This window comes from Sorex fumeus, unplaced genomic scaffold (assembly GCF_029834395.1).
Source record: "Sorex fumeus unplaced genomic scaffold, SorFum_2.1 ptg000028l, whole genome shotgun sequence".
NCBI lineage: Eukaryota > Metazoa > Chordata > Mammalia > Eulipotyphla > Soricidae > Sorex > Sorex fumeus.
This window is the reverse complement of record NW_026606085.1, coordinates 7,653,112-7,764,921: the sequence shown is the minus strand read 5'-3', so window position 1 is coordinate 7,764,921 and position 111,810 is coordinate 7,653,112. Positions and strand designations below refer to the sequence as shown.

The 111,810-nt window shown below is 49.0% G+C and overlaps 5 protein-coding genes and 1 pseudogene across 6 annotated transcripts; 4 read left to right on the top strand and 2 right to left on the bottom strand.

Annotated features, from left to right (window-relative positions):
• Positions 1-8,515: 8,515 nt before the first annotated feature.
• MRE11 (MRE11 homolog, double strand break repair nuclease) lies at positions 8,516-45,458 on the bottom strand. 2 transcript variants are annotated; one of them, XM_056115223.1, is made up of 19 exons: positions 45,354-45,458; positions 44,510-44,642; positions 42,064-42,224; positions 38,490-38,577; positions 36,965-37,106; positions 34,061-34,175; positions 31,898-32,083; positions 31,613-31,784; positions 30,620-30,700; positions 28,779-28,905; positions 26,406-26,506; positions 25,075-25,248; positions 23,483-23,545; positions 22,606-22,825; positions 20,502-20,585; positions 17,299-17,357; positions 15,779-15,843; positions 9,607-9,685; positions 8,516-8,904 (listed from the first exon to the last, which is right to left on the bottom strand). In XM_056115223.1, the coding sequence occupies exons 1-19, from the start codon at positions 45,371-45,373 to the stop codon at positions 8,845-8,847; spliced, it is 2,130 nt and encodes a 709-aa protein (XP_055971198.1). In that variant the 5' UTR covers positions 45,374-45,458; the 3' UTR covers positions 8,516-8,844. The 2 variants fall into 2 exon arrangements, with proteins under 2 accessions (XP_055971198.1, XP_055971199.1); XM_056115224.1 differs by having other exon boundaries at positions 20,502-20,582.
• Positions 45,459-45,729: 271 nt separating this feature from the next.
• Positions 45,730-49,870, top strand: ANKRD49 (ankyrin repeat domain 49). The gene is made up of 3 exons (XM_056115228.1): positions 45,730-45,829; positions 47,642-47,984; positions 49,262-49,870. Exons 2-3 carry the CDS (start codon positions 47,718-47,720, stop codon positions 49,721-49,723), a joined length of 729 nt encoding a protein of 242 aa, XP_055971203.1. The 5' UTR covers positions 45,730-45,829; positions 47,642-47,717; the 3' UTR covers positions 49,724-49,870.
• A 1,178-nt stretch (positions 49,871-51,048) lies between these two features.
• Positions 51,049-61,292, top strand: CUNH11orf97 (chromosome unknown C11orf97 homolog). The gene is made up of 5 exons (XM_056114812.1): positions 51,049-51,238; positions 52,512-52,616; positions 56,577-56,705; positions 60,259-60,395; positions 60,937-61,292. Exons 1-5 carry the CDS (start codon positions 51,049-51,051, stop codon positions 61,048-61,050), a joined length of 675 nt encoding a protein of 224 aa, XP_055970787.1. The 3' UTR covers positions 61,051-61,292.
• A 4,354-nt stretch (positions 61,293-65,646) lies between these two features.
• On the top strand, positions 65,647-66,762 carry FUT4 (fucosyltransferase 4). The gene has a single exon (XM_056114811.1). The coding sequence runs from the start codon at positions 65,647-65,649 to the stop codon at positions 66,760-66,762; it is 1,116 nt and encodes a 371-aa protein (XP_055970786.1).
• A 13,479-nt stretch (positions 66,763-80,241) lies between these two features.
• Positions 80,242-81,147, bottom strand: LOC130024467 (stathmin-like; annotated as a pseudogene).
• Positions 81,148-85,946: 4,799 nt separating this feature from the next.
• PIWIL4 (piwi like RNA-mediated gene silencing 4) lies at positions 85,947-110,044 on the top strand. Its single transcript, XM_056114810.1, has 20 exons — positions 85,947-86,033; positions 86,382-86,466; positions 88,730-88,840; positions 90,585-90,799; positions 91,450-91,571; positions 91,898-91,978; positions 93,038-93,235; positions 93,752-93,863; positions 94,707-94,824; positions 95,888-96,005; positions 97,190-97,301; positions 97,655-97,839; positions 101,354-101,426; positions 103,905-104,105; positions 104,783-104,886; positions 106,800-106,870; positions 107,735-107,888; positions 109,055-109,180; positions 109,270-109,417; positions 109,928-110,044. Exons 1-20 carry the CDS (start codon positions 85,947-85,949, stop codon positions 110,042-110,044), a joined length of 2,538 nt encoding a protein of 845 aa, XP_055970785.1.
• The last annotated feature ends 1,766 nt before the right edge of the window (positions 110,045-111,810 follow it).

Sequence of the window (111,810 nt, the reverse complement as noted above, 5' to 3'; positions counted from 1 at the left end):
ACATTGCCTCTGGGGCTCAGAGAACTGCAAGGATGACTCTCCACGCTGGATCTTTAGTGTCCCCACCCTCAGCACATTCTGGATCACAGACCCCATCCCCTCCATCTCACGTCTCCTGGCCCTTGGGTGGGACTTGCAGGAAACAGGCAGCCAGGTGCCCCTGAAATCCACTGCCCCCTGACCTGGGCAGCAGCCCACCCATTTCCCCTGGGACTGGCAGAGTGAACCGCAAAAGGCAGTGAGCCAGGAGTCCAGGGGTAGAGGGGAGTGGGAGGGGAAGGGTGCTGGGCAACCGGAGAGGCAGGAGACCCCCCTGAGGGACTCCAGACCCCCAGGCAAGGCTGGAGGCGCTGCCCAGACCCAGACTATGGCCAAGAGGGACCTCTAACCCTCCAACAACCCACACTCTGCCCACATATCAGCACTCAGGTCCACTCAGTCCTCTTGGGCCTGGCATCAGGAGAGCTGGCCACACACCTGGACCCTTCCAAGGACACAGAGGAGAGGGGCCACAGACCTTTTGTTGTCTAGTTTTTGCTCTTAAAGAACCCGGTGGGCTACCGAAAGTATCCTTTCCGCATACATGCCTGACTGGGAACACCTGAAAAGGTGATTAGAGGCTACCAGGAGTGGCTGGAAAACACAAACAAAGCAGGCTGGACCCTGGGAGGTCCAGACACTGCTGCTGCCTTCCCTGAGGGGTGCCTCTGCCTGTCTGCCCCAGCTCCAGAAACAAGGGATCTCAGCAGGTGAAGAGGATCATCCTCTGTAAAATGCTTTTGTTTTCTAAGTTTAATTAAATTGGAATAAAAAAAAGGAATAAAGACCATTAACAGGGGAACAAAGAAGAGGCTGGGAGTCAGCACAAGGCCCATGAGTCTGATTCCAGACACCACCAGAAGTGAAAAAAAGAGAAATCACCACAAGCCTGCCACCATCTTGGAAGGTTTTCTTACAGTGCTTTTACATAAATGAATGAAACTTTTATGCTTGATGTCTGAGTGTTCTCCATGTTGCTACATTTTTCTTGAAAACATTCATTCCAGGGGCTACCAAACCAGTCTGCGCGATACCACACACATCTCTGTGCTAACCATGCCTTGAAGACCTTCTGACATCAACCTTTTGGATGAGTATATCGAAGTGCTGTATAAGAGACTTACGTGCGTGAAACTCAGAGTCACCCTGGCCCGTTCCTTGGAGAGGACCTCGGAGCAGCTAGTCTTCAGGTCTAGCCCGTTTCTTACACTGTGGATGATGTGTGGCTGATGCTCTCTACTCAATGAACGAGAAGATGATGCCTCACTGTCTTATTTAGGATTTCCCTGGTAATAAATTATGATAAGTACTTTTACTATGGGCTGGAGCGATAGCACAGCAGTAGGGCGTTCGCCTTACAAGCGGCCAACATGGCCGACCCGAGTTTGATTCCTCCGCCCCTCTCGGAGAGCCTGGCAAGCTACCGAGAGTATTCAATATGCCAGACACAGTAACAACAAAGTCTCCAATGGAGACGTTACTGGGCCCACTCGAGCAAATCGACGATCAACGGGAGGGCCTTTACCTTTACCTTTTACTTTTACTATAAAACCAAGTTACTGGAAGAGAACAACACAGAGTCTCCTGCCCCCGTGCCTGACTGTCCTCACTGGGGGGAGGGGGGGCAGGTTGAGTTTCCCTCCCCGCCCCGAGCAGAGCCTCAGCAGCTGAAGACCTCTGGAACCCAGCCACAGCCATGCTGCGACCACTCTCTACACACTCAGACGAGCCTCATGCATGAAGGAACCGGCAGAGGAACCCAGGTGTGCGGGACCCGGGGCTGAAATCTCCAAGCCTGCTCGGATCAGGACTGGGTCTCTTCCACCCAGATCCTCCATCTTCCAGTAGCTAAACAGTTGCGCCCACCAACTGCCGTGTAATCCCACCAATGGCCAAGATCCAGAGACTAGCCACGGACCTTTTGTTGTCTAGTTTTTGCTCTCAGAGAACCCGATGGGCTACCGAAAGTATCCTTTCCGCATACATGCCTGACTGGGAACACCTGAAAAGGTGATTAGAGGCTACCCCAAAAGCCTCCATCCCTCTCGGAGAGCCTGGCAAGCTACTGAGAGTATCCCGCCCGCACAGCAGAGCCTGGTACACTACCTGTGGCATACTCAATATGCCGAAAACAGTAACAATAATGGTCCTCATTCCCCTGACCCTGAAAGAGCCCCCAGTATGCTATCGGGCTACACTAGCACATGTCAGGGATGAATGGAGACATTACTGGTGCCTGCTCGAGCAAATCGATGAACAATGGGAGGACAGTGATACAGTAATACAGTGATGAGCACTTTTTTCAAACTCCTACTAGCCAATTGGCTATCTTCAGAAAAAAATGTCTGTTTATTAAAGGAGATTTTTTGAAAAGATAGGCTAGAAATGAAAAGAGCTAACAAATAGCCAAGGACTTTATTCATAAATAAACTATTAAGATGAACTTCTCATTCATTGACATTCCCTTGGACTTTACCCTCGACGATGCAATCTCTCTGCAGAGTTCAGAATTTGAGGCCAGTATTTGTCTTTTCTTATTATTTTGGGGAGGTTTTTGTTTTGTTTTTTACCACACCCAGCAGTGCTCAGGGATTCGAAGCCAAGTGAGTTGATGCAAGGCAAAGCCTCCATCCCTGTATTCTCTTGGGCCCCCGAGGCTACATTCTCACATTTACGGGAGGCAGAGAGGGATGTGAAAGAACAGGATTTGAATTCAGAGAGAATCAGATCGGAATCTCATTTCTACCATAAATTAAGTGCATAATCTCATGTGTAGAGGCAGTGATGCCCACTTCTTACTAAATATCTCTCTGTACCCTTGTAGCTGTTTCCCTCCTTCCCTCACTCTGCCGCAGCTGCTTGGCCCTGCTGGAAACAAAGAGAGACTGTGTAAGCGGGGAGGAGGACAGAGCTCTGCAGAGCAGGGAAGGGCAGCTACTTCCACAACAAGTTTGGGAACGTCCATGGGGACAGGAACAGGCTGAGTCCTGACTTCCAGGGCAGACATCCTAGTTAGCGCCCAGCAGGGCTGCAGGAATGAAAGGCAGGTGAGGAAGCTCATGAAGCAGCACATAAGAATCTGATCTGAGGACAGGGAAGGTTTCCTCAAATAGCACTGAGAAAGGTTAATCATTACTCACTGATAAAAATTTCTATTCAACAAGGCCCGACTACAGAATGAGAAGGCAAGTCACAGAATTTTTTAAATGGCTTTGTGTATGTGTGGTGGGGGAGGGGATTCCAGACCACAACTAGCAATGATAAGGGGTTACTCCTGGCTCTGTGCACCTGGCAGAGCTTGGCAGACCATACGGGATGCTGGGATTGAACCCAGGCTGGTCACGTGCAAGACAAATGCTCTGCCAGCTGTACTTACATTGCTCCAGATAATTTTTTTTTAAATGAAAACAAGGTGACAAGGCTGGACAAAGTGTAAAAGAGGTCCAGCACTTACCTTGGCGCCAACGCTGGCACAATCTCACACTTTGATGGTCCTGAGCACCACTGGGGTACCTGGGATGGAGTGAAGGTTGCAAGGCAGGTCCCTGGTCCCTGGTCTCTGGCCCCAAGGAAGCTCTGGTACAGACTATCAAAGATTACAGAAATGCAACTCTAGCTCTCATTTTATTAAGCATTGGCTCTTGTAAACTTCAACTACAGGATTCCTTTACAATCAGCAAGAATACACCAGTGGGGAGAGTGATTTATTAACTTACAGAAGCAGAAACACCGATTTTCAGAACAGCTCGAGTCCCAGCAATCAGGCATGATCAAGGACAAACGAACCTGGGTGCTGAGGGAAGTGTCTACATGCAGGCTGCAGGGGGCCAACAGGGGCAGGCCCACACCCACCAGTCACCCTGTGTGATCCCTTTGGCTCCTCAGCCATACCATGCAATCACCAACAAAGGACCCTCTGAAATCACTCCACTCCTGGTGTCAAGGCAAACAGACTAAGTATTCTATTTGATCCAAACGGAGCTGTAGCAGTTCAGTGACACATCAGAAAACAATGCAAAGAGAGCTTCATGAAGAGGTAAACAAAACAGATTGAGAAAACATGTCGAGGGAAGAACCAAGGGGAACCTATATCTTGATGTGGATTAAAACATTCCCGAGGACCCAGGAGAGTGTAGTGGTTAGGGTACTGCTATGTACATGCCTGGCCATCTTTACGCTCTGCGCCCACACCCTAGTATCACCTGGTTCGATCCTGAGTGCCCAACCCAGCCATCTGAGACTCCCCAAGTGCTCCTGAGCACTGCTTGGGAGACTCCCCACTGGGAAAGGTATTTAGTTCTATGATTCGAGATTCTACTTTAACAATTTCTGCCAGTAATTCATGCCAAAAGAAGAAAATTATGTAGCTCATTCACAAAAATGAGTTTAGGGTAAAAATGGGGGAAATACATGTTTATATACATGTTGTTTTTGGGCTACACTCAGCAATGCTCAGGAATTACTCTTGATGGTCTCAGACCTTATGGGATGCCAGGGTTCAATCCTGGGATCTCTCTAGTCAGATGAAATGAACTGCTTTCTCCACTTTAAACACAGTACATCTGGGGAACATAAAGTAACAAAATGGGAGACTAACACCCGAGAATGACCCAGATTAGTACCAGGAATTTTACTCCGTGGCTTGGAGGCCAGCCACACGTTAGGGGAAAAGGGACCTCAGATAGAGAAGGGAGCACCAAATAAAGGGTGTTCGGAGGATCCTCCCAGGATGGGAGAAGCATGCTGAAAGTAGACTATAGACCAAACATGATTGGCACCCATTGCCTCTTTTGCAAACCACAACACCCAATAGGACAGAGAGAACAAAAGGGAATGCCCTGCCACAGAAGCAGGGTGGGTGGGATGGGGGGTATGGGGGGTGGAAGGGATACTGGGATCCATGGTGGTGGGAAATGGGTACTGGTGGAGGGATGGGTATTTGATTATTGTATAATTGAAACTCAAGCACAAAAATTTGTAAGTATACAACTGTACCTCATGGTGTCTAATAAAAATTAAAAAAATAAAAAAGTAAAAAAAAATAAAAACAGTTGAACTCAGGTATAGTTATCAGTCACACATACAGCATCACAAGAAATGTTAGTTGGTTTTATGGTGAGCAAACTGCAATTCTAGCACTTTCAGATCCATGTAAAAAAACAGTAAAGTTGAAAATTTTAAAAGGAGAGAAGCAAATGCTAACCCAGTGACATTTTCTGCCTTTTCCTTCTGGAAAAGTCTGTGCTCTCTCTGGAACATGTATCTTTGTGTCCTCTCACACATTCTCTATCTCTTTCAATAAAAATTGTTTTGCATGGTTAAAAAATAAATCAATCGTTGACATTTTCAGTCAAGAATATGAAAGCACTTGGACTAAAAGCAAAATCTTCGTTCTGTAATACACTCAATGGTAGTCAGCTTTTACAAGTCATAAGATACTATGAACTAACAATATGAACAAAGGGAAGCACATAAGAAGACATGAACTCTGTTGGAGGAAAGTAACTTCAACAGGGGCCACATACCAGCAGCAGTGCTACGGGGTCAGTGGTTCTGTGACCTGGGTGTGGCAGTGCTGGAGTCACCAGGGGCACCTGGTCACAGCTAGGGAGCTTCTATGTCATGTGACAGACCAAATTGGGCCTTGCAGAAATATGCAGAATATGTGTTCCACCAATATGAGCCATATCACAGGCCAAGAAAGTTTAACTATGGTACAGTTTAACAAATATTTAACAACGGAAAACCTTCATTTTTCTAATAAGGTTTCGTTTTATTAAAAATGAAACATTTCCATGATTCTACACATGGAATTTATCAGAGAGCCGCTTCTCCATAGCAGACAGGGCAGGGAAAGTCTGTACAGCAATTTACCTATGCCACAGGAAGCAAGTGCGAGATTGATGCAGAGCTCCAGGCTCACTGCCAACCACATCACTTCTGGTCTTGACATCTGCAGTTGCTTCATCCTGTCTGTGGAATGCGGAAGCACCACCATGACCAAAGAGATCTGAACTTCAGGTGCCAAAACTGATGCCCAGATGAGAGAACTTAGGGCTTCCAGAATTAGTAGTGATCATCTATTTCTTGGATAGGCAGAGATACTACGAAACATAAAGAAATCCCACCCACAGCTACTTGAACTGCATGACTTTCAAGGACCACATTTCTAAGTTTGGGAGAAAAATGTTTTGTATGCAACTGACTTAAATGTGAAATGCCTAAGTGGCCTGGGCTCTCTACTCTAGAGATTCCCCACCACCGCAATGTGCTCCTGACCCTGTGAAGGTTCTGCTCCCACTGTGTGACAGGGACATCAGACAGGGAGAGGTGAATGCCAGCGGCCACCGCCACCCAGCCAGTGTGAGTGTCTGAGACTGCCCTGTACCCAGCGACAAAACCCACTCGGCTGTGCAGAGGGCTCCAAAGGCTGAGCTTTAATTGTATGCCAGGCTTGCATCTGACCCTGGCTCTGAGCAGTAAGGACAGCCCCCAGCACCAAGTGTGGCCCATACCTCTCCCAACCTTCTCTATCAATATATTTCTCCCAAGACTTGTTCACTGCATTTCCTCAAGCTGACCTATATCACACATTTCTAAGAGGCCAGGTACGAGCAGGTGAGAGCTCCACCCTGCCAGCACTCACCTCTTCCTCAGTTGTCCTTTCAGTCAGCAGGAAACTTCAGTGACTTGTTCTTCCCCTGGCCATAGCTGCCCTGCAGTCCACCCCCACCAACTCCATTCCTCTCTGGAGAGCAGTGGTCACTCTGATTTCATTCCTGCCTCGTGTAAGTACTGGTGATGCTGATACTGGAAGGAGACCAAGACTCTACCAAGTGAAACCTCCTGTCGAGGGATGTGCTGCCCGAGCATGCTCATGCTCACAGAGGCACTAGAAAGAGACAGAACACGACTGTGCCTTCACTATCACGGCAAACATTAAGTTCTGCAGTGATGCAACAGATCCCAGTTATACCATGAGGATGACCATGAAGACTGCTTGGTCTATTTTTTCTTTTTCTTTTTGGGTCACACCCGGAAATGCACAGGGGTTACTCCTGGCTCATGCACTAGGAATTACTCCCTGCAGTGCTCGGAGGACCATATGGGACACTGGGAATCGAACCTGGGTTGGCCGTGTGCAAAGGAAATGCCCTACCCCTTGTGCTATTGCTCCAGCCCTCGGTCACATGTTTGCAAAGAGATCCAGCTGCCCATCACCAAGCCCTGTAATATACTGTGGCACCACTAAATAGGGCAGCACTATTTATCAGAGAATTTTCTCAAGGGCCTCTTCTTAAGCCATAAAGTGGAGAACAGAATAATGGAACTTTACTCTGAAGAGGCCAACTTCTTGCATGTTCAACACTAGAAAGCATTAAGTTAAAACAGCTGCTTACCAAGATTCTCACAGCTGTCTGAGCTCCACATCAAGAAAAACTATCACCAAGATATGCCACTCACATTCCACAGGAGTTTTATTTCAATAATTTGACGTAATATAACCAGAAGGCTCAATTTCAATTTACCACTTTTTTTTGGCTTTTCTGGGTCACACCTGGCGATGCACTCAGGAATTACTCCTGGAGGTAGCTCAGGGGGCCATATGGGATGCTGGGAATCAAAGTCAGGTCAGCCACGTGCAAGGCAAATGCACTACCCGTTGTGCTATCACTCCAACCCCAATTTACCACTCTTTTCTAGGAAAGTTCTTCAATATTTTTTAGAAGACACCGCTAAAAATTTAACCCCTTTCCCTCCTAAATACAGAAAGAAAACCATTAAAAATGGAGGAAAAACAGGTAATACCATTATCTCTCAATAGGAACTTTCCCCCCGAGTAGCAAAAAGTCAGACCTCAAGGACTCCCAAGTCCCAAAGAGAATCTTTTCCATCTCTGCTAGAACTGGAATCAAAATCTTCAGATGAGACTGTTTCCTGAAGAAATGCAAACCCACTGAGTTACTCAAAGTTCAAGGTAAGTGGCCCCTTCAAGGATCACAAGGCCGATGCCCTCACACGAATTAGAGTAAAAGAGTGCAGGAGGGCACAGAGGTTCAGAGACTGGTCTATGTTTGGGAAATCTACATTCTGCTAAAATCGTAACAAACAACAAACAAACACCGTCCTCCCGTTGTTCATTGATTTGCTCGAGCAGGCCCAGTTAATGTCTCCATTTTTGTTTTTTTGAGACCTGTTGCTACTGTGTTTGGCATATTGAATATATGCGGGTGAGATACTCTTGGTAGCTTGCCGGGCTCTCTGAGAGGGGCAGAGGAATCAAACCCGGCTCAGCCGGGCTGGCTGCATGCAAGGCAAACTCCCTACCATTGTGCTATCACTCCAGCCCCAGCTAAAAATGGTAAGCTAAAATGGTAAGGGGTTCAATTTTAAATGCTCTTTTCCTCAGCTTTGGGTTAAAATAACGACAGTAATACACTGATACGGTTTCTGATGATGGCTCAGACACATGTAATGGTGGACTGACTTTGATCTTTATTCAAGGGTGTTTAAATAAAGCTCTTACTCAGTAGGCCACACAATGTCAGAAAAATAACATTCCAAATGTTTAAGGAAGCCTGCTTTTCTTATATGTGTCTGAACTGGGAAAATTTCTCAAATACGTCACTTTTAGGAAATGATATTCAAAAATAGAAATTCTTATACATTAGTTTCTCTGTTAAACGAGTCTTTTTCAGATTCTTCGCTTAACATCAATATTTTTAAAATCTTCAACTTGAAATCCAGTTTGTAACACTCTGATTCTTTCTGAATCTTCAAAACTTCAAAGTGCTAAGAAATGTATCATCTTCGGCTTCTTCTTAAAGAACTACTGTTCATAAAGGGGTCATCATCATCATCATCCTGAAATGACATAAGAGGTTATAATTTAAGCTCTTATTTCCATACTTCACAAGAGAAACTCTTGTGGGAAAAATAATACTATTTAATTTTCTCCTTTCACATGAGGTAGATTTTCGATTTTATCTTTGAAAATAACATAAGTAGTTATCAATTCATTTTTCCCTTTTCCTTCCACTGTGATGTTAATTTCACTGTTAAAATAAGTCCAAATAAATCCTTAGCAAGCATTAAAAATAAATTCTTGATATCTATGCATGTATATACTTACAGTAAATGTATATATGCCATATACATTCCCTCAATTATTAACCTTAGTAAAGCAAGTAAAGTGAAGGTAACCCAGAAACAAAACAACCTGTCAAGTCATTCTGTCTGGCTTTTAAGCAGTTTGGGGTTTTGGGGGAGGGGGAGGGGATTTCTTTGTACCAATGGAAACTCAGCAGGTGCTGCTTGTAGGCTTGGCATTAACTATGGTTGAAATTTCTTCAAGAAGTAACTTTGGATATAGCGCACTGATATAGCGCCTTATAATTTGCATGTATAAGGCCCCAAGTTCGATTTCTAGCACTGCCCCACTCCCTCCCAAAAGTGTCTTCCCAAAGTTAGTTCTCATGAGACTATATTTATAAGGAATTGTCAGCAGCAGGATTATCAATTTCTATAAACAGTGAAAATCAAAGATTTAGCTGTATAGCTCATTACCTCGTCAGACTCAAAGGTTACCCCTTTAGCTGTCAGGCTCTGAGAATTGCGCTTGCCGGAGGTGGAGGAACTGGACCACCTGAGGAAAAACAAGGAAAGACCAGAGCAAATGAACCGGAGGACAAGAAGAACATGACTTTTTTTTTTTTTAATTTTATTAGTGATACACCATGAGGTACAGTTGTAGACTTATAAATTTTTGTGCTTGGGTTTCAGTTATACAATGATCGAGTACCCATCCCTCCACAGGTGCCCATTCTCCACCACCACTGATCCCAGTAATCCTCCCACCCCCCATCCCCACCATCCCACCTTGCCTCTGTGGCAGGGCATTCCCTTTGTTCTCTCTCTTCTGTTGGGTGCTTTGGTTTGCAAAAGAGTCATTGAATGGCAATCATGTTCGGTCTATAGTCTACTTTCAGCATGTATCATCCTGGGCGGATCCTCCCAACACCCTTTATTTGGTGCTCCCTTCTCTATCTGAGCTGCCTTTTCCCCTACCATGTGCGGCTGGCTTCCAAGCCATGGAGTAAACCTCCTGGTACTTATTTCGGCTATTCTTGGGTGTTAGTCTCCTATTTTGTTACTTATGTTCCCCAGATGAATGCAATCTTTCTATGTCTGTCCCTTTCTTTCTGACTCATTTCGCTTAGCATGTACTTTCCATGTTGTACCACTTGTATGTAAATTTCAGATTCTTATTCCTTATGAAACTTGGCTTCTGGAATGGTACTCATGCCCTTTCATCTTCAATAAAAATTCCTCAAAACTCCAGAGCTCATCTTCAAGAGGTATAAAAATGAAGAAACTTGTAAAGGGAAAAAAGCCCCAGAGCCCTCCTGTTCACTCTGTGGGGTGCAAACAATGGCTCTGTGACTGACCTCTTGTGGATGACTCAGGGAGAGGTGAGGGAGGAGGTGGGGGAGTCTATTAAGTGCCAGCAACTGCATTTTCTCTATTTCTGTTCAGATATTAGTTGGAATAGTAAAGCTGTAAGACACATCTGTTTTCCAGTAAGCCAATAGCAGCAGGATTAGAAACCGAGGAAACATGTTAAGCTGACCACATGCTGTGCTCAGCATACACAGGAGCCCCCCATACCAGCCTCTGGTCAGGCCTCGAGGCCCACTGGATCCCCACATCTGGCCTGAGTTGCTGGACCCTCTCACTGCTGCCCGAGACTCTCACTGCAGGGGCTCTTGCTGCCAGCACAGCTAGAGTCTGGAACGCCATTTCCAGGAAAGAGAAGACTTCCCTTGCCGGCAGGGCAGCAGTGAGCGACAACTGGAAATCAGATCTTTTTAAAAGATCACAGTCAGGAATATCAGTGCTTCCATTACTTGCCAATTTTCCTATTACTCTTATTAAACTGCACTTTTAGAGCTGCACATACCAGGTACTGTACTTAGTCCTTAACAAAGAATAACTCAGCTGCTGCATCTCTTACCTCACAAATATCTTCACTTTGCAAATGGGAACAGAGACCCAGAGAGGTTTAAAACCCAACCAAACAAGTCCAACAGGAGAGTATAGAAACCACACAAACTTTGCCATCATTACACTATTTGTCAAAATAGCCCATGGGCAAGACTGTGGTACATGGTAGAATGTGTGCTTATCATGCACGAGGCTCTGGGCTTCATCCTGCCACTGAAATAGAAAACCCTACACCTCACACCATGTCACCGCTATCAGAAACATTCTGCTAAGGTTGCTTCCAGATTTCTTATAAAAAATGTCAGTCCCTAACAGGCTGGGGAGACAGTGTAGAGGTTAGGGTACATGTATGTGCCCAGGCCGGGCCGATTCCCACAGGACACCACAGGGCCTCCAAGCACCATGGGGATATCCCTGAAGGACCTCAAGAGCTACTGGGTGTCAAAAGGAGAGAGAGAACAAAAGGGAATGCCCTGCCACAGAGCACAGAGGCAGGGTAGGATGGGGGGATGGGGGGCAGGAGGGATACTGGGATCAGTGGTGGAGGGCAATGGGCACTGGTGGAGGGATGGATACTCGATCATTGTATAACTGAAACCCAAGCACAAAAATTTGTAAGTCTACAACTGTACCTCACGGTGTTTCACTAAGTAAAGTAAAGTAAAGGCCCTCCCGTTGATCATCGATTTGCTCGAGCGGGCCCAGTAACGTCTCCATTGGAGACTTTGTTGTTACTGTATTTGGCATATCGAATACGTCACGGGGAGCCTGCCAGGCTCTGCCGTGTGGGCGAGATACTCTCGGTTTCACTAATAAAAATTTAAATAAATAAATAAATAAATAAATAAATAAAAAGAACTACTAGGTGTTCCCACTGGCCAAAATAGGGATATCCTCAGGTCTGAGGACTGACCCACAAATCTAGTTAGTTCGTGGAGAATGCCCAAGGGCACCTGAGCACCCCTGGAGGCCCCCAAAAGATGACTCTCTAAATTGCCTACCGTAACTTACTGACTATACAGTGTCTCAGGGTCCTCAATGTTTTGATACGAAGCAAAAGCAGGGGCTAAAGAGACAGTGCAGGGTTAAGGAGCTGTCCCTACATCCCACCAACACTGGTGCAAATCTGCAGTACAATATATGGTCCCTCCTGTGTAGTCAGAGCAGCCTCTGGGCACAGACTTGGCACAACCTGTCCCCTCTCCACCCCAAAAGAGAAGTGACAGGAGAGAACGCTGGGGTAGCGTCCAACGTGAACTTGGAAGTGATGTTCATTGAGTGACTATGTTTAGTCCCTCATTTCCATGGAGAGTGGAAGAGTGACAACAACATCCACCTCTGTAAACACCTCACAAGGTCACTCACATCTACAGGCTCAGAACAGATCAGAACAGAGCCAGACACAGAGCAAGGGCTAAGTAACTGAGTCACTATTATTACCTCGTGAGTAAGAAGCCAAAGATATTTATTCTCTCAAGGCAGACACTCAGAGTGGAAACAAGAGACTTTCTTTCCTCCCTTATCTAAATGTCAAACACACAAAACCAGCATTTTCCTGAGTTCTGACAAGGAAAATACACGGGCTCCAACCTAGCTGAACATCTGCTTTCCTCTCCAGCACTGCTGATGCCTGAGAAGCATCCAGAAGGCTCGACGTGATGTGGTGTGTGCTTTCATCTCTAAGAACTACCAGCAAGTCCTTAGAAAAGACTCTCTTAGACTGAAGCAGCCCGAGAAAGTGAGTAAGCGCCTCACATCCAGTGGGCCCACTTCTCCACCTGCACAGGCAGTGCTGGTTCTGGCAACCCTGTGTGCTCCTTTTGGCTCCTTTGCCCGAGAGCTGGGACAGGGATCCACCATTCTTCTCTTTCCTCTTCAAGGCGATGGAAAGTTCAAGGTCATCTGAGCTGTCACTGAGGGTTAAATGTATGCATCATTCTGAACCACCCAGATCTACTGCCTCTGACCCCCCTTGGGGACAAATCCCAGGCTTTCAAACTTCCTGGAGCAAAACCTCTGGAGCAAAACCCTAGTTATCTGCTGCCTCCTTGCACGAGATGCAGCCTCTCCTCTCATGGCCTCTTCCGTGCCGGCATTGTCTCTGCCAGGAAATCAAGCACGAGTCCACAGCTTCCCTCATTCCCAACTCATCATGTTTGCTTGGTGATTGTGCCACCGGACTCCTCAGGCCTGACACTACTCAAGAGTCAGAGTCCAGGGGCCGGAGCGATAGCACAGCAGGTAGGGCGTTTGCCTTGCATACGGCCGACTTGGGTTCAATCCCCGGCGTCCCATATGGTCCCCCAAGCACCACCAGGAGTAATTCCTGAGTGCAGAGCCAGGAATAACCCCTGAGCATCGCTGGATGTGACCCAAAAAGAAAAAAAAAAAAAGAGTCAGAGTCCAAACTGGACTCTGCTAGGTGGCATACCTGCCTCTCTTGTTTTACCTCAACCCTTCCTTCCTCACCAGCCTTGGGCCCGGCCCCTAACTGCAGAGAGCTGCTTTCTTCAAGAGCCAGGCATGTGCCTGTCTCTTGGTTTTGTGCAATTTCAGATAAAACACCATTTCATTTGCGCATGCCTCTTGTCCCATTTGCCCTGATGGGTTGCTGGCTCCCTGGAATCAACATACCCTGACATGTGCATTCCTGGAAGAATTGGAAAATGCCTTCCTCTATCTGCGACAGCTCCTGGTACCACATTTGACTGAACAGGTAAGAGGCCAACAAGTCTGACTGATCAATCTTTCCACAGCCTCACATATACATAAAGCAACAGGTTCCCAGTGGGTCAAATATGACATCCAAGAAGCAAAACTTTATCCTAGAACACTTGATTAAAAAAAAAAAACCACAAAAGAACAACTTAGCTATTACAATAGATTTTATCCCTTCCAAATTCAATCCTGGCTAATAAAACTGTTTTTTAGTTTTTAGTTTTTCTCTTTTTAAAAATTCAATTTTCTCAAATCAAATTTTGGGTTTTGGGTCATAACCTGCTGTACTGAGGGGTTACTTCTGGCAGGCTCAGGGATCAAATCCAGATCAGATGTGAAAGAGCAAGCACCTTACTGGGTGTACCATCACTCCAGCCCCTCAAATAAAATCCAACTTTTATTCTCAGATAAGAACAGGGCCGGAGCGATAGCACAGTGGGTAGGGCGTTTGCCTTCCACGCGGCCAACCCGGTTCGATCCCTGGCATCCCATATGGTCCCCTAAGCACCGCCGGGACTAATTCCTGAGTGCAGAGCCAGGAGTGACCCCTGAGCACCGCTGGGTGTGACCCAAAAAGGAAAAAAAAAACAGACAGGTGAGCTGTGTTTCTGTGATACTGCTCTGGATGGGGAGGGGTCAAAGGCTGGGGTGCGTACCTGGGTCTGTTTCGCGGCAGTGCATAGCCCCCCAGGCACCACCATGAATGGCCTCCAAGTGCTACCACACGTCAGCCAAAAATAAAGAGAAAAATTGAGTTCTCTTTCCCACTATCTACTGATTCAGACAATGCATTCCAGTCTTTAAAATCTCAGGTAAATGAAAGTCCTTTGGTGAGGCTGTTTCTTTTATGCTAGTCTCTCTCCTCGCTCCTTTCTGAGGGCTTATTCACTACCACTCAGTCTGTTTCAGATTTCATATATAATGATGTACTGACTGAATCATCCTGTAATGGACAGGAATGTGTTCATCTCCCTTTCCCAGTACAATCTATGCTGCAGGAAAGCAGTAATCACGTCAGACCATTTATTATGTTCCCCATCAGTCCTGACAGAATGTTCACTAAAATAAGTGCAAAAAAAATTGATTAGTTTCTGAATTAGAGATCTGTACTGTCTAAGCTTTGGTTAAGCAAAATGCTAACAAAAAAAGACAATGGTAATTAAGTCAAATCAAGTCCTTTGTGGAATGGGAAAGATTAATAACTAATAGGCAAAGAAGCACCTAAGTACCACGAAGAGAGAGGGGGAAAGGTGAGTGCTGAGTGCTCGGCTCAGACTCGAGAACTTAGTGTAACAAATACAGCAATCATCTGAGTCCAAAATCATCTAATGGCGAGAACACAGAACTCTATCAAGAAAAGCAGTAGCAGTAAGGTAAAAAGGTAAAGGTAAAGGCCCTCCCGTTGGTCGTCGATTTGCTCGAGCGGGCCCAGTAACGTCTCCATTGGAGACTTTGTTGTTACTGTGTCTGGCATATCGAATACTCTCGGTAGCTTGCCGGGCTCTCCGAGAGGGGCGGAGGAATCGAACTCGGGTTGGCCATGTTGGCCGCGTGTAAGGCGAACGCCCTACCCGCTATGCTATCGCTCCAGAAAGTAAAGGCCCTCCCGTTGTTCATCGATTTGCTTGAGCGGGCCCAGTAACGTCTCCATTGGAGATTTTGTTGTTACTGTGTTTGGCATATCGAATACATCGCGGGTGGCTTGCCAGGCTCTGCCATGTGGGCGAGATACTCTCGGTAGCTTGCCGGGCTCTCCGAGAGGGGCGGAGGAATCAAACTCGGGTCTGCCATGTTGGCTGTTTGCAAGATAAACGCCCTACCGCTGTGCTATCGCTCCAGCCCGAGCTTACTATAATCTCTGCATGACCACAGCATCTGTCACTGACAAATCAGTCCAACAGTGTAGCCCGAGGTACAAATTACTTTCCTCAAATGCGGAAACGTCCAGGAAGAATTTGGCATGAGTTTCCTTCCTCTCCCTCCAGAAATTGATTATTGAAGAAGTCATTGTGCCTACCTTTGATCTGTTTTTGAAGTGGCAGGAAAAAGAGCCTCATCCTCTGACTCGTCCTCCTCAATGACCTGTGGGGGTACAAACAGTGAGCTGGGTCATCTGGGGTGTCAGAGACAGAGCACCTGAGTCTAAATGCTGGGTTCCGTTCTATTCCTACCGGAAGGCCTGAACAGCAGTAGACAGCGGCCCACTCTGCTCTGTGCCCGCTCAGCCTGTCTCTCAGACCCAAGACTGTCCCACGATCGCATAAGGAGTCAGGCCAAGGTGCCCCACCTCCTTTTTTGTTTTTTGGGTCACACCTGGCAATACTCAGGGGTTACTCCTGGCTCTGTACTCAAGAATTACTCCTGGCGGTGCTCAGGGAACCATATGAGATGCTGAGAATCGAACCCGGATTGGCTGTGTACAAGGAGACGCCCTACCCACTGTGCTATCACTCCAGCCCCTATTTTTTTGTTTTTTGTTTCTGGGTCATACCTGGTGGTGCTCAGGGATCACTCCTGGTGGTGCTCAGGGTAAAGCCCTAATGGTACAAGTACAAGTACAAGGCTAGAGCCTTACCCCTCTCCTGACCCCTCCACCTCCGATTTTAAAAGTGGTATAAGACTGTGTGGGTTATTAGATAGTTATCTATTACATTTATCCTCTTCAGTGTCACTGCTGGTTTTAAGTTAAAAAAAAAAAGTTATGACTTTTTGATTCTACCATCCAAACCTATCTATTGCTCTACATTTTATCTCTATCAAATCATGAACCAAGAGCAAAAACAGCGCCAAGACCTCTTCTTCCGGTTCAGTGAACTTGAAATCATTAAATGAAGTTGTCTAAGCAGCTGTCAATCCTGTTAGTGTTTCTGCATTTTGTGAAACTACTAGGAGACTGTCTCATATACCATAAACGAAATCAAATACATATACAATCTCCCAAATCAACCACTGAGTGATCATAATGGAAAAATGGGAAGTAAAAAGCTCTGACATGATTTGTTTTTTTTTTTTAACTCAAGTTCTTGTCTTGTAAGGGAAAACCCCAAAGCACCCAATGACAATCGTGCTTTCAGATGATCTTGAAGAAGTAGCAAGAACAGTTGACCAGCAATGGGACTAGCATGAAAGTCAGCACTGGCATATTCATGCTTAGTGGGGAAAACAAGAGTAAAGTGCAAGATTAAAATCTAGACAGAGGGGGCTAAAGAGATAGGGCAGCAGTTAAGTTGCCTGCCTTGCACGCAACTGACCCAGGCTTGATCCTTGGCACCCCAGATGCTTTACAAGCAGTCAGGAGTCATCCCTGAATACTGAGCCAGGAGTCATGTGTGCATTTCTAATCAAAAGATCCTCCCTGCCTTTTTAAGGAGACACACTAACATTCCAGGTGCCCTCAATCTAGAAATTCAGTTAAGGTCTCTCCAGTTTAATGTTCCATTCCTTTTTTTCCTCTTATTTACTATGCACACAAAAAATGGACAATTCATAATGCAGGGATCATAACTTATTAAAACAACAAAAAGCCCTTTTTCTTACCTCTGAGTAATTCTTAGAGGCAACATTTCGGGAAGGTTGCTGTCGTGTAGACTTAAAGGCTATAGCAAAAGAGATGAAATACCTGTTAGTCTTAACTATCTTAAGAGAAACTGCACATTTTTTTTAAAATTCTTTGATTTTTGGGTCCTGGTCGGGGCCCCAACCAGGGCTCCGGCAGCCGAAGACCTCCAGGACCAGCCACCACCATGCTGAGACCACTCTCTGCACACATGAAGGTACTGGCAGAGGGACAAATCCACGCGGGTTCCGGGGCCGAGATCTCCAAGCCTACTCGGATTGGAGTCGAGCATCCTCCACCCAGATCCTCCAAATTCCAGTAGGCGGGGGTCACACCCACCACCTGGCCCCCTGGCGCCGTGTAATCCCATCAACGGCCAAGACTCAGAGACTATAAAATCCTGCTCCCAGAACCGCGCGGCTGCAAATGCGGCCGCGCGACATCTTATCAGAACATCTTTTTTATGACATCTTATTATCTCATTCCTACTTTGGACAAACTTGCAGGCTATCGAATGTAGCCTGCCCACAGGGCAGAGTCTGGCAAACTCCCCGTGGCGTACCAAATATGCCAAATAACAATGATGGGTCTCATTCTCCTAAAGAGCCTTGAATATAATCTCAGGGCTAGGATGAAAGAGACATTACTGGGGCCTGCTCGAGGCAATCGACGAATAACAGGATGATGAAATGAAAAATGAAATGAATTTTTGGGTCACAGCTGGTGATGCTCAGGGTTTACTCCTGGCAGTGCTTGAAAGACCATGTGGGATGCTGGGGATTGAACCTGGGTGTTGGTGGCGAGAAAGGCAAGCAATCTACCCTCTGCATTAGCACTCCAGTCCCCCAAAAACTGCACATTTAGCTGACAATTGTATGCCCTATTTATTAAAACAATGATTGATTATAAAACCCCAATTCTTTTAGCTAAAAAATATAAAATTATTCCCAAGTAAAATAATGTCTTAATGCCAGTCTTAGAAATAAAGCTATAATAAATATACCTAAACTAAAAATATTTTATAGAAAATAGCTAAAGATAAAATCTAATCGACTTACTGAACTCCAATCCTACTAACTTTCTGTGGATGGCTTATGTGACCTTCCCTGTAACTGTAAGGAATTTGGTTCTGGAGAAGCTTTCTTATCCTTGACTTAATTAGCAGTATTTAGCACCTAAAAAGTTCAGAGGGAATTCTGGAAAACAACCTATCTTTTTATTCCCTGATAAACTTTCCTCTGAGTCCTTCCTTCATGGGTTTTATAAACTGGGTTAGAAAAGAGGTTACCTCTTTTCCCACCTTTACCTAGAGAACAAAAACTTGCATAAATTTCAAGAAACTAACTTTAGACTTACTTTCTCTTAGGACTTTCCAGTTTCCTAAAGAATGTCACCCTCAAGATAATTCCAAATCAAACAATAGAGAAAGCGGGGTTAGAGGAGGAGCTGAAACGATAACTGATCAAGGAACCCACAAAATTCAAAATACTCGAACCATAAAATGTGGCAATCTTTCTTCCATGTCTGAATTCATAATCTGCATATTTTTCCTATTCCGTGTTCTATCTCCCTTGTGTTGTATCCCTGAGGGACAAAGGCAAAGCGGCATTCACATACGTCCTACTCAACTACTGGCCTATATCCCAACCTGGGTTTGATCCCCAACATCCCATACAGTCCCTGAGCAATGCCAAGAGAAATTACTGAGTGCAGAGCCCCAGGAGTAAGACCTGAGCACTGCCGCGTGCAACCCCCAAACAAAAACAAAATCACAACAAAAGAACCCCCCAAAACCACCTACCAGAATCTCCCACACTGTGTTTTTTCTTTAGCTGAACTATTTTTTGATAATTCCATTTGCCATTTTGTTGTAACAAGAAATGTAAAGTAAATTATCCCTGTGCCTGCTAAGTCCCTCCCTGTGTTTTTCTCTACTTGGGTAAATTGTTCAGTTCAGTTTTCTCATCTATAAAATGAGATAATATACAAAACTGTTCTCAAATTTTCAGTGCCATTCTACTGGATAATAAGTTAAATCTGCCTGAACTTACCATTACCCACAATGGTCCATGAGCAGAGTGGCTGGTCTCTAAGCCCTCACAAACTCCGCGCAATTTCACACAAGCACCAATTTAAGGAGACACAGCTTTCATCAAAATGTTAAGAATTTATGACTCAGATTTAAGATCACTACCTTTGGGGCTAAACAAATGAAATCTACTCAGTCTTGTACATGAAAGATATTATTTTATGTAAAGACTTGAATTTTTCCCAGTTTAGATATCTCAAGTTCCTCCAAGCACTTTAAGTGTTTTCTCATTTGAATGATCCTATATAGATCATTACTCTTCAGGAAATACAGTCCCAAAGGTGAGCACGATGTTCTTGGCATACCGTGGCCCACACAAAGCTGAGGGAGAACATGTTCCTGCCAAGATAAGCAGCTCCACGGACACCTTCCAAGACAGCAAGTCCAGCGAGTCCAGAGGCCCTCTGCACAGCTGCCTCTCAATTCTGTCTCTGCACATAGTTTACATTTATTCATGAGAAATAACCTGTGAGATTTACTCTAATGCTAGCTATGAAAGGGAGTCAAGAATTAACCTTAAACACCACTGTACACAACATGCATACATTGAGAGGGATATACTCTGAAAGCTAGGTAGAAAAGTCATAATATCAAAAATAGTTCAGCTGCCTTAAATTATTATTGTTATTAAAAAATAGGTCACCTTGTTTGAGGTCAATTTTCAGACCACAAACAGGGACAAAAACCCAGGAATCCTCTTCCTGGATTATTTCAGGAATCCATAATTTCTCTAGACAGCTCATATGACATGTCTAAGACAACTAATGAGAGACACCTAGGCATGAGGGTAGAAAGGGCCACAAATGAGGCAGCAACTCTGCTATGACCAGCAATCTCATTTTTCTATGCCTGAGTCATGCGTCCACTAGGAAAGTAATCACATTTGGCTACAAGAAAAGAATTCAACAAATAAACTTTCAGGATGTTTCTTCAGTAGCTCTGATGAACAGCAAAGATCTATCCATGACCCTAACAATTCTTTAGACTCCCCAACAATAGCAACACAAACCAGTAGTCACAGAAGGTATTTCTTAGCGCTTCCTGAATTAGAACTGACACACACTGACCAGATAATTGTGTGCCATCTCTACTCACCATCTAGAATAGACATATTTCTAGAAGCTGATACAGTGGTCTTTGAACACCTGTTTTGAGTGGAAGTCTCCAGACCAGCACCTGCTGTCAGAACAATGAGTAATCAATATTCAATCCCAGCAAGAGCCAAAAGTTTTCTTTAAAATACCATCAATTGGGCCAGAGAGACGCTACAACAGAACAGGTGCTTGCTCTGCATGCATCCAATCTGGGTTTAATCCCCAGCACCCTTCATGGTGCCCTGAGCCTTGCCAGAGTAAAACCTGAGTACTGCTGACATGGCCACAAAAAAATTAAAAAAATGTTTTTTTTAATTATTAAAATAAAAATACCACCAATAAGGAGGACTAGACAAGCCCTAGATGACTCAAAGGGCTTGAGGACATACATGCTTCGCATGTAAGAACCCCAGATTTATTCCTTATACTGCATAGTCCACTGAGCACAGCATGTATGAAAACATTTCTTAAATGTAAGGAAAATGAAGATAATTTCTACTTAAAAGATGAGGATTTCTCCTCACCTCTTATTTCTAAGAAGATAATACTCGGCAGGACACAGGACAGCAGCCTGTCAGCTGAGTACCAGGTCCAGAGCTGTGCTGGGGGGAGGTCCAGTAGGGTCACACCTGCTGGTTTACGAGGCCATGTGACCAGGGAAGCCACACCCTGACCCTCCACTCCCCAGAAATGTGAAATTAAATCCTCTTAATTTCATCAGCTTTGAAATCTTCTGGCTTGGGCTAGTAATAGTCAGGAATTCCATCCCAGGCACATGATGAACATTCTCACCCAGCACTGCTGCTGTGACTGTGGAGGCCCCAACCACAGTCAGCGTGGCCTGGGTAATCCAGGCACTGCAGGGACCTGCAGCACCTCAGACCTTGGCACTGAACTGCAGGGTCACATAATGAGGAATCACCAGGAGGTCTCCCTCCACCCCCAAACTCTTATGGCTAAGCATTGAATAAAAACAATTTGAAAAATTCCTAGTAGGGCGTGCCAGGCAGATAGCTCAAAGGGTGACAGTGCTTGCTTCGCATATTGGAGACTTGGGCTTGAGACCCAAAGATCCAGAAGCAAGTCTTGAGCACTGCACAAGGAGCAGCCCTGAGTACTACCCAGAATGGCCCTCTCCAAAATGAAACATTCTTAGGAATAGGGACCAGAGAGTATAGAGCTTGATTTGCATGTGGCCGACCGGAATTTTATCTCCAGCACCCCCTTCTTTCCCTTGAGTCCCACCTGGAGTGATACCTCAGCAAAGCCAGGAGTAACTCCTGAGCACTATAGGACAGCCCTCAACCCCCAAAAACAATTTTAAGGATGAATTTATATAAGGGAGCAGAGGTCACCAGATGAGCACATTTTCTGTTGTCTGAGCTACTAAATGACAACAGTACTTCATTAAATATAGTAAGAGTAACTGAGGGCTGGAGATAGCACAGTGGGTAGGGCGTTTGCACGCAGCCAACCCGAGTTCGATTCCTCCACCCCTCTCGGAGAGCCCAGCAAGCTACCAAGAGTATCTCGCCCGCACGGCAAAGCCTGTCAAGCTCCCCGTGACATATTCCATATGCTAAACACAGTAACAAGTCTCACAATGTTACTGGGCCCGCTCGAGCAAACTGATGAACAATGGGAGTACGGTGACAGTGACAGTGAACTAATGCTAACGATCACTTAAAAAAAAAAATTTTTTTTTTTTTTTGGTTTTTGGGTAAACCCGGCAATGCACAGGGATTACTCCTAGCTCATGCACTCAGGAATTACTATTGGCAGTGCTAAGGGGACCATATGGGATGATGGATTCGAACCTGGGTCGGCAGTGTGCAAGGCAAATGCCCTACCCGCTGTGCTATCGCTCCAGCCCCCCAAAAAATTTTTTTTAAAAAATAGTATGGAGTCCTCTTCCTGCATTGCCTGCGCAGTGGGACTGAATATGGCATAATCGACCACAGGATGTATGTACGGTGCTCAATGAAGCTCTTCAGACCCCCATGTATGGACTCCAAGGAAAACCCAAGTGCAGTCAGGCTAGGGAACGACGGCTTCAGAGTACTGCACAACCACTCCCCACTGCCTGCATGCGAGGGCGTGCTCACCCCCACGGCCCCTTTGGGACCCTCCTCTGGACGTGGAGCTCTGCCCACGCCCTCCTCTCCGGCCTCTTCCTCGGCCTCGGCCTCGGCTCCCCACGGCTGTCATGCTGTCGTCGGAGTCGTCGGTCATTGGCTCCGCCGTGTCTATGTTTAGGTCCTGGGCACTGAATGCGGAGGCAGAGTCCTCTGACTGGGACCGCAGGGCTCTGGCTCTCATCATGGCCTGGCGGGACACAGGGACACATGTGCTTGCGGATGAACCCACATGAATACCATATCCACACGAAGGCTATTCCTCATTGTGTTAGGAAACAGAAGGACGGGATCCCCTGACCAGTAATTCAATGCCTAGAGTTTGACAGAGCATCATTCAGGGGATGCTACCAGTAAGAAGCCTTCTCAGGGGTTACCAAGAACCATGAAGTAACACTGAGAACTGGGAATGCTCGGCGAGCAGCCTGGATTCAATACCGCTGACTGTAACATATAATTTTGCGAGCCATTTTGTAAAATGGGCTCTTAATTCAACAAAAATGTATAGAAGGTCTAACCCCAGTACTAATAAGGGCACAGTTATTGTGTATTTACATACAGTAACACTGCTATCCTAAACAGTTTCTTGTTTTTGTCCAAAATAAAAGCAGCTCAGCAGGGTAGAATTGTTATTTTATGCTGCTAAATTCCAGAAAAAAAGAAAACACAGAACCTCTTAGCAAACAACTGCATATGGAACTGGAACAAATCAAAGCAGCTATTAGCCCAGGCTGCCCAGCTGACTCAAGCAACGCAAGTCCAAGTTCCCAGACTCTGACAAACCCACTGATCATTCTGTTCAACACATAAATGATAAACGAGTGCAGGCCCACAACAGAACAGTCACCTCTCGAACTTCATCGTCTTCTTCGTTAGTATTTTTCTGTCTGCTTTCTCTAAAACGACGTACCTGCAGCGTAAGAGAGGAGATCACACATGTCCTTCATTTCTGCTATGCAAATATTTCTAAATGGGATGCACAATGCTCCACACTAAAACTTTGATAATTTACATTAGAATCTTAGAAATGTACTCTATAAAAAAAAAGGGGGGGGGGCTTGGGGGCCAGAGTGATAATACAGTGGGTAGGGCATTTGCCTTGCATACGGCCAACCTGGGTTCAATCCCCGGCATCCTGTATGGTCCCCCAAGCACTGCCAGGAGTAATTCCTACGTGTAGTGCTGGGGTAACCCCTCAGCATTGCTGGGTGTGACCCAAAAGCAAAAAAAAAAAAAAAGTTTCTCTAAGAAAATTTTATTACCTACTATCAAAATGTTCTAAGTTAGGGCTGGAGAGACTGTACAGCAGGGAATGTGTTTGACTTGCACCCAGCCGACCCAGGTTCAATTCTCAGCACCCTGAGCCCCGCCAGGCATGGTCCCTGAGTGCAGATCCCTGAGAAAGTCCTGAACGTAACTGGTAGTGGCCCACAAATCAAAATAAAGTTATGTCATGAAAGTTTGCTTAGACAGCAGAGGAAAAAATTTCTAATACCCCACAGGTTAATATACATACAAATAGTTAAAAAAAAAATCTCACTTTGAGGGGGTTGGGAAGCATACTCAAATGTGCTCAGGGCTCACACGTGGCAGGCTCAGGGATCCATATGATTTGCCAGAGATCAAACCCAAGTCGGTCATGTGCTAGGCAAATGCCCTAACCACTATACTATTGATCTGGAAAAAATCTCACTTTTGAGGTGTGAATTCTTTTAATTCCTTTGTTTGGGGGCCACACCAGGGTAAATATACAATGACATGGAACCACAGTTATAGTCTCATGCCTGGAAAACTCTGTGTCCCACGTTCTCACCCTCCATTACCCCTGTGGCCACTGGTATCCGTCTAGTTTGGACTTTTCTAGAACATCACAGAGTTGGACTCGCCCAGTAAGCAGCCTCTCCAGAAGAGCTATTTCGGGGCTGGAACACTAGCACAGCAGGAAGGGCGTTTGCCTTGCACGCAGCCAACCTGGGTTCGATTCCTAGCATCCCATATGGTCCCCTGAGCAACGCCAGGGCTGATTCCTGAGTGCAGAGCCAGGAGTAACCCCTGTGCAGAGCAAGATGTGATCCAAAAAGCAGAAGAGCTATTTCACTAACTAATGTGTGTAAGGTTCTTCCTTGTCTCCTCAGGGATTGAGAGCACACTCCTTCAGATCGCTTGTCTCCCGTTTATCTATTCACCCGCTGAAAGACATCTTGGCTGCTTCTAAGTGTTGGCAAATAAAGTGGTCATGAAACCATGGGCAATTTTGTGTACATATTGTTTTCAGCTACTTTGAGTAACACTAAGAATTACTGTTTCTATATCATACAGCAATACATTTGACTAAGTTCCTGTCCAACTATCTCCCTAAGTGACTATCTTATGTCACTAACCCCAAGCCCCTTCTTACGGACTCAGAATATCAGAGTCACCCACTCAGTTGAGTCTCACCTCTTCATCAATCTTATCTTCAAGGGCATCGATGTGGCGTTCTTTAAGAAATCGCTGTGTTTTCTCTAATTGGAATTTCACTAATTCCTCTATGGCGTCTTTTTCTTCCTTGTCCACAAATTCCTGCACAGCTTCGCCCATGCCCCTTTCCGTCAGCAGGGAGAGCTGCACGTTCTAGGAGAGAGAGACAGAGTCACTGCTAGTCGTGAACCCTCACTCAGAGCGAATATATGTGCACAAGGGCAATCACAGAATAAAGAAGACAGAAAACACCTAGTCACAAAGAACAGTAGTGTTTTGGCCTATGAATATTATGCGCCAGAAAAGGCAAAGATGGGAAATGAAGGGTCAGTTAGACAGTACGGGGGTAAGGCACTGGCCTTGCATGTGGCAAATCCTGGTTTGATTTCCAGCATCGCATATGGTCCCTGAGCATCACCATGAGTAATCCGAGAGTGACTTGATTCTTGAGTACCATCAAAGGCCCCCTACCCAGCTAGAAATGGGAAGAAAGTGCAGGAGAGCAGAAGTCGCAGCTAATGCCTAGAGGGATGGGTCAAGTTAGCCAATCTGATAGGCAGTGAATAATGTTCACAGTCTGGGACTGCAATGCATGGGCAAAGGAAACTAAGGTTATAAATGGAATGAAGTTCCGTAATCAGCTTACTGTAAAAGCAGAGATGATCAGGAACTCTCCAAGTGGGCTCAGGATGGCCACAAGCACCCTTAAAACGGAAGAGGGAGGCAAAGGGAGACCTAAGTGGGGGAAATGTCCAGATATACAACATGCTGTCACGGAAGAGAAGGGAAGAGGCCATGAGCAAGGAATGTAGGTGGGTTGTCAAGCAGAGGGGACGATAAAGGGTAGCCTAGGGACCCCAGGCAGAACAGTCCTTGCCTTGAATACAGGAGACCCAAGTCAAACTTCATATCTAGAGAAGACAATAAATCTGCATTTCTAATAATCAGTGACTTTGTGAAATTAGTTCCCAATGCAACAAGAAGCTTATGTAAGGAGCAAATCTCTGGGAAGCACATGCCCAGGGCAGTAAGTGTGGCTCCTCCCAGTGCATCTGCACCGACTCTGACAATGTCTGAAATCAGATCCAGGTGTGTAAGTCGTGACTAAGAGAACGGACACAAGAAGGCCACAGTAGCAACAGTAGCCGTGCCAACAGTGCTGAGGGCTGCCACCAATCCCTGCTGCTCCATGCAGTGCCATCCTGCTTCTGTCACAGAAACACCATGGGGTCCTCTTTACAGAGTTAGTCAGATGCACTGTATGTGCAGATCTCTCACTGCAAAAACAGGAACTGTGATGAAGACATTACCTTCTCTGCAGTCTGAAAATACTGTTTCACAAGGTCTTCAACTCTGAGGGTTGTTCCTTCTGAAGGTTTTGTGATGAACTTCCCCAAATTGATTTCTTCTCCTAGACAAAAGAAGCCCAGGGAAGAAGAGCAGCTTCGATTATGCTGCTAAAAGTGTCCAAACCTTAGCAAGGAGCAGAACGTGCTGACACCCTGCTCGAGCTGGTCAAGCCTGGGCAGAAACATGGCCTTGCTACTCCTAGCCAGCATTTTCCTGAGTGTCTTTCTGACAGCTATTCCCATGGGCCACTGCAGGAGACAGGAATGCCAGAACAACTTTTACCCGAGTACAGGAAGATGTAGCCCAATCCTTACACATTTGGGCACTTGCACTGACAGTACGAAGGAATCCAGAACTGCTGACTCCTCAGGTTGGGGAGAGCACTCAAGAAGCCGGGGTGCAGCTCTACATGGGGGCTCAGGTGCAAGTCCCACACTGCAAGGTTCCCAGCACCTAAATAAGGGGTAATCCCTGAACACCACTGGGTGTGACCCAAAAGTTAAAACTACTGGCGCCATACAATAAATGAAGCAGGCAGAGAATATGACTAGTGTCACCAATGATGCATCATAGGGTGTGGGTGGAGGATGGGAACACTCTGGTGGTGCATACAAAGACCATTAATGTAAACATATTACCTAAATACAAATACTTTTTAAAAAGCCACCAACAGCCCTCAGTTTAAAACAAGCCAGTTTTATTTAAGAATGCCCCTGAGAGAAGAGCACATTTAAATGGCTCAATGAATCAAATCAAATCTCAGTTTTTACCTGATCTTTTTTTGAGGCATGGGGAGGACAGCTGGAGCAAGGATGTCTGGGCCTCACCAAGTGGTGCTCAAGGGCTATTCCTAGCTAGGCAGTGCTCTGGGATCACATGCAATGCCAGAGATCATCGTAGAATTTGCGTGTTCAAGGCAGCATCTTACCTGCCTATACTATGTCTCTGGCCCATACCTACTCTTTACTATCTTGAGATGCAGAGCAGCTATGCTAGAAGCACTTCTGCTACACTGATAAGCAGGATGTCCACTCAAAAACAATAGGAAAAAAACACAGCAAGGAACAGAGAGTGTCCCTGGAAACGCCTTGAGGGTCCAGTCTCTGTCCCTGCTCTGCTGACAACACTGTCAAGAATAAGAGATCAGTGTCAGGGGACCAAGTGAAAAGACAGGCTTTCCCTATCCACGGGAATAGACTGGCAAGACACAGTGGTAGAGTCAGACCAAAGGAAAAAATTGAGAGACTATGACACACAGAGAAGAAATAAACTAATTCTGTAGATCTTATGTGTACCTATCATTTGGATGAAGACTTGCAAAAGAATAAGATTCACTAAGTCAAAAAGCAAAAGAAACATTTTCTGCTGAGAAGGAAGTACATGCAGTGGTCAAGGGCATGTAGAGGTCCTTGAAAATGGTGAGAACTAGCACTTTTCTAAACATGCTTGAGGAAGGGCTATTCATTTGAATGGAATTGGAAACAGGTTACCTGATCATCAAAAAGATCAAACTATGGGTCATCACTTATTTTAAACTAGTTTTCCTAAATCATTTTATACTCTAAAACTGAAATAATGTCCCCCCAAAAGAGCATATTCTATGAAATTAAAGTGACACTGTCATTGTTGCCGGGCTGGAGCGATAGCACAGAGGATAGGAAGTTTGCCTTGCACACGGCCGACCTGGTCGATTCCTGATTTGATTCCTTCACCCCTCTCGGAGAGCCCGGCAAGCTACCGAGAGTATCTCGCCCGCACGGCAAAACCTGGCAAGCTACCTGTGATGTTTTAAATATGCCAAACACACTAAAAACAAGTCTCACAATGGAGACGTTACTGGGCCCGCTCGAGCAAATCATTGAACAATGGGAGGACAGTGCTACTGTGCTACTGTCACTGTTTAATAAATTTACTAATATTTAGAGAAGGCTTTCCATTTCTTCTGGTAGTACAGACTTAAAAATTACTGCTATTTAAAAGAGATTTCATTATACCAACTATAGGTCTTGTCTAAAAGAAAGAGGAGCCAGAAATAGTAAAGCAGGGAAAATACCTGCCTTAGCTAAGCTAAACACAGCTGACCCAGGTTCAATCCAATCCCCAGCGCCATATGGTTCACCAAGCTCCGCCAGGATGAAACCCTGAGCACAGATGAATGTGACCCCAAAAGCAAAAGACCAAAAACAAACAAACAAACAAACAAAAAAATGGGGGGAGGGAGGGGAATGGAATGGGGGTGGGCTGGAAAGAAGCCTACTAAAACATGTTTCACTACGCAATTTTCACTTATGAGTATAAAAGATCATTTTTACTTATAAGGTAATCAGACTTACCTATCTTTTCCTTCTGTTCTCTATGTCTGAAAAAATGGATAATATCCTTTGGGTTAGCTACTCGATCCACAAATTTCTGGCTAAAGCGAAGAACATTGAAAGGTTCAAAACCTCCGCTATAGTCCACCTGGAAACACAGAACAAGCGATCAATCTAGTTATCCACAGGTTTTTGCAAGCATGTTTATTATGTTCATTATTAATATAAATTAATTAAAAATTTTAAGTTAATTAACTTTCTCTAAATCATTTTAACATGCATGGTGTTATCTGAGAAAAGTAAAAGTTTAGAGGTCTTGTAAGTTTATGCAGTGACACTTTCTTCAATGGACTCAAGACACATGAGAATTTCCATATGTGGCAATGATCACATTCTCTCCATGGAAAGATTAACATACTAGGAATAAGTGAAAAGCAGCAGAATTTCTACGGATCTTTTAAGCTTTCAAAACAGAACAAAACCTCCATCAAAATACTGAAGAGCTGGCTTAGACATCCTTCACACGATACCAAACCAGTGCCGGGAAGCCCCCTGAGGCCAGAAGCGGCACAAGACTGCCTTCAAAGCCAGGGCTACTCAGAGGGGCAGAGGCCCTGTGAGCAAAGTCCTCACACTTGTGAGCTGAGACTGTCCCCTCCACCAGCCCTGCTCGGCAACACAGCATGTCCCGACCACCCTTAACCTGTCCCCAAATCACACCCCGCAGAGCTGACATTCTGTCCACTCTACCTCCAGAAGCACATGGGTTCACAATGTCCCTTTCTCTACTTGACGTGCCCTGACACACAGAACAGAAGGTGCATTCCACACAACACATTGCAGTCACCTGCACCACGGAGGATGACCCTGTCCCTCTACTTCATGACTGAATTAGCTGTCCTCTGTGCTTGAGGAAAGGAAGGCAAGGCTAGAGATAACTCAAAGAACTACAGCACAAGCTTTAATGTGGGAATCCCAGGTCGAGTCTCGAACACCACATGGTCTCCCAAGAGCTGCTAAGAGAGGCCCCTGAGCACTGGGGCAGATGGGCCCTGCCAGAAAAGAACACCGACTTTCCACTTTCATCTGGTTGGTCTGATAATATCAGAAGACACAGATAGTAAACAGGCTCTTTGGGCCTGATAAAAAAAGAATGCTGTGACTCTTAACGCAGCAAAAGCTGAGGCTGAGGCCAGGTCTCCCCAAACTCTCCCGAAAGCTCAAAGTCACCCTCCATGACCCAGTGGCAAGGTCAAAGGCTTGGATCTGTCTGTGGTGTAGAGATGAGGTTTCTGTCTACGTTGCAACCACCAGAGCCAGCACTGCTCTAAGGATGGGGTATACGCTACCATTACCAAATTTAAAATGCGCCCAGGAAGACAGACATGTAAAAGGAACCTCACGCAAGAGGAGATGAAAGAGAGGCGGGTGCGTAGAAGGAGGCGCAGAGAAGAGGGACTGTGAGCCGGAAGAGGCCTTCAGCAATGTGGAGGAAATGCTACAGAACATGGGAAAGTGCTTCCACAGTGCTGGACTGGCTGGACAGGGTCCCGAACGTAGCATTTTCAGCCCCACAGAATGGAGCCCAGTGTGCAGGCAGACCATGATGGCCTAGTGGCATCTGAGAGGCTCAGGTGAACTGCTATTGCGAGGGGGCTTCGGTGTTAGTTCTGCACTGTCATGCACCACACAGGTGATTCTGCCATCAGCAGATGGGCTGCAGGGAGAGTGAGGTGACTAGAGGCCACAGTTCTCCTGATTGCGACTGGACATGCTCTGTTCCCTACTTCACAGAACCACCGGAACACTGCACATCACTCTCCTCTGACACTACACAGATGGATCGGCATAATCGAACTTACTCGCAGACGCAGAAGAGGCTTCTCTGGCTGTTGAGGACTTCCCAGCCGTTCCCGCTCAGCATTTTCAAGCATTTCTTCAATCTCAAAATTAAATCAAGATTAAAAGATCAACTTCATGAAGTTTATTTATGTAGGCTTTTGGGGTCACACTTAGCAGTGCTCAGGGGTTACTCCTGACCCTGCACTCAGAATTATTCGTGGCGGTGCTGGGGGATTATATGGGACACTGGGAATTGAACAACAGGGAGGCAAATACCCTCCCTCCTGTACTAACACCCTGACTCAACTTCATGAAGTTTAAAACAGAACAACTGTAGTTGATATTCCTAGAATAGGAGATTTTTCTAAGATGCAAAACTTCTAGAGTTCCTTTTCTTAAGTTCTTGAGTTGGTGTTAAATTCTATGTTCTCCTGGGGATCAGAGAGATGGTACAGTGGGTAGGGCATTTACCTTGCACGTGGTCAACCTCAGTTTAACCCCTGGCACCCCATACAGTCTCACAAGCCCACTAGAAGTGATCCCTGAACAGAGTCAGGAGTAAGCCCTGAGCACTGGTCAGATGTGGTGTGCCCAAAAACAAAACAAGAAATCAGAAACTGTTGTAACTACCTTATATGCTTTTGTGTTTTTTTGTTTGTGATTTTGCCACAACTTATTGCACTTCTGGAGCAGGCAAGTAGTATAACGGGTAATGTACTTGTTTTGCATGAGGCCAACCTTGGTTCGATCCTTGGCACTTGGCACTCTATGTGGTCCCCTGAGTACTGCCAGTTCTTATCCCTGAGCACAGAGCCTGAAGTAACCTCTGAGCACAGCCAAATGTGGCCCGAAAACCAAAAAACCACCACAATAAAAAACTTAGAGCATCTATAACTCATGGACTGAACAGTGGTTCTAAGAGGTGTCATGAGACTAGAACAAAAAGAGAATGACTTTCAATCACTTGTCAACTGAAAAAAGTTATCACTGACCATTATACCTAAGAAGATTACCTTCTCAAAACAGAAGCTCTGAATGGCTTGGGTGACTTTAGGATTATCTGGATTAAAAATGTCAGGATGATTAGCCAGAACAATATCCTCCATAAAAAACTGCCGTACTGTTTGAAGAGGGATTTTCTGCATATTCATCTTCCTGCCTTTGATACGTAGCAGACCCACATGTCTGCAATGAGGAGGGAAATGAAGGCCTTTGTTAACATTCCTATTCCCCAGGAAGGATTCAGCACAGTTAATTCCTTTCTGTTTAACTGATTTGAAAATACAACGATCACTCACTTCTTTACAGCTTCTCCTGGAGAAAGAGAGGTAACCACTGAACTTCCAGGCTGTGACACATAAAACAGCTGCTGCTCATTTTTGGTCGGAGCTATTTTACACTCATGTTCATGGCCCCAGATAACGAGGTCAATGAAGTCATCCAAGAATTGTTCTGGAATGAAGTTAGTATTCCCATGTTTACTCCTAAACAAAGATTGTGAGATAATACATATCTTCATTATAAAAAAAAGATATTGCAGATAAATATGATATATGTAACTAAATACAAATGTCCAGCAACAGAAAAATGTCATAGTGATCAAATCTATACAGGTGTTCCTTTATTCAAGAAAGACTGACCACACTTCTATATGCCAGAAAGTACAAGAACTGGGAACACAGATCATGCCCTCAGAGGGTTCAGTCCTGCCAGACAGAAAGTGTGTCCTAAAGAGAAAGCAGCCCGGTCTACACCCAGAGAGAAAACCTCTAGAGCGCCAGGAACCGCCCCTCTGGGAAGGTGAGAAAAATCACAGAAACCTACAATACACCCAAAAAATGAATGTAGAAAATGTCAGGACTAAAGTATGCAGACTAAAAACATCCTCAAATGTGCCAGCCACTTCTGAATGTTTCCTCTTACTGATTAGAAAACCACAGAAATAAATCAGTAAGTCTTACATTAAGAAGTGAGTTTTTATTTATGTACTCTTATCTTGGGGGCCACACCATCCGCTGGTGCTCAGGATTGAATCTGGGTCAATTATATGCAAGGAAGGTGCCCTTTCTGCTGTACTACGGTTCTGGCCCACTGAGGTACGTTTTTGTATAGAACAAAATACCGTATAAATAAGTAATTTTAAAATTCTAATTCAATACTATGGGAAGTTATTAATGTGAAAACCCAAGGTAAATAAGACCAAGGAAGTAAAAACTCACTGGAAATTTAAATATTCAGGAATTCAACCTAGTATTCCCTACATACAAACCAACATCCCCAATGTTCATCTCCTCAACAAATCTTCACTGAGACTCTACGATGGTTGGTGTCCCAAGCCTCACCCAGACATTAGAGACACAGCAGTAAACAGAGTCCCTGAACTTCTATTCAATCGAGGGAAAGAAGCAGAAAGACAGACAGATGCAAATATTTCTCTGTGTTTTGTATAAACATCATGTCAGCTGGTGATAGATGCTGTAAAGAAAATAAAGGAACAAGTGATCCAGAAAGGGGATGTCACTTTACCTAGGGTAGTCAGGAAACACTCCCTTGTCAGGAGACAGTGAGCAGGGAATGACATGAGGAAAAAACAAGCCAGGAGAGGACAGAGGGCAATGGTGGGCCTCAGCTCTCTGGATCAAACAATAGCAGGACAGCAGGGGGCTGAGAAGAGTGGATGGAGGAGGCAGAACATGAAATCAGAGCAGCATGCACTGAAGGATGCTCTCATGTAAGAAAAACCATAACTAAAGCAAGCATGTGATACTACTCTTTCTAAAGGAAAACAGGATAAATACCAGAGGATCCAACTAATTGAATGAAGCACCAATTCTTTCAAGAAAGAGAAAAGATCACACTAGAAGTAACCTGAAGTTGGCCAAAATCACCTGACTGAAATGCACTGCATGTAAGGTTCCCTATAACTTTCTCTGCAGCAAGAGAAAGAAAATAAGAGTAAAATATAAAATGCTCAGGAATTCTCAATATGAGAACTCTATTTAAATCCATAAGAGCAACCAGAAAAGCACCTAATAGTGTGGTACGAACAGAGGATATTAGTCTAACACCACCACAAAAGAACCACAGAACCAACGAAGGGATGGGAGACAAGGTGAGTCACCTGATGACTCTGATGAAATGCTAAAGATGGAGTAACTCTAGCACTGGACCCAAGCCAGTGCATTTGCTTCTCACACAGAAAGGTTAACAATTCTGATTCAAACAGTTTGTGGGATTTAGGAATATTCATTTTACATTTATTATTATACCTTACTGAGCAGTTGTAACTTTCATAGTAGGAATAGATGTTGGAAAGTTTCAAAATGCATTTGCACAAAGCACATCTAAGCTTCTGCCTGCACTACCTTCAAAGAATGAGAAACATTTTACTCAAACAGGTAAACTTACAGAGATTCAGAGAACCTCAACTCTTGATTAAATGTCTCTGAAGATACTCGTACCTGTTCTGATGAATAACAAATAGGTTGAACCAAGAGTTCTCATCTTCCTTTGGTCTCAACATCGTTACATTTTTGTTCACGAACATTCGATACAGCCTCTCATCTGGAATGGACCCTGAAATGGACAGTAGATTATTTTAAAGTTTTCTTTGCTTTTAAAATGAGAAAATTATGTCCTCTGAGATTTCATTTTCCTATTAGGGGTACATTTGAAACCTGGACTCACTATTTCCAAATGAGTCTACACTAGGTTCTGGCCTGACAGAGCTGAACAACTGATCATCATCCAAACGATGTTCCACATCAACATACACGGTTCTAAATCTGGAAAGTGTAGAATAAAAACCTCAGTATTCTCTGTTAAGTTCTTACTGAAATCCTACTAGTGCTGTTTTTCATAATTCTGTCATGTATACTAGCCTTGCATGTTTATGCATATATTTTGTCCTGTATATGTTTTTCACAAGTCATGTATACTAGCCTTGCATGCAGCAGACCCTGATTCGATTCCAAACACTGCATATGGTCCCCTGAGCTCCACCCGGGTCATTTCTAAACACAGAGCCAGTAATAGCCCCTGAACACAAGTGGCCCAACACCACTTTATATAATAAAACTTACTTTTGAATAATTTAATGACTTGTAATTGATTCTTATATTCCATGGAATCACATTATCAAGAGGAAAAGACCAATAAAAAATACTATGAAAACTGTATTTTTAAGCATTATAAAAAGGGAGGGAGAATGCAAAGACAGGAATTATTCTGAGAGGGAGCCAAGCCACCACTTTAGGTACTGAGCCAGTAAGGAAGAAAGTTCAGCTTTAAAGAGAACTGGAGAGGCCGCTGGGGAGGGTGACAGTGGAGAGCAGAACACGAAGCTGGGCCTCCAAAGTCCCAAGCAGAAGGCCAGCCTCCATGCTGGAGCATCGAGAACTGACAATCTGTAGGTAGGGATGGTGTAAGGAACACAAGGAAGAGGAGAGAATTTATCAGAGAGCAATGGGTTTCAAGGGAACATTGCCCTGCCTTCTGTCCCCAGACTCATAGAAGTCACGGAGAAAGTGTGACACAGGAAAATGAGCCCAGCCATTCCATTTCATGGTCAACAGCTCAGGGAGAGATATAAGAACTACATGCAGGGGGGGGTATGGTGCCATCAGGTCAATCTGTACCTGTGAGGCGAGTGCATCAGCAACCTGATAGTGCCTTCAGACTTCTAGATACCCCCAAAATTGCTGCTGTGCTTCTTGCCAACAACTTGGGGCCAAGTTTACCAAGAAAGTAAACGGCCAAAAGTTAGGTATGTGGGAGACCCACCCACAAACCACTTCCGGCTCAGTTATATAATTGGAGGCAAGGCCTCTCTGGTTCCTCATCAAACTGCTTAACAGCCATGATCCCAAAGACTCAGAAACAAATCTCGGAAGCCAGAGGCTTTTGGCAGAGATGCGTCCGGTCCCTGCAGTAGGTTACTGGCACCGTGTCACCACAGGGGGGGAAAGGGTGCTGTCCCTCTGCCTGCTCCCCCTTGGCGGCTCCGTGGCTGCCATCCTCCAGAGACCATTGGACAGTCAGGTTTGGGCCCGCAGTGATAAGATACATGGGGCCTCACGGAATGGGGGTGGTCCCAGCCCTTTCCTCCCCACCCCAATGAGACCTTGAGTGGCCGCCCATGAGTGGCCTCTCTGGCTCCTGATCAAGCTGCTTGGAATGGCCATGATCCCAGAGACTCAGGAAAAAATCTCAGAACTCAGCAGGTCTTGGCAGAAATCCTCCAGATCTAATTGTTAAACTTTCGGAATTCCAAAATCGCGTGGCCAATACTGCAGCCATGCAACATCATATGTTATTCATAATCAGCAACAGAAAACAAATTGTCTACAGTTGCCTTTTCGGCAGATCTAAGTGTTGGGGTAAAATCCCATATAATAATGGTGGGTCTTGGGTCGAAATATTGAATGAAATCAAAGTAGAGAGAGAGTAATGTGGAAATCATCTGGATGGGGAAGGATGTGAGACGGGGAGTATACTGGGGTTTTTGGTGGTAGAAAATGGGCACTGGTGAAGGGACAAGTGTTTCATCATTGTTTGACTGAGATTTAAACTCAAAAGCTTTGTAACTGTTCTCATGGTGATTCAATAAATAAATTTATAAAAAAAAGAAAAAAAAAGTAAGGTGGAGTTCGTGCCCAACTCAATCAGCCTAATCAAGGGCTGAATAAATAGCAATACTCCTACATTTAAAAAAAAAAAAAGAAAAAGAAAAAAGAACTACATTCAGGCACCATGTGATTCCCTGAATATTACTGGGAGTGATCCCTAAGCAAAATGCGTTCCAAAACCACGCCCTCTCCCCAAATACAACACAAACAGATAATGGAGGATAATCAGGGAGCAGACAAAGGGTTGGAGCACATGCTCTGCAGCCACCCCAGAGCATGGAGTAACAGGTCCAAGCAACACAAAGGCAAGACCCTAAGGTTCAAAAAGTACTCAGAGCCGTGAGTGTTGTGTGTGTGTGTGTGTGGGGGGGGGTGGGTGTTGGGGCACTGGGGGCACACCTGTCAGTGCTCAGGATCACTCCTGATGATGTTCAGGAGACCATATGCAGTGCTGGGGATTGAAGCAGGGATTGGCTGCATCTGGGTCAACCACATGGAAGATGAACGCCTTAACCCCTGTAAAATGCTCAGGGTCTACATCAGCAGACCAGTCCTTGGTAAAAATTTATCAATATCAACTATCATTTTCCACCTATAAGGAAGTAATTAGATACCAATAAGTTACCAATAAACAAAAATTAGGTTTGTCTCACCTTTTCTCTCAGCAACAAATTATCTCCAGCATTTTATTTTCCAGATGCTCAATTATTAACAAATAATAAAATAAAAGGGTCTTACCTAAACCATAAAGAGCGATTTTTGTGCTTCCTTTCTGAAGTAAAACAGGACTGATGTCTACTTTCTCTACAGACATAGAACGTCCAAAGTGATTTATAAATCCAGCACAACTTAGAATATCCAGAGCGCAGAGTGCATCTGCCTATGCAGAATATTTTTAATGAGTAAAATATATACAATCAGATAATGTATATCTAAAACTAATCTGTCTACCATAATACTCTAGGATCCATTTCTTATACTAGTTCCAAAGAAAAAATTTAGGATAGCATCTTCTCAAAACAAAATTACATGGTGGAAGTATCTGATTTTATGATAACTAGAATCAATTTGGAACTGAGTCTGCTAAATGCAAAGTTAACACCTAACCAAAACTCAGCCCCAATGTCCTAGAAACTGAAACTAAACAGCAACAAAATCAGTGCTATGTAATAGTAAGCAGATCACCTAACATTTTAACGGACCAGACTTCATGATTTTTGGACTATACCTGGCTGTGCTCAGGGACCACGCATGGTCGTACACAGGACACCAGGTGCAGTGCGAGGGCTCAAACAGGGGTGAGCCTCATGCAAGGCAAATGCCTTGAGCTCTGTACTATCTTCTGGACTAAATATTTTCAGTTTAGAATTTTTTTTTTAAACTGGAAACAATTCTTTATTGCAATAGTCTATCAACTGCAAGGGGATAGAAATTTCCCTCAGTCAATATAAAGAAGCAATTGTTGGGGAAGAGGACACCAAACATGCCTTTCTTGGCAAAACACTTTCATGGTTCTACTGTTGGCAGAATCAGATCATCTTTTCAAGTTCAAACTGAGAATAGAGAATGGTCCTTGAGATTTTATTCTTCCCTGTAACCATCCTCTGGGAAAGTAGCCTCTTACCTGAGCTACTACCACTCAACTACACTGCAGGCCATTCTCCTGCACCCCAACCTTCAAAGGGCCAATGATGCTGTCTCAAGTTTGTCTCATGATGGAGATCCACCTGATTAGCAACCTGCAACCTCAGGGTGGGGTGCCGCTCCATGCTCTGTGGCCCACCTGCCCCAGTGTTCTCGGGGTGTGCTGGGCTGAAGGGCGCCCATCATCGAGAGACCACGAGGGCAGCGACCTGCCCGGTAACCGAGGAGGGAACGTCCGTTTCGAATTTCTAGCCTTACTATAAACTATTAGTCTCAAAAAATGGAGACATTACTGGGCCCGCTCGAGCAAATCCATAAACAACAGGAGGACAGTGACAGTGACAGTGACTGTAAACTATTACATAAATGTTAGCTGTTTTCTCCTGCTCCTGGGTACTATCAACCTAAGTACTAATGAAATAAAAGCATTCCTAATATACCAGTTTTAAGTCTATATTTAAAAAAATTCTCTGAAGGCAGTATAGAGTTTATATGATGAATTAAGGTAAAAGATCAATTGGATTTTCTGAGACTCAATTTAAGTACAAAGTGCTGGGAAGAACGCTTCCCACAAAGTAAAACAACCATTTCTAAAACAAAGTAGGAACCCAATAATTACCCCTGTGGGATCATCATGATTGCCATGAATGCTGAACACCGGAATGGAAATGTTGAGATTCCCATCTTGGTAGTTCACCCATGGAAACCTTAAAGGAAAAAAAGTGACAGCTCCTGTCAGACATAGACTGATGCTGTAATGGCCCTGACAGGCAGAATCATCATGGCCAGTGATCACAGTTCCAATCAGAGACACAGACTGATGCTGCAATGGCTCTGACAGGTGGAATTGTCATGGAGAGTGGTCACAGTTCCTGTCAGAGATACAGACTGATGCTGCAATGGCTCTAACAGGCGGAATCGTCATGGACAGTGATCACAATTCCTGTCAGGTACAGACTGATGCTACAATGGCCCTAACAGGTGGAATCATCATGGAGAGTGATCACAGTTCCTGTCAAAGATACAGACTGATGTTGCAATGGCTCTAACAGGCAGAATTGTCATGGACAGTGATAACAGTTCCTGTCAGAGACATAGACTAATGCTGTGGTGGCCCTGACAGGCAGAACCATCCTGGACAGTGACAAAGACTGCAGTGGGTAGGCAGGGGGAGCAGTAGAGTAACTTGTGTTATCTGTATGAGGCGACAGACATGTGGAATGTTAACATATAAAATCTGGCTATGGGGGCTGGAGCAATAGCACAGCGGGTAGGGCGTTTGCCTTGCACGCGGCCAACCCAGGTTCGATTCCCAGCATCCCATATGGTCCCCTGAGCACCGCCAGGGGTAATTCCTGAGTGCAGAGCCAGGAGTAACCCCTGTGCATTGCCGGGTGTGACCCAAAAAAAAAAAAATCTGGCTATGTGGCAGATGAAATGTTACTGCTAGATGAAATGTTTGTTCATACTGTTGTAATGTGAACTATGAACTCCCTCACAATAAAATTTGATTGAAACTATATATGGTTGGCTTGTGTTATAAAAATTCAACAATAAATGATGCTTATGAATTGCACAGAAGAGTGGTATACCTGGGTCAGATAGTACAGTGGGTAGGCTACCTGCCTTGCACATGGCTGACCTGGGTTTGATCCCTGGCACCACATAAGGTCCCCTGAGCACAATAGGACATGATTCCTGAGTGCAGAGCCAAGAATAACGTCTAAGTGTTACCGGGTGTGGCCTCAAAACACCCCTGACCCTAAAAATGGGTGGTATACCTGAGTTTAGGAAAATATCTAGAAAGGGGCTGCTGGGCCAAAGAGCATTTATTTGTCACACAAAGATACAGAGAATATGAAGGCAAAATGTGAGAGAAGCAGTTTCCATACTCCACCAAAATTCACACTGGTGGGCTTTGAAATCTGCTAGTTCTCAGGCTGAAGCGATAGTACAGCAGATAGGGTATTTGCCTTGCACACAGCCAACCCAGGTTCGATTCCCAGCATCCCATATGGTTCCCCAAGCACCGCCAAGGAGTCATTCCTTAATGCAGACCCAGGAGTAACCCCTGAACATCGCCAGGTATGACCCCAAAAAAGAAAAATTTAAAGAAGGAAATCTGCTAGTTCTCAACCCTAGCAGCTATTTTCAAGAAATACCAACTCCATGAGATTAACTGGTCTGGAAATAGATTTCAGAATTTTAAAAGGTTCTTTGTAACTACAATGAATACCCAGAATGGCAAACCACTGATATAAGCCAATCTGATAAAGAAACGTGTCTGTGTAGCTTTATTTTGCATCTTTCTTAGGAAGGAAACAAAACTTCTTTCAACAATTAAATGGTTTTATTTCTTTTTCTGTGAACTAAGTACACATTCTCTTTTCAGGGAAGAGGTGATCCACCTGCACAAGTGTGGGGATCACTCCTGGTAGTGCTCAGGAGGCAATTCTTTACCTATTTTTAATTTACTCATGGAATTTTAAATTTTGTTTCAAATAACTATTTATTAAAGAAATAAAGCCCTAATCTGCAATAAGTACTAGGTATTTTTTCTAATTGAAATCTGACTTTTGAAGGCTTTCAGTAGTTTTGGCCAAGCAGAAATTCTCTTTCGCAAATGCATTCATCTTTTAATGTTACCCAGGCTTGTGTCATACTGACAAAAATCTTTTTTAAGTCCATGTATATTTTTAAATATCTAACAGTCTCTTTTAGTACAAATATTGAATGATACAGTTTTTCTAAAGCTAGGAGAAAGGGGCCTTCATCAAACACTGAACTCCTACATGTACTTGTCGCTCTATCAGGAATCTCTGCTCTCTAGCATCCATCTGCCTATGATTCATGACTATAGTCACATTCCAGAAGGCAAGTGGGTTTGAATCACACCTGGTAGTGCTTAGGGATTACTCCTGACAGTGTTTGGGGGACCATATGTGTGCTGGGGAATGAACTAGGTCAGCCACCAGCAAGGCAAGCCACATGAACCCGTGTATTATCTGTACTACCTCTCAGTCCCAATGATATTTTAAATGATTGCAGCACTATAGTTGTTTTTATTTTATCATGATCAGAGTAGCAACTGTGAAGTCCATGACAAGCTGATTTGATACTTATAAACTGCAAAACTGTAAGCACACCTGTACCAAGGTGGCTTACTGGGGTTACTTGCTTCAGGTGTCTACTCGGTTTCTCCAGGCAGCACTGTACCACTTGGGCTGAGCACTGAGCCAACCAAATCAGATACCAATTACTTCTACAAGTAGCCCTGAGGCCCCGTGAGCACTACTTAGGGATCTACCATAGCCCCCATGAGTGTCAGGATCATAAGACAAGACTGGGATACTGGCGCAGTCTGAAAGAGACTAAGGCACCATCTAAATGTATACTAAATGTATCCCAGAGATGGCTCAACAGAAAAATGGGCATAACAATACCACAGGGTTCTAAGGCATCATAACCGAGTCCCAAAAACACACTTTTTTTTTGGAGGGGAAAGGTGCTCCTGGGACCATATTTAGTGTCATGAATGACCCAGGGTGGGCCATATGCAAGGCAAAGCACTTTACTCCTACTCTATCTCTCTGCACAAGAGCACAGATCCTTAAAGAACAAGAATGATGTAGGTAACCACATTAAAGTTAATTATTTTCTGTAATAAAAAGCCCCATAAACAAAAACAAAATGCATTGCTTATTAAGTTAAAAAATGTAATTCTTACAAGTACCATTCCTTATGATACTCCTTATAATTTATTATAATCATTCCTTATAAATATCAAAAATACATAAATAGCAACCTGGGTAGAAAAACTTGGGTAGAAAACCATCCCCCAAAATCCCACTTTTGAAAACAGGCAAAGGATACGAACAGAAGAGTATATCAAAGCACAGAATAAAAATGAGAAGAAGGACCACAGAGATGGTCTCCTCAGCCCATCCAGAAATGATCCCTAGGGGCAGTGTCAGGAATAAGCTCTGAGAACTGGAGGGTGTGGCCCAAAAACAAAAAAGAGAAAAAATACTTGGTAATTAATGCAATGTTTAATTAAATTAATATGTTACAGAAAACCTAAAGATACAATATTAAAATAGCTTAAATGAAACAGAAATGGTAGACTGTTAGTTTGCATCTTGTACAGAAAATAACACACACTAATATTCCTTTAAGCACTTAAATATACTTACTTACTGAAACCAAAGTTCACTGACTGATCACTTATAATTTCAAACTGTACTGGGCGGTCTCCCATGCAGTATTTTCTTAGTAATTCCAGACAAGTATGCAACGTCTTTCTTGAGGGCTTATTTTCATGAAAAAGATCACCTCCCAACAAAATAAAATCCACCTAAATCAACAGGAATGGAATTAAAATTAGCAGGTTTTATTTATTTATTTTTTGCTTTTTGGGTCACACCCAGCTGCTGGAGCTAAGCCAGGTCATTAGAACGAGCCTCTGGAAACAGCCCTGCAAGCAGGAAGCAGAACTGAGGCCCCACTTCTCACTAAGTGGGCAAGTCTTAGTTACAGGCCCAGTACCATGAGGGTGAGGTGTTGGGTCACTAAAGACCCACCAGTAAAGGAAACATAACAGAAGAAGAGCTGGAGCAACAACAGAGATAGTACAGTGGAGAGGGCATCTGCCTTGTGCACAGCCAACCCAGTTCAATCCCCAGGATGCAATATGATCCCCAGAGCCCTACCAGGAGCAATACCTGAGTGCAGAGTGCAGAGCCAGGAGTAAGCCCTGAACACCGCTGGGTATGGCTCCAAAAACCCAAAACAAACACTATTGGGAGATAGAGAGAAGGGATGAGTATTTAAAAGGAAAGAGTTTCACCTTTGTCATGAGTTCTGGCGGTTGGTCACACAACAGAATGAAGGTGCTAGGTGAGTACTACTAATATAAGCACTTACAGCCAAGATGGAAAATTTTTCCTTATAGCACCAGCCCTGCATCAGCTTGAGACTGCATCCCACTTTAATCAGTTCTGCACATACCACCGGATGGTACTTTTATTTTTTTTTAGGTGTACCATAACACATAAAAAAATTTTTCTAAAATATTTTTTTTAAAACAAGTTCATGAACCCAGGAACACTGGAAAGGACACACTTGCTTCTGTTCCTCTAATCACATGGAAATGTCAGACTCACGAATGGCTCTTCAAAAACATTAGAATCATAAAAGACAAAGTCTGAGGAATTGAGGCTAATTAAGAGAGTGAAGAGACAACATCCTGAATTGAGACCTTCCCTACCTGCTAACGGGCAACTTCCGAACATTACAAGTGCTACCTATGCCCTAGTTCTGACCAGTATGCTTCAAACAAGAGTGTCTACATAAGAAATCTCACAATGGAGACATTACTGGTGCCCGCTCTAGCAAATCATGAACAATGGGAGGACAGTGCTACAGTGCTACAGATATGAAAGCAGTGAAAGTTTATTTATTCTGAAGAAAGCACAGAAGCTCCAGAGTAGTACCTGCTTAGTCCAACTCGATGGGAAAAATTAAGGTTGGCAATACCTATTTGCAAGTCTCCAACATTTGTTTCTTCTCCACCTCTCTTGGATTCTATATAGACACTTCAAATGTATGCTGGAGTGCTTCCTAAAAGTCTCCTGGAATCCCCAACTCCAATAGTCCAAATCACCTTTCTACTAAACAAGCAACTCTTCCGTATTCAACACCTACTTCTGTTATTGGTACCACCATCCACCCAACTTCAGCATGATTAGTCATCACCAGCTCCTATTACCCAGGTGTGCAAATCTGATCTTTATAATTTACTCCTCTTCTACGTCCCATGTCCCCACTTTACCCATCAGATTCTGATGCACACTGCTGCCTGGTTCCAAAAGACTCTCTGGTCTTTGTAAATGTTCTACTTCAATGAAGTTTATTTCTTAAACTACCAAGGAGTTACCAAAACCAGAATCCTTGCTCAGTATTATTTGCAATTTTAAGCAGGAGTTTTTGGTACAAACCCTCAACCTAGTGTTTGAAGCCTTCTAATGCAGCGTGAACTGAACTCTCGGCTATTGGCCCATGCGCTATTGTGTGGCCTGCTGTGAGCTGCATGTTCCCCAGCACACCAACTCCTGTGAAACATACTTTGCCCATACTACTCATCAGAAAAAAACCCATCCTTCCAAACCCAGGAGAGTTCCTTTCTTTTAAGCTAACTTTGTTATCCTATCCAAGTGGGTTCTCATTCACCTCTGAATTTCCCAGAAACACAGTTCATCACTGTCTTGGGGCTTTAATACTTTATCACCCTGCAATGTGAACATTTTGGCCATTTATCTATTCTTATACAGTTACGTCTAAGTTGCCTCAAAATAGAAATTTTAATAGTCACCTTTGATGGGCCCACAAACTCCTATAAGGAGTAAACTTAGTAAACATCCCATGAATATTTGTAAAATTTTCACACCACATAGTTTCTACATGAATTTAAGGCACAAAATACACAAAACCTGCTTCAGGCTTTTAGTACAATATTTAAGCAGGTGTAAGCAACAGAAAGAAAGAAAGAAAGAAAGAAAGAAAGAAAGAAAGAAAGAAAGGAAAAGAACCTACCCAGCAAGGTTACAGAATAGAAATAAAACATATAAAAATCAAACTTACTTCATTTTCCTGGGCAAGTTTTAAAATTTCATCAAGTGTCACAAATGTATCATTTCCTCTGACTGCATCTTTCTCCATAAATCCAAGATGAATATCGGTTGCAACTAAGATTTTAAATGTATTTTCATCATCACTGTTGTTAAAAAGGAAAAGAAATTTAATAGGCATAATGTCCGAAAAATCATAAACCTTATGGGTTTTTTTGTTGCTGTTGCTTTTGTTGCTTTGCTTTTTGTCACACCTTGCGATGCTCAGCAATTACTCCTGGGTGTGCTCAGGGGACCGTATGGGATGCTGAGGCTCGAACCCAAGTCGGCCCTACCCACTGGACTATGGCTCTGGTCACTGAACTTTAGATTTTAATGGCACACTTTCACGAACACCACTTCAAAAAAAGAACAAATGAACTTGTGACCAGAGCAACCGTCCGGCGGGGAGGGAATTGCCCCAGATGCTGGGACCGCGGTTCGATCCCCGGCACCCCGCACGATCCCGAACACCGACAGGAGACCCCTGAGCACCGCCCGGCGAGGCCCAGACGACAGAAGCACCACCCTGGGCTGAGGAAACGTCTCGAGGCTATGAGAGAAGCACACGCCGGAGGCCGCGGTTCGACCCCCTCGTCTGATGGGCCCAGGCACGGCCTGCCCGGCCCGAAGTGCCCTTCCACAGCGCTGACCTCGTGGAAAGCGCCCCCGTCCCCGAGCCTGTCCCCTGAGCCCTGAGCACCGAACCCGCCGCCTGAGTTCGTTCCGGGAAGGTCAACAGCGCGGGGGCCAGGGGCCCACAGGCTCGGTCCCGACTGACCAGCCCCGGGGCGGGCGGCGTCCCCACGGAAGCTTACAGCGCGTCCGGGGCGCTCATGTTGCTGGTGGCCACGGCCGTCCGCAGGGATGCGGGACCGAACACGCGTCACGGGCCCCCTCAACCGCGCCACTCGAGCTCCACGCGCCGCCCGGGAACGACCACTGGTTCCCGGTCGCGAGCCCTCCCGGCTACGTCATCAAGCGACGACGCGCCAAATCGTCCTCAGGGCTCCCATTGGCTGCCGTAGACCGCGAGCCGGCCCCGCCCCCACACAGGAGCCAATCGGAGCAGTCGGAAGAGCCGGCTCCGCTTCTTCCGGTCTGGGCAGCTGTTGGCGCGGCAGCGCGGCTGATGTGAGCGCTGCCGCTCGCGGTCTCCGTGAGTGTCCGACGCGGCTGGGCGCTTCCTCCCACACCCCGGCTAGAGGCCGCTCGACCCGCCGCGACCGCGTCTGTTCGGCCCGGTGTGGCTGGCCGCTGCGGTGAACGCAACCAGGCGGCTCGGAACCGGGAGGTGAGGTGCGCTGGCCGGAGCGCGGAGGGTGCCGCCCCTTTCCCCCTCCCCCCCCCGGGGAGATGTCCGACCTCTCGAAAGTGTCCAGGACCCACAGGTGAGAACGCCGTGCGATCAGGGCCAGTACCCCGAGGGTGAGGTGGCCGCCGGACGGCGCGGGGAGCCACCCCGGCTCCCGCGGAGATTCCTGACAGACCTGTTTCCGAGGAGTGACTAAGACTCACGAAGCTGAAAGCTTCTCGTTTCCTTTTTCCACCATTTTGGTTTTGGGGCCACGCCCGCCCGTGATGAGGACTCCCTCGTCGAGGCTCTGTGCTCAGGGGGTCCCGGACACGTGCCTCAGCCCTGTACGATCACTCCAGAGACCCTCATTTTCTTGAGGTTTTAACGTGTTGTGTCACGCTTTGCTTTGTTGTTCGGAGGCCAGAGCCGTCACTGCTCAGGGCTTATCACACCAGACTCCGCGGGGATCAAACTTGGCAGCGCCCTGGCAGACTCCCCAGGGTGCTGGGGATTGCACCCAGGTCGGCTGCGTGCAAGCCAAGCGCCCGCACCCAGCCTGACTACTTTCCAAGCTGATGGTGGTTTATACAGTAATGTCTGGTTAGCAGAAGGAACATCATCGCCCGAGGGCTGCGCTGATCCTGAGCCTTCCCTATTCCGTGCCTGGGCGTGCTTCTCTCCTATGGATCACGCCGTCTTCTCTGGATTCCCTTGCTCGACAGTGCATTTCTTCAGGCTGAGAAGTGAATATTCTTCATTCTGTAATCCTAGGGTAATTCCAGTCATACCTTTCCTCTTTATTGAAGAAGGAGTAAATGGCAACTGAAATTGTTTCAAAATGAGAAGCCAAACACTGTCAGTGACAAAGACTTTTTAAAAGCAGTGACTTTTCCAGGCCCAAAATTTATTTTGCTTGAGGCCCGTACTTGGTGATGTTTAGAGGCTACAACTAACTTAGTGCTCAGGGGTTGCTCCCAGTGGTGCTCCGGGAACCATGAGGTGTCAGATATGAATCCTGGGCCTCCTGCATGGAAAGTATGTGCTCAGCTTGTGCTCTTTCCACCCCCAAATTCAAAATAAGTGAAAATAGGATAATTACAATAAAGATGCCTGCTTTGAGGAGAGGCTGGAGCAGCTGTCTTTTGGGGACTATTTCATTAAAAATCTCTGAATCTTGGAAGTTGATTTTAAAATGGAAAAGTTTCTGTTTCATATCATCTATTTGTTTAAATTGTGAATGTGTCTGTTCCTTAAAAAGCTTCAAATGTTTGAATGCCAAAGAGACAGTACAGTCTTGCATACAGTCGATCCAGGTTTGATCTGTGGTCTTTCATACAGTCCCCAGAGCAGCCACAAGACATCCTGAGCAGAGAGCCAGGAGCAAGCTCTGAACACCACTAGGTGTGCCCCGCCCCCCACCACCCCCCAAAATGAAACAGCTTCAAGCATCTGAGCCATTGATTTAGAAGCAAATAAAATGAGGGGGGTGGAGAGATATTATACTAGGGAAGGCAGTTGTCCGTATGCAGACGTGGTAGCTGCAGTCTGGTCAGATCCTTGACACCTGGTGATCCCTGAGCACTGTTGGGTGCTGACCAAACCCTCCCGCCCTGAAGAAAACAAATTGAGTATTAAACCTGTATAGTGATAACAGAAATTGATTGGCTTCGTTAGTGAAAGGAAATTGAATGTAAAGGGTACCAATAACCCGAAAGAGTTTAGACAGAGTGTATTTGTATATATTTGCAAAATTTATCTGCTATTGATAACTTCCATTTCTCTGTGCTACTTTTGTTTTTGTGTTTTCAGATCTTCAGTTGTGTGTGCATGGTTAATCCCTGGGAAGATTGCTTACATGCTGTCATTTGAAATGCTTTGCATTTGAATGGTGATAAAAATGGAAAAAGAGAGAATAAATGATGAAAACCCAGGTCAGAAGGTTCCCTTGGACTTTTCTGAACACTTTAACCAACTTGAATTGTTGGAAACACATGGACACCTTATTCCCACTGGCACCCAGAGTCTCTGGGTAGGGAGTTCTGACGAAGACGAGGAACAAGATGAAAAAACTGAGGAGTGGTATCAGTTGCAGGAAAAGAAGATGGAAGGAGATCCAAGCAAATTGCTTCTTTGGGCTGCTGAAAAGAATCGGGTAAAACAAAACCTACAATACATAAACCATAATATAAATATAGGAGGGGAAGTATTGCATTTAAAGTAAGACAGACAGTGACTTCTTAGGGATTAGAGAGCTAGAAAAGAGGTTAAGGCATTTGCCTTGCCCAATGTCAACCCTGGTTCAGTCCCAAACCCCAAGTACCACCAGAAGCCATGCTGAGCACAGAGCCAGGAATAGCCCCTACGCACTGCTGGATGTGACCTCATTGTCCCCACAAAGTGTCATGTTAGGTATGGTGGAGAGGTTGGTTATGTGTAAAGCTACCCAGTTGTTAAGAGGAGGCAATAGTAAGACACACTGTCAGAAAAGGAGGCTTGGAATGCACTCCCTAGGCACCCAGCTATTCCAGGTATTTTCCTGAGTGGTTTGATTTGATTCTCTTGGTTTGATTTCTATTCTCTTATAGTACTAGGAAGACTATTACTACAAGCTAGGTAATAGTCTTTCCTTTGGCAGATTAAGAAGTTGAGATTCAGAAATATTTGCCCAGTATCCAAGAAAGAACATCAAAAATTGATTCTGGGAACTGGAGATATAATACAGTGGGTAGGGTGCTTTCCTGTATGTGGCTGACCTAGGTTTGACCCCTGGCATCTCATATGGTCTCTCATATGGTCTCCCAAGTACTGCCAGGAGTGATTCTTGAGTGCAGAACCAGGAGTAACCCTGAGCATCCATTAGGTGTGGCCCTCAAAAACCAAAAGTTGATTGTCCCTGTTTGGGGACTTCATTTGACTCAGTTCCTCCATGTTTAACAACTAAATAGGCTTGCACAGCAGGGAACAACTTCAGCCCCACAGCACACACATTCCCCCCAGCAGGAGTAAGCCCTGCAAACCACTGGTACATGCCCTTCACTCCCCCTGCTCTGGCAAAAACACTCTTGATGACTTTAATTTTTACAATAGGGTTAGTGGTGTGATGATCCTCCCCCAGAAGCAATCCATTATTTCATATTCTTCATAGATGGGATATAAATAATTACTGCCTATATTTGATACTAAAACTGAGTCTTAGTAGTTCAGGGATAAGTGTGTGGTTTGATATTCAGAGAATCACTTGTAGAACGGCCAGGCTGTGCCTAATAGTAGTTTGTTCATTTCTGACTCTTGCTCCCTCCCTCCCAAGTAGAAAATAGTTTTGAAGTCATCTGCTAACAAGTTTTTCATTAACTTAATTAGCTCTTCTAGACAGTTCATTTTGCTGGCTGTTCTGGTTTTAATGTGCTTTCAAAATCACTGTCTTGTCAGCTTGCTACAGTGCAGAGGCTGCTGTCAGCCAAGGCTGCGGATGTGAATACCAGGGATGAAGATGAGTATACACCTCTCCACCGCGCAGCCTACGGGGGTCACTTAGATGTGGTCCGGGAGCTGATCCACCAAGGGGCAGATGTTCATGCCGTGACCGTGGATGGCTGGACACCCCTGCACAGTGCCTGCAAGTGGAATAACGCTAAGGTGGCATCCTTCTTGCTTCAGCACGAAGCTGATGTCAATGCACAGACTAAAGGCCTCCTCACACCCTTGCACCTTGCTGCTGGGAACCGAGACAGCAGGGAGACTCTGGAGCTCCTCCTGATGAGCCGCTATATCAAGCCAGGTCTGAGGAACCACCTGGAGGAGACTGCAGGCGATGTCGCCAGGAGGACGAGTATCTTTCACTACCTCTTTGAAATAGTGGAAGGCTGCACAAACTCTTCACCTCAGACTTAGCCATCCCAGCAGTTTCTTGAGAACCAGCACCTGCAGTGGGAGCTGTCATTTCCCAGTGGCAAAAAATTACATCAGTCTTAACAGAATTTCACGGTCCCCACCTAGTGCACTTCAAAGTGAATTGATGCCCAAATATCTGTGAATTTGATGTGTATATATCATTAATAATCTCACTGAGGGTTGTGATTTGTTGTTTGTGTGTTGTTGTTGTTTTTATGGGTACTTAGCAGTGTTCATGCCTTACTCCTGGCTCTATACTCTGGGTTCACTCCTGGCGAACTCAGGGGACCCTGTGGGGTGCTGCAGATCAAATCCAGTCAGTTATATAGAAGGCAAGTGCCCTCCCCTCTGAACTCTGGCCCAAGGGTTTGTGGTTTTTATGTAGTTCTACCTCTACTTAAAACTTTGTCACAGGCTGTACAGAAAACTATTGATATTTTTGGTGCTGATCCAAAGAGAACTGTGGATTGTGGGATTTGGGGGGATTGTTTTAGTTCGGGGAGGACTATGCCAGAGGTGCTCAGAGGACCACGTGGACTGTCTCTGGGCTGGCAAATTGTGTGTGGTGAGGGAATTCCAACCACCATTCAAACAGCCATGCTGCAGTACTCTGCTGATGTTGCATTGCTGTGGGGCCCAGAGGTGTGGGGGCCATCAGTCACCCTCAGCGGTGTGATCGCCAGCCTGTGGTCCAGCAGAACATGCCCATCAATCAACCCTTGAGCTACTGGCCCCAAGAGAAATAAATTTCTAAATATCACCCATCTTTGATCTTTGTTGAGTATTCAATATTTTGTCATGTATTTTTGTTTTTGGGCCACACCAGGCATGCTCAGGGGTTACTCCCACCTCTGCACTTAGGAATCATTCCTAGTGGATTTTGGGGATCATGGGGTGCTGGGGGTTGACTGTGAGCAAGGTAAGTGCCCTACCCCACTCCGGCCCATGTCATGTACTTTCACGAGGCAAGTTAACTAATGAATTTAAAGTTCTTTTGGGTGGAGGACGATGAGAAGGCCCTGAGAAAGCCATACCTATACTGAGCGCCCCTGAGATGGGGGAGCCAGGGACCAGTCCCTATCCCTCCCATCTCCACCAGTACCAGGGCACTAGCAGGACACAGCTGCCAGCCCCGTGGGGCTCTGACAAACCGGCCCCTCCGCCCCACGCGCGGGCAGGCAACCCGCGGGCCTGCAGGGCTGGAGGTTCCCGCGCCGCTCCGTGAAGGGGGCCGGGCCTGAGGTCGCTATGGCGACGATGGGGGCGGGGCCCGCGGTCACGCTGGCGACGGGCGACGCGACTTGAGGGCGGGGCCCGCGGTCGTTATGGCGACGGCGTGGGGGCGGGGCCCGGGTCGCTATGGCGACGGGCGACGCGGCGGCGGGAGGCCCGGCTGCGCCATGAGGGGCGCCGAGGCGGGGGCGCCTGAGCTGGGCGGCGACGCGGAGCAGCCCCCGCAGCCGAGGCCCGGGGCGCTGCCGGGCGGCGGCGGCCCGCAGGAGTCCCGGAAACAGTGTGAGTGTCGCGGCGCGGCGGACGGGGAGGCTCGGGCCTTCCACTCCCGCGGTGTCCCGGTTCCGCCCGGAGAGGCCCTTCCATGGCCATCGCGCTGTGTGGGACCAGCCCATCGGGGACACGGACCTGCTGCCGTGGCTGCCCGCTGGGGCCCGGGAGGTGACAAACGCCCCGAGTGGGCTCCCGGGCCCGCGTGCTCACCCTGCCCTGCCGCTTGTGGCCCTGGCGGCCCCGGTGTGCTGGTGTCTATGCAAACCCAGTTACTCCTCCCACTGAGTGGCCGCAGTCTGAACACCCCCACCAGGGTGCACGGCTCAGGGATGTTTGCACCCGCCGCCAGCTACCAAGAGTGGGCCCGCGGGAACCCCGCACGGTGCAGGAGCGAGTTAGGGCGCTTCGGACTCCCGGGACCGGGGCTGAGGCCCCGTAGGGGGTGCTACGCACCCCCAGACAGGGCCCCAGGTGTCGCACAGGAGGACGGGGCCACGGGCGGCTCAGAGACCCCAGGGCTTTCCCCAGGTTCCAGACGTCAAGCACACAAAGAATTTATCGAATTAAGTTTGTTTTCTTGCAGCTAATGTAAAAAACAAAACAAAAAACTATAGATTCTTCATAATACCCAAAAATGTTGTCTGAAATTTACCCCCTAAAGTTCATGAAAATGCAAGTTATTTTTAAAGGTCACAAAGGGGGCCTGAGAGATAGTACAGCAGGTTGGGCCTTTGCCTAGCACGAGGCTGACCCAGGCTTGATCCCCAGTACTCCATATGCTCCCCTGAGCTCACCAGGAGTGATTCCTGAGCACAGAGCCAGGAGTAACCCCTGAGCATCGCCAGGTGTGACCCAAAAACCTTAAAAAAAAATAAAAGTTATAATGGGGGAGATGTTTGCAAGAGCTGGCTAAGTGAATTGTCTGTATGGGAAAATGTCTCTTATTAATTTAAATTTTGTTGTCTTTCTTTTCTTTTTTTAAAACATTTGTGATCACACCTGGCAGTGCTGGGGGGGGGGGGGGTGCTTCTAGCTCTGTGCTTGGGGTCCATGAGGTGCTGGGGTCAGCCATGTGCAAAGCATGTACTTACCCCCATGTCTCTGCCTTCTGGATGTGTCTTTAAAATTAAAAAAGTATTCAAGCTACTGGTATCCCTCAGTGGTAGAGGGTTTCCTTCTATCCTAAACCTCAACCCCTTCCAAAGTTCTGTGTGTAGATATGGTGACTCGATGCTGGGGTGGGCTTCATGGCAAGTAACCAACAGTGTTAATGCCTTTATAGGGAAGAAATTTCTATACTGTGAACCACATCGGAGAATTAAAGAAGTGCTGGAAGAAGAACTTTTCATTAAGAGAGATGAATGCCACATTAAAAGTCCACCTGCAGGTAATCTCAATTACCAATGAAGTGTGTCAAATGATAAATTATTGCCAAATATGACTATGAAAAGAAAAATGGGCTCTTGGGGAATTCTTGAGCCAGTTTTATAAATAACTTTGCCTGTGTCCAAATAACTTGTTTTATTTATTTACTTGGGTTTGGATGCTCTTCCTGGCCTTGTGCTCAGGGGTCACTCTTGAGGACCATATGTGGTGCTAGGGATTGAGCCAGGTTTGGCCACATGCAAGGAAGGTGCCTTACAACTGTACTATCACTCTCGCCAAACCAATTCATTAGAAGACACGAATCAAGTCTAGGGTCAGCATTGCTGCATTCCTTTCATGGATTCCCCAGCCTGTGTAATGATGAGGAGAAAATTTCCACATGCCTGAGAAGCAGAACTGGGTCTCAATCTTCTCGAATGCTGTGATGACTGCTCTCGGTGTAGCCTGTGTCATAGTTACTGGGGGGCGGTTAAAGCAGGTTCCAGCCTGGAGATACCAGCTCTGGTGGTGCAGGTGGCACCCGAGAAGTCATACCCACCCGGTCCCCACGTGTTGGTCAGCATTTCAGTAAGTCACTCCCCACTCCCCGTGGTGAATGAGTTGCCTGGACTTGGGAGAAGAGTGTTCTGGAAGGCCAGGATCCTTGCTGTGGGATTGCCGTGGGGTTACTGACTCCTCTGGATTTTCTTAGACTGACCAGCAGTGGATTTCACGCTCTTTAAATCAACAGGTCCCTCTACCAGCATCTGCCAGAAAAAATGATGGCAGTGAGATGGAACCTTCAGTCTCAGCCTTCCCTGAGAGTGTGAACCCCTAAATCAAGGCTTCCTCAGAGGCCATTGATCCTCGGGGACCTGAGAAGCTGCCTGCTGGAGGCCATGGTCATGCCCTGTCCCACTCACAGAGGCCACCAAGGAAGGGCCAGGCCTGTCCACGCCATCTAGAGAGCATGCTTTCCAGTCCAGTTTCACCTGAGCAGATGCAGAATAACCTACGAGATGACGTCTGCAAATAAGTCCCTGTTTTCTTGGTGGTTAGAAAGATGAGTCTCCGACTATGCTGTTATTCTGGGTTTATTTTCTGAATTTTCAGAAACTGAATAATGTATTCCAAGAGAGGCGGTGGAATCGAACTTGGCTCAGCCGGGCTGGCTGTGTACAGTATTCAGGGCTGGAGCGATAGCACAGCGGTAGGGCGTTTGCCTTGCACGCAGGCCAACATGGCCGACCCGAGTTCGATTCCTCCGCCCCTCTTAGAGAGCCCGGCAAGCTACCAAGAGTATTTCGCCCACATGGCAGAGTCTGGCAAGCTACCCGTGACGTATTCGATACGCCAAACACAGTAACAACAAAGTCTCCAATGGAGTCGTTACTGGGCCCGCTCGAGCAAATCGATGAACAACGGGAGGACAGTGACAGTGACAGGAGTAATGTATTCATGGGCTGGGCAGCGTCCCTTGAGAGAGAGACGCTCGTGTTTCTACCAGCCACCAGATGGCGCAGGGAGATGGTATTTCACCTGGAAAGGGCTGAGCTGAGGTTCTGGAAGGCTCTAGGGGGTGGGGGGTGGGGGGAGACATCAACGTGCCCCTTTTCTTTTCCATTTCCTGGTCCCTCTCCTTTCCCTCCTGTTCCTTCCTGGAGGCCAGCCAGCACCAGGATGAGTCAGCAGCTGCCCCACATGTGGAGATTCTGAACGCTCAGATGCATTCTGGCTCCTGGCACGGTCAGCTCTGCACTCCTTGGTCGTGCCTCCTCACGAGGCCCCATTAGGATGATTCTCCCCAGGGACCCTGCCGCTTTCTGGTCTGCAGATGGTCATCCTCTCAAAGGCCAAGTTGGAGGAATATGAAGTTCAAACCCAGCATACAGCCTCTGCTTTCTGTAGCATCTGACGCCATTTCTCACAGGTCACCAGGTTTGGTCAGATCCTGGATCAACCACCGGACTCCCCTTCCTCCTCGGGACTGGGGATAAGGTGGCCAAATTCAGGGGCTTAGAGGGGCCCACTAAAGGATCCTCAGCACCTGGGAAAACAGAAAGACTGTTTCTATTCATTGACACCATTGTTCTGGCGAGCAGAACTTGGGCCCAGAGGAAAAGCTGGGCTCCGCTCTCCTCCTGTGGCTACCCCGGCAGTGCTCCAGGGTCCCAGACCACTGAGGCCACTGGCACAGGGGACCAACTTTGTCCCAGAGCATGAGCACTGCCCGAGGAGCGGTTAGGTGGGACTGGGCTGCTGAGTCCCCTCCCGCAGCTAAGTCACCCATCACCCATAACAGGCACGTCCTCAGAACTGGCTGGTATGAGGAAACTCACACCATATTTTCACACGATGAAAATATGTTTTCAAAACATTTTTTTGAACTTTGAGACTGGTTTTTTTGGTTTGTTTTGTTTTTTTCAGCCAAGACATTGGGAATAGGTGTGAGCAGGTCAAAAGGCAAATACTTTGTCTCCTCCTAGTGTTCCCTGGAATGGAAAAATTTCCTGGACCTGTCACTGATGTCACAAGCATGGACGAGGCTAGCTAAGCTGAGTCAGTACCCGTCAGCCTGGACTCGGGGAGAATGTGGCTCCCCCATCGGCTGCCATGAGCCCGGGTTGGGTCTTCGGGCACACCTGGACAGCTGCCGCAGCCCCAAACTAGGCTCACTCTGTGGACTTCTGCTGAGGGTCTGGAGGGCCTGGGCAGCCACGTGCCAATGGAATGTTCCAGACGGCAAGGCTGGTGTGTCAGAACACCAGCACCCTGACAGGAGACTCCGTGGAGTCCTTTCATGGCGTCCACAGACTGGCCAGTGCATGTCTCTGTCCCCAGTGACTTGGTGTGGAATCTGGTGATTTAAAATGTTGCTCAGCACACGGGCCTGCATTCCTGATCCCCTGTTGTGTACGGACAACTCCAAGCCATGACCAGGTCAGCCTGAGCTCAGAAGTCACCTGACAGTTTCCTCCTCTGGCCAATCTCTGTCCCAACTACACAAAGCGCATAAACCCCCCACGGGGTTTTCCAGCCTGAATGTTCCAGGATCACTGTCCAGAGAGGCCACTGAAGGAGAAAAAAAAACTTTCCTCCTCTCCCTGTACTGACATCCCCTGAAGTCCCAGGGCTGATCCCACTGCTGATGAGGATCAGCATGTTCTGGAAACTCTGAAGGTTCCTGAGTAGGCAGATAGTGCTAGAGCATGAAAGAGGAGGAGGAAACGTCAGAGAATCCTAAGCTTCCAGAGGACTTGGCTGCTCCCCTTACTCCTGCAGCACCGCCCCCTCCTGCCCCTAGGCCCCTGGAACACTGCGCAGGGGGTTTCTGTATATGTATCAGGAGGTTTGTAGGGACCACAGCCCAGGACGCTCTGCAGGGGAGGGCCATGGGGTGGGGGGCAAAATTCGATGATGAAGTTTTTGGAACTATCTGCAGTTCTCAGCATGAAATGAGAACCAGCCACCGTGGTGATGGACTCTTGTACCCTCATTCTGAGTTTGGGTCCATTCACAGAGACACTGACCTGGCGTCTGTTTCTGTAGGAGCAAGTTCACCGTTAGTCCTGGAGAGGCGTGTTGTACACACTGGGAGACGCTGTATGGATTAGAATAAAGAGTGAATACCAACCCCCAACAATACAAAACACAAAGGGGCCAGAGCAACAGGACAGCAGATCGGGCATTTGCCTTGCCCACAGCTGACCCAGGTTCAGCCCCCAGCACCCATCTCGTCCCTCGTTCTCCTCCAGGAGGGATGCCTGAGCATAGACCCAGGAGCACACCCTGAGCACTTCTGGGTGTGACCCCAAAACAAACACAAAAATGTCAATGGTGGTAAGGACCTTGATGGAGGGAGATAAGGGTGACTAATGGAAGCAAAACAACCTGCACCCAATGGGGGAGACGCGATCGGGAGGTAAATACATGTGACATGCTCGGCGTGCACTGCACTAACCGCCCTTTTGCTTTTGGGGAGCTGCAGCAGCCTTGGACGGGGTCTGGAGCATCCAGAGGAACCTGCCAGTGGGTGGCACAAAGCCCGGACAGAGCCGGGGCAGCTCCCTGCCGCAGGCCAAGTACTACTCGAGGCACGGCAGCCTTCGGGGTAAGGCACGGCCACATGCATCTCCCCCAGGCCTGTCCACAGCCTTCCCCCCCCAGGGTGCTAATCAACACTGACCCTCCCCCAGGGTACTGACCCACACAGCCCCCACCCTGGTACTGACGCACACCGACCCTCCCCCTGGAGTACTGACCCACACAGTCCTCCGCCGGGGTACTGACCCACACTGACCCTCCCCCTGGAGTACTGACCCACACAGTCCTCCCCTGGGGTACTGACCCACACAGCCCCCACCCCGGTACTGACTCACACTGACCCTCCCCCTGGAGTACTGACCCACACAGTCCTCCCCCGGGGTACTGACCCACACTGACCCTCCCCCTGGGGTACTGACCCACACTGACCCTCCCCCTGAGGTACTGACCCACACTGACCCTCCCCCCGGGGTACTGATCCACACAGTCGTCCCCCGGGGTACTGACCCACACTGACCCTCCCCCCGGGGTACTGACCCACACAGTCCTCCCACGGGGTACTGACCCACACAGTCCTCCCCCGGGGTACTGACCCACACAGTCCTCCCCCGGGGTACTGACCCACACAGTCCTCCCCCGGGGTACTGACCCACACAGTCCTCCCCCGGGGTACTGACCCACACAGTCCTCCCCCGGGGTACTGACCCACACAGTCCTCCCCCGGGGTACTGACCCACACAGTCCTCCCCCGGGGTACTGACCCACACTGACCCTCCCCCCCGGGGTACTGGCCCACACAGTCCTCCCCCGGGGTACTGACCCACACAGTCCTCCCCCGGGGTACTGACCCACACAGTCCTCCCCCGGGGTACTGACCCACACAGTCCTCCCCCGGGGTACTGACCTACACTGACCCTCCCCCCGGGGTACTGACCCACACTGACCCTCCCCCTGGGGTACTGACCCACACAGTCCTCCCCCGGGGTACTGACCCACACTGACCCTCCCCCCGGGGTACTGACCCACACAGTCCTCCCCCGGGGTACTGACCCACACAGTCCTCCCCCGGGGTACTGACCCACACAGTCCTCCACCCGGGGTACTGACCTACACTGACCCTCCCCCCGGGGTACTGACCCACACAGTCCTCCCCCGGGGTACTGACCCACACTGACCCTCCCCCCGGGGTACTGACCCACACAGTCCTCCCCCGGGGTACTGACCCACACAGTCCTCCCCCGGGGTACTGACCCACACAGTCCTCCCCCGGGGTACTGACCCACACAGTCCTCCCCCGGGGTACTAACCTACACTGACCCTCCCCCCGGGGTACTGACCCACACAGTCCTCCCCCGGGGTACTGACCCACACAGTCCTCCCCTGGGGTACTGACCCACACAGTCCTCCCCCGGGGTACTGACCCACACAGTCCTCCCCCGGGATACTGACCCACACAGTCCTCCCCCGGGGTACTGACCCACACAGTCCTCCCCCGGGGTACTAACCCACACTGACCCTCCCCCCGGGGTACTGACCCACACAGTCCTCCCCCGGGGTACTGACCCACACAGTCCTCCCCCGGGGTACTGACCCACACAGTCCTCCCCCGGGGTACTGACCCACACAGTCCTCCCCCGGGGTACTAACCTACACTGACCCTCCCCCCGGGGTACTGACCCACACAGCCCTCCCCCGGGGTACTGACCCACACAGTCCTCCCCCGGGGTACTAACCTACACTGACCCTCCCCCCGGGGTACTGACCCACACAGTCCTCCCCCGGGGTACTGACCCACACAATCCTCCCCCGGGGTACTGACCCACACAGTCCTCCCCCGGGGTACTGACCCACACAGTCCTCCCCCGGGGTACTAACCTACACTGACCCTCCCCCCGGGGTACTGACCCACACAGTCCTCCCCCGGGGTACTAACCTACACTGACCCTCCCCCCGGGGTACTGACCCACACAGCCCTCCCCCGGGGTACTGACCCACACAGTCCTCCCCCGGGGTACTAACCTACACTGACCCTCCCCCCGGGGTACTGACCCACACAGTCCTCCCCCGGGGTACTGACCCACACAATCCTCCCCCGGGGTACTGACCCACACAGTCCTCCCCCGGGGTACTGACCCACACAGTCCTCCCCCGGGGTACTGACCCACACAGTCCTCCCCCGGGGTACTAACCTACACTGACCCTCCCCCCGGGGTACTGACCCACATAGTTCTCCCCCGGGGTACTGACCCACACAGTCCTCCCCCGGGGTACTGACCCACACTGACCCTCCCCCTGGGGTACTGACCCACACAGTCCTCCCCCAGGGTACTGACCCACACTGACCCTCCCCCTGGGGTACTGACCCACACAGTCCTCCCCCGGGGTACTGACCCACACAGTCCTCCCCCGGAGTACTGACCCACACTGACCCTTCCCCCAGGGTACTGACCCACATGGCCCTCCGTCGGGGTACAGACTTACCCCTCTCCTAGGGGGTTCTTCCCACACTGACCCTCCCTCCAGGTCGGTGCCCACATGGCCCTCCCTCCCAGACTTCCCTCTTCCAAGTGTCCCTGTCTCCTATCTCCTACTGCCAGGCCCTTCCTCCTGGCTGCCCCCTCGTTACCGCCCCCATTCTGTCAGGCTGTCCCTTACACCACAGGTTCCTGCACGCAGTTGCCTGGTGAAGGTCTGGGCCAGCAGCAGGGCCAGGGCTGGGTGCAGGGAGGAGGCGGCAGCTGCTGGGCCTGGCTCCCCCGTTTCAGCCAGATGGCCACCAGGCCGGGCACACATGCTGTCCCCAGGTGTCTGTCACAACCAGTGTCTGCAGGTTCGTGTATGAGAGATGTGGACAAGGCAGTCACACAGCCCGGGGGAGGGGGTGCCTGTGCCCACTGCAACTGCTGGCCACAGCTCTGGCCAACCAGCGCTTGAGCTCCCTCCTCTCCTTGCAAAAAGACCTAATGCATGTGGCGTGGGGAAACAGAGGCAAGGAAAGGGTAGGTGACTCAGCCGGTGAGCCGAAGTATGGAGGTGTGGCCCCCAGAGGCACCTCGGTGACTATCCTGCATTCAGGACAGGGGATGTCAGCCCACCAGGCCCAGGTACTGTCTGCAGGGGTGCCAGATTCAGCAGAGAGCCTCAGGGAGGGTCCCGGAGGCCAGCTCTGGAGTGCACCGGCCTCAGAGGGACAGAACCATCACTGAGAACCCCTCTCTGGCCTTGCTGGGCTTCGTGACAACAGAGGCAGAGGGACTGACCCCCATGCCTGGCGGGCGGGCAGGAGGCAGGAAAGCAGGGGACGCGAGGTAAGTGATGGCTGAGCCAAGACTAGGCCATGGTAAAGAAGCTGCAGACGGGCCCCTGTCATCTTAACTGCCCAGGGAGGAGTTGTGGGTGGAGGGTGCCCAGGCCAGCCAGCCTGTGGGCACACGGGCTCCTCCCAAGCCCACAAAGATGCCATTGTCCTCCAGTGGCACCTGGACAACCCAAGCCAGGGCCACGCGCCCGCTAAGCTGTTTCCGCCAACTCCCCGTCATCCTGGAATCCCTCCCAGAGCAGCGCATGTTCAATCCAAGCTGTCCTTGGCATGAAGCTCAGTCTCCCCTCCCCGTTCACAGCTGCACCAGGACCCAGGAACTGCTCAGGGAAGCAGCTCCTGCCAGCCCGCAGGGCCCCTCTGAGGCCAGGGAAGGAGATGCGCCTCATTACTGAGGAGAAAGAGGCAGATGCAGCATCTACTGGAGATGGACACAAGGTGATGACAAGCTCTGTGGACAGGTGCTGTCTCTCTTCCCTCCTCGCGTGGCTGGGCCCAGGCAATGCTCCTTGTCACTGTGCCTCCCTGCCCCCAGCACCCAGTTCGACAATGGGGCTGAGTGTGGGCAAGGGGAAGCCGGGAGGCTCTTGAGGGCTGTGTGGAGACACAACCTCGTGCCCCTCACTCAGGGAGCCCACTCTGGCCTTGCCACTCTCCAGGAGTTCCCCAAACACCGTGATCCTCTGGGCTGTATGACTGCAGAATCCGCGTGGGCTAGAGGCCACAGGCGTCCCTGCCTGCTTTGGTCCCACAGAGCCAGAGAAGTCTCCTAGTGCCTCTGACACTGGTGCGCCTGTGAGCACTTGGGGGCTCATGGAAGTTTCCCCCTGACAGGGTTGGGGGAGGGGGCAGCACTTCCCTAAACACATGGGGCAGGAGGGGCCCAGCCTTGAGACTGCAGTGGGTCAGGCTCCAAGGACTGGCTAGGAGAGCGTCTACCCCAAGGAAGGTCTCACCTGTGTGCATTTCTTTACTCCAGGAAAAGATTCACCCATTTTCCACTGAGACAAAACCTCTTTCCCTGATGTCTGACAAACAGAGAAGAAACTCAGACTTGCTTCACAACTTAAGAGGCGTAAAAAATGTATATTAGTCTCTTAGCCTCATTCATGGCATGAATTCCTATTTGCAAATTAACCCAAAATAATGAAAGATTTTTGGTAAGTTTGCTAAAGGCCTGAAAGTTATGAAGGAAAATATTGTACATAGTATCTTAGTTGGGATTTATTCATGGTCTTGTGTCTATGAGATGGAATGAAACAAGGCATGCTTATTGGGTTTACTCCAAGGCAAATATTATAAATGCGTCAGGACTAATAGGATTGCATCCATTAAAAATAAAAAGATGAGGAAATTTCATACATGAATGTCTTACATAAAGACAGAACTTAGCAAAAAACATTGTAATGCTGACGTGGATCATCGTGATCACTTCCCTAGAATTTGAAATTTATTGAGAGGACTTTTTGATACTGATTTTTTTAAAACATTTAAAAATGATTTTATTAATAATTCTGGGATCAAGAAGAAGGAAGCAAAACATTTCCTTTTCTATCACTGTCAAGAGTAATTTATGTACCACAGAGAAAAATGAGAAAAAAGAAGGATGCTGATTGGAGGGAGTGAGCCCCTCAGTTCAGCTGCCATGTTGTTGCCAAATGAATGTTGTTGTTGTCAACCCAAACCCCCCAAAAAATTGGGAAATGAAGAAATAATGGAGAAAAAAATCTCACCTATCATTCAATTTGCAGAAACAACTACTGATAATATGTTGCTGTTTTAATCCATTTCTTCTTTGCATTTACCTGACATATTTAAAACCATACCCTATATTATATACCTTTCATTTATCATGACACCAAATACTTTTTTTCATAAAATAAAATTTTAATACATATATTAAAATATTCATGTTTGTTCTAAAAGTTTGTGTTTTTTCTATTTTTAGCCCCTTGAATTGTCCAGGCTTTCATTTTATAGCTGCCTTGTGTTTTTTCTTACTCTTCTCCCGGAAAGTTTTTTCCCTAGCATTCTGATTATGCACCCCCTTCGGTCTTTCTCCCTAACCTCACCTTAAAACACCCTCCAGTGAGTTTGCTCATTCATGTCTCAGTTTCCATGCAATAAATCAATTCAACAAAGACTTATTGACTGGTTGTTTCTGTTACATGGTGAAAAATATTTACCCTCTGAAGCAGTGGACAAGCACCAGTCTGGAAGCGAACTCTCTGGGTCATGGAGAAACGTTCCCACTTAGTGACCATGTGGGAGAAAAATGCCACAGTGAGGCAGCTCTGGGGTCTCTCCGGCTCCTTTCCAAGGAACCGTTTGGCAGAGACTCCCCCAAAAGGATCACACTGCAAGTTCGCCAAGAACAGTGAGAGCAAAATGACCTGGTACTGGGGCGAAGCCACCTGTGTATTCTACAGAGTCCTACTGTTCACAGCCGGGAAGGACTGAGTCAGCCCCAAGCAGTGACTTCCTGGTGACACCCAGTTCCCTGTGGGACACATACCTGGTGGTCACTTCTGCAGCCAGAAAAGCTGCCCTGGGGTGCTAAACTTTGCTGACAGCTGGTGCCTCCCAGGACACCACACACCTGGTTCCCTGGTGCCTTTGGGGGTTCTATTCTGCATTGCCCTGTGTAATCGCACAAAAAAGGATGGGCAAAGGGACGGCAACGGCCAATCTCTCCCGCCGCCCTTGTTCAGTAGTCTCAGGCCGTTTCCCCACTCCAGGAAGGTCCATGGCGATGGTCAGGTGAAGGAAGGAAACGAGGGCTAAGCTGGTTGGTCTTAGCAGCAGTTTATTACATGCAAAAAATGTATGTCATGGAGGCCTCAGGAGTCCTCAAGCATGTGCACACTGAGAGAGCCCCAAAAATCCCCTTATATAGATCATGGTACCTCTAAAGGGCGCAATATAGAGATGTCATCAAAAGGAGTTACAGAAAGAACATTGAGACAGCAAAACATACATTGTTTCTTTACATCCACATTGTTTCTTTACATCCCCAGGCCAGTAATCTTGGCCTCACCTTTTACAAGCTACTTGGATTAGCACATCTAAAACCAGTCTGCTAGAGCTTGGAGTCTACATCTCAAAGGTCAGTTTGCCTGGAGCCAGCATCTACATCCCAAAGATCAGGCCTGGTTTAGCACCTGAGATCTGCTCACCCAAGACCAGCTAGGTTCCTGTGAGATAAGGGAAACTGCCTCAATGTACTGAAATCATTTATTGAAGGCAGTTTGAGAGGGAGAAGAGTTCAGTCTCATCCAAGCTAGTCAGGACACACGGGAAAGCAGTTTCTAGGACAGACTCTCACTTAGCAGATCGACACAACCTAGAACAGAATTCCCTGGGTGTGTTTCTCCTCTCCTTGTCCAACAAACATATAAGCATACATAATATAAATCATTTTGTATTGCCTGCTCCCCTTTGGCAGCTCGGTGGCTGTCATCCTCCAGAGGTCATTGGACAGTCAGGTCTGGGCCCGCATTGATGAAACTTGTTGGGCCTCACAGGATGGGGGTGGAGCCAGGCCTGTCCTCCCCACCCCAACGAGTCCCCAAGTCATCGTCCATGAACGGCCTCTCTGGCTCCTGATCAAACTGCTCAACAGCCATGATCCCAGAGACTCAGGAGCAAATCTCAAAACCCAGTAGCTTTTGGCAGAAATTCCTCCAGATTTAAGTGTTAAAATTTAGGAATTTCAAAATCACATGGCCCTACTGCAGCCACACGACATCATATGTTATTCATAACCAGCAACAGAACACAAATTTTCTACTGTTGCCTTTTCAGCAGATCTGAGTGTTGGGGTAAAATCTCAAATAATAATGGTCGATCTGGTGTCAAAATATTGAATGTGATCAAAGTAGAGAGAGAGTAATGTGGAAATCATCTGCCCCACAGGTAGGGGGAGGGGGTATACTAGGGTTTTTGGTGGTGGAGAATGGGCACTGGTGAAGGGACGGGTGTTTCATTGTATGACCGAGACTTAGACCCGAAATCTTTGTAACTGCTCTCACAGTGATTCAATAAATAAAATTATAAAAAAATGAAAAAAAAAAGTAAGGTGGAGTTCATGCACAATTCAATCAGCTAATCAGTGGTTGAATAAATAGCAGTACTCCTACATAAAAAAAAATTGCCCCATGACATAAGGGTTTTATTCTTCTTTAATAAGCATTTTGTTAAGCATTTTGTTATTTTCGTGTGGGGGGGAGGGCAGGGATGGACCACACCTGGTATTGCTTGGGGGCTACTCCAGGTCAGTGCTGGGGGATTCTCTGGCAGGGGGTACTGGGGGTTGGGGGGCTTACCATAAGCCTCCCACATGCAAAGCAAATAGCCCATTGGCTCTCTGGCTCCTTAATAAGCGTTTTAAAACAAAATTTTTGAAAAGGCCGAAGGGGTCTCTGTCTCTCTCTCCTTCCTTCTCTCTTCTTCCTCTCTCATCTCCCTTCCTTCCTGAGCCCAGGTCTCACACAGACGGTCCATGTACCACTAAGTCCTATTCCGAGCTGAAGGCCATGTCTGTCTGCAAATGATCTATAGCAATCTTATAGCTACAGCTGTTTTCTTACTGGATTGAGCAAAACAGAAACACATCTCCTGGGTCTCCAAGAAAGCCACCATGGCCCCTTTCTCTGGAGACCTCTGCAGTGAGCTTCCCTCTGCACTTGGGGTGTCCACCAACCAAAAGATGAAAAGGACAAATAAAAAGGCAGGGGGGGGGAACAAAAAAAACAAAAGGCAGCGGGGAGAGGGCGAGGTGCCTGAGGGATTGAAAAGAGCTTTCTGGGGCTGGAGCGATAGTACAGTGGGCAAGGCGTTTGCCTTCCAAATTAGGCTGACCTGGGCTCCATTCCTAGCATCCCATATGGACCCCAGAGCACCGCCAGGAGTAATTCCTGAGTGCAAAGCCAGGAGTAACCCCTATGCATCGCAAGAAAAAAAAAGCTTTTCAAGAACGCCAGCCCTGCCATGCCTTAGGAACTCAGTCTTTGTCTCCTGTGGGAAGTGACTGTGGAGTTTGAATTCCTTCCACAAAGCTCTTCTGGTCACTTCTGGCAGGCCTGCTCCGTTTTGCAGGACGGAGTGTCCCGTCATCATCTTGCTCCTGGCACGCTCTAGCGCGGACTCGGGCTGCACTTCCCAGGGACACCCCAATTTACCACCCGGCCCTTAGTCTGAATCTGCGGGCCCACTCGAGGAAGAGGTTTAGGGTGGGAGGGGCGCCGGTCCTGCCGGCCAAGCAGGTGCCGTCTGGTGGGAGAGGCGGACGCAGCTGGGTGGGACCCAGGAGGGATCCGGGCGCGCGGTGGGGCCGGGGTGGCGGGACCCGGTGGGATGGGACCCAGGAGGGTGGGACCCCGGGGAGTGGAACCCGGGAGAGATTGGGGCGCGTGGCAGGGCCGGGGAGGTGGGATACGGTGGGACCCGGTGAGGTGGGACCAGGTGGGATGGGACCTGGAGGGGCGGGGCCCGGAAAACCTGCTGGCGCTCGGCAGGGCCGGGGAGGCGGGACCCGGTGGGACCCGGCGGGGTGGGACCCGATGGGATGGGACCCAGCGGGGCGGGACCCGAGAGGGTGGGACCCAGCGGGGCGGGACCCGGGAAGGTGGGACCCGGGAGGGATGCAGGCTCCCGGCGGCGCTGGGACCGCAGTTGGGCCGCGGGCGCGATGAGGGGGCGGGAGCGCCGGCTGCTGGCGCGGCGGGGGCCCGGGGCGCCGCTGCTGCTACTGCTGCTGGGAGCCTGCGGGCTGCTGGCCGGCACCTGCTGGGTGCTGGTGCCCCCGCGGCTCGGGCCCGTGCCCGCGCCCCCTCGGCCCGGGCCAGGGCCCCCTCCGCGGACGTCCAGCGTGCTGCTGTGGTGGGAGCCGTTCACTGGCCGGCCCGTGTCGCGCCCGCCGCCCGACTGTCTGCGGCTCTTCGGCATCAGCGGCTGCAGAGCGCTCACGGCTCGCAGCGACTACCCGGCGGCCGAGGCGGTGCTCCTGCACCACCGGGATGCAGCGCGGGCGTCCTGCGCGCTGCCCGGCCACTGCCCCGCCGCGCCGCGGCCCCCGGGCCAGCTCTGGGTGTGGATGAACTTTGAGTCGCCCACGAACTCGCCGCCGCTGGTTGGCTTGCCCGCGCACGCCTTCAACTGGACGCTGTCCTACCGCACCGACTCGGACGTGTTCGTGCCCTATGGCCGCCTGCGCCCACGCAGCCACGCGCGCGATCCGCCCGCCGGCCCCGCGCCGCCGCTGGCCCGCAAGCGCGCGCTGCTGGCCTGGGTGGTCAGCCACTGGGACGAGCGGCTCGCGCGCGTGCGCTACTACCGCCAGCTGCGGCGCCACGTGCCCGTGGACGTGTTCGGCCGCTCGGGCCACGGGCGACCGCTGCCGCGCAGCGGGCTGCTGCACACGCTGGCCCGCTACAAGTTCTACCTGGCCTTCGAAAACTCGCAGCACCGCGACTACATCACCGAGAAGCTGTGGAGCAACGCGCTGCTGGCGGGCGCCGTGCCCGTGGTGCTGGGCCCCCCGCGTGCCAACTACGAGCGCTTCCTGCCGCGGCGTGCCTTCATCCACGTGGACGACTTCCGCGGCGCTGCCGCGCTGGCCGCCTACCTGCGCTTCCTCGACCGCCACCCCAGCGCCTACCTGCGCCACTTCCACTGGCGCCGCAGCCACGCCGTGCGCATCATCTCCTTATGGGACGAGTCCTGGTGCCTCACCTGCCAGGCTGTGCAGCGCGCGCGCGGCCAGCCCGGCCGCCACCGGGACCTGACGCGCTGGTTCTGGAGCTGACAGCAGGCGCGCCGACTTGGTGCTGTTCCGGACCTGACAGCCAGCGCGCCGACCCAGGGGCCGGTTCCGGACCTGACACCTGGCGCCCCCGAGACCCCGAGCGCCGACCCGGGTGCTGGTTCCGGGCCTGACGCCGGGCCGCTGCACCGACCTGAAGCTGCCCCGCGACGCGCCCCTCTTCGGCGGCTGCACCCCAGGGTCTCCCGGCTGTAGTTCTCGTGGTGCAGACCCCTGGCTCTAATGCGCCTGTACAGGACTGAAGGGGAACCTTGGCCCACAGGGACACCAGGGCCAGGAGAACTTGTCCCAGATGCTGCAATGTCCAGCTCCGATTCCTTGGTCAGGGACCATGGGCTGGACCTCTGTGTCCCCAGGCCACCTCTTTCCTCCACCAACGCCCCGCAATGCCCTGCTTTTCCAGAGACCCTCGTTGCTGCGGTGACTAGTGTAGCCTCAGCGCCTTATTTAACCAATGTTCTGCACCAGCTACTACTGCCCTGTACCCTCACGGTGAGCACGGTGAGCACGGGGCGCTGGGCTGAACTTGGAGACCGCTCCAGCTTCGCTAGAGCCAAAAGCTGCTGCTTTGAAATCAAATCCTGAATCCACCTGGGGGGGAGGGGGAGGGGAGCACCCATAGGGAGAGGGGAGGCTAGTGTTTCTTTGAACCCCTTGGAGATTCCCTTGGCAATGTGAATCATCGGCTCTGATTATTTCTCAGGTATTTATGTTTTTTTATGACCTGGATATTTTGTGTTTGCCTTGTTTTGGGGGCCACACTCTGCAATGCTCAGGCTCTATACTCAGGGATCACTCCTAGCAGGTCTCCCGAACCACACTGAAGCTCATGTGGGCTGCCTGCAAGGCAGATGCCCTACCCACTGTACTATCACTCCAGCCCCTGAACTGGATATTTTAAAAGTTAAAATCACAGACATGAAGATAAAGGAAAAGCCATCTTCTCCCTTTCTCTGGAAACCATGTATTTGCTAACGCGAGAAGGAAGCCAATGGCACTTTCTACTAGATAGCACTCTTGTGTCTTGTCTGAAGTTATGAGGGAATTTTATTTATGATGGAATTCATTCAGTCAGTTTTGGAATTTCTGGATTCCACTTCTAGAATCATGGAATTTCTTCACTCTCTTCATTAAATTAAATATGACCGTGGACTCTGCCAACAGATGGAAGTGTCGTGATTTGTTCTTGATGATGTGGCTGCTCTCTGCCAGATCTTATCTGTGCTAGGGCTGTCAGGAAGGAAGGGGGTGAGACCCCCCTAGAGCCTGGCACCAGCCACGCCTGAATCCTCCTCCAAATCCAATTGTGTCCACTGTTTCCTCAGAGTTCCAGTGTGGGGGGCCAACTTTGAAAATACTTAAGTCAACTTGAAAAACAGAGAATGAGATTTCCCTGAGTCCTCACATTGCTCTGTCTATGAAAAACTCTTGGCTTGGGGTGCCAGGAGGGAGGTAAGTGTGCAAGGTGGAGCTGAGACACTCCCCCCAACACACACACACACACACACACACACACACACACACACACACACACACCTCTGCCACAAAGTAAAAGTGAACTTCAATAAAGTAGGTGGCAGAAGCTCCAGGTTTGAAATGTTCTCACTGTTAGAGATCACAGGGGTTTATAGAAAACAGCTGACGGGCTGCAATCTGGTTTACCTTCCCTGAGTGTAACTGATTCTGGCAGGCAGGCCCAGGGTTGAAGATTAGGCGCAGACACTAACCTGGCTCAGAAGGTCCACCCACACAAGGTGCTTCCTAGGGAGCAGCTTGACCATACCCCAGGGAAAGTGTGGGTGGAGATCAAGCAGCAAAGGCTACTCTTGGCATATAGTCTCCAGGCAGCCATGCTCCGAATCCTCACGACAAATGACAAATTCTGTTTTTATGTGCAAGACAGCTAAAGTCATGAGTAGGCAGAGGCTCCTCATTAGATCTGTCCTCCCAGGCTTGACTGGTTGGCCAGGGCCCCCTGGGCGCTGGTGGCTGGGAGTTCGTTGAGTTTAGGCTAGTGAGTGCCGTAGCCTTGGCCCTCTGTTTCTGTGCTGGTCAGCCTCTGGTCTTTCTTGCCTGACTTCTTCACTTCACCCTGGTGACACACACCCAAGTGCATTTCTAGTATTTTCCCATTCTGGTTGGCATTACAAAATGTCCTCCAGCTCCTGCCCACTAAATGAAGCCAGACTCTGCTGAGGGTTCGTAAATCAGGAGCACAGGGGCAGGTACAGAACTTCCTAACAAGCCTGATCCCATCACTGAAGTTGGCAGGAAGGACAAGTGTATTCTCTTTGCTATCTCCCCTCCCCCTCCCTCCAGTTGTGCTCCCTGAAGCACACTCTGAGGAATGATGGTGTTAGGCAAAGGGGGATGAAGGCATGTTGAGAGGAGACAGAAACAAGGAGAGTCTGAAGCAGAGGCTGCAGGGAACACTGCAGGGAGCACTAACGGTGAAAGGGCGAGAGTGAGAGGGGACACCTGGCAGGGAGATCACGAAGTCTGAGCTCACCAATGAGAAACGGGTGCTCAGGGCCCTTAAGGAAGGGCCCATGGGCAAGCATGCTGGAGAGCACAGGCCTGCCCTGCAGTGTTGCTGCATATTCTTGAACGTTTCTTCCTTTTTGGAACCCTCACATTCACTGCAGTTGGGTTATTTTTTGGTTTAGTTTTGTTTTTCATTCCCAGTTGACACACTAAACTGTATTCAGTATTCACTTTGGAAGAAGTTGGTTTGGAAAAGAAAGAAAGAAGTTGGTTTTGTTTTGTTTTGCTGGCTGGGGATGAACTCAGGGCTACACACCTACCAGGCAAGTGCTCTTCCATTCAGCCACACCCTGGCCGGAGAATTTAGCTCTGTTTATAGCCACATTCACTAAGGAATTCCATAAGGAAAAGGGTCCAAATCACCATTTCTTGCTCTGCCAGGGCTCCCGGAGAACCAACACTCGCACCAAACTAGTTCAGATGATTGTAAAAGAACTGGATCTGAATATATGCTCTAAGAAGTTAACGAATCTTACCCAAAATGCTGAAAAATATAACACCTATTTAGGCCAGGAGTGCTCAAAAATTATTTCTTGAAGTGGGGTCGAGGGACAGGCGCTTGTGGCAGCAATCACACATTTCCTGAGTGCCTTCCCCACAGGTGCTATGCTCGGTGATGTGACAGAAAGTCTGAGTTCTAGTGGGGAGAACAGGCTAGCAAAAATCTCCAACCTTCACACACAGGAGTCCTGGGGATTTGGACCTTCTTAGCAGCTATCCACCCCGTGATACACCTGTGCCAGGTGAGCATGTCAGAAATCTCACTTCCTGCTTCCTGGTAGGTCTGGCAATCTCCGTGACCTCTGCCATTTCAACCCACCATGTTCTGAGTCTCCCTCCAAGTGAGGTTAATCTCCCAGCTGACAAGCCCAAGGCCCGAAAACAGACTCAACTAAGAAAACTCCAAAATACACTATGCTCAGAATGACAGAAAACAGAGATAGAGGCATAACCGTGAAAACAGCAAGATCAGAAATGGAAGTTCCCCAAAAAGAGAAGGCCGCAAGATCCACAGCAGATGCAATGAGATGTTACAGGCCAGGAGAGAAAGGAGGAAGTGAGAAGATGAGGAAGGAATCCCTCCAGGGACCCTTTGTCCAGTGAAGTCAGCACTCAGAGCCAGAGCTTCACACAGGCAGTAGCTAGGGGATTCACAGCCTGGAAACCAGCCTGGCAGGAAGCACCAGAGGACGCTCTTCAGAGGGCAGCTCTCAAGACACAGCCGCCCTTTCCCAGGCTAAGAAAGGGATGCTTGCTCCTCACTAGATAATCGGTTTTGTATGTTCATGTAATGAATTGACATTTGATTTATGTTGACTGGTCTGTATCTAAGATGGGTTCTTTCACATCCATTGAGATTTTTACTACAATCTTTTACTTTTTAGTACACTTAAGCAGCATCTATAATATAATATTTTCTAACATATGACCAATATTCTCTTAGGCTAAAACACACTTTTATGCTTTTTATAGGCATATTCAGAATTCCCCCTTAAATTTTTCTTAATTCTCTTGACTCAGATTTAACATTTGGAGGATTTATTTGATCACTTGATCACTTGACATCCATTATTCATCGATTTGCTCGAGTGGATGCCAGCAACGTCTCCATTCATCCCTGTCACGTGCTAATGTAGCCCAATGACATCTGCTCATTCTAGGAACACGAAGAGCCTCAAATTGATCGTTTAGGGTCTTGACGAAGAAGTCTGACCATCTCATAGGTGGGCGGCCACGTGATCTTTTGATGTCCCATGGAATTCAGTCGGTAATGGCTCTAGTCCAGCGGTCATCTCCAAATCTCATTACGTGTCCAGCCCATCTGATTTTCGACGCCTTGGCAAATGAGACAGCATCCCTGATTCTTGACTGTCAATGAAGGTCAGAACTTCGGATTCTTTCTCTCATTTGAGTGAAGTGTGATACTCCAAGCATAGCTCTTTCAATTCCTCTTTGGGAGACCCGAATAGCGTTCTCATCATGTTTGCGTAGGGCCCAGGTCTCTGAGGCGTATGTTAACGCAGAAAGAACAGTGGAATCGAAGAGATGTGCCCAGAGTCGGAGGTTCTTCATCCTCTTAGCTATTTCTTCGACGTTCTTGAAGGCATTCCAAGCCACCCTCTTTCTCCTGCGCAACTCAGGTGTCAGGTCATTCGTCATGTTGACTTCTCGACCTAGGTACATATAACTGTTGCATTCAAAGATGTTCATCCAATTGAGAGTGAATGGAATGTGAGGAATGAGACCATTTCGCATAAACATTGTCTTTGTTAGATTCAGCTGTAGTCTGACCCTTCCACACTCATGGTCAAAGTCGGCTAGCATTTGTGCCGCTTGGTTGATGTTTGGTGTTATAAGAACGATGTCATCAGCGAAGCGAAGGTGGTGTAGTTGCCGACCATCTATCTTCACTCCCATTCCTTCCCATTCCAGTTGTCGCATGACATTCTCGGGGGTGGCACTGAAGAGTTTCAGTGAAACAGTATCACCCTGCCGTACCCCTCTCTTGACATCAATGATCATCTCCCTGTAGAATGGTGAGATCCTGGTAGTGAATCTGCAATACAGCTCACGGAGGATCCTGATGTATTGACTTTGAACTCCCTGTTTGGCTAGGGCCTCGATGACCGCTTCAGTCTCAACAGAATCAAAGGCCTTCTTTAAATCAATGAATGTTAGACAGAGTGGCATCTTGAACTCCCGAGAAACCTCAATGAGATTGGTTATCATGTGGATATGGTTGATTGTGCTAAATCCTTTTCGGAAACTGGCTTGCTTGCATGGTTGTTCTTCATCTAGTGTTTTCTACTAATCCTATTCAGGATGACTCAAGTGAACAGCTTATAGATGACAGACAACAGGCAGATCGGGCGGTAGTTGCCAAAGTCGTGGATGTCTCCCTTCTTGTATAGTAGTACAGTCCTGTTGGTTTTCCATTGGGATGGAACCTTGGATTCAGACAGGTAGCATGTGGAGAGCCGAGCCAGTGTATTGATGAGTACTGACGGCAGGTTCTTCAGGTGTTCAGGTCTGACCTTGTCTGGGCCAGGTGCTGTTCAATTCTTTACCGATGAAATGGCGTGTCAGATTTCGGAAGGGAAAACTTTGGGAATGACATATCCATCCTGCAGAATTTGGTATGTGGGCAGGTGGATGTGGCTATCAAAGAGATCTGAGTAGAAGTCATGGATAATCTTCTCCATTACCCTTCTGGAAGATGTGATAGATCCATCAGGACGTCGAAGAGCAGTCATTTTGGTCTTGTAGTTGGCGAAGGACAGGCGGGCGTTGAGAATGCTTTTCCCAGCTTCTGCCTCATCTGCCAGCACTGCTGTTCTTCTCTCTTTGAGGTCCTCCTTTATTGCTTCTCTGCACTGCTTTGCGAGCTCGAATGTTCGCTTATGGTTGCCTGATGCTTGCGCCAAGTCACGTTGGGAAATGAGCTTGAGAGTTTTCGAAGACAGTCGTCTTTTTGTCGCTATCTCTCTCTCGGCATTCCTCGCACAATCACGGAGGTGCTGAACCAGTCAATCATATTCCTCGTCAATGTTGTCAACAACGGCATCTTCCCATGTTTCTGCAATAGTGCCAAAGAGCTCCCAGTTGGTGGTCATTCTGGGAGTTCTCTTCTTAAACTTTGCATTCCTTTCTCCCTGCTCTGTGAAGTAGAATTTTGCATGAAGGAGACGGTGATCTGATCCCGTTTGGAATTTTGGGACAGCAGCGACATTGGTTAGGCAAGACCATCGATTGAATATGATGTGGTCAATTTCATTGTGGAACCGTCCACCAGGAGACTCCCATGTCCAATGTTTAGATTCGGCCTTCTGGAATTGTGAGTTAGCATGGATGGTCTTGGTCGACATGATGAACTCAGACAAGCTCTCACCCTGTTCATTCCATTCTAGGCCATGGGTCCCGATGTGGAGTTCTTCGGCTGATCTTCTCGGTCCTATCTTGGCATTAAAATCACCGACAATGATCTTGTAGAAGGTGTGGTCTTCTTTATAGAACTTCTCCAGATCCATGTAGAACTTGTCAATTTCTCCTTCATCACAATTGGATGTTGGTGCATAGACAACGAAGATAGAAACTGCTGGCAGTGAGCCACATCTATTCAAGTGTAATAGTCCGGTTAGGGTTGTTAGGCATTTGAATGAATCAGTGTTTATGGCCAAGTTCGTGTCTGACACCTCTTTTGTCTCATGTTCCAAGGAACAGTTCTTCCCCAGTGTCAAAAACGGTATGATGTACTTGATGTCTTCTTGTCTCAGTCAGACCAATAATGTCATACTTGACCTTTCGCGCTTGCACCATCAAGTCCTCAATGGATTCATTCGATGCCAGTGTACGTGCATTGAAAGTACAGACAGTCATTTTTGTCCTTCTTTGTTTTGGCATCCGGGGTTGGCCCTGAGGTTTTATGAGCCTCTTCTTCCTCATCTTTCTTAACGCTGCCAAATTGGTGGCTCTTTTAGGGTCAGGAGAATGGGACCCATTGTATTTACTGGTTTTGGCATATCGAATACACCACGGGAAGCTTGCCAGGCTCTGCCATGTGGGCAGAACACTCTCGGTAGGCTCTCCAAGAGGGATAGAGGCTTTTAGGGCAGCCTCTAATCGCCCTTACAGGTGTTCCCATGCTTCAAACCATATTTCAACGCATTCAAATATGATGCGGTAATCTTGTATTATAAAACAGGATCTTTTTAATGTACATTTTTTTTCAACAGCACTGTGCAGTTTTATTATAACCATTCAAGTACAGTAGCATCTGGTAAGATTGGAACAGAATTGGGATTTAAAAGTGAACAGAGAGGAGACGGCTGGGATTCTGTTCCAGTGGTTTCAGTTCCACTGCCAGTCTCCCGTGGCTAGCTGAGATGCTGGGGACCGAGTGGGCAGGATCCGGAACAGTAGCCAGAACTGAAAGTCAGAATCAAAGTCGATGGCTTAAGGAGAGGGCTCTGCCTACTGGAGTAAAGCCCATGAGAAAAGTTGGAGAAGGACAAGAGGTGTGGTGGTAGTAAAAACAGCTCCAGTTTACGGAGCCCTTCCTGGGTAACAGACATTTTATACAATGATCGAGTACCCATCCCTCCACCAGTGCCCATTCTCCACTTGACTCTTAAGTAACCTTGCTGTGGAGATGATTACTGTCACGATGAAATCACTGTGAGTGCCCGGCCGCGAATCTGACATTCTGGAGCGCCAACGGGCTTTGGAACTGGATTAAGGCAGGTTGCTCTGGGGTTGCGAGTGTGGCTCGGCTATAGAACTGTTTAGTTTATCTTGCGTGTGAGCCTCTGGTTTCATCCCTATGCCAATCCACAAGCCCACCCTTGAGAAGCAGAGAATCTTGTAGTTGAGAAACTGGACTCAATTCAAATCTTGAATTTTGGCATGTTGCTTAAGCTCCCTTGGCTTCAATTTCCTCCTATTCAGAAACTTCGCTGGATGATGGTGAAGATAAAAAAAAAAAAAGAGGACCATGTAGAACAATACTACCGCCTCTCTTCGCCTATGACCTATGACCTAAATTCAACTTGACTCCTTGTGATCAACATTACCTGCTAGGACTCTGAGGAAGACAATTCTGGGGGAAATGTTCCCAGAGGGAAGGAGGTAGCATTGTCCCAAGGCAGGAGTGAACTCACAGTATCTGAGATACAGCAGAGCCAGGCAGATGACTGAGGCAGGAACTGTGTTCCTAAGAGAGATAAAATGGCCCCTTATGTTCATAGCACAAAGGATTTTCTCCTTTGGTCTCTGCAGAAACCCATGGTCATGATCTTAAGACCCACAGGGATTTAGAGATAAAGTTTAGAATTCAGGGTTTCTGTTCCCCAAGGCTCAGGTATATTATGAAATAGGCGTTCACTCAGTTCCCAACTCTGACGGTCTGTGTCAGCTGTGCTGAGCAGGTGCTCAGCCCATTGTGTGCCATCTCTGCAGCCCTAAAATCATTAAAGCTTCATTTTTTATTTGCTTTTGGGTGAGGCAAGATAGTCTTTATTGAAACTTAGAAGATGTGAGGGTAGGGAAAGAGAGGAAGTATGAATTCAAGAGAGAACAGTCTTCTCCAGAGTGGAGATAAACAAAGAAACATAGAGACAAGCAAGTGAGATACGTGTTCAAGAGAGAACAAGGACTCGAACAGCAAGCCTGAAAATGTTAAGGAATTAATTGAACTTTGTGTGAAGGAGACAAGGAGACTCAGGTTTGATCTGAACCACATGATCCCCTGTGTACCACCAGAGTGATCCCTTTCTGAGCACTGAGTCTAGAGTGGCCCTAGAACATTACCAGGAGCATCCCAAACCCAATCTTCCAACCACCCAAAAGCTTAAACAATATACATATATATATATATATATATATATATATATATAGTTTTAGCAGCTTATTACATGGAAGAAATGTATGTCATGGAGGCCCCAGGGTCTCTCAAGCACGTGCTCCTTTGTTCTCTCAGCTTCTATCCCCATTCTCTCAGACCTGTCTCTTCGGTTCTCTCGATGTCGGTTGGCCCCATGGGTGACTTATGTGAAGCGGGGGGGGGGGGGGGGGGGAGAAAGACGGTCACTTTCTCCCCACCCTTCTCTGCCACCCAGGACCCAGGGTTACTGGGTTCTTGTCTCACCTCGCAGAAAGGAATTTCAGGAGTGAAGTAAATAGATTTTATTTGGAGGATTTTTAGGTATGGAGGGAGAGAGTAGTCGAGAGAACATGGGTTTCTCCAAGGGCGGAGAGAGCCCCTACACACATCCTAGCATTAGACACGAAAGCATGAAAGTACACATCTCAAGAGGGGAGATGCGAGCGACACATGTGCTCTGGCACCACATGTGCTCAGCCATGTGGGCTAGAGCAGCACAAGAGCTCAGGCAGCATATGCTCACCCTTCCTTTGTTCAAGGTGACCTTTATAGGGTTTCTCCAGCCCGCCCCCACGTGAAGCTTCTTCCCAGGTAAAAGTCCGTTGCTAAGGAGGTTACCAGGGAGGTTGGGAGCGGTGATGGTCTTCTTTGGGCTGAATCACTAAAGTTAATCAGATTAAAGGGGAGGTCCAAAAAGAGGAATTTCATGGGGAGGAGGCCTATATCCTCAGGGTCTGGGGATGGTCTTATCAGGTCTTTGTTTTCTGTATCCACAAGGTGGGTCATTCCTAGAATTCTTCTTCCATGAAACTTTGTTTCATTGCAAAGGGCCTTTCCCTATCTACCTGCCTACATCATATCCCTCCCTAGAGATTTCACCACCTTAAATCTTTAAGGGGAAAATGGTCGGTGGTCCATCTTCTGAAGCTGCTTCATGCTGACAGAGGGGCGCAGACCCTGCCTGTGCAAGGGGGAAATTTTACGCTACCTTAGTTTATAATGGGCCCCAGGCAATGAATTGGTTGGGTCCCTTAAGTTATCTGAAAGAAAAGATCAGATCTATTAAACTGAGGGATATCACTTTGAAATGGTTAGACCCTGGAGGAGTATAAGGTCCTTTATTACCAAGTAAGGACAGAGTTGTTTGCTGTCTTAAAAAAACAAGAGTTAAAGCAACAGAAACCAAAGCAACATAATGCCATACCCATATCTATTATTAAAATAAAGGAAAGGAATAACTCTATCCACAGGTTTGGTTGATAGAAAAATGACTTCCTATGTTCAGATTTTTCTAATGGACACAGAAACACCAAGCCATTCTCTGGCTTTCTCAGTACAGACTGGAAAAGCTTCTGCCCATACACTGAAGCTATCAATAAGAACCAACAGATATTTATACCTTGAACATATGAGCATTTGAACATTTGCATAAGGTCAAGCTGCTGATCCTCCTCTAAGTTCCTTGATGCTAAACAGGTATTAAGAGAGGAGGCTCAAGATTTCCACTACGTTCATTAATGGCACAGAGAGCACAGTTCTGAGTTACATCTGCCTTACTTCCTATTCAGTCCCTTCCCATGGAAGATGGTTCTCACTAGTGTTAAAACATAACCCTTTTGGGGGTATGGTGCCGCCAGCAGGTCAGTCTGTACCTGTGAGGCGAGTGCATCAGCAGCCTGATGGCGCCTTCAGACTTCCAGATACCCCAAAATTGCTGCTGTGCCTTTGGCCAGACCCCAAAAACTTGGGGCAAAGTTTACCAAGAAAGTAAACAGCCAAAAGTTAGGGAAACACACCCACAAACCACCTCCGGCTCAGCTATATAATTGGTGGCAAGGCCTCTCTGTTTCCTGATTGAACTGCTTAATGGCCATGATCCCAGAGACTCAGAAACGAATCTTGGAAACCAGAGGCTTTAGGTAAAAATGCGTCTGGTTCCTGTAGTAGGTTACCAGTGCTGGGCCAACCCAGGTGGGAATAGATTTCGTGCTTTGGCCTGTTCCCCCTGGCAGCCCAGTGGCCGCCATCCTTCAGAGGCTACTGGATAGTCAGTTTTGGGCCCCCAGTGATGAGACACACAGGGCCTCACGGAATGGGGGTGGAGCCGGGCTTGTCCTCCCACCCCAACGAGACCTCAAGTCATCACCCACGAATGGCCTCTCTGGCTCCTGATCCAGCTGCTTAATGGCCATGATCCCAGAGACTCAGAAACAAATCTCAAAACCCAGCGACTTTTGGCAGAAATGCATCCGGACCCCACAGTACGTTACTGTCGCCGGGCCACCCCAGGGAGGAAAGGGTGTTGTCACTCCACCTGCTCCCTCTTGACCGGTCGGTGGCCGTCATCCTTCAGAGGCCATTGGACAGTCAGGCCTGGGCCCGCAGTGACGAAACTTGTTGGGCCTCACAGGATGGGGTGGAGCCGGGCCTGTCCTCCCCTCCCCAATGAGACCCCAAGTTATTGTCCATGAATGGCCTCTCTGACTCCTGATCAAGCTGCTTAACGGCCTTGATCCTAGAGACTCAGAAACAAATCTCGAAACCCAGCGGCTTTTGGCAGAAATGTGTCCAGACCCTGCAGTAGGTTACTGTCGCTGGGCCACCCCAGGGGGGAAAGGGTACTGTCCCTCCGCCTGTTTCCCCCTGGTGGCTCGGTGGCCACCATCTTCCAGAGGCCATTGGACAGTCAAGCTTGGGCCTGCAGTGACAAAACTTGTTGGGCTTCACGGGATGGGGTGGAGCCGGACCTGTCCTCCCCACCCCAACGAGACCACAAGTCATCGTCCATGAACGGCCTCTCTGGCTCCTGATCAAGCAGCTCAACAGCCATGATCCCAGAGACTCAGGAGCAAATCTCAAAACCCAGTGGCTTTTGGCAGTAATCCCTCCAGATTTAAGTGTTAAAATTTAGGAATTTCAAAATCACATGGCCCTACTGCAGTCACGCGACATCATATGTTATTCATAACCAGCAATAGAACACAAATTGTCTATTGTTGCCTTTTCAGCAGATCTGAGTGTTGGGGTAAAATCTCAAATAATAATGGTCTGTCTGGTGTCGAAATATTGAATGTGATCAAAGTAGAGAGAGAGTAATGTGGAAATCATCTGCCCCACAGGTGAGGGGAGGGTGTGGGATGGGGGTATACTAGGGTTTTTGGTGGTGGAGAATGGGCACTGGTGAAGGGATGGGTGTTTCATTGTATGACCAAGACTTAGACCCGAAATCTTTGTAACTGCTCTCACAGTGATTCAATAAATAAAATTATAAAAAATGAAAAAAAAAGTAAGGCGGAGTTCATGCACAATTCAATCAGCTAATCAGTGGCTGAATAAATAGCAGTACTCCTACAAAAAAAAAACATAACCATTTAATAATAGTCCATTGCATTGGTCCAGGAGTTAGCAACTCTCCTTGTTGGGTAAATCCATCAACTTCCTTTTGGAAACCTCCAATGTCCATTGTTCCTCTTGGACAGAGCATTCTGGCTTAGAGGAAATATTCTCTGGTGTTAGTCCCATGATGCAACAAAAATTAAGAGCTGATAATATTCTTAAAAGCTTAAACCATATTGAACCAAGTGGAAAGCATAAGAGCTGAAGTCCAGAAAGGATACTTAGGAGAGGGATGGGGACCAGAGTGGGGGAGAAAAGATTTTGCAGAGGAAAGGATACCTGAGTATATATCTTTGAAAACTTTTATGTGTCAAGCATAGTGATTTGTATATATACAAACTGTATAATGGCAAGCAACAAGAGATTGATTGTTTTAGACTAATAAGACTTCCGTCACAAAATGTCATAGGCTGGGCCAGAGAGATAATAAAGTGGGTAGAGCATTTCTCTTGCAAAAGGCCAATCTGGGTTTGATCCCTGGCATCCCATATGATCCCCTGAGCACCACCAAGAGTAATTCCTGAGAAAAGTAATTTCTGAGAGCAGAGTCAGGAGTAATCTCTGACCATCACTGGGTGTAGCAAAAAAAAAAAAGGCAAAACAAAGCAAAAAACCCAAAAATCAAAATGTCATCAATAGGGAGGCTTAAGCAGAAAATTTAGGGGCTGGAACAATAGTACAGCAGGTAAGGCACTTAGCTTGCATGCAGCCAACCGAGGTTCAATCCCTGGCACCCTATCTGGTCTTAGGAACCCCACCAGGAATGATCCCAGAGCCAGGAGGAAGGCTGGAGCACCTCTGGGTGTGGCTGAAACAAAATAAATCGCAAATTTAGTTCACGATAGTAGGATAGACAAATTTGCTGCTGGATTTGGTTCTCTTGAGGCCTCTGTCCTTGGTTTGCAGCAGGCTGCCCTCTGATTATGTCCTCACGTGGTAAGGTGTTCTGTGCATACTCACTTCTGGTGTCTCTTTAAAACTGAGATGGGGTGGGAGGGATACTGAGATACATGGTGATGGAAAATGGGCACTGGTGGAGGGATGGGTATTTGATCATTGTATAATCAAAACCCAAGCACAAAAATATGTAAGTCTACAACTATACCTCATGGTGTTTCACTAATAAAAATTTAAAAAAAGGTGAACAGATATTCAGCATCTAATAACAGTTTGAAAGAAGCCACTACATACTCTTCACAAACATGTTTTCACAGACCCAATACAGTACTAGCCATTAACTCAGTACACCAGGTGTACTGAAGTAGAAAAGATGCAACAAGAAAAATAGCTACAGTAGAAAGACTTCAACACTTTAGAGAAAGAGTAAAACACTTTTCGTTTCTCCCCTTAGCCCCTAAAACAACATCATACAGTCTGATCTACCTATACAGTCCGACATCAGCTTCTAGAATATTTGTCAGGAGGGCAAAAATAAAATGACACTGGCCAGTACAGTCTTTGGATATTTAGGAAAGGGAGGGGGAGAAGTCAGTTTTCAGAACAAATTAGTCATCTTCAGTCACATCAGCAGGATCTTTGGATTCCTTGTTCTTCCGCACTTCTTCAACATGCTTGTCCTTCTCTCGCAAACGCTCCAGTTTGGCAGCCATCTGTGCCTCTCGGTTTTCTTTATTGGCTTCCATTTTGTGGGTCAGTTTTTCTTCCGCCATTTTACTGAAGTTGTTGTTCTCTTCCATCGCTTTCTGAAGCACTTCTTTCTCATGCTCTCGCTTCTCAGCAAGCTGCTTCAAGACTTCAACTTCATGGGACTTGAGTCTTTCTTCTGCAGCTTCTAATTTCTTCTGGATTTCTTCCAGAGAAAGATCCTTCTTCTTTGCGGAGTGCGGGGGAGAGGGGGAATTCAGGGACAGATTCTTCTGATCGAGGGCTAAGAATCAGTTCAAAAGCCTGGCCGGAGGCACGTTTCTCCAATTCTTTCACCTGGATATCAGAAGAAGCCATGGTAAAGAGAAGACAAGAGACTGGCAGTGTTGTCTACTCAATCCACTGGCAAGGAAAGCCCTGCTTGGTCCGAGTCACCTGGTCACACTCTCTAATGTACATTTTTTTTGTTAGGGTTTTTTTTTTTTTTGGCTTTTTTGGGTCACACCCAGCGATGCACAGGGGTTACTCCTGGTTCATGCACTCAGGAATTACTCCCGGCCATGCTCAGGGAACCATATGGGATGCTGGGAATCGAACCCGGGTCGGGCTGCGTGCAAGGCAAATGCCCTACCCTCTGTGCTATCACTCCAGCCCCTCCAATGTACATTTTTAACGTCATACAGTCTGTCATACAAAATTATTCATCACTGTATCACTGTCATCCCATTGTTTGTCGATTTACTCCAGCAGGTGCCAGTAACATCTCTATTTCTCCCAGCCCTGAGATTTTAGCAGCCTTTTCTTACTCATCTTTTCCCGATGACTGGAGGCTCTTTCAGGGTCAGGGGAATGAGACTTGTTGTCATTACTGGTTTTGGCATATCGAATACACCACGGGTAGCTTGCCAGGCTCTGCCCATGCAGGCGGGATACTCTTGGTAGCTTGCCAGGCTCTCTGAGAGGCACATATTTATATATTTCTATGATTTGTTGCCTACTGTTTGAACCCCATCAAATATGGTGTGGCAATTATGGAAAATGGGTAGAAAGTGTCCTATGATGTGTCCAGAAACCGGCCTGGAGCATGGCAGCAGTTGGGTAGTGGAGGTCGGCTGCCGGCTGCGGCTGCGGGGCTGGATAGCTTGGGGCAGGGCGGGTGAGACCCCTCGTAGGGTTAGCTCTCCTAGGCACTAGTAGGCACTCCTCTAGGGTGCCCTGAGTGAAAACAGCCTGGCGCAGAGTCCTGGCATGGACATTTTTAAATGTCACAGAATTATTTATAATATCAATTTATATGATTCTAAAAATATAGTTTAAAACATACATTTTTTTATTTTGCTCCTACCTGGCAGTGCTCAGGGCTTGCTCCTGGCTCTGCACTCAGGGATCGCTCCAGGTGGTGCTTGGGGAACAATATATGGTGCCAGGGATCAAATCCGGATTGGCCACGTGGCAAGGCAAATGCCCTGTCTGCTGTATTATCACTTCAGTCTTGGAAAATAATTGTTTTATCAGTTTATCATTTATGTAGAACATTGTGGGAGTACAGATTAGCTCTATTCATCTATATGTAAAGTAGAAGAAGAAAGATAACTTCTTTGGTTCTAAACTTCTGAGATAGGACAAAGCCCAGACTTAGTGACCACACAGATACGCACGAGCGTGCAGCACAGCCCTGGGTCCCTCCGGCTCCCCAGCGGGGGTTTTCTGCATCCTCCCCACACCTGTAGGCCTGGGGGTGGCTGCACTGCCGTGACTGGGGGCCACACTAGCAGTGCTTATGCCTGTCTCCTGAGAGGCTGGGACTCCATCTGTGCACCAGCTCCTAGCGGCCTGGCACGACCTCTGGGTCTATGGTTGGGCCGGCTTGCTTTGGAGTTTGCTGTGCTGAGGGAAGGCAGATGGCATGGAATGCAGAGGCCAGCCCCTCCCCTGCAGCTGAGGGGCTCAGGTCAGCCCAGGTGAGCCTGCCCATGGCCTGGCCGCTGGAACGTATGGAACAACAGCTTGTTGTTTTAGGGTTGGTTTGATAGCATTTGTTGCCCAATAAGCCGATTCAGACAGTTTCCCATTTATGAGATAACAGATTAGAATCAAGCAGATAGTCATCCTGCAGATAACCACTCAACCAAGAAGTCTGTATGGCCATTTGCTTTCACTTTTACCCCTCTTTCTCTCTTCCTCTCTCTCTCCCATCCTCTCTCCTTCCTTTCTTCTCTCTCCTTTTCATTTTCCCTTCTTTTTTGTTTGTTTTTGGGCCATACCAGGTTGTGCTCAGGCCTTACTCCTGGCTCTGAGCTCAGGGATCATATGTGCAGCCAGGGCTAAGCCCTGTCCGCTGCACGTAGGCTGCAAGCTCCTACTCCGTGCCCGCTCCCTGGCCCTCCACATCTCCTTTCAGTGTCTCCCAGTAAGTCTGCACTTGCAATCACGATGACTCGTGCCCTCATCCCTGTGTGCAGTCACCATGATACTCTCCCTCTGTCATGTCTGCAGTCACCATGACACTCGCCCTCTCTCCCTGTGTACAGTTACAAAGACACTTGATCTCTCTCCTTGTTTACAGTCACCGTGACATGCGCCCTCTCCCCCTGTGTGCAGTCACGGTGACACTCGGCCCACTGTTCCTTTTGCATACTTCACTCATTCAAAGCAGCTTCCAGGGGCAATCACAACCCTGAATCCAGATTTTCTCGTCTGTAGAATACGGTGGGATGGGACATTTCTAGCAGTGGCTTTGCAGGAAGATTTCTGGAACTGCGGGAAGCCGCAGGAAGGGAAGGGCAGAGACCAGAGAGATGATGTGATTTCAGGCTGACCCAGCAGTGTAGCCTGGAGCGTGCAGGGTGGGTGCAGATAGATAAGCACCTGGCGGGGATGAGCCAGTGCTCTTGAAGGAGGTCACAGCAGGGCCACGGACCCCAGGGGTGCAAGACATGGGTGCAGGCACCGGCAGAACAAGGTGGAGAGAGCTGAAGAGAAGGTCTGAGACTGGGACAGGGCGTGGGGGCATTTATGTCTGCAGGGGGATTGGGGGGAGCTACCGCTGAGCCTGAGGCTAGTTTTCAGTGCTCTCCCTGCTGAATTACAGCTGAATCTCACAAAGATTCATGTTCTCATGTTCATGAGAAACAGGCTTGTTCCTGATGTTCCATTCACTCTCAACGGAACAACCATCTCTGAATGCAACAGTTACGTGTACCTAGGTCGAGAAGTCAACATGACTTGGCACCTGAGTTGCGCAGAAGGAGGAGAGCGGCTTGGAACGCCTTCAAGAACGTTGAAAAAATAGGGGCTGGAGCAATAGCACAGCGGGTAGGGCGTTTGCCTTGCACGCGGCCAGCCCGGGTTCGATTCCCAGCATCCCATATGGTCCCCTGAGCACCGCCAGGAGTAACTCCTGAGTGTAGAGCCAGGAGTAACCCCTGCGCATTGCCAGGTGTGACCCAAAAAGAAAAAAAAAAAGATAACGAAGAGGACAAAGACCCTTCGCACATCTCTTCATATTTCACTGTTCTTCCTGCATTAACATACACCTCAGGCCCTACAAAAACAGGATGAGAACACTATTCGGGTCTCTCAAAGAGGAATCAAAAGAGCTATGCTTGGAGTATCACATTTCACTCAAATGAGAGAAAGAATCCGGAGTTCCGACCTCTGTCAACGAATCAGGGACGCTGTCTCATTTGCCAAGGCATCGAAAATCAGATGGGCTGGACACATAATGAAATTTAGAGACAACTGCTGGACTAGAGCATTACCAACTGGATTCCACAGGACGTCAAATGATCGCGTGGCCGCCCACCTACGAGATGGTCAGACTTCTTCGTCAAGACCCTTAATGATCGGTTTGAGGCTCTTTGTGTTCCTAGAACAAGCAGATGCCATTGGGCTACGCAACAGAGATGAATAGAGACATTACTGGCGCCCACTTGAGAGAATTGATGAGTAACGGGATATCAAGTGATCAAGTGGTCGCTGCTGGAAGGACAAGGCTGTTGGCCCAAAGCCACCGTGCTGACTGGGGGCTGCGTGCAGGGATCGAGTCATTCACATTTCAGCTCCTACATCTTCCCAGAATGCTCCCTGCTTGCTCCATACCCCTGGGTCCTCCATTCCCACCCATAATGTGGCACCTTGAGAGGGACTGTCTGTGCTGAGAACCCCAATGCAGCTGGAACGGACTTGCGAATGTGGGGAACAGTGACTAACAAACACCTCATGGCGTTTCACTAATAAAAAATTTTAAAAAATAAAATGTTTCTAGCTATTTCAGATCTCAAAAAGCTTGAGAAAATTTTCCTAATCAATTTGATTATTTCAAAAAAAAGAAAAAGAAAAAAGAAACACTCACTGGCAGCCTACGGCACTCAGGAACGAGCTGTTACAGCAAACGGTGGCCTTAGGAAAGGTCCCCGAGTGTCCTTGTGCCATGAGGGCAGTGGAGACTGGCCGTGGTCCCAGAGCACAAACCATGGACGGAAGAGCCGTGAGAGTGTCTGCCTGAGAATCTAGAGGCTGGAGAATGGAGGGCGGAGAGTCAGCGGCCAACAGAGGATGGACTGGGAGCAGAGAGGATGTTTCTCAGCGAGTATCCCCAGGCCAGGAGTGTGGGCTCAGGATGTGGGGGCAGAGGCTGGATGGTCCCCAGGCAAGAGTGGCCCCAAACCTAAAACAGACACGGGCTCCAAGTCACAGAAGGAAACAGCACAGGCCAGCACAGATGGGTGCAAAGGCGCCTGTGCCCCCAGAGGAGGGAGCAGGGGACCAGGGACACAGTGACCTCAGGCACTGCCACCCCCACCCCCACCCCCTGGCCGGCCCCAGGAAGCCCCCCTCACTATCTCCCCTCGCTCTCGCTCTCCCCGCCCCCACTCCTCTCTCCCTCCCCCACTCTCCCCCACCCACGCTCTCCCCACCTCTCCCCTTCCCCCCGCACTCTCTGCCCCCACCCCCACTCTCCCTCCAGCCCCACACTCCCCGGCTCTCCCTCCCTTACTCTCTCCCACCCACGCCCTCCTCATCTCTCCCACGTGTGGTCTCCGCCCCCACCCACACTCCCCATCTCTCCCACCCCCACTCTCCTTCCCGCCCCGCCCCGCTCACGTCCCATCCCGGAGCGCGCCCCCCCACCCGGCGCGCCCCTGACTCCCCACGAGTCCAGCCGCCAGCCAGAAGCCCCCCTGGCAGGGCTGAGCCCGAGGACCCTAGGCCCCGCACCGCACTCTTGGCTTTGGGCGGCATGAGTGGCCGAGCACGCGCGCGCGCCAGGGGCCAGCTCCGCAGCCCAAGCCCGGGTGAGGTGGGGCCGCTCCAGGTGGAAGCACCGGTGGGTACCGTAGGGGTTTCTGGGGACCAGGAACTACCTCCCTCCCCTGGGTTTCCTCACCCTCTGTCCCACCAGCGCCTAGTCCCAGGCACCTCGAGGTGCAGGAGCCCCTGACCCTCGGGAAGGCAACGGCGCTGGCGCTGCTTGCTGGACACAGGCAGCTGAGGGGTTTGTTTGTCTGTGCTGGGGTCCTCTTGGGATGGTCCCTCCCCTCCTGCCCCGCCTCCTCCCTGCCGGCACTCTGGGGACAGTAACTGCCCTGCCTTCCCTTCCCTCACTGCCCAGCACTCACCCTGGGCCTGCGGCCCTTCTGTGCCCCCTCCCAGCTGCCAGTGCTTTCCCTCTTAGGGTCCTTCCACCAACCTTCATGAGCAGCAGTCTGAGGGGGCCCCAACCACCGACCCCCAGGGAGGCCCTGGGCCAGCACTGAGAGGTGAGTGAGGCGTTCGCCCTTGGTCCTTTCCTTGAAGGGCCTGAGCTGGTCGTGCTTCTCTGGGATGCCCGGACACAGGCCTGAGCTTGCAGGGGTCCGCCTTGCCATGCTTTGTGCAGCGTTGGGCCTGTGTGTGGTTCTGGGGTCAGGCAGCAGAGATGGGGGGAGCTCCAGCTGTGGGGCTGCTAGGTTGGGAGAAGCAGCGTTTGGGTTGGGGTTGCGGGTGGGGGGGGGGGTTGGACCACACCCAGAATGCCCAGAACCTTTTCCTGACCCTGCTCAGGGTTCCTTCCTGGCTGCGGGGTGAGGGTGGGGTGGTTTCGGGGAGGGCGGGGTGAGGCACCCTGCCCTGATGGGGTAGCCACTTGCAAATCAAGTCCTTTCACACCATCTTTGCTCCAGCCCTGAGAAATATGTAGCTGCACACCGGTGTCCTCCCTGGCCAGGGAGTGGTTATGGCCACCCACTTCCTGGAGCACCTCGTCCTTCTTCTACTCCAGCCTGGGGTGCCACTGTTCACCAGCTGCCCCTCCATCTTTTGACCCAGCGCTGGCCTAGGGGGCCAGCCCAGGCCTGCCGCTCTGGCGCCCAGACTGCAGGATGAGGTGCCCGGGTGCTTTTCACCCTCACCTGCTGAGACTCCTGTCTGGAGGCCGTCCCCAGTGAGCGGCAGGAGCCATGGTCACTGTCTGTAGGGGCATTCCCAGTTCACAGCTGGGCAGCCACCTCACCACTCACGTCCATGGCTGCCTTTGTCTTGCCAGTTGGAAATAACTTATTCCAGGGTCCAGGTGCCCGTCCACCTGGTTCTGCTGGTCTGTGGCAGAGACTTTTTCTTTTCTTAAGGTAGGAGTATTGCTAACTATTCAGCCATTGATTAGGCTGGTTGAATTGGGCATGAACTCCACCTTACCTTTTTTTTTCTTTTTTATAACTTTATTTATTGAATCACCGTGAGAGCAGTTACAACGCTTTTGGGTTTAAGTCTTGGTCATACAATGATGAAACACCATCCCTTCACCAATGCATATTTTCCACCACCAAAACCCCCAGTATATTGCCCATCCCACACGCTCTCCCTACCTGTGGAGCAGATGATTTCCACATTACTCTCTTACTACTTTGATTATATTCAATATTTTGACACCAGACCCACCATTATTATTTGGGATTTTACCCCAACACTCAGATCTGCTGAAAAGGCAACCGTAGACAATTTGTTTTCTATTGCTGGTTATGAATAACGTGATGCGTGGCCGCAGTAGTTGCTGCACAATTTTGGTGTGACAGAGACTTTTTGAGTCCCCTCATGACTTTACAACCAGGACCAGTCAGATGAGGAGCATGTAGTGGGGAGAGTCCAGGCTTCAGATATGACCCACCAGGATTTTCCTGGGAACCTTGGGTCATGGAGGAGGGTGTGGGCTGGCATGGAGCCAGGGACCCTCCAGGATGACTGCGACCAGGGTCTCAACAGGCAGAGAGGGTGCTCTCTCTCTTCTCCCCATGCAATCAATGCTGTGCTTGCTCTCTTGGTGCCCATGGCTGAGGCCTGTTGCATGGCTGCGCCCCCGACGACCTGCTGGACACAGGGTGTTCTCTCAGAACCAGCCCTTCCATCCCAGGGTTTCTTAACCCTGACAGGGAGAGGCTCCTCCACAGTGAGCTGCTGGTGGCCTTTCTGGGAACGACCTGCGTTTGGCCCAGGGCTGTCAGTCATCTGGAAAGGCCTCAACCCTGTCTTCTGAGGCTGGACAGCACAGTCTCAGGCTCGTGTCTGACTCGCTGATGAGCCCCGGGAGACAGCTTTCTCCTGGGTGGAACCCATCTGCCAGTTGACTCCCTTGAGAGGAGGCAGGCAACCTCTGGGCCTGTGTTTTAACGAGGTGTGCATTCCGGCGGGTTTCTCACTGTTGGGGAGACTACAGTGCTGTCTTGATCATCTTCAGCAGTGTGGACTGATCCTGTGGAAAAAATAAAAATTAAGTTTGGGGTTTTTGTTTGTTTGTGTTTTGGGTCACACCTGGCGGTGCACAGGGGTTACTCCTGGCTCTGCCCTCAGGAGTTACTCCTGGCAGTGCTCAGGGGACCATATGGGATGCTGGGAATCAAACCTGGGTTGGCCGCGTGCAAGGCAAACGCCCTACCCGCTGTGCTATCTCTCCAGCCCGCAAGTTTGGGTTCTTGAGAGCTGATAGGTGGAACTGTGGAGGTGTGGGCTCTGAGGAGGCGCATGCCCACACAGGCTTCTCTTCACGTTCAGCTGGAGAGGGCCTGGTGGAGGGTGCTGGAGGCAGGAAACTCAGACGACACTCCCTGGACCTGGCTGTCCACACTCGAGAGAGATTGGCCCACGTGAGGGACAGCAAAGCAGGTATGGCCCCACCCACTCACTTTCTGTCTTTCCTTTCCTTTCTGGGTCACATGCAATGCAGTGCTCCCTCCTATCTCTGCACCCAGGGACAGTATGTAGTGCCAGGGATGGAGCCAGGGCTGACTGGACGTATGACAGGGCCCTTAGTTCCTGTGCTGACTCTCCAGGCCCTCGCACGCTTTCTGATGTCGTTAAATCTGGCTCAAGGAGGTTTCGTTTCTAAAAACACTCAAGTTGATATGCTGTTCTTCCCTAAACTACTTTTCACATACGGGAATGATTTCTTCTTTTGTATTCTTCTCCTTCCCTGAGTTCAGAAGAGATTTTCTGTGACGGGACATTAGGAAGGGACAAGCAGGAGGGGCCCGCAGTGTGGATGCTCCTTTCTTCCTCTCATTTGTGTGGGGGTCCCTAGCAGAGCTCAGGTGATGCAGGGCTCAGGGCAGCTCAGGGTCACCAGAACTAGACCCAGTGGTTCTCGAGGACCGTGGGGAGCCGGGGTGGCATCCTCACCGCTTGCCCGCTGTTTCCCAGTCCTCAGAAACGTGGCCCTCAGGGCTGCCTGGGCTTCTCTGAGGCCGGGAACTACACGTGAATACAGAACCAGACCCTGGCCTGTTGGAGTACACGGAGCTTAGGTTTATCAAATTGTACCCATCACAGTGCTCCCGAGTCACTCCCATTACTTTGTCTGTCTGTAACCTCTTCTATGCTCTCTTCCCCAACCAATTTGTAAGGTCTCATCCTTCTTAGACACTGAAGCTGTACTGTAAGTTAATATTGTCTTTCTCCTCTCCTTGTCCAACCAACATATAAGCATACATAATATTAATCATTTCGTATGGACACAGTAAGAAATACTTTGAGCTTATAGAATTGCTCTCCTAGGGCCATCTCGATCTCAGACTGCAGTGCTCAGGCCAGATATCTTTCCTATTCCTAGCAGCAGGGCCCTAGTCTTGTCGTTACTTTTGGATCATGACATCATTTGCCTATGATCAAACTCTTAACTTATAGAATTGTGGCACCTTGGCCTGGCCCATCGCGATGCCAGGGTAGCACATAACTTACCGGCTTGCCCTGGTTCCATCCAGTCCCACGTCGGGACCCTGCCCTTGGGGTGCTAGGAAGTGAGGGCAACTGAGGCTTAAGTTGAGAAGGCAGATGCCCAGGAGTGAATAATATCCAAAGCCAATTAATTCCTAAGTTATAAAGCATAATATTAATTAATTGTCTTCCTGTATCTATACAAAAGGACATTGCATTAAAGTAAACTGCTCAAAGACATAAGGAGAGGAGAAAGACAATATTGACTTACAGTACAGCTTAAGTGTCTAAGAAGGATGAGACCTTACAAATTGGTTGGGGAAGAGAGCATAGAAGAGGTTACAGACAGACAAAGTAATGGGAGTGACTCGGGAGCACTGTGATGGGTACAATCTGATAAACCTAAGCTCCGTGTACTCCAACACTGGCCCCAATCTGAGTCAAGGAGCAGAAGGCCTAGGAGGAGTGCAAGATTTGGACTGCCCGATTCTGCCCATGGGAACTGCCTTAGATCCTCCTGCCCGGCCCCTGGCACATGGGGGGCTCCCCAGCACCCAACCATGGTTCTTAGAGTTTCTTTTTTGTCCCAGAACCAGACTCTCTTTCTTCACAGCAGTGACCCCTTAACTGACTTAAACGGCATTGCTGAGATGACAGAGTGTGACTTGGGGGCATACCCGTGCTCTTCCTTCCCCAGGCTGCAGTGGAGTGCCGGTGAAGCTGGTCGCCAACTTCTTTAGCCTAGAACTGCCACAGGACTGGCAGCTCTTCCAGTACCACGTGACCTTCCACCCTGATGTCGAATCCCGAAGGCTGAGAACGGCTCTGCTCTATGGTCACAGCCAACTCTCCAGCAGAGCCAAAGCGTTTGATGGGGTCATCCTTTTTCTCTCACAAGAGCTAGAAGAGAAGGTACAGTGTGGCCGGCAGAGAACCGTCTCCTCAAGTACGCCATGCATGCTTAGGCTCACGTGCATGTGTGGCTGCCAGCTTCCCTCTTTCTTCTCTCTTGTGCTCCTGACGAGAGCAGAGATAGCCCGACTAAGGTCCTATCAGTCACTCGTTTTGGAATGAAGATGCTGAGGGCTGGGCAGCAGGAGGGATAATATAGCGGGGATAGCATTTGCCTTGCATGCGGCTGATTCAGGTTCTGCTGCTGGCACATAAGGTCCCTCGAACACCACCAGGAGTGACCACTGAGTATCGCCGGGCATGGCTCCGAAACAAAACGAAACAGCAACGCCACAAGCCTAGCATTGTAGAGGTTGGAATACAATCTGATTTTTAGCTTTTCATAGTTGAAGACCATGTCCTGACTTTTCCTTTTGAAACTTTCCCCAAGTGGCCAAGACACTCTGAAACACCATGGCAGCTGGGCCAGCGAGCTTGAACTTCACGCTCTGGCTCCTGCGTCCTGCACAATGTGCCAGCACTTTCCGGCATCTCTGCTCCCAACTGCAGTTTCTCCATGCAGCGCGCCAGGGGCTGAGCTGGATGGTGAAGGCACACACAGCTGTGCCCCACATACGGCAGAGTATGAGAGTGTGTCCCTCTCCCTCCAGGTCACGGAGCTGTCCAGTGTGACCCAGAGGGGTGAGACTGTGCAGATGACCCTGACGCTGACAAGGCAGCTGCCGGCCAGCTCCCCTGTGTGCATGCAGGTGTTCAACCTCATCTTCCGAAAGTAAGAGCCTGGGCTGGCGCCAACACCTGGCTGCAGACTTCCGGGCTAGGGCAGCCTCTGTGGCCTGTAAGGAGAGCCCCTGTGGGTCACTGCCCACTGCTGTTCCAGCTCTAATCCTGAACCCTTGTCATTCTGGCCTATCTGGGTGAGGGAGGACCTGGGGTGAGATGGGGTGGTGGGTGCTGCTGCCCAGGCCAGCTCAGCACTCTGCCCTCTGTGCCCTCCCACACAGACAAGCCCGAGTGACCAGCTCCAGGCCTGGGCTCAGACTTAGAGACGTGGTTGTTGACCAGTGTTTACCAGAGACTCTAAACATTCACTTTCAGGATTTTAAGGAAGTTGTCCCTGTACCAGATTGGACGGAACTTCTATAACCCTTCCCAGCCCGTGGAAATTCCCCAGCACAAGTAGGTCGGTTTCTGCTTCCTATTGCTCAGAAGTCACTCCTGGAAACAGCCACTTAACTCGTGATGCTCTTGGCCACTGCAGGGAGCAGCAGGGACAGAATCCTCTAACGTCCAGGGACGGCTGTGTACCGAGTTTGGGTCTGGGGGTTCTGTCTGGGGTCGGGGACCCCAGCGTGCTAGAAATCCCACCCAGACCTCGTGCGACACATTCTACTCCGGCCCGCATGCCAGCCACCCTCAATGCCTCGTGGTGGGGGATGCGGAACTATGGCTGCTGCCCATTCTGTGCTGGCTTGCTCCCGGGATGCCAGCAGGAACTGGGAAAGGGCTTTTGAAGTGGGACTACCCGGTACTGTCTTCTTGTCCTCATGGCTGTCTGTCCCATGCTCACCTTGACTGTGTGTCCACATTGGGACAGGCCCCTCAATGCACCCCTCCCTGAGCTCTTCCTGGGCAGTTTGCCCGGGGACACATCTGTAGGCATTTTGACTGTCACCGAGGTGCTGTCCTGACATCTAGAGGGGAGAGGCCAAGGATGCTGCTGACTGGTCAGTGCCCAGCATGGCCTTGAGGAGGATTGCCTCCTTGCTGTGCTGTGGGGACAGATGAACTGAAGTGCTCGATTAGCTCCAGAATCTGGCCCAAGAACACCAGTTGGAAGTCTAGGGTCTGGGAGCACAGTTGCCTTTCAGGAGTGTTTAGTCCGAGGGCAGCTTCAGTACAGGAGTCTGGGCTTGACCCTGCACTACTGCGTGGTCACCTGAGCAAGTCCTGAACCAGGAGAGACTCTGGGACACCCAAGACCAAGGTTTGCGGTTTCTTTCCAGTATAATAAATTTTATTTTATTTTTTGCTTTTTGGGTCACACCCAGCAATGCACAGGGGTTACTCTTGGCTCTGCATTCAGGAATTACTCCTGGCGGTGCTCAGGGGACCACGTGGGATGCTGGGAATCGAACCCGGGTAGGCCATGTCCAAGGCAAACGTCTTACTCACTGTGCTATCGCTCCAGTCCCTATAATAAATTAAAAAACAAAAACAAACTTTTTCTTTTTTTAGATTGTCCCTTTGGCCGGGGTTTGCCATTTCTGTTTCGCAGTTTGAAAACAGCCTCCTGCTTCATGCGGATGTATGTTACAAGATTCTCCGGAATGAGACTGTTCTGGAACTCATGGCTGAGCTTTGCCACCGGGACGACGGGCCCTGCTTCACCCAGGCCTGTGAGGAGCAGCTGATCGGGCTGGTTGTGCTGACCAGGTGGGACTGAGGGTCACTGCCTCCAGGATGTACTGTCTGGGGTGACAGCAGAAGTGGGACCAGAGAGGCCAGCAGCATCCCGAGGGTGGCTGCCTCTCCCTCCTGCCCACAAAGTCCTCACATGCCCTGAGGCTCCAGGACTACTAGGAAACCAGCATCATCTGCTCAGAGAGGCTGTGGCAGGCTCCTCGGACTGAGGCAACAGTCTGCAGTGGCCACTGGCTAGTAACGGTGCCCGACTTCTGCTGGAGGACCTTGGGGCACTCACTCGGGTGGTTCTGGGAACCCAGGCCTTGGCGCTGAGGTTCTGGTGGCTGCGTTCAAGCAGAGGGTGCTCTTGGGAGCACCCGCAGACCCCCGCCAAGCCTGGCGGACAGGTGGGACTCACTCGGCGAGTGCTTCTCGAGTGCAGTCACTCTCCCCCATGATTCTGAAATACTGAAGGCTTGTCGTCTGTGTGAAACACACGGAGAAATACTCCCGGGTTGAGAAGGACACTGACGTCTCACTCCCCAGGTACAATAACAGGACCTACCGCGTGGACGACATTGACTGGTCCGTGAAGCCCACGCACACCTTCCAGAAGCGGGATGGCACTCGGCTCAGTTACATGGAGTACTACAAGCAGGTAGGGGCGTCCTGCTGGTCAGCAGGCCTGCAGGGCCCACTCAGCCCTGTCCTGTCTCCTGCCCTCCAGGCTCCTTCCCCAGAGCACTGCCCAGAACGTGCCTTTGCTACTCCACCCTTTCCAGGGCTCTGCTTTGCCTGAGCGAACTCACACCTTCCTCTCCTGCTTCCCCCTCTTCCCTCTGCCCTGCTGCCTACCCGGTCAGGGAGCCCAAGAACCAAACCCCCCAGATCCCCTAAGAATCGAGCTTCCGTGTGATTCAGAGGCTCCACTTCTTGGCACTATCCCAAGGTAGCAAAACCTTGAACTTTGAAAGACCTACGCACATCTGTAGGTCCTGACTTCAACTTACCAGGAAAAATACTTTCCAGTGCTGAACAAACATATCAGGGATGTAAGTGAAAATGACCCCCTGGTGTTCCCACCCTGAACCCCTCCCCCCCCAGCTGTGCCACACCTGTCTTTCAGGATGCAAGTTCCTGAACTGCCTTCTCTTGACTCCACCTTCAATTGTTTCTCTCCATCCACTGGTGGGACCTGCCAGTGCAGGACCCGCCAAGGTCATTCACTTGGGCAGGGAGCGGCTCTGGGTCTCCTGATTCTGGGGGATAACTCACCAGAGAAAAAAGAAGTGGCTCAAATGCCAGATACAGCTTCATTTTCAAAGAAAACAAAACAGCATAATCCCCTAAGTATGAAGTCTAGGGCCAGGAAGGTGGCAGAAACCCGGAAGTGTTTTGTTGAGCAAAGATGCTTCCCTGTCACTGGGGCTGCTTCGATGCTGGTGCTAAGCCTCTCCCTGCTGTCCCCCTCGTGACTTCTTCGTCCTCTTGCCTTCTACAGCAATATGACATTACCGTGTCTGACCTCGGTCAGCCCATGTTGGTCAGTCAGCTGAGACACAAGGGGAGCGCTGAGGTGCGGCTGGTCCACCTGCTCCCCGAGCTGTGCTTCCTCACAGGTAAAGGTTCTTTCCTCGGTCAGGCCCAGCAGCCAGTAGCGTCCTTCTGTAGGCTGGGCCAGTGTCAAGTTTAGTCCTGGGAGCAGTCGATTTGGGGCAGAGAAAGTGGAGGCATTAGGACAGTGCTAGGACAGTCCCGTTGGCTCTTCCCTTTATCTCAGCTGTCCTGTCATTACTTTGACATGAAATAGTCTTCCAGCTGCCCTCCTAGAGCCGAGTGACCATTGCCTCTCCCCATTCCTTTACACTAGAAATGAGATGACTTTGACTTTCTAAAGGTACATTGTTGGAGAAGAATGTGTGTGTGTGTGTGTGTGTGTGTGTGTGTGTGTGTGTGTGTGTACTTGCTCCTGGAGGCCCAGGGCCTCACCCATGCAGACCAGCCTGCTTACAAGAGCCACATTTGCAGCCCTCACAGAGGTTCTGCCTGGTGCCTCCACAATTCTTGTTTCTTGTTTGTAGACTCGCAGGGGTCCTGTCACATGCTGGGGGCCTGAGCATTGTCTCAGGACTGTCCCTGATGTCTATTTGTTTCGGAGGGGGGGAGGGGGAAGGAAGACCTCAATGCTGGACACTCGGTATTGCTCAAATCGAGGATGGGGAGGCAGGTGGGTTTGTGGTCAGAGAAATGAGGAAGGATAGACTCCCTGAGACAGTGCTCACTCTACTGGCTTTCTGCCTGCACGGCTCTGGCTGTCTGCCCTGGCAGAGGTGGCAGCAGTGCATGTACGCATGCAGGGCCGCAGCTGTACAGCCAGTGAAGAAGATGCCCAGGCTCCCATCTGCCTGATCCACGTGCAGAAAGGGGCCACCCAGGGAGATGTCTGTGGTCTGCACAACCTCATGGTTTTAGCGTCGCACCCTCAGAAGACCGTGCAGGGTGAGGCATGTGCTCAGGTGCTAGAGGGGGGGCCTTGCATGCCGGAGAGCCTGGGCTGGAAAGCCAGAGCTCCATGCAGCCCTGCCCCATGGGGCCCCACAACAAGAAGCCGGAAGCCATGTGACTGGTGACCCCCTGGTTTGCCCCATGCTTGGTCTTCACTGTCCTTGCGCTATTCCCCAGGGCTGAGCAGCCGGGCCGGCTCCGACTTCCCCCTGATGAAAGCTGTCGCTGAGGAGATGCGTCTGGGCCCCATGGGGAGGCAACAGCGCCTGGCCCAGCTGGCTGATGACATCCAGAGGTACTGTGGTGCCTCCAGGCCAGGCTTTCCTGGAAAGAGTGCTCCTATGAGCACAGTGCGTTCTTGCTGACATCAAGCTGGGTGTGTGTGGATCGTGGGGTCCAGGTCAGAGAGCCAGCAGGAGGCCTGTAGAAGGGTGGAGGTGGTCTCGCTGGTGGTCTGTCCCGACAGAAATTTGGATAAAGAAGAGGCTTGTCATTAAAAGCAACAAGTCAACCCCTCCACTGGAGGCTCCATAATCTGGCCGGGGAAAACTCAGACCCACTCAGGCCCGGCAGCCCTCTCTGTGTGTGTCCCCTTGGGAACTTCAACCCATCTGGTGGCCTGTGCACACCCCGCCCTGTCTGCTTCAGCTCCACAAGGAAATGAGGGTCCCCCTCCTCCCCCGAGAATCACTGTCCCCTAGAGCAGCCTCAGCCACTGCTCGGCACTGGAAATGGGGCCACTGCCCGACCAGAAATGCTCATTCTTGCAGTATGTTGGGGTGAGCCATGGTAGTCACTCGGCAATCTCCTTTAACCTTACTTTGGGGGCTGGAATGATAGGACAGAGGGCAGGATGTTTGCCTGGGCCGCAGCTGACCCAGGTTCAGTCCCCTGGGGAGAGAAGAGTAGATTTTAGCATATTGTAAGAGCAGGACTGTGAGTCTTATGCGTACTTAGCAGCTCATGCCAGCTGCCTCTCAGGGTTAAGGTCAGGGACCGTTTTTTTGTGCTACCTTCTCCCCCCTCCACCACCACCATACACCCGAGAGCTGCAGTCTGGGAGGATGTTGGTGATTGACCAGCGAGAGGCAGAATGAGCTCAGCCCGTTGCAGCCCTGAGGTGCTACAGAACAGGGATGGGCAGTGCTGACCACCACTCCACACTGGGAGGACAATACTGGGACTCGTGGGCAATGCAGGTGTCTGTGTGCACTGAACCCGGCCCCCACCGGTATAGTTTTAAGGCCCCGGCATTTTGCTGTTAAGGAAACCAACGTGTGTCCTTTAGTTGCTCCTGGAAAGAGCTGAACACAAGCCATGTGTCAGAGCCCGCCGGCCGCATGGCACAAGGGTTGGTGGGCGGGTGGACACACGGCCCCCTGAGCAGGGAAAACCACATGACCTGAGAGGAAGTCAGCCTCTTGCAGCCCAGGAAGGGGTACTGCCTTGTCCTGTGCTCCAGGGCCCCTCTCTCCACAGAAACAAGGACACTCGCTTTGAGCTGGAGACGTGGGGGCTGCACCTTGGATGCCAGCTGTCCGTGACAGGCCGGGTGGTGCCCACAGAGAAGATGATCCTGCAGGACCGCATAGTAAGTGCCACAGCTGCTCCTGCTTCAGCACTTCCCTGGTGAGCAGGAATGGGTCATGTGTCAGGAGTGGGATGACCGGTCGCCTGCCCTGGCCGTGGCCCTGCCCTTCCTTGGCTGTGGTCTTGATGACCTTCTCTCCCTCTGGCATGGTTGTGCTTGCAGTGGCTGAGGGCCCTGTGGTGGAGCAGGGCCATGTCACAGGTCTCTGGCTGTTGCTATGATGGCAAGACCCCATGGCTGGGTTGGGGCCACATCACAGGGTCTCCGACTATTGCTGTCACGGCACGGCTCCTCTTGCCTTGGTTCCATGCTCACTGGATCTGCTGTTCAACGTCCATCATTTCTTGTCCTAGTGTCAGCCTGCATCTGCTGCCGATTGGTCCAAGGATGTGCAAATGTGCAAGCTTTTAAGCACAAAGTCTTTAAATAACTGGTTGATTCTGTGCAGCGACAGAATTGAGTGTGTGACTGAGAGTTTCCTTGGCTGCTTGAGAAGAGCTGGAAGTTCCATGGGCTTTAACATCCAACACCCCAAAATGTGAGTCTGCTGAGAAGCACCCTCTTTTCTTCCTGGATTATTCGTGTTTGGTAGGAAGATAGGATACAGTGATTGTTGTCACTCACTTTTTTTTTTATGTAGGAGTACTGCTATTTATTCAGCCACTGATTAGTTGATTGAATTGTGCATGAACTCCACCTTACTTTTCTTTTTTCATTTTTTATAATTTTATTTATTGAATCACCGTGAGAGTAGTTACAAAGCTTTCGGGTCTAAGTCTCGGTCATACGATGAAACACCCGTACCTTCACCAGTGCCCATTCTTCACCGCCAAAATCCCCAGTATACTCCCATCCCACACCTTCTCCCTACCTGTGAGGCAGATGATTTCCATATGACTCTCTCTCTACTTTGATTACATTCAGTATTTCGACACCAGACCCACCATTATTATTTGAGTTTTTACCCCAACACTCAGATCTGCTGAAAAGGCAACAGTAGACTATTTGTGTTCTGTTGCTGGTTATGAATAACATATGATGTCACGTGGCTGCAGTAGGGCCATGTGATTTTGAAATTCCGAAATTTTAACACTTAAATCTGGAGGGATTTCTGCCAAAAGCTACTGGGTTTCGAGATTTGCTCCTGAGTCTCTGGTCATTCACTTTCTTTGAGTCAAGTTTTCTTAAACCGCCTAGAAAACAGTTATGAGAGATTTTGCAACGATAAAATTTCTATTCAGTTATTTTGCTGTTCTTAGCAAAACTTTGTTACATAGTTGTTCTTGGTAATGCATCTTATTACTTGAAATCTTTCTAGTTAGAGAATAAGTCCTTATTAGAGTCATATATTGCCACCTCAACTTTTTTCTATCTAATTCTCTTAATAAGTTATTTTTAAAGTTTCGTAGTCAGTGGGCTGGGAGCTAGTTTAGTGGTCGCACAAATGCATAGTATGTGCCTGACCTGGTCCCCGAGCACTGCTGGGCAGCCTGACTGACCCTGGCTCTCTAGGACTTGACCGCAGGGCTGGAGCAAGCCCTTATCTTCTGACCTGGGTGCCTGAGGGTCACTCAAGGGAGTCCTGAGCCTCCTGAGCACTGCTGGGGAGTCCCAGTTGGGAAGACCACTGGAACAGCAAGAGTAATATGAAATAAAACTTGCACTTCAGGAATTACTAAATTCATACTTTAATGTAGTATATCTGAACTAGCTTTTCTGCTTCTGTTATCCTAATAAGATTAGGGGTTTTTTTGTTTTTGTTTTTAATAAAACAAACTCCTTCACTTATGTACCTGGTACTGTGCCATCTGCATGGATGACAAAGAGAAAGAAGGAGACTTCAGTTTGCTCCCCCATTTTGGGGGGTGATTCAGGCCACGTCCAGCAGTGCTCTGGGTTACTCCTGGCTCTGCACTCAGGAATTCTCCTGGTGGTGCCCTGGGGACCATATGGAAGGTCTGAGATCTAAACCTAGATAGCTGCAGACAAGGCAAGCGTCTTCCCCACTGTGCTATCTCTCCAGCCCCGTTCAGTTTAATCCGGTTGTCTGTGCACTCAAAATCCAGTACAGTTTTGTTTTAATGAAGCTGTAAAGTCGATTCTACTTTCTCTATAGTTTAATAACGTGGCAAAGTACAGCTGAGGCTGTGTCCCTCTGCTCTGGGGAGGTGCTGAGCCTTTGCTGGCAGAGGGGAGTGATTCCCCAGAGTCTCTGTAGAACCAGGACCACCCACGCCCAGCACTAACCTCCTCTTCTCAGTCTGCCTGCCCTGAGCCGTAGCCGCTCCCACAGGCTATTGAGAGGCCAGAGTCTGCTGACCCAGGCTGGTCCTCGCTCTCGGCTCTTGCACGCAGCTGTGCTCTGGATTCTTTGCCTGGAAGCTGCCCCAGGAAGTGTGTGTTTACCTGCTGGCTTCCTGGAGGCACTTACCAGATGGCTAGGTAGGGCAAGGAGGGGCAGTGTGAGTCGATGGAGGTAGCCCAAGAAATCACCACGGGCTTCCTGCTGCCCAGGTCCACACAGCAGCAAACAGGTCAGACACTTGTGAGAGGCTGATCCTATCTAGGAAAGTCGGGGCCTGGGTCCCTCTGGGCACACCTCATGTTGTCTCTGGCCCTGGTGCAGTGAGCTCAGAACAGATTGCTGATCAGTTCTTGGCAGATGGACACTGTGAAATATTGTAGGGCTCCTGAAGGGGAGACCCATCTGGAGCAACAGATGAGCTGCACCTCTGGGTTAAAAACACTTAAAGTTCCCTGCAGTTCTGCCTGAGGGAAGCCCTACTCGAGTTGTCGTGGGTCTGTTCACATCCTTGAGGTGGGCATGTGTGGTTTTAGAGGGACCGGCTTTAAGCCCCATTGAGAATAGCAGAATTATTAGCAAGGATTGTATGCAGTGGAGGAATTGTTGCTTTCCACCAAACTGATGTCGGTGGGCCCCATGGGTGACTCGTGTGAAACGGGGAGGAGAAAAACAGTCACTTTCTCGCCATCCGCCTCTGCCATCCGGGACCCAGGTTACTGGGTTCTTGTCTCGCCTCACAGAAAGGAATTTCAGGAGTAGACAAGCAGTGAAGATTTTATTTGGAGGGTTTTTGAGGGGCAGAGAGTGAGAGTGAGACAGAGGGAGAGAGGGAGGGAGGGAGAGAGAGAGAGAGAGAGAGAGAGAGAGAGAGAGAGAGAGAGAGAGAGAGAGAGAGAAATACACTCAAGAGAGAACCCGGGCTTCTCCAAAGGTGGAGGGAGCCTCCACACACATCCCAGCATTAGACACGAAAGCATGAAAGTACTCAAGAGATGTGCTCGGGCACCACATGTGCTCAGCCATTTGGGTGCAAGCAGCACATGGACTCAGGCAGCATATGCATGCCTTTCCTTTGTTCAAGGTGGCCTTTATATGGTTTCTCCAACCTGCCCCCTATGTGGGGCTTCTACCTAAGTCAAAGTCCGTTGCTAAGGGGGGTTGGAAGTGGTAATGGTCTTCTTTGGGCTGGATCACTAAAGTCAGGGTATTCAAGGAATTTTCTTCATGAGGAGGAGTCCAATCTCCTCAGGGTCTGTTACTCAAGATCTTATTTATATCCACAAGGTGGATCAGCCTTAGAATTTTCCTTCCAGAAGTTTTGTTGACCTGAGTCTCATTTCCCTATCTACCTGCCTACATCAAAACCACTTTGCAAGTAAAGTATAGACTAATCATTAATGTTTTATTACATTATTTAATGTTCCTGGCATATCTTATAATGAAGAAACAATTTTAGATTCGAACTGTTTTTACTTTTCTCCAATTTAAAAAAGTTCATTTTTTATTATTTTTGTTTTTTGAGCTACACCTAGTAGTGCTCAGGCCAGATGCCTAACTCTGCACTCAGTGATCATTCTTAGTGGGACTTAGGGACCATATATGGTGCTGGGATCAAACTTGGGTTGGCCCATTGCAAGGCAAGCACTATATTATTAATCTGGCTCCATTTTTATTATTTTTAGCTTTATATGATTATGTGATGCTAAAAAAGGAATTAAATATCTTTAAAATCCATCTTTTTATATAGCATAAAAATACAAGAAAATCCAGCTGCATTCCTAAGAGCTATCCAGAGACATTTTGACCCCAATATTCAGTTGGTAAGTAGTGTGTTGATGTTTAATTTTAATTTTTCTTCATATACAACAGTCTAGAAAGGAACCAGGACATAATCTTCTATATGTTTGCAAATTATGTGCATTCCCCCAAGCACCCAAGAAAGTACTAACCTTAGTACTTTATTTATTTATTTATTTATTTATTTATTTTGGGTCACACCCAGCGATGCACAGGGGTTACTTCTGGCTCTGCACTCAGGAATTACTCCTGGCGGTGCTTGGGGGACCGTATGGGATGCTGGGAATCGAACCAGGGTTGGCCGTGTGCAAAGCAAATGACCTACCACTGTGCTATTGCTCCAGCCCCTAACCTTAATACTTTAATAGTATTTTATTTCCCTTTTGTATTTCTCATATTGTATTTTTTTGCAATTTTTATATATTTTATTTTCATAAAGTAGTTCACAATAGTTTACTACAGATAATATTCAAACACCAATCCGACCACTGAGTACCTTCACACGACAATAAGAGAAGTGTGTGAAGGTTGTTGTATTTCATTCTGAAACCATTTAAGCCTGTGTATAAGAGAATACAAGCAAGTGTGTTAAAACTAGACAGATGTGTGTACTTTTGGTACATAAGTGGTCTAGAGCATAAGAGGTCGCATTCACGACCACGTGCTCCAGGAAATTCTGTGTCGCTCTCTTCCAGGAGCTTTAGTTATGGTCTCTAGGTCTTGGCTGTTGAAGAGATTACATGGCGTCAGTGCAGTTTGTAGGTGTGACTGCCAAGATACTGGAAAACTGGGGAGCTGGGGGAGGAGGTCCAGTCCCAATCCGAGTGGGCTTGGAGATCTCAGTTACGGGTTCCCACATACCTATGTTTTTTCTGCTGGTTCCCACTTGGGTAAGGCTCATCTGAGCATGTGGAGAGTGGCCTTGAGTATGGTAGTGGTTGGGGTCTGGAGGTTTTCCGGCTGCAGGGGATCTGCTTGGGGTGGGGAGGGAAACCCAACCCAACCCCCTCCGAGGTGCCCTGGTGAAGACAGCCTGGCGCGGGTTCAGGACATTCTGCCCTAATATTAATTTTTATTTATTTTATTTATTTATTTTTGCTTTTTGGGTTACACCCGGCGATGCGCAGGGGTTATTCCTGGCTCATGCACTCAGGAATTACGCCTAGCGGTGCTCAGGGGACCATATGGGATGCTGGGAATCGAACCCGGGTCGGCTGCATGCAAGGCAAACACCCTACCCGCTGTGCTATCGCTCCAGCCCAATATTAATTTTTAAATATTTGATATTATCCCTAGCATTTAGAAGCCTGCCCGTTTTCCCAGTTGTTTGCATTCTTTTCCTTAAAATTTAAGACAAATTGACCCCTCCCTCTCCCTGTAAAGGGGGCGCCCAGTGCCCTCAGTGTCTAGATCTCCTGGGGACTTGAATCCTTCTGAGTCACCCTAGGCTCCTTGCAGGCTTCCTATTTCCTACTTCTTGTCCTCAGTCTCAGTTAGTTTCAAGGAATGCCATTTCCTGCTGCATTGCGCCACCTTCTGGGAGGTCCAGAATGATCTCACCCCTCGGGTGTTTGTGTGTGGTGCAGTGAGACCATGGGAGTGGATGTGGATGTGTAGTGTCTGCATGGTGCAGTATGAGTGTGTGTGTGTGTGTGGGGTGCAGTATGAGTGTGGTATGAAGTGTGTATGGTGCAGTGTGAGTGTGTGTGGGGTATATGTGCAGTTTGAGTGTGTGGGGTGTGTGTAGGTGCATTATGTGGGGGGGTGTATGGAGTGTGTATTATGCACTATGAGTGGTGTGTGGGGTGTGTATGTGCAGTGTGCGTGTGTGGGGGGTGTATGTGAAAGTATGAGTGTGTGTTGAGTGTATTATGCACTGTGAGTGGTATGGGGGCGTATGTGCAGTATGAGTGTGGGGGTGTGTGTGTGCAGTGTGCATGTGTAGGCTATGTGGAGGGGTGAGAGGCACACTGTAGGGAGCTTCAGAGTCAAGGCATGCATATGATTATTCCTGTCCCAATCTTTCCCATCAAGATTGACACCCCTGATCATAGAACCCCACCAGCTCTTTCTGCTGAAGGGAGTTGTGAGAGGAAGGCGTCCACATCAGGAAGGGGGGTCGCTGAGCCACACCTGATACCCATTTCCACGTGTGCTGTCTGGTCCTGGGGTGCCGTGTCACTCTGGCAGGGCTGACCCAGATGACCCGCATGCTGGGGCCATGGAGCGCAGATTCAAGAGAGACCCTTAGTTCAGGTGTGCAGACCTTCCCTGTGGCGTGGCTGAGACTGACTTTGGCAGGAGGCATGCGAGATCTTGGCACCTCAACTCCTGTGGTTCTCTCCAGCTGGAAGATTCTTCCTTTCCTCCTTGGGTTGCCCAGTTTGGGGGTCGGGAGCTGCTCGGAGACTTGTGCTGTCTTGGAGAGCATCCCACAGGCTCAGGGTCTAAGTTCGCTTCAGAGAGTCCATTAGTATTTGCTTTTCCCTGTTGTCCTGCAGGTGATGTGCATCCTGCCATCCAACAACAAGAGCTACTACGACTCCATTAAGAAATACCTGAGCTCTGACTGCCCGGTGCCCAGCCAGTGTGTACGTGCACGGACCCTGCACAGGCCTGGCATGCTGATGAGCGTGGCTACCAAGGTGGCCTTGCAGCTGACCTGCAAACTGGGAGGAGAGCTGTGGGCTGTGGAGATCCCTGTGAGTTCCCACATGTGTTCCTGTCCACAGGGGACAGCCTGAGATCTGGGCACTCATGGGAGCCTAGGACTGTTGCCGGGTTTGTGTGTCTCCCAGCCCTGGGTCCCTGCGCATACCAGCTCTTCACAGCCACGAAGTGAGATACGGCCTCACTGTTGTTCTCAGGAACCTCACTGGGTTCAGTGGATGACAGAATCTTTCCAGAAAGAGTGTCTGGTCTGGGAAACTCTGGCCAGGCCTCTGCCTGTGCTCCCTTGACACGGGGTCTCCCCAGAAAGAGCCGAGGGGCCTCCTGAGCTCCAGGCGCAGTGAGAACTGCCTTCGCTCCTGAGTTGAGGCCACAATGGGGCGTAGGGGTGAGAAAGGAGGGGAACGACCAGGGCCCTCGCCTCCCATGCCAGGACATGGGTCATCCTCAGGGCCCCTCCAGGATGTACTGGCCAGGGAAGGCCCTCAGGCAGGCTCCTGAGTGTCAGCTCTGAGCCATGGGGGCTGACTAACCTGGGTCCCCTCTGTCCTGAGGTCTGGCCAGCCTTATCATCATATCCCCGGCTCAGAGTTTAAAATCAGCAATTTAATAACTAAGGACAATTGTGAAGAAAACGTTCATACTAAATCAGAGGTAGTGTGGGGAAACAGCACCTCCTGCCACTTAAGCTGAAAATTGGATTTTACAGTTAAAGTCGCTGATGGTGGTCGGCATTGCTCTCTGTAAAGACGCATTCAGCACCGGGATGATGGTGGTTGGATTTGTAGCCAGCATGAATCCTGGAATCACCAGGTACCTTTGCAACCATCCTAACACGTGTAATCATCCTCTGTGGCTCAACAAAGACTACATATAGCTAGAAAGTTTGTGTTCTTCCATTTTAAAAATATGAACACTTGTGGTCATAAAATCTGTTCACATGTAAGAATATGCTGGAGCCAGGGAGACTCAGCACACAGGCTCTGCTTGGGGACCAGGAGTGATCCTCACTGAATGGCCTCAACAGGCACTGCTGGGATGGCCATAGTTTAAAGAGGTGACAGACATGTTTGGAGACACATAGCTTCATGTAAAAAAAGAAAAAGCTGTTTTCAGGGGTTGGAGAGCCTTGCACCTGGCCAATCCAAATTCATCCCCAGCACCACACCTGGTCCCCTGACCACTCTAGGAGTGATCCCTGAGCACTGAGCCCGGAGTAAACCCTGAGCACTGCTGGGTGTTCAAAGCAAAAATTAATAAAAATGAAGCTGTTTTCATACAGATCTTAGGCCAAACTATCAGAGAAGACTTTGTCCCAGACTTGGCTTTCTCACGAGGGCACCGTCCAAGGAGTCTCCCATGGATGCTGTTGTGTCAAACAGTGGGACTCTGGGGTCTGGCCACCTGCATTTGTTGGCCCCCCAAATCATTCTGGTTCTTGAGCCTCACCATATATCAGTGTGTCCTCTGAGAAGTGGGGGTGCCAGGGCGCCTTTCATTTGGCCCTTCTGGGACGTGCACACAAGAACTGGAAATAGCATTGCCTGCTGTGGCCGCTCAGTCACGAACACACACAGACTCCGGACGCAGGCAGTGTCGGACTCAGGGTCCAAAACAGGCCTGAGAGTTCTTTGAGTAGGGGCCAGAGAGGTTGTACGGCCGGTGCCTTGTGTATGACTGACCTGGGTTGGGTCCCTGACATCCGTCATGGTCCCCCAAGCATCGCCAGGAGTCGTTCCTGAGTGCAGAGCCAAGGTTGACTCATGAGCAAGACCAGCTATGACCCAAAACCCAAATAAATAAATCAACCCAAAATGTTTTAGGTATTTTGGAATTTTTTGTCTGTTTTGGGGGGTACATACCCAGCAGTGCTCAGGGGTTACTCCTGGCTCTGCACTTGGGAATTACTCCTGATGGTGCTCAGGGACTATATGGGATGTTGGGAATCGAACCTGGGTCAGCTGTGTGCAAGGCAGACACCCCACCCACCGTGCCATCTTTCCAATCCCTGTTTGGGTATTTGTCACTAAACCATTATTTTGAGGCAGTTCACAGCCTGTTTCTTCTTAGACTTAAGCTATTTGGCTTACTCCATGGCTGTGAGACCAGCCCTGAGTTCAGGGATGAGCAGAGGGAGCACGTGGCTGCTGGTCCTGCCAGTTGATCTAGATAAAGGGCGCCTGCTCCAAGCAGTGTTCTGAGTGGTGTCACTGCAGCTACTCGGTTCTGAGGATTCCAGTGGATCGACATGGATCTCGCCCTAACTCAGGGTCTCCATTCCCTAAGTGTCAGCAAAAGGCGTCAGCAAGGAAACTCGCTTCTGAGATTCCTATAAGCTCATGGTGTTGAGAATTCAAGTCGGATTTCACCAGATCCCTTAGTCACAGACACGGTGGCCCCTGCTCATCAGCCTCAGTGTGCTGAGAATGGGGTCAAGCTCTGTTCCAAGACCTTGTGTTTACAATGGCTCAGCGAGGCCATCCTTGCTCACTGGTGTGTGAGTCCCCATGACCCAGGCCTGGATCCCCAACAGCTGGTGGGTACTCGGCAGGACAGGACCCAGAGGCGAAATTCTTAGCTCAGACTCTCAGGATGACGGAGACTTCTATATAGTGTAGTCATGTTACATATACAGAACTGAAGAGTCGTTTCCGCTTGGAATGTCTTTCTGAATGAAAGGGACGCTGGCTGAAGAGGGGCTTCACTCCATTCTCTGTCCTCTGCAGGTGGTTTTCCCGCTGCATCCTTCAGAGGACCATGACTGAGGTTGCAGACTGCCTAAAAGCATTCATGAGTGGTATCTTGGAGGCGGGGGTGGGGGCAAGATGCAGGGTCCTCTGTGCAGGTCCTCAGACCTAGAGTCTAAGTGTTCACATGGGTGGTAGCAAACATGCCAAGTGTCCTGGGTGCTCCCTGGGGCTGCCCCACATGGGCCAGCTGCACCTGGCAGCAGGCTGCAGAACGCCCACAGGTGGTCTGTGAGAAGCAGAGAGTCAGGGGAGGACTGGCTGATGGCTCTGGCACGTGCTTTGCAGATGGAAGAAGCCTGGCAGAGAGGAAGCTGGTTTCTGACTGAGCAGTGCTGAGACTGCAGGCAGGCTCAGGGCCATTGGCATCAGGGCAGTGGTGCCAGCAGAGGGGACAGGGCAGGGAGATGCCAGCAGATAAGCAAAAACAAACAAAAACAAACTAAATAGCATTTTTGTTTGTTTGGGGGACTTATATGTCCTTTACATGAAGTAAGTTTTCCTTTATTGGCTGAATTGTATTGTTTTGGGATTCTAGCCCATGCTTGGCTGTGCTCAGGGCTTACTCCTGGCTCTGTGCATAGGAATCTTTCCTGGTGGACTCAGGGGATTATACGTAGTGCCGGGGATTGAACCACATGCAAGGCAAGTGCCTTGCCTGCTCTCTGACCCTACAGGTAGAATTCTAAACTCTTAATAAAGGGAAGTGGTGAGTTTGGACATACTCAGCATAAGGCATCTGACTCACTAAGGAGCAGAGATGCAGGCATGTTCCCCTAAAGTTACCACTTCCACATGGCTCTGAAGACAGCCCAGATTGGGGTCTTTACTGATGTAAACACGGCAACCAGTGGGCCTCTCCTTCTGATGGTGGCCATGTGACATTCACTGTGCTCTTATGCCAAATCCCGCAGGAGCGCTCAACAAGTGGTATGAGGCCAACCACATCTTGCCAGCACGGATCATCGTGTATCGCAGCGGAGTAGGGGATGGTCAGCTGCAGACCCTGATTGACTACGAGCTCCCCCAGCTGCTGAGCAGCGTGACCGCATCGGGCTCACAGGCCAGGTATGCCCACGCATCCCAGTGAGCCCTCAGCACTGCTGCCCAGGTCGGCCTTGACTGTGGTCGTGGAGTGTGTCAGGGCTAGCTGGGATGGCCTGGGGGGGAGTTACCCAGAGGCAGATAGGTACCCCCCTCGCCCAGATGGGCTCTGGGTCACAGCCAGAGCCTTCACTCCAGCAGCAGCTTCAGCGGAGCAGCCTTGGCAGAGGAGGTCATGTTGGGCCCGGGGTCCACACTTGCCCCACAGGGCAAGGGCAAGGACAGCGTCAGAACAGGCAGGAGGGAGAGGGTGGACCTCTGAAGCTTCTGGCTTCGGAAGGCTGTAAGGCTCCTGTGAGAAGGGGCCTTCAAAGCAGCTTTGCCAGCAGGTGGTACAGCTGCAGCCAGGCCCAGGTGCCCGGCGGAGAGGGTGCACAGGGCACCTGCAGCCATGCTTTCACCTGACTCCAGCCTGAGGATGGGCATGGGCAAGGGTGTGGGGCAACTGAGGTCAGTCCCAGTGTGAGTGACTCTGGGGGTAGGGACGTGGGGACATTGTTTTCTCTACTCCATAGTGTTTCTCTAATGAATTTATTAACTATTTTATTTGGCTACATCTCATGGTGCCCAGGGGACTATATGCAGGGCAGCAAGGAGGCACCTTAACTCCTGCACCGTCTCCCCAGCTCTGACTTCATCTTACCACATAAGCACGCGCGCGCACACACACAGTGCACACACAGAGACACACAGATGCACACACAGACACACAGACACACAGAGACGCGCACAAACAGACACAGACTCACACCGACACAATCACACGGACACATACACAGGCACACACAGACACACACCCAGACACACAGACACATGCACAGAGATTCACACACAGACACACACAGATGCATACACAGAGACTCATAGACACAGATACACACGGACACACACATGCATACACACAGACTCACAGACACAGATACACACAGACACACCAACACACAGACACACAACATTGGTTTGTTCTTTCCATAGACACAGACACACGCAGAGACACACACAGACACACACATATATACAGATGCACACACAGACACAGACACATGCACAGACAAACACACACACACACACACACACACACACACACACTGCCTGGGCTCCCTCCACCTGACGAGTCTCTGCTGCCTCAGCCCCAGGCTCTCGGTGGTGGTGGTGAGGACCAAGTGTTCCGCACGCTTCTTTACTGAGATGAGTCACACCGTTCAGAACCCTCCACTCGGCACCGTTGTGGATTCAGAGGCAACACGTCCAAACTGGCAAGTGTCAAACCAGAACCTGTCTGTGTGTGATTCGGGCTCAGCCCCTGGCTGCCACTGCCACAGCCCTCGCTGCCGTTTCTCCTCAGGTACGACTTTTACCTGGTCAGCCAAGCGGCCCACCGAGGGACTGTCAGCCCCACCTACTACAACGTTATCTACGATGACAACGGCTTGAAGCCAGACCACATGCAGAGGCTCACGTTCAAACTGTGCCACCTGTACTACAACTGGCCGGTGAGTGGCCGCTGAGCGCGGGGCTGTACTCGATACCCCTCCCTGAGATGCCCCCTGGTTCCCTTGTACCCTTAGGCCTGGCCTAGTAGAGGGGTGAAGGATCCAGTGCATAGTGCCTGGGATGCTATCTTAGACGCAAAGTAGCAATCCTGCATGAGGTCTCAGAGGCATCAACCACACGGACGCCATATCAGACTTGATTAGGAAATTGGGAACATTGGTGTTCCTGCATCACTGCAAGGGCGAGAACAGTCACGCAGATTCTGTGTCTGGCGAAGCACAGGGAAGCTCCCTTCCGGGACCTGGCTCTGTCCCCCAGCACGCCCTGCTGTAGAAACCAAGATGAGCCCTCAGCCTGCCTTGGAGCAGCTCACGCGGCATGCCTGAGGGTCCAGGGGGGCTGGCCTTTGTGCGTTGGGTCTCAGTTCACCTGCAAACAGTTCTACAGTAGATGGGAAACGGGGAGATCTGCGGGAAGAACAGCTCCCTCTCACGGTCTTTCCTCCTCAGGGGCTGGTCCGGATGCCGGCGCCCTGCCAGTACGCACACAAGCTGACCTTCCTGGTGGCACAGAGCATCCATAAGGAGCCCAGCTTGGAACTGGCCAATTCCCTTTTCTACCTGTGACCTCGGCAGCCACCAGCATGGGACGGGGAATCTCCGTGTGTGAGGGGGGCTCTGAGCTTAGTCTTAGCTTCTGCATCTGAGACAACCAGCCTGGCTTAGTTGGGAATGGGTGCAACATAAATGTAGTGTCTGGCTTTAAAGAGGAAACTCCCGGGAAAAAAAAAAAAACTGTCCCGTGGAGGTAAATCACGCTGGTAGGCAACTTCACGCAGCTAAAGGTCCTCTGAGAAAGCTTGCAAGCTGCTTTGACGGCTGCTGAGTGATGTGAGGCCTGATTTCTACCTGAAAGTACACAGTTTTTGAAAATAATGTTAGAAGTATCTTGTAGAGTGGTTTTGGTGGTGGAAAATAAAAGTCCGAGTCCCCATGTCTGTTTGCGATTCTTTGCGCCATAGCTGCCCTGGCTCAGTGCTTACCGCAGGCTCGCCTAGCTCAATGCTGCTTACCCCCTCCCTGCTCTCAACCCCTTTTCATCTGAGAAATGCAGCCCAGGCCGGTATTGCCAGAAAACTCTCCGAGTCATGGCACTTTTCGGCTTTGAATTAATCTTAAAGTCATCACGCACACAGAACTCTTTTGCTGTTGCTGACTCTCCCTCTGGGCACCCTCACACTCGGTCACCTTCCACCTGGGGCCACAGCCCACAGGAGGTAGGCACGCCCTGTCACCGTCACCACAGTGGGAGGCAGCTCTGACACGAAGAAAACCACCCCACTTACCCCAAGGAGGGAGCGGCTTCTCCCCACAATCCTTCCTGCCTGGGCCAGCAGGGGGCACGCAAGGGCTGTGAGTGGCTGCACCCTCCTCCACCCCATCAGGATGCTGCTGCAGGCTGCCCCCACCTCCCCCAGGAACTGGCAAGATCTTCCAGAACTCCGGCTGTGAGGCTGCCGGCCTGCACGGTGGCAGGGGCTGGACAAGGTCCATGGTGCTCAGTCTTGGAAACTGCCCACGTTAAAGGATTTCGTAGATCTGCACAGACAACACACAGACATGACACACACACTCGGAGACACAGACATACACATACACAGAGACACACAGAAACAGAGACACAAACAGACACACAACACACACAAGCACACTGACATGACACACAAAGACACAGACACACACATACAGAGATACACACAGAAACACACACAGACACAAACACATAGACACACACACACACACACACGCACACGGCTCGGTCCACAAAAACTCTGGCTTAAAAAGATGATTATGCACTCCATGGTTGGGATCTGGAAATGCCCCAAGTGCTGCGTGATAGGGCAATGGATCACAGCAAGTCACAGAGCAGACAGGAAACGAAATCCAGTCGGCCACTGGAGAAGACGGAATTTGGTCTTTTGCTACAACATGGACAGAACTGGAAGGGGTCATGCTAAGCAGAGTCAGAGATAACAAATGCTCTCACTCTGCATGACAGAGAAAAGAAAGCAAGGAAATAGTCTCCAGGGAAAACACTTAGGCTGTCCTCAAAACTGAGCTTACACCAGACTTTAGGTCATTCATATAAACTTACATTTGGTTAGAATGTGGTAAAGTTGCAAGAGATGTCGGTGGCTCTAGAAGAATGAAATCCCATCCAGTTTGAAATACTGGGAAAGAAGGAAAGAAGGTAAAGAGTGCTATTAATTCACTAAAGAACTAGAGGAGAGTAAAGAAAAAAAAAGCATGGAAATGGAAATACCAAATGAAATAACATAGACACTAAATGGAACTCATCATAATGTAGAAATAATTTCACTTGTTATGGAGAC

What these genes read in the sequence shown, in the direction of transcription:
- MRE11 (XM_056115223.1), bottom strand. Translation starts at nt 45,373, where the DNA reads ATGAGCGCCCCGGACGCGCT. An exon ending in AGCCTCTTCTGCGTCTGCGA is followed by an intron (nt 28,906 to 30,619) that starts GTAAGTTCGATT and finishes CTGTGTTTCCAG; the next exon opens with GTGGACTATAGCGGAGGTTT. An exon ending in TAACCTTTGAGTCTGACGAG is followed by an intron (nt 8,905 to 9,606) that starts GTAATGAGCTAT and finishes ATGTCATTTCAG; the next exon opens with GATGATGATGATGATGACCC.
- FUT4 (XM_056114811.1), top strand. Translation starts at nt 65,647, where the DNA reads ATGAGGGGGCGGGAGCGCCGGCTGCTGGCGCGGCGGGGGCCCGGGGCG.
- PIWIL4 (XM_056114810.1), top strand. Translation starts at nt 85,947, where the DNA reads ATGAGTGGCCGAGCACGCGCGCGCGCCAGGGGCCAGCTCCGCAGCCCA. An exon ending in CGTGAGGGACAGCAAAGCAG is followed by an intron (nt 88,841 to 90,584) that starts GTATGGCCCCAC and finishes TTCCTTCCCCAG; the next exon opens with GCTGCAGTGGAGTGCCGGTG. An exon ending in TGATCCTGCAGGACCGCATA is followed by an intron (nt 97,302 to 97,654) that starts GTAAGTGCCACA and finishes TTCTTGTCCTAG; the next exon opens with TGTCAGCCTGCATCTGCTGC.
- CUNH11orf97 (XM_056114812.1), top strand. Translation starts at nt 51,049, where the DNA reads ATGGCGACGGCGTGGGGGCGGGGCCCGGGTCGCTATGGCGACGGGCGA. An exon ending in GAGGCACGGCAGCCTTCGGG is followed by an intron (nt 56,706 to 60,258) that starts GTAAGGCACGGC and finishes CCCCGTTCACAG; the next exon opens with CTGCACCAGGACCCAGGAAC. An exon ending in CTACTGGAGATGGACACAAG is followed by an intron (nt 60,396 to 60,936) that starts GTGATGACAAGC and finishes TCTTTACTCCAG; the next exon opens with GAAAAGATTCACCCATTTTC.
- ANKRD49 (XM_056115228.1), top strand. Translation starts at nt 47,718, where the DNA reads ATGGTGATAAAAATGGAAAAAGAGAGAATAAATGATGAAAACCCAGGT. An exon ending in GGGCTGCTGAAAAGAATCGG is followed by an intron (nt 47,985 to 49,261) that starts GTAAAACAAAAC and finishes CTGTCTTGTCAG; the next exon opens with CTTGCTACAGTGCAGAGGCT.